Source organism: Mytilus galloprovincialis, chromosome 7 (genome assembly GCF_965363235.1).
Source record: "Mytilus galloprovincialis chromosome 7, xbMytGall1.hap1.1, whole genome shotgun sequence".
NCBI classification, from domain to species: Eukaryota; Metazoa; Mollusca; class Bivalvia; order Mytilida; family Mytilidae; genus Mytilus; species Mytilus galloprovincialis.
This window is the reverse complement of record NC_134844.1, coordinates 39,341,648-39,468,312: the sequence shown is the minus strand read 5'-3', so window position 1 is coordinate 39,468,312 and position 126,665 is coordinate 39,341,648. Positions and strand designations below refer to the sequence as shown.

General features: G+C 31.9%; 1 protein-coding gene and 2 long non-coding RNA genes across 8 annotated transcripts; 2 read left to right on the top strand and 1 right to left on the bottom strand.

The window, feature by feature from the left end:
• Positions 1-52,802: 52,802 nt before the first annotated feature.
• On the top strand, positions 52,803-57,678 carry LOC143081679 (uncharacterized). The gene is made up of 4 exons (XR_012980025.1): positions 52,803-53,033; positions 53,569-53,592; positions 54,828-55,052; positions 57,439-57,678. It is a non-coding gene; the product is annotated as an uncharacterized LOC143081679 (long non-coding RNA).
• An 833-nt stretch (positions 57,679-58,511) lies between these two features.
• LOC143081678 (uncharacterized) lies at positions 58,512-62,450 on the top strand. The gene is made up of 3 exons (XR_012980024.1): positions 58,512-58,711; positions 61,063-61,323; positions 62,198-62,450. It is a non-coding gene; the product is annotated as an uncharacterized LOC143081678 (long non-coding RNA).
• A 1,623-nt stretch (positions 62,451-64,073) lies between these two features.
• Positions 64,074-121,013, bottom strand: LOC143082956 (uncharacterized). Of its 6 annotated transcripts, none has more exons than XM_076259013.1 (10): positions 120,900-121,013; positions 79,927-80,076; positions 77,414-77,532; positions 74,774-74,898; positions 72,040-72,347; positions 70,046-70,099; positions 69,051-69,189; positions 68,180-68,295; positions 65,994-66,075; positions 64,074-64,839 (listed from the first exon to the last, which is right to left on the bottom strand). In XM_076259013.1, exons 1-10 carry the CDS (start codon positions 120,927-120,929, stop codon positions 64,523-64,525), a joined length of 1,440 nt encoding a protein of 479 aa, XP_076115128.1. In that variant the 5' UTR covers positions 120,930-121,013; the 3' UTR covers positions 64,074-64,522. The 6 variants fall into 6 exon arrangements, with proteins under 6 accessions (XP_076115128.1, XP_076115131.1, XP_076115126.1 ...); XM_076259016.1 differs by lacking the exon at positions 120,900-121,013 and adding an exon at positions 102,014-102,398; XM_076259011.1 differs by lacking the exon at positions 120,900-121,013 and adding an exon at positions 96,255-96,589.
• Positions 121,014-126,665: the final 5,652 nt, after the last annotated feature.

Sequence of the window (126,665 nt, the reverse complement as noted above, 5' to 3'; positions counted from 1 at the left end):
CCAATGAACAGAAAACTTCATGTTTGATCTGCAGCCTGGCTGTTATGGTTTGTAAAGTGTGAGGACTTTTTGGATCTGCTGGACATCAACTTTATGTTTGCTTATACTTTGAATTTGGAGTGGAAGAATGCATAGCACCACAACTCATGTATTCTTGTTCGTAATGTCTTAAAAAAAATGGCAGAATTTATGCTGAGAAATTTTATCTTCAGACATCACTATAAAAGGAGACAAAAGCTAAGCTGAGTACAATATAATACTACTAAATTCACAAGGACCACTTTTTAAGGCCACACCGGGTAAGCAAGATAAAAGCAACCACTCTTAACCTTCAGTTTAGCAAAAAACTAGAGTGGGATCATTAGGGACCAATAGCTGACAAAAGTCGTTAAAATAGTAAGACTTACATCAAGTCTGATTGAAAAATGGAGGAATGAAGCTAGATGAATGTGCATCAAAATTCATTCTATTGAGGTAAATTGTAGCTTAGTTTTTCAGAATCATTTAAAATACTTTGAATAATAATGTTAATTGCAGTATTGGCTATATTAATGTTCAATCCTCCCTATTTTCACAACCACATTATGATCCACTGTTTTGCATGCACTGACATCAGATTTATTTTATCAAAATTCAAGAGTAATAATTGGGATAAGGATGCATTTACAGTCTACCACTGAAGTGTGGCCAGTCTGGTATTAATTACGCTTCATAGACCGGTTGATTTTTAAGTACAATTTACTGTCAGGGATAGTAGACTTATAGCAAATTCTTTTCAAAAGAAGCATACTATTCCCTTAAATTTCACCATTAAAGACAACGTTTTTCACCTAAGATTAGTTCTCCGATAATGAATGACCTATTGTCATGTATGTGTGCTAGTATGCATGTTAGACATATAAGCTCTCCTGAAAAATGAAGATAAAAACGTGTTTACCTGCATATCATGATTTAGATATCTGGTACAGCTTTATTAATTACAGTCACCAATTCAGATATACTCATCATAGATACCAGGGTAGACATTTTGTATATGCGCCAGACGGCGGTATCGTTTACAAAAGACTCATCAGTGACGCTCGTATCCAAAAAAAAAAAAGAAAAAAAAAAGGATAAAATAAAGTACGAAGTTAAAGAGCATTGAGGACTAAAAATTGCTTAATGTTTTGCCAAATACAGCTGAGGTAATCGATTCCTGAGGTAAAAAATCCTCAATACTTAAATAAATCAAAGTTTTTTAAACAGTTAATTTATAAATATGACAATATCAATGGTATCTCATGTCAACACAGAAATGCTTCCTACTGGGCTGGTAATACCATCGGGGATGAAAAACTCCCCAGCAGGGCCATCGACCCAGTAATAGCTCATCATAGATACCAGGATAGAAATTTTGTATTAACACCAGACGCGCGTTTCGTCAGTAAAAAGTCAAAAGTTTAAGAGCAACAAGGATCAACAATTCCTTAAAGTTTTGCCAAATACAGCTAATACATACGTGAATAAACTAATATTAGATACCAGGATTGAAATATTGCATTTGCGCCAGACGCGCGCTTCGTCTACAAGAGACTCATCAGTGACAACCGGGTAAAAATGTTACAGAGGCCAAATAAAATACGAAGTTGAAGATGAACGAGGACCAAATATTCCTAAAGTTTTGCCAAATACAGCTAAGGTAAGTACAATAATCATAGATACCAGAATTGAAAATAGTACTTGCGCCAAACGCGCATTTCGTCTACAAAGGACTGATCAGTGACGTTCGAATAAAAAAAAGTTAAAAAGGCTAAATAAATGCGAAGTTGAAGAGAATTGAAGACCAAAAAGTCCTTAAAGTTTTTCCATATACAGCTAAGTTAATCTATTCATGAGGTAGTAAAACCTTAGTATTTGAAAATTTCAAAGTTTTGTAAGCAGTTCATTTATAATTATGAACATATCAATGATATTTAATGTCAGCACAGAAATACTGACTACTGTGCTTGTGATACACTCGGTCAAGAAAAACTCAACCAGCAGTGCTATCAAGTGGTTGTAAATTAACTCATCATAGATACCAGGATAGAAATGTTGTATTTGTGCCAGACGCGCGTCTGTGACGCTCGAATAAAAAAAAGTTTTAAAAAAAGACAAATAAAATACGAAGTTGAAGAGCAACGAGTACCAACAATCCAATAGATTTTGCCAAATACAGCTATGGTAAATAAACTCATCATAGATACAAGGGTTGAAAAATAGTACTTGCACCGGACGCGCGTTTCGTCTACAAAAGAATCATAAGTGAAGCTTGAATAAAAAAAAGTTAAAAAAGCGAAATAAAATACGCAGTTGAAGAGAATTGAAGACCAAAAATTCATAAACGTTTTACCAAATACAGCTATTAAAAGTAATCTATTCCTGAGGGAGAAAAGCCTCAGTATTTCAAAAATTCAAAGTTTTGTGAACAGTTTATTCATATTTATCACTGATTATGACCATATCAATGATAATTCATATCAACACAGAAGTACTGACTACTGGGCAGGTGACGCCCTCGGGGAAGACGCGAGTTTCGTCTACATAAAATACTGAACTCCAAGTAAAATTCAAAACGGAAAGTCCATGACCTATTTTTATTGAGACATTCGGGATGGGCATTGCTCATTGTCGAAGGCTGTACGGTGACCTATAGTTGTTAATTTCTGTGTCTAAAAAATTAACTCATATAGATACAAAATCATGCTGTAATTAAGGCTATTGAATCCGGAACTGACATTACAACTATAATCAAATCTGTTAAGCTGTTTAACGGCGTAAATTGTGAGTACAATGTTTTTGAAAGCATACTGTCAGACGACTGAAAGTACTTTTTTACTGTTCATGATGAATACACTATGCTTTGTATTGTATAAGATGTTATCCTTGAAGTGTCACTGACTCTTTTCAGTACATACGCTTATTTCCGAATAGTGTGACTTTTACGAATGAATGTAAATCTTATTCATTTTATTTCTATAATTCTAAGTCTATTGAATTTTCTCCAACTATTTTATTATTTTCCCGTGATTGACGTGTTGGTCGTTTGATCAAAATTTCTAAATGCTGAAAATTCAATTATGTTATTATTATGACGTCATATTTACTTGTTTCTGTTTTTTTTTTTGCTATTATGACGCTCCTTAAAGGCAACAATGTCTGATGACATCATTAAAACGGAACAAATATTATATATTTGGCAGATTGAACAAGATGGACAAAATTTTGCCTACATATTTTCTAAATATCTTCGAGATTCAAAACAGTTTCCATAATCAATATCGTGCACTACACGGGTTCTTCGCTCTCGAAGTTAAAGTTGAACTAAAAGAAACCCTCGACAAGCTTTGCGTTTGAATTATTACTGTCTCGAGTGGAGAAATATCACACTCGAGCTCGATGTCATGATAAAATCAGTAGGCACATACATTAGCTATCTGTAATCTCAATCTTACATGATGTTTAATGGGACCATGAAAATGTAGCTGCTAAGTTCTCTACAATTATTTGTCTCTAGTTTATCAGCTTTAGCGCAACTATAGAAATACATAAAATAATATCTAATAACATTCATGACAAGAGAAAATTTTATACAACTAATTTCTGAACTAAGATCTATGAAATTATTCATTCATTTCAATTAAAATATTCTTCTATTCCAATTGTTTGGGATACATAATCTGTACGTAAGATTTGTCGGTGCAATATTATTCAAGTCAAGAAATATCCGTTTTCATTTCCCTATAAAGCTAATATCACGTTTGAAGTCTCCGGTTCGAAAAGATGAAATTCTTTTGAATTGCTTACAAATCAATGTTGATTTTCATTATATTGTTTTAATCCTGAATAAATAAAGAGTTGTTTTTCATTCAATACCCCAATACTGTAACGCTGATCTATCTCACTATATGCCGCGCTATTTGAGATGGATCATGACGATATACGTAGTGTGGTGAGTAAACCCGAAATTATATTTATTTATATATAATATACTCAGTTTCTATCGGTTTCTTATACATAAACTCATTATACATACCAGGATTGAATTATTGTATTTGCACCAGACGCGCGTTTTGTCCACAAAAGATTCACCAGTAACGTTCAAATAAAAAATATTAAAAAAAGACCGAACCAATCAATCATTGTTATGGTTTGTTTTTTGCAATCAAATTTGTTTCTGTTGGTACAAACGGTCTTCGATACAAATATATAAAATGTCCATGTATCAAACAAAGATTATCAACAATGTACATCGGTTAATCATATTTTGATTTTACGAAGACATTATGTATTTGTAAAATTGCCAGTTGTAAAATTTGGAATATCGATTTATTAGAATCTCCAATATAAAACATTTTATCTGATCTATACAACTTTTGAATACTTACTCTATTAGTCGAAAACACTGAAGTGGATTTAAACCCCATATTTTTTTTCAGGCAAGTCTCATTCTTTATATAGGAATAAATCGTCTTGTTGCAGGTAAGCCTTTCTCTCATTGTTAATTGATTCATGTTTAAGGTTTAATTACAAATATCATATGTATATCAGGTTTTGAACATATTACTGTAATATAAATATGAACAACATGCCGACACACCGAGCCAGAATTTTCAAAACATCAATTGCACAATTAAGTATACAGTAACAGTCCACTGGGAGACATGTCATCCTATCCAGACACTTGTTTCGACTCCTGGCAAACCTGTCGTTACTCTTACTTCTAAATACCGTTAGTAACATATAACACTACACTTTACAGATACTGCTGAATTTTTTTTATTGAACTTTTTGTATTTTCATATCATTCTCAAGTTCATCTACGACGAAAAATGCATACAATATATAAAATAATCATAAGATATGTTTACAGTAGGTGTACAATTCATACAAATGTGTTTATCTTTAAAATGGGCATTAACTGTCACATTTGATTTATAACATACTTATAGATTATCGTTGATCCTCTCATCGAGAAAAGCAATCGAGCTGAGATGATCAATGATAATCTGTTTATCGCTATTTTACCTATGACGACGATGTCAATTTCATGTCAATTTCGTTAGTAAAGCCACGTGCCTGCTTAGTTTCTAGCAATAATTTTTCATCTCAAGCGAGTAGCATGATATGAAAATTATCACAAAAACAGATCAAAAGAAAAATGCACAAAATAGCGATAATCAAACGTAATATCCAAATTACAAGAAGTCTAAAATAAACATCTAACAATGCATGGACTCGAAAATATGTATCAGCATTTCGTGCGTTCATATGCTATAACCATTTAATTACAAATTGTATTAAGTTACTTTTAGTTTGTTGTCCTTTGAAAAGTTGTGTCTTTTCCACGAGAATCACGTGCAGTCATGAATGTTGCATTTTGCCTCGCGATTGCTGTAAACCAATGAGAAGTACGTTTTTCTTTTTCCTTGCTCTTATTTATACATATAGTAGTAGAATCTTTGAAATATTTATTGGTGGATGCTATTGAATCATTTGTTTGAATACCCAAGCGATTTAGTTCATTGTAATTTTGAAAGTTTAAAAGAAATGTTGTCAAAAGGTAGAATGTTGATTTATTTTCAAATCAGGGAACAACTGCAATTACGTGGACAATGGATTTGGTTCGTATGGTGCATGTGCTGATTATTTTTACGATGAGGGTTATGGAACACTAACACATTGTATTGAATCCTGCGAGATCAATTATTGGTGCCAGGGCGTTGCTTACTCGGCTGCGACTCGTATTTGCAGGCGATTTACATGTAGTGAAAGTAAAATAGTAAACGAAGATTTCATTTTCTACAGTATTCATTGTACAGGTACAAGTAAATTTTGTAATATATGTAATCAAATATTTTTCAGACAAATGGCAAATTTTTTCAATTTGTTTTCCTTCTTATTTTTTTACTTGCGATATACTCTATCTTACCAATATTTAACTGTAAAAATCAGATCACTAAAATATTTAAGTATATATTTTAATTAAGACACGCTATTCAAACCTTACTATCTCAGCTTTCCATATTAGAATTACGTTGGTGTCATTGAGAATGATTAAGGTCAAGTCATGTACAAAACGAGTTCAAACAAAGAAAGTAAGAAATTTGGCAATATTTTCGTATTATAGATTCTGGAACGGCGAAATCATCTTCTTTTTTGCGATCATAGTTTTCGCGGATACATTTGTTTTAAATGCAACATACTATAAGTTACTACATGGATATCATTTCTGTAAAATTTTATGATTTCAGAAACAAGAATTGAAAAAAATCGAGGTAAGTATACAAACGATTTTGAGTGTTGAAGTTTGTAAATTGTTTTTATTATGACTCATCTATGTGCTAAAATCCAAAGAGGTACTGCATGTTGATTTCTACTCAAGCTGGGAAAAGAAGTTATTGAGTTATTAAGGCGTGATCTTTGCAGTATTGAAAGTATCTTTTAAGACTTTTTCATGTCAAACATCAACAATATGCTGTTCTTATGTTGTTGCTTTATTATTTCGTGAAATGCACGTACGTTTCTTTGCGTGAGAACCAATTCACAATATCAACTTTTTTTTTTGTATATAAGACAGATGTAAATGCATTCTTTGGTGTCACCTCCTAATAAAATTATCACGGGAAACTATATCAAATAATTTAGACTGGGATGACACGATTTCTTCGACGCTGTGTTTTGTTGTGTTATGGACGGTTTTTACCCTTGTGCACACGGAAATCTATATTTGTTTGTATACTTCAATATCGTCTATAACCCCTTGATACATTTTCTTTCTTCGAATAGTGATTATATTTCAAAGTATTGCATGATACTTTTTTTTTAAAATTGAAAATTCAAATATCTGACGTTGAAAACTTTTTTAGTTAGCATGCATTTTTATTATGTATTGTTAATTTATTAGCTTATTATGTGTTTGAATAATAATTGTTTTTACAACAATACTATTATCATTTACTTATATACATTATTCTATTTGGCGACATTCTGTTTAAGGTTAACGGTTGTCTCTCTAAAATTGTTTCACACCTCAACCCTTATCTAATTAATTTTGTATTTGCATTGTGTCATGGATCAAATATAATCGTTTAGTGTATGTTCACTTGTGTTAATATGTGTTTGATTGAGTAAAACCATTTCAATTGATATTTTATAGTTTGCATTTCTGTGTTGCGATATTACACTATAACCATTATTTTTTAAGGTAAGGGTGAAGGTTGGTACCTATTAAAACGTTTAAACGCACTGCATTTGATCGCATCTGTCATAAGTCAGGAACCTGATTTTCAGTGATTGTCGTTTGTTGATGTGGATAAGCAGTGGTCTCGGTTTTCGTTTTTTATATAGATTAGACCGTTGGTTTTCCTTTTTGGATGGTTTTCTTCCAGTCATTTTTTGGGGCCCTTTATAGCTTGCTGTTCGATGCGAGCCAAGGTTCCGAGTTGAGGACCGTACTTTCATCTATAATGGTTTACGTTTACAAATTATGACTTGGACATATCATAGCAAATAAATAATCATTGTCATACAAGTGTATGTAAATATGTGCAGCAATATAAGAACAAAAATATGTCGTCTTCGGCAGGTTCAAACGCTGTCCAAGTTTACCCCAGAAGCTTGAAAAGTAAAAGAATTAAGATAAACATTTTAAAAATATATGTTATCAAATTTTCATTAAAATGTTTTTACATTTGAAGCATGGTTATCTGTATTTATTTTTAGGATTGATATGTATCTGGCTTCGAACTTACAAATTCGTAAGAAGATAAAAAAATAACTTACCTATTTAATATCATTTTGTCAAGTTGTCGTAAACCTGGATTATCTTTAATGTTTTTCTCTTACAGCCAGATTCCCTCATTTTCGAAATAGTTCTTTATATATGTGTGTTTGTCTTGGTCTGTCAAACACCACTCAGGCCAACCACTTGTCTCTTGTTTAATCTGCAAAAATGTATTTACGTATTCTGTGAAGATTCCACCTTCTTTGGTATCAGGGTTGTATTGTGATACTTCGTCAAAATGCCACACTTCATAACGTCTGTTATTAAAATATCCTTTTGATACAGCTTTTTTTATTTCATCAGTTACCCGAGTTCCGATTATTGCTCTGTCCTCATATGTGTCAGTAAAGTTTTTTTTTTTGTACATGTATGACACAACCCAAACAAAAGTTTTCCATTGCATTTTAATGGCAACACTGGTAGGAACAATCCTCTGGGTGGAACAATTCTACATTTGATTAGCCCTCATATCTGTTAATATCCTCAACATTTTCGGTGATTATTTAGGGGTGACCCAAAGGAATTTTCCCTGTTTTATTAATAAACGGGTATAATGATGTTACATCATAATAATCAATTTTATCTCATTTGTAGGTTGTAAATGCCTCAGTTCGACCTCCATAAAAGGCGTCCCGAGGTTCCAATGGATCTTTAAGGCACAGATTTTCAACAAAATTTCTCATCTGTATATTACTCCTTAATTCATTGTCAAACTGGCAATAATGTATTCCCCTATCGATATATTCTTGTAACCATCTTTTTCAAGAAAAGACCTCTTGTCCATTGTTCGCTGGAAAAGATCCGCCATGGTATTACCAGTTACCGGATTTATGGTAGATCTTCCAAAGCATTTTTCGCAACCATGCCAGAAACAACCATGAAATTCATATACTTCTCGTTCACCTGCTTCTGTTTCCCTATACCCATCTACTAGAATCGAACCAATTTGTTTCTCGCTTCCATTTCCAGCATGCATAATGTCGATACTGTCTTTTTCTGACAGATATTTTAACCATTTTAAAACTTTGATGGACTGCTTATGTTCATATCCGTATCTATTAGCTGGTATGATACCGACACTTTGATGCTCCAAGAAATTTCTTTTAAAAACCCGGTTACACGCTGATGATATCGTTATGCAGCTTTCGAAAGTGTCGATTCTACCTAAATCGCCTTTCGTTGTTATATCCATAAACATTTTTCTGAACTTTAAACAACCTTTTAGTAAAACATCGACATCAGATCTACAATATTTCGACAGCTCTTCCTGGAGGTTGAAATGGTCGTACTTGTGCTCTTCATACCACTGCATAAACGTGGATCTTTTGTCCCTTGTCATTCCATCTGGATTGTAGAACTTCAAATCAGGAAGATTTGGTAAATCTGTGTGCAGATTTTCTTGAGTATTGAACAAGTGTGGGAAGTAACCTTTAACCATGCCCTTTAGACCAATTGTTTTAGGAAATTTATCAAATGCTATTGGTAGAAAATTAATCGAATCAATAAATGTAATATTGCACTGGGGAACGTCGATTGACATAAATTTGGACCCTGTAACAATTACCTCTGGCAATATAGCATTTTTGTAAAGATATTGCAAGATAGGATAGCTATCATAACCTTTAAAGTGTGACACAATACTGTTGATCCGGCATTTTGCTCCGTAAACAATCAGCGGCAAAAGTCGTCTCTTGATGATTCTCCACTAAATATATGTTCACGTTTTCCACATGAATCGCAATAACTGGTCTTGTCAACCTTTGTGTCTTTGCACAATTCACATATCTTGTGAGCAATACATATATTTGGTATGTGTTGTCTAGTTCCACACCAAGACTGCTTGCAATGCTTACATTTACGCCCTTCGATATTTTTTTTGAGCCCCATGTCGCACTTTGTTTTGTGTACATTCAAAGTAAAAAAATATAAAAGTTTTTGTGTGTTTCTTCTTTAGTTGTATAGCAATTTTCCCCAGGTTTGACGTCATGCTTCAAAGTATCTATATTGTCAGAACATGCTGGTAACATGTAACATTTGTTTAAGCATTCCAAAGGGATAAAAAAGAATGAAAATGATAAATTCAAGAGTCAAATAATAACTGCAAACCCGCGATTTACAATATTTGGCCAATTTCCATAAAAGAATTACGTCATCTGATAAAAATTGTTTTATTTCAGTCAAATTTTTATCAGATTGAAACAATTTTTGCTCTGCATCCTTGACAGTGTGCTTGGTTCAAATTCAGCTGTATTTCGTAGCAGAAAATCTTTCCTTTATTCAAAATAAGCTATTTTGGAAGGCATGCGCGAAATCACAAGACATTGGAGGAACTCTCAGATCAGGGTTTCCTTAATTTTGGACACACATTACACACAATCTTGAGTGTGAAACCATACAAACAGATAATTTTAAGAAATAAAAGTATGTTTGAATGTGTTCACACAATATTATCCAATTCTTGGTTTTATCAGTTGAATAAAGTGAAGTCATAAGTCTTAGGTGCGCGGATACACAGGGCTGCACCGTATATCCAATCTTCATCACCAGACTTATGGGGTTTGTAACATTGGTGACAGATATTGTTACAGGAGTGATTTACTTTATGATCGTACCCCTTGTTACATTTTTACAAAAATAATTCCGACTGAGAAAAGCAGGCATTGCTGTTATAACGTCATAATGATGATCTTGGAGGTACAGGTAAATTTTCTTTTCTGCAGCTGGTCCTTCATATATTATGTCATTGAAATGCTCTTTAGAGACTACATGTATTTGGTAGCCATCTAATACTCTTTAGAAAGACTTGATCTCCTTTATTCCACATCTGCGAAATGGAACACCAGCTTTATTGTGCATCTTTATGGCTAGTTCCCCTTGTATATTTCTGCCCCGTCGGATTAAATTCCATTTTTCATGGCCGTCTAATCTGGCTTTGGCTGTCATTATTGCTCTTGCGCAACATAAATCATCTCTGTTTTGAATTTGGAGGAAACATCTTTTTTTCATTCAATGTCTTTTCCAGGTCTACATATTAAAAACGCTTTCCAATGCCACCAGATGGGAGACTTACATGAATCAGTTCAATTTCAAGTGTTTCATCAAGAACAAATTGTTCGTATGATTGAAGAACCCTTTCTATTTCTGATGTTTCTGCGTTCGGTATGCGGTTGTGATAATTTTATAAACGGCAAAGAGATTGGAAAGTCCAGTTCTGGACATTAAACTGACAGTCGAACGAGATAAGACTGATTCATAAACTCTGTTATGTTCCTTATAATGGAGTTGAAAAGCGCTTTTAAACTCTTTAAAATATTAGGAATCCCTCTGATATCTAAATCGTTAAAGATAACTTTGTACCGTGTTGATGTTGTATTAAATTTTGGCAATTTTTGACCAAATAATGGTATACATATCTTCAGGATTATCGAAGGTTGTTAATTTTCTTTTCACGGGTGGTCCATAATTTTCTTGTCCTTTCGCTTTTGACCTCTTCCAGTCTGACCATGGGTATGTACATGATGTAACTCTAAAGATTCCGGTTCAGAAAAGTATTGATAGCATATAATGTTGATTTTGTCGTGTTTCTTTCTATGAGTGTCCAAGTTATCTTTTCTGTAAAAAGTCTTACGACAAACATCACAGGAAAATAAGTCTCTTTGCCCAAGTATTCTTTTGTACTCCTCTTATGAACTCCGCTTGGAAAAGACTGCCCCACAATGCAAACATTCATACCTTTTTGACATCTTCCCTGATTGACGATCCATTCTTAAATGATGATTTTGTGTAGATTTAAGAAATAAATATATATATATTTAAATGAAATGAATACACAGATCTATAAAACAAATGTGTTATGATAAAAACTGTCATATGAATATTTGATTTCCAAGTGGAAAGATATACCAGTGTCCTTATTGTTTAATATCCTTTTCAAGAAAATATACAAAGACATATAAATAATAGGGAAGAATCAACCATACCTTGAACAGAAGGAACATTCAAATACAGAAATGCTCTCTCCATCAACATTGACACTTGAAAACAATGTCATTTTATGTCACCCATTTACCATGATATTGGCCAGACCTACAGGCTCTGGAAAAACGTTTTTGATGAAACAAAGCTTTTGGAAAGGGCAAGGAGTATGATCAAACCATCGCTAGAGAGGGTAATATGTTGTTATAATCGCGATAGCGGCCATTGTTTACTGAAATGCAACAGACGGTCAAGAACATTATTTTCGTTCAAGGGATACCAGATGACCTTAACAACATTTATAGACACTAAATACCCTAGTCTTGTCGTAATAGATGATCTCATAAAAGACGCAACCAATTGTAAAGATGTGTGCGAATTATTTGTCGAGGGATGTCATCACCGTAACTAAAGTGTAACGTGCATTGTACAGAATGCTTTTTCGAAAGGAAAGGAAAATAGAACGATGGGCATTAATACATGTAGTCAGTACATAGTTTTCTTCAAAAATCCATGTGATCAAGTAACACCTGCTGTATTTGCTAGACAGATGTATCCAAACAATTCAAAAAGATCATGAACAAATATATGGAAGGAGTTAAAAGACCATACGGCTACCTGTTTGTTGATCTCAAGCTGAACACATTATAGAACAGAGATTAGAAATTGATATATTTAATGGACAAAACCAAAAGGTAGAGAGTTCGGATGTCATGATTGGTAGCGGTATGGCGCAGTTTAAAAACGGTGAAGGTAAAAATGTTGACCAGTTTGAAGTTAGAAGAACGAGAGAGCAGTCGCCTTTATGAGACTATTCAGAACTGTTTAAAACTAAAGAAGAAACAATGCCTTCATGTGACGAATGTGGATTGATGTTCGAAAACGTATCTGATTTAATGAGGCATGTAAAGCGATGCTGTCCGGAAAATAACGATATGAAGCGTAAGTTGAACGCGGAACATGATGATATTCCCTCAAAGAAATTCAAAAAAGAAAAACAGATTGAATACCGCGAAGGCGATGTTTTTTTTTTAGAAATTAGCTAAATATGCAAGAGACGAGCCAGAAGACCTTTGGGAAGAAAAAGTTGACAAGGAAGATGAGGACGTTGTTGATACGGAGGCGGAAGAGGAGGATTAAAACTATGTTCGATTGAGGAGGAGGAGGAGGAGGAGGAGGAGGAGGGATTATAATATGAAAATTCAAAATATGTTATATGGCGTCGTAGGAAAAGTATTTGCAGAAGATTTATTATGAACCATCAAATGCCGCTAGTTTTGCTGGACCGGATAAACTATTCGCATTTGTAAAGTGAGACGGAAAATACAAACTCAGTAAATATAAAATAAGAAAATGGTTACAAAACCAAGAGCCTTATTCCATGCAGAGAGGTGTTCGACGACCTAAAAATCGAACTCATATAAATGTCGCTGGTATAGACGACCAATGGTCTGCAGATCTCATGGATATGGTGAAAATTAAATAAATACAACGACGATTTCTCATACGTTTTGGTCGTAATTAATGCTTTTTCCAAATACATTTACATATGGCTGAGAAAATTGAAGAACAAACAGGGCGAATCCGTTGCATCGACATTTAAAGACATTTTTCAAGAGGGTCGTAAACCAAACCGAATAAGAACCGATAAAGGCCAAGAGTTCAGATCAAGAAATGTACAATGCGTTTTTCAATCCGAGGGAATTAACAATTTCTAACGAGGTGAAAGTAGCTATTTCAGAAAGACCAATAAAACCATTAAGACCAGGATATATCGTTACTTTGCCTATACACAATTTTACAAATACATAGACAAATTACAAGATTTTGCTGAAGGTTATAATAAGACTGTACATAGAACCATAGATATGCCACCGAATAATGTGTCTAAATGTCTAATGAAGAAAGCGTACATCTAGCGACATACTTTGCACGGAAACCTTCAAAGAAAATGCAAAACATTTGAGATTCAGATTTAAAATAGGAACTAATGTTCGAATAACATATCTTAAAAATGTTTTTACACGTGAATATGAAGAAAAATGGACCAGAGAGATATTTATAATATCCAGTAGATTTTGGAGAAACAGTGCTGCAATATATCGCCTCCAGGATTACAACGGAAAAGAAATAGTTGGAACCTTTTACCAGAGTGAAGTCCAGAAGGTTACCTTGAAAGATGATGATTTATGGAAAATCGAAAAGATTGTAAAAACCAGAGGAAAGGGGCCTAACAAACAATATTTTGTGAAATGGCTTTATTGGCCAGAAAGATTTTCATCGTGGGTTAACACCCACGATTTACAAGACTTGTAAATACTGTTTTACTAGTTAGATAAAATATGTTTTTCTCGAAAGGTTTTTTTGTCTTTGTATTTGAAATATTTTATAGGTTAACCAATTTATATAATAAATCTTACCTTTAGCAATAAATTGTTCAGTTATCCCATATATCAATTCCCCGTGTATGTTGTCGTTAATTACACGTTTGAATGGGGCGCAAAACTAAGCAGGCATTCGCATTTAAATTGATTGTAAGGAATTTCAATAATTTAGCAGAAGAATTCAAATAATGTTGAAATAAGAATTAGAATAATGTTGCAATGAGAATTAAAATAATTTACCGATAGGAATTTAACGTTTTAACAATTAAGCAATACGAATTAAGTCAAGTATGCGTGAAATATTTTGTTTTCAAACTGGCATTTACAAAGGCAGCTGGTATATTTCAGGGCATACGATACAGTTTTGATCCTGTATTTATAGTTTGATGAAAATTTCCATATAGGCTAGTTTTTGCCTGCTTAAATCAAATATGTAATAAAAAATATACCTTTATGTGCTACTTTTAGAGTTAAATAAGGTCGAAATTTTGTATATTTGCTCAAAATTCGGATTTATGGCCGTATTTTCCCTTTCGAAAGAAAGCCATAACTTTTTGGTTTTAAAAGATAAACACAAATTATTTGTTGTTAGATAATTTGTAATTCTTGTATTTTATAAGTATCCTAAACAAATTATGCATTTTTTATTCAGAAATATCAAATGGTCATAAATTAAGAAAAAAATCGTATTTGTTTGCTGTATATTTATCAAAATTAAAAAAATTCCTCTATTTACAGTTTTATAAAATTTGGTCCACATAATGTCCCTGCAAAATGAAACAAAATGTCGTTTTAAAAAATAGGGGTCCATGCACTCGTTTTCAAATTAAATCAATTTGAATGATAAAAAATAGTCAAAAAATGCATCTTTTCCGATATGTCATAGTTTGACGTCGCGAAAATAACATTTTACGTTAGCAACGTCATTACCTCCCATGTAACTGTATCGTATGCCCTTAACTATGCATAGTTAAGTGTCTAAAAAGATAATCATCTGTTCATTGGCTTTTATTCATAGTAACTACTCAATTTTAAATCATGACCTTTGGTGTTTATCATGGCATGACCAGCTAGCTATATAGGTGATTAAGGACATATATCTTTAGAAGCTGCAGCTGTGGGAAACTATCTACCTTAATTTTGCTATAAGTATATACCACGGATTTTAAATGTTATCTATAAAGAGGTTTTGTTTTTAATAATTTTTAGGATAAATCAAAAAAGATAATCTAGATTAAATAACAGTAGGTTATTCGTTCAAATACAATTCCAATATAATATAAACTTAAAAAAGTATCTAATTATTTATTAAATTAAATACAAAAATTAAATCAAAAATGCTCATAGTCAAAGTAAATGAAGTGCGATCAATTTATCGGCTTTTATAAATATTCAACAAATATTCAAAGTTTGATTATATTTACTACGATTTGTCATGTCAGTAACAAAGCTTTATGCCAGATCACGACAATTAACAATAACACCATATTGAGTGCTGCAAGGACAGATGTTTTCATAATCAATTGTGAAACAAATCATTTGAATCTTTTTCGTCAAGCTACAACAAAAAACATTGAATTAAAAAATAACGTTTACCAACATTCATTTACTCTGCACTATGCGTAAATTACATATCAATCCTATAGCAAAATACATTATTACATAAAATTTATAATATGCATTATTACATAATAGTCAATTATCAATATGCATTATTACGTAATTAGTCAATTAGCAGCATTACGCAATTAACAATATGCATTATTACACAATAAGTAATTAGCCATATGCATTATTACACATTAACAGTAATATGCATTATTACGTCATCTTTAAAAAAAACGCGAGAAAAAGTGGTCTATATGTATGAGGTTCACTACTGATACTTTCGCACAAAATAAAATGAGTTTCATGATTAAAATACTATATTATTAGAGATGTTTTATTTTTTCTAGCAAAACACTGTGTATTTAAACTACCGCTACCTGAACACGAAGGAAAATGTTCTACAGATACGTCAACTGTTATAAGTCAATCGGAATGCAAAGAGTCATGTCACGTTGACAACACATGTCGTGGGTTTACATATGACACTAGCCGAAATATATGCCAGCAACATGACTGCCCTTCATCGGAAAAAGAAGGACGTTTATCTACTATATACGTCAGAAAACTTTGCGGATGTAAGTAATGCACCACTGATGAGTCATACCTATTTTCACGGATTTCGTTTGTTTACGCATACCACATTGTTTAGGTTTAACGAAATATAATCTTTTGTTTAAATGCTTGTATGCAAAATTAAACAAAATCACAAAATCATATATCCACAAAAATGCAGTAGTTCCTCAATGTACAAAATTTTGTATCAACGAAAATAACTGGATCCACAGAAACACAAATGCAAAAACGATAAAAAGATGTTAAACATCTCGTCATTTAGACAGTGACCGTACATGGTAACGAATCTACAAAATATAATGTAAATTTTAGTAAGAATAGTTCTAGTGAACAATTTTACAGATGATAACTTTATTTATCGCTGCCTTGTTTACTCTCTTCAGAGGGTTCCAACAATTTTATCTCAATTGTCTTTTAATTGCTGAGACATCACATTTTAAATGGACCTTAATTTAGAAGTTAAATGATCTTATAATACTTTGTTTGATATTCATATCAGCTTTGATATGTTCAGTTAAGAAGGATGGGTTCTGTTGTGTGAAGAATAGAGTTAAATTAAACCACAACTTTTATTATTCCTCGGGCATTTACATATGACCGAGTGCGAGGAATACATCGACGAAAGTTTTTTTTAATTATAAAAAAGTGTGAGGGCTAATTTATATGCACTCTTCTTTACAGTTAGACGAATGCTCCAGAAAACACGCTCCGCCAATGCGAGAAAAAGGTGTTTCTAAACTTCGAACATACTTGTACTGAAACAGTTACATTAGCTTTTAAAATTTCTCTGTTTATCAAATACTATTGCTTTCTATTTTTCTTTTTAAAATCAAAATCCTGATTCAAATAATCCAAGAAAATTGAAACCTCATTACCGAAACATTTCGTTCAATTGTGCATCAGTATCTGCATTACTTTTGATTTAGAAAAACGCTTTTAAAAAAATGTATCCATTCATATATCTGTACAACTGAAATAACAAGGTCCAACTTGTTAACCGACATGAAGTATAAACGACGAATCAAAGAATTTAACTTTATATTTAACGTATATTGTAAAATGGTGTTGATTAAAAATTACACCATATCATGCCCTTTTGTTTTTCAACAATTATAATAAATATACATGTACATATTATATTACAAAAAAAAATATAACAAGATCTGGTTCAAATAGCAATAGTGCCTGTAATCTTATTTGTACAAAAGAGATGATTTCAGTTTTCCATTGTGAACTTTCCATTTCTTCGAGCAACATTCCAGCAGCACCTGCATACGGGGTATATATCTCAATTGATACGATATTCCGGTGCTTGTATTTCCTATCATGATTTTCTTGATAGAGGGTTGCTGCTCACAAGGACCCTATTTAACCAAGATTTCCAAATGGTGAAGTTGAAATCATCCATTCGTAAACTTTACGGACGCCATCACAAGTTGGTTGACCGTAATGGAATAACCGTTTCACAGATGATATCGGATATGTTCTTTACGCCATAACTACAATCCCCTTCCCTTTCATTAATGTTTCCCTACCGAAATAGACTATTTACCGGATTTGTGTGCCACATATGGAGCAAGATATGCTTACCCTTCCGGAGAAACTCAGATCAACCTTAGTTTTTGCTGGGGTTTGTGTTGCTTATTCTTCAGTTTTCTATGTTGTGTCTGTGTACTATTGTTTGTTTGTATGTCTTTTTCATTTTTAGCCATGTGGTTGTCAGTTTATTTTCGATTTATGAGTTTGACTGTCCCTCTGGTATCTTTCGTCTCTCTTTTGTACGTTCTGACTGTTTAATAATTTGTCGTAATGTTAATTTTAGATTCTGCGTGTCAGTATGTAGAAATTGATGGTAGTGAAGGAGCCCACAAAACGCAAATAAACTACTTTAAACTATGTATATCACAATGTGAAAGCTCTGACGGCTGCCACGGCTTCGAGATAGGATCAGCATCGGCGGCTGCTTCCGGCCCAGTATGCACTACTTATAGTTCTGCCGTAACAACAGACATGTCAAGTTCTGGCAGCCGAATATTGTTTACAAAGAAATGTCCAGGTTTGTCTATATTCCTTGGCGTCAATTAATATGCCAAATAGATTTAAAAATCACTAATTATCATATTTGTTTTCGTGTAAATACATTAGTAATTAAACTGTATAACGGAAGCCTGTAGCTGCTATAGTAGGTCGTGTAAATAAATTGCTTTTGTTTTACACAATTAAATTATTCCAACAAATCTGTTACCCTTAAAAGTTTACTTCGATATATCACAATACTTTTCGCGATAAATATCACAATTATGCATAATTATCGCGATACATATTGCAATTCCACATATTAATAACAAGAAGGGTAGGCAGCTCTAGTCTTCCGTACTGCATTGATATAAGCTATACGTACATCAAGTTTAGAAATACTTCATCGTTATAAAGAGGTTTAGTTTCTCTTATGTTCGATTCCATATTATACTATTTCAACTCAATGATGTTATCATAAAATTGAGAATGGAAATGGGGAGTGTGTCAAAGAGACAACAACCCGACCATAGAACGGACAACAGCAGAAGGTCACCAATAGGTCTTCAACACAATTCCTGCACCCGCAGGCATCCTCAGCAGGCCCCTAAACATATATATTATATACTAGTTCAGTGATAATGGACGTCATACTAAACTCCAAATTGTACACAAGAAACTTAAATTAAAAATCATACATATCACTTTATTTCTAAGTATTTTACAATATTGCAAAAAAAAGTGATTGTGTATTCAGAAATATCAAATGTGCACTGAATATCGATTCTGATAAGGTTGGTTTGCTATGCATGAGAATCATCTTAAAAGATTTTGTTAACTCTTCTGTGAACATAACTTTCTGCTGTGCAAATTAAAATAACACTTTATTACATGCGTGCGTCGAAACCGATTTTTAGATTGACCTTATCAGCAACGCTCAAACTAAAACATTTGAAAGTCAGGAATGTATAAATAAAAAGAAAAATAGGAGCTATAAGTTCAAAAAGGGTATAGAAATAGTAGTCAAATTCATCTATAGTCCACTTTTCGGAGGATGTTTGAACCTTAGGTTTTTAATAATTTCCTAATTTATCAACGGAGATTTTTAAGCATATAAATGTTATAAATCATGTTAACTCCGAAGCACCGATAACTGTGATACTGACACCTCCGAGAACTAAGTCTACCGTCAGCGTTATCGACCCAGTGCTAGTATATGCAAATAACACTTTCTAGATGTCGTGCGTGACCGAAGCGTTTTTTGCATTTAAAGGATATCAAAAATAATTTCGTTGTGAATAATACTTAACCAGATAAAACTTTTCTCTTTGAATCTTTCATTTAACTGTTATTTTATATCAAACAGATATAGCTGTTTTAAGTCCTTGCAAATGGACATCACATGGGAATGGAACCATCGGCGACTGTCTCTTCTATGACGTCATTTATGGTACTTTGGAGTCTTGCCTTGCTGTATGTGATAGTGAAGTGTGGTGTTTTGGGATTTCTTACTCTGAAGAGTTACACATGTGTTACCTTTATCCATGTAAAAGTAGCGTCCGAGAGGCTGAAACCATGCAGTTTTATTCACATTTATGTCCAGGTAAATTTTAGTTATTTTATCGTAATGTTAGAGGAAGTTTTTCGGACGAGTCTAAGGCAGTGCAAGACGAAATTAAAATAACAAGGAAAATTCATAATTATGAGTTTTATTACTTTTTCTACATTTAAATCATGGTTACTAATTCTTAGTGTCGTTATAAATTTTCTTAAAGTTAATGTCAATTTTTATTTTATAAACCCTTGCTAATGAATGTTGCATTTTTATAAATTTGATAAGACCGAAACACTTTTTGAGGGACTCAAAAAGCGATCTTTCGTTACACAATATTTTTACCCAGATCTTTTAAACATAAACTCTTTTTTATTTCGGAGGCATTGCAAATTCAAAACTTTTTATCCTGGTCGATCAACTTTACACAACTACCGATGGGATTTATTAATTTTTATATAATTGTATACATTATACTTACTAGTACTTATATATATTAAATTCCTATTTATCCAATAAAGATTAAGCGATTCATGTATTTATATCAGGATCGGAACAGTTTTTCAATGATTTACATGTACAGGTTCTTCTTAGTTGTCTTTGCGCTATGATGTTGTTTTTATTTGTTGTTTTACTCTTGTTTGACGTGACTCGGTATTTGTACATCCAGCTTCCGTTTTTGTTTTGCCTTGGACGTTCTCGGTGCAGGCATGCAAGTCCAGAGGTGCGATTCGGACGGAAATGTTTTACAGTGTTGTTTTTTATTTTGTTTACTAACCTATTTATATTTTACTGTATTTGTACTTTATGGGGAAATGTTTACACTAGTACGGCTTTGTATTTTCATATACTTTATGTACTTTAAACTACAAAAATATCTTTTCTCAGATTAATGTGTTTAGTTGAAGTTAGAGGTTAAGCTAGCTCTGAACAAGGATTAACACGGCGATGTTTTCGGAAAATCCCTGTACCTGTTGTGTTCCATATGTTCCGTTGGTTGAGGTTGTAATATTTAAAGGTGTTTTAAATTTTTGGTGACGCAAGCAAAAAATAAACACTTAATAGCATAAATATAATATTTAAAAACATTTCGTATTCTCGGTAACACGGACATTCTGCTGTTAGTTTGATAACTCTTAACACATAAACTATTTTTAATTTTAGTCATTTATATGTTTTGGAGTTTAGTATGGCCTCCATTATCACTGGACTAGTATACATTTGTGTTTATGGTGCCAACTGAAGCACGCCTTCAAATACTGAGGACCCATTTGTAGCTTTCGGCTGTTTTTAACTCTTTGGTCGGGTTGTTGTCTCATTGACACATTCCCCATTTCCATTCCCAATTGAACAATCAGTATACTTTTGGCAAAAGATCGTCCAGTTTCGAAACAGACATGAAGCGCTCAGTGTGAAGAGTATTTTGTCACATAGTTAGACGGTATTCTTGAATCGATTTTTATGCATTCTCTATCCTATATTTAAAATTTTAAAAAAACATAAGAAAACGAATTTGGTTTCAATTGAATTTTAAGAAAAATAAAAGAAGCAAAGTAAATTGATATTTATAATATGTACAAGACGTAAGGTTGTACAAATTATGTAGAGGGTTTTTGTACTAGTTTTTTTTAACACATACCTTTTAGCACCATATCCGTTTAATGTCTTAAATTCAAACCTAACATTTAGTGCCATTTAAACTAGAAACAAGGACACCTAAATGGTTTAAATTCTTAGACTGTTTCTATTGTTCTTTCCTTATATCAAACTTGTATCCACAAAAAGCTTTTTTGCGTGATCTTATGTTTTTTGTATCAATACTGTATTAAACTGTCACATGTAGCCATTGAAATATGATATAAATATGAAAACTAAAAGACTGTGTGTTTGCATCATTCATTTGTACTAAGCGATTTATAAAACACAGATAACTTGAACAAAAAAAAATATACAAAACATATGTGTATACATAGATTTAGGAAGAAGTGTCATGAGTGCCAACGAGACAATTTTCCGTCCTAGTAACAATTTAAAAAAGTAAACCATTATAGTTCAAGGTACAACATTTAACACGGAGCTTTGGCTAACATCGAACAGCAAGCTATAAAGGACTCTAAAATTACTAGTGTAAAACAATTCAAACGGGAAAACCAACGGTCTAATCTATATAAAAACAAAAACGAGAAACACTTATGAACCTCATAAACAGACGACAACCACTGAACATCAGATTCCTGACTAAGGACAGGTGCAAACAATTGCAGCGGGAATAAACGTTTTAATGGTACCAAACCTTCTCCCTTTTCTGAAACAATAGTATACCATCACAACATAGAGAGACACACCATAAAATATCAATTGGAATGACTTATGTATATATAATCTACTTACAAAGTAAAGTCACTTCCTATATACAATTTATACATTTCAAGTTAAATCTAACATTGTACGCTTTTATTTGCATTGTTCCATTGAAATAAACATACCTATATTTATACATGTATAGGACCAATTACATCTGATGCCAGTCACATAGAGTCCACATCAAAGCATGACGATATATTGGTTGAGTCAGAAGTCATGACTTCACTGTCTACTACACATACAGTAAAAACAACCGGAAGTAAGATAACAGATTCATTTTCTAATCCTGTATCAACCACATCAGCCCGCGCAACATTTATAACATATAACAACACCGTATTGTGTTACTGCAAATGTGTAAAAAGTAGCAATGAAACATATCCACAGTTTTACAATCGAATAATAGAACCTTTGAAACTCGACAAGAAACAACTATCTTCGTACATAAGAAAACGGAACTCTGCTAACGATGACAGAAAATCGGCCGCCTATTTTGGTTGCGGAGGAATATTTGTTCTAGTAACTGCTATTGTGGTTATTGTGTTAGCGGATTTCTCACTATTGTATAAGAATATCAACAAACTACGGAAAAAGCGTCTATGTAATTCAAACTTATCAAAAAAATAGTTTAATCGAAGTGTGATATGATATGAATAATTGCTATAAGATTACTGGATAAATATATATGGATATCACATGAAAGAGATTAAAATACATGAAAATATTATTTTCATCAATTATGTAGTGAAAATATGGAGTTCCTGAGGACATTTTATTATTATGAGGTGGCACCAACCGACCCAATTAAAATTATCCATCGAATACAAATATTATATCCCTGTACTACACTTCATTACGAATTCGTCACGTTCAATGCAGGTGCAAGGGTTTGTTTTTCATCATCTGGTAATTTCTTTTTGAGTGAATTATTCAAAAATGATTTGCATTGACTGTTACATTTGAAGGTGCAAATCGGTGGATTCATTGGGAATCTTGTACTAACTATGAAGCCAATTATTATATTGAGTTATTTTCCATTCAATATTCCTGTTCTGTTGCAATAGTTATCAAAGGATTATAATTTTACGTATTTCTTTCAATGGATCGTACACTGTCCTGTTCAATGGTTGAAACTTATTGAAATAGTGGATAGAATATGCTAGCATTTTGATTCTATTGATTTTTGCAGAGGCACGTATTGTTACAGCTAAATGAGAATAGTGATTATCTAACACACGCAACACGGGTTATTCGGTTATTTGTTCCAGGAAAATGAAATTTATCAGCTGTCATCCAACATTATGGATATACTCCACTGCAAACACCTTCCGATCCGTCTCCGATATTAAAAGTCGATTTTGAAGTGCCTTTTATGAAAAATTATCATTGGTGGTACACTGTTGACATTGGCGGTTACGTATGCTCAAACTGTAGGAAGATAACCTCTCTCAGCAGAATTATTATCACTGACTTGTTCAGCGCCTCAAGTCATGACCGGTTTGGACATTTTTTGTACAGTGGTTTCACCTGTTGCGTCTACATTACAGATATAAAAAGCACTAAATTTGTATCGATCCATTATTTCTTTTAGCTTTGTGTTTTAAACAATTTTTACAGACGAATGTTTTCTTAGTTTCGGATTGACAGATCGATGTATTCGCATAAATAGACCAAGCCAATCACAGCTGCGCATTTAATTTTAATCAATGTCTGCGGCATTTGCATACCAATTTTTTTCTGCACATTCATCTGTTTGCCTGTTAACATTTTTAGTAGTCCGAGTTAAATGATCGAGGCATTAGTAAATCATTGAATCAAAGTAGACAATTGCCAACCTCTAACGATTTCTTTATAAATCTGTGCATGTGATGTATTTCAAATTAAGACACTGTCGATCTCACAGTCATTGTTCGTTAGGAAAACAGACCCTGCCCCTCAGATGAAAAAAGATTATCTATAACACTAACATCCTTGAATGTTTTTCTTCCATGCCCCAAGTCATCACCAACTGTAGTGTTTAGAATATACGAATTTAGTCTTTTACTAAAAAGTAATAAGATGACAAGTCCAAAATGATTCACAATTGCTGAACAGTGACTTAATACGTTAAGTGGTGTATAGTTAATTCAAAATATTACATGTAAATCTCGAATGTCACTATCCTGACCAATTGCCAGTAAATATATTAGTGATTCATTTGGCTAAATATAATCGTTCAGTATGCACGTTCTTCTGCTGAAATCTCTAATTAATCTAAAGTTGTATTTTTCTATGCTACGTAAGTGTTAAAGCTCAATCTGTATTTCATTAAAAGCTTTTACTGATACGTGTTTAGGGATTTCTTTGCTTTTATAAAGGTTACACAAACAACATAAAACAGCATTTAAAAACCATAAGGATATTTTAAAACTCGGAAACAATCTGAAAATGCAATGGTAAAAAAAAATGAAAAAGGGACCAACAGACATAATGGTTATCAAAGGTACCAGGATTATAATCTAATACGCCAGACGCGCGTTTCTTCTACATAAGACTCATCAGTGACGCTCAGATAAAAAAAGCAATGAGGCCAAACAAGTAAAAAGTTGAAGAGCATTAAATACCCAAAATTCCAAAACGTTGTGCCACATACGTCTAAGTTAATCTATTCCTGGGATAAGAAAATCCTTAGTTTTTTCAAAAAATTCAATGATTTGTAACAGGAAATTTATTAAAATGACCATGACGTAATTGATATTCATGTCAACACCGAAGTGCTGACTACTTGGCTGGTGATACCCTCGAGGACGAAACGTCCACCAGCATTGGCATCGATCAAGTGGTGTTAATAGTTGTCAAAGGTATCCGGATTATAATTTATTACGCCAGACGCGCGTTTCGTCTACATAAGACTCACCAGTGACGTTCAGATCACAAAAGTAATACTGCCAAACAAGTACAAATTTGAATAGCATTAATGACCCAAAATTCCAAAAAAGTTGTACCAAATGCGTCTGTGGTAATCTATCGCTGGGATGAGAAAATCTTTAGTTTTTTTTTTAAACTTCAAAGAGTTTTAACAGGAAATTTATAAAAATGACCATGTAATTGATATTCAAGTGTTGACTACTTGGCTGGTAATACCCTCGGAGACGAAACGTCCACCAGCAGTGGCATCGACCCAGTGGTGTTCATAGTTACGAAAGGTACCAGGATTATAATTCAATATGCCAGACGCGCGTTTCGTCTACATAAGACTCAACAGTGACGCTCAGATAAAAAAAGCAATGAGGCCAAACAAGTAAAAAGTTGAAGAGCATTAAATACGTCTAAGGTAATCTTTTCCTGGGATAAGAAAATCCTTAGTTTTTCAAAAAATTCAAAGATTTGTAACAGGAAATTTTAAAAAATGACCATGTAATTGATATTCATGTCAACACCGAAGTGCTGACTACTTGGCTGGTGATACCCTCGGGAACGAAACGTTCACCAGCAGTGGCATCGACCCAGTGGTGTTAATAGTTACCAAAGGTACCAGGATTATAATTCAATACGCCAGACGCGCGTTTCGTCTACATAAGACTCAACATTGACGCTCAGATAAAAAAGTAATAAATCCAAACAAGTACAAAGTTGAAGAGCATTAATGACCCAAAATTCAAAAAAGTTGTACCAAATACGTCTGAGGTAATCTTTTCCTGGGATAAGAAAATCCTTAGTTTTTCAAAAAAATCAAAGATTTGTAACAGGAAATTTATAAAAATTACCATGTAATTGATAAACGTTACATAAACAATAAAACACAACCTAGACAACTCAAGACTGAACAACAAAAAAAAAACCATCAATAACCGAGAGATATCAGTTGCTCAGGAATGGTAAGCATTATCCTGATCCACATGTGACACTCGTAGTGTTAAGCATGAAAGTCCAACATGTCGATACGACAGCATTATTTAACTGATAAAGAAATGTTATCAATATGAGTGATATTCAAATCTACAAAGCGTTTTTTTGTACTATTGCCCTACAAATGAGTGTTTTCGAACAAATGAGTGTTTTCTAAAACCCTATTTTAAGCTTTTTACGACACATGTCTCATGTGTATCAGAGTTAGTTTTCGCTTTCTTTTTTGTATGGTCGTAGCCGAAGACATACCAAAACAATTGTATTTCATTCATCTATAATTAAGGTGTAGTATCATATCTTTTAGTCGTTCAAATGTTTTTGTTTTGACTTCATTATTAAACTTTAATTCAATATTTATTATTCTCATCTTCCATTTTTTTCTATTTCTTTAGCAGTTGTGATGCACTCATTACTTACTAAGCTAACTACTTTTCAAATTTCTCCAACGCTCAGCTCGATATTTTAATTTTCTTCACAGACTCGTGTTCAAGTTTCATTTAGACGTCTCTAACCATTTTTGTAAGTTTTAAAATCACTGATTGCTATCCACTTGTCTCTTCAAGTTCTATTTCTATTGCTGGCTACACTTATTTACTTCTCGTATAACTTAATGGATCGCACGTACAACACTGTTATGCCAAATGCTTCACCGTTTCTTATTGATTTATTCCATATCTCCAGATGTTGTGGCATCTATTGTACCTTAAAGACAAGGCTACAGAATGGTTCCCTTGTTCACATTGAAACGTGTTGTAAGAGGTATTATATAAAATAAGAAGATCTGGTATTGTCGCAAGAGCGACAATAAAGTCTAAACCGATTAAAATAAAATTGTTTTCCATTGATTTACATTGAAGGTCACGTACCGTACTTTCTAATCGTTAAACTATTTGTTTCCGTTTTAACTTCATTTGTAATCGTGTATTCAATATTTGAAAATTTCAGTTAATTGATGTCGGAAGAAACTAAATTTAAAGTGCACAAAACTTCTAGAATGAATCATATGTAAGTGTGAAGATGAACAACATGTAACTGTACAAATCAGTTGGAAAAGGCTTGACTTAATTAAAGTGCCACCACAAAGCACAAACAAAACCCCAACTGAAACAAAACTAAAGATACAAAAGTTGCAGTTACTGAAATAAAGGCAACAGTAGCTATAGTATACTGTTGATATAAAAAATAAATCGATTTAGAGTAAATACATTCGGGTTAGAAATCAAAATCTAGTGAACCACATCAACTGAAAGCTAGGTCAAATCCAACCACAACTAATAGATAACTCATTTAATCTAAGACATACGTACCAATTAGTATACATCTAACGAATATTGATGTAAATATGTCATAAAATAAACTGTTTTATCAAAACAAGAACAGTGCAACGCCAAAATATAGCTACAATGAATCAACAGGATTTGATCATGTGGTCGAAAAAATATCTCTCATTAAACCAATTTTGTTCTTTCCTTGTTTGAAAAAAACTCAAACGGATACATTTGTTGAAAGACATTTTAATGATTATACTAATAAAAGTTATACTTAAATCATTACATCACATATACTAAGGAGATATACATAGGCGGCTGTTTGGAATGTATATATATATACGAGGACACGTCTATTCGGAATCGATTTTTAATTCAATGTCCCTGTTTTTTTAAAAACTAGTTCATTACTATGTAACATACATTCTTGGTACCAATTCACGGTTATTGTTGAGTTATAAATACCTAAAATATCTTCTAGGAAAAAAATATATTCTAGGGAAAAAACCTACTATATCAGGTTTTGCCCATTATGTAAATTTGTCTTAGTTATGACTAATATTTTAACTTCGTTCACACAACGTAAAATTTATTTATAAGGAAATATTTTTTTCGACCACTTAAGAACATATATTCTTTAATCAAGTCAAGTGTATTACTTTGAAATTAGAGATATTTTTTCCTTTTTCCTATATATATATATATAAGATCATCTGAGTTATAATCGATTAAATTGCTATTCTGTTTCCAAAGTACAGTTACAAAACGTATAACAGTGCATTTCACAATCACAATAAATATGAATTTTACAGACAAGGATGACTATGAGTTACCGTTTTCGTCATATACCAATTCTTATTCTGAGTCTAGAAATAATACGCTGCAAAGTGATCAGAAAATTGGAAGAAGCAAGCAACATAATGAAAGTAAAATGTATGGAAAAATCATGGACAAAGATGGTAATGAAACATCTATTTCAAACTTTTCTGAACTGAATTCCAAATCTTCAAAACGTACGAAGTTTAGTTCTTTTCCTCCAAGAACTGAAAGAAAAAAGCAAAATTCTAGACATAATACAGACGAAGAAGGCTATGAGATACCCATTTCAAAATATTCTGGTTTTACAAAGAATAATGGACTACGCATTACTTTAAATCCTGTTAACGTTGATGAAAGAAGTAGACCAAGTTCTGAACGTTCAGAACTACAAATTTGCAAGGACCATGATGACTATGCAATACCATTTTCTAATCATAACAGAATTGGTTCTGAAACTTTCAGGGAATATGACGCACTTAACGCAACAGGAAAGAGAAATAACTACAATATAACAAGGAAAATATTAACGATTTTTATTATTGTAACATTGATTATTAGTAGTGTTACTGCAGGATTGACCTATTTAACTGTTTCGTATGTTTATGAATCACGTGGAGTGTTCTTATGCGCGTTCACTGAATGTGATAATGATAAATGTTATATGAATTTCACTAGAGGATCCGTGTGTCTTTGTCCAGAACAGTCAAACGTTACGCCGTCCTACTTGGTAGATGTCACATGAACTATCATGTTAAGGGAACAATTATTTTACTTCAAGGGGGAATGTGTAGTGGTTATGACTTAAAAAAAAAATCATTTTGATCCCCAATTTGGTTGGGGGAAAAAATAATCTGGTCAAGCAGTTGACAATAAAACATATTCGGAGTTCAGATTGACCCCATACCATTATAGTTTTAAATATTAAAAAAAATGAATTGATAGCGTTGAAAAACTAAAAAAATAAGTTTTTTTATTTCATTTTTAAATCAGCGTTTATTGTATGCTGAATGGATAAGCACACGCTAAGTTTAATTCATGAGTGACATTCGTAAGAAATTCTCATGAATTCTCATGAATAGTAATGAATTAGTTTTTTAAAAAACGGGGACATTGAATTAAAAATCCATTCCGAATAGACGTGTTTTGGTAAACATTTTGGTACACCGATTTAAACTTAAGTATAAATTTAATCCAACACCAAGCTTTAAAAATTGAATATAATTATACTCGTTACCGATTTCACCAGTCGTCTTAATTATTTTTCGGTAAGACTAGAAAAATAGTGACAAAGGTTATTGCTCTACTAGCAATTCTGAATCCTGACAGTTCATATACTTGCTGATTTATATTTATTGGTTAATTGATGATGAATGGATGGTTTTTTAACGTCCAGTGTCATATTAACTGCATATTCAGAAAGAGAACAGAATAATGTGATATGAATACCAACCTTGCTTCATGATAATCTAGACTTGTGGTCCTACCAGGACACATTATTCTGACTCCGAACCGACAAGTCACTGATCGTACTTCTAAAGGTGTAATACCACCAAATCATGGTACGTCACATCCGGTTGTATACGAAATAGTCCGAGATTACTCTGACGTACAACGGCTGTTTTGCCAAACAAGCTGGGGCCGTGGGACGTCAGAGCTCGTCCCATATCAAAAAGTGGATATTTGCCCACCCAAAATAGATGCGCTGCTTCGTCGCTTCTGGTGCCGACTGACGGCATTGGAATTATATAAATTGGGCATTAATCTATTCATTTTTCATTTATCTCTTCATTTATGTAAGTTTCACCTACCTGCCAACCTTTATTTTCTCATCATCAGACAGTTTTCACAGTGACCCATCGATTTCGGCATTTTGCCTTTCATTTTCAAAGATTATCACGTGACCACGAGAAAACAGTGATGATTTATGCAAATGACCATAATGTAACACCTCGTTCATTTACGATACAAGTTATCTAAATGTCCGAGAGCTTCCGATTGTAACGTGGTCGGAACTAAATGCTTCATACCTATCTCCTGTAAAGGAGGTGAAAAATCATGGTTGGCTACTAAATGTTAATCGTCGATTTCCTGTAAAGGAGGTGAAAAAATATAAATATTTGCATATTTTGAGTCTCGAGACCACGAACTCTCTCGTAACTTGACGTCCATTTGAAAGTGAAAGTCAAAATACTGAAATCGATGGGTCACTGTGAAAACTGTCTAATAATGAGAAAATAAAGGTTGGCAGGTAAGTGAAACTTACATAAATGAAGAGGTAAATGAAAAATGAACAGATTGATGCCCGATTTATATAATTCCAATGCCGTCAGTCGGCACCAGAAGCGACGAAGCAGCGCATCTATTTTGGGTGGGCAAATATCCACTTTTCGATATGGGACGAGCTCTGACGTCCCACGGCCCCAGCTTGTCTGGCAAAACAGACTCTACCATGAATATTCCGTTGATAGTCTTTTTTTTTTTTGGGGGGGGGGGGGGGGGGGGCTTTTTCTCCTTATTTCTTATATTCTGCTATGATAGAACATTATCCTAGGAAATACTTAAATAAATATATAATTATAAGTACATGAAATTATTTTTAATGCTGTAACGACAAATTATTCACTAAAAGAGAAGCCTTTTATGTCGCTGTCTGGAACGCGGCGTAAATTTAATTTTTACGTAAGGACTCATTGAAACCTCCTTGGAACCAGTAGACTTTTATATGGATTGTTCATTCTGCTAAAATGCTTCAATTACTCATTTCTGATTACATTTTTACCCTAAATGAGTGAAAGTTACCCAATTATTTTTATTTATTGGCCTGAAAAGTTGAAATTTGAGGAAATAAGTGGTATAAATTGACCAAAAGAGACCTTATAAAGAGGACAAAGAGGTTCATTAATGGTTTTTATCTTCCTAAAAATCATCTTGTGTATCATATTTAACTGTTTGTAGGCAGATAAGATATATATTTGATCATTTATTGGTTCACACTTTATTCTATCTTGATGCGGCTTGGTTTGGATTTGTCGAAGAAATTTTGGTCGAATCGCTGTAAATGTCGTCTTTCATTATACTAGATTTTTCTCAAACTATTGAACTGATTATGTCAAAACTTGACAGATGTGCTTGAAATAACCAGTATAACAAAGGAAAAAAGTTACATTGAGTTTATTGAACAATAATGTCTTCTTCACGTGTAATACCACCAAATCATGGTACGTCACATCCGGTTGTATGCGAAAGTAGGTCTAAAAAATATTCCCTTGAATTTGACAGTTGTATGTAATTTATCCTACATTTTATTGCTGTAAAAACATTTCTGTGTCATAAACATATGTCTTGGGTATTTCAAAATACCATTATTTTTTATTTGGGATTTCTATAGAAAATTTTGTAATCTTGAGGTTACATGGTGACTAAACCTTGTACACAGATAAAATAAGGGGAGACATTTGATTGGTTAACTTCCAATGATGGTTATCTTCTTATATGCAATGATATGTTATGTGAATTTTTTTCTATAGTACTGAAAAGGATAAAACGTTACTCATGCCAAGTATTTCTTTATTTGAAACAAGGATAAATTCTGCACATTTTTTTTGAAAAGTGCAAATTTAACAAAGACTAATAGGGGAAAATCAATGGTGGTATTACATCTAATATGGGAAGCTGTACATGCACCTTTGACCTTGTGAGTAATCTCATGTGTTAAAATTTCTTGCTATTTAAGTGAAATATTACAAAAAATGAAATATTCTGAGTGGATCGAGTCTCCAAAACACTTTTTATGAGAAAATTGTCTTGAAATAGGACTCTACCATGAATATTCAGTTGATAGTCTTTTTTTTTGGGGGGGGGGGGGGCTTTTTCTCCTTATTTCTGATATTCTGCTATGATAGAACATTATCCTAGGAAATACTTAAATAAATATATAATTATAAGTACATGAAATTATTTTTAATGCTGTAACGACAAATTATTCACTAAAAGAGAAGCCTTTTATGTCGCTGTCTGGAACGCGGCGTAAATTTAATTTTTACGTAAGGACTCATTGAAACCTCCTTGGAGACAGTAGACTTTTATATGGATTGTTCATTCTGCTAAAATGCTTCAATTACTCATTTCTGATTATATTTCTACCCTAAATGAGTGAAAGTTACCCAATTATTTTTATTTATTGGCCTGAAAAGTTGAAATTTGAGGAAATAAGTGGTATAAATTGACCAAAAGAGACCTTATAAAGAGGACAAAGAGGTTCATTAATGGTTTTTATCTTCCTAAAAATCATCTTGTGTATCATATTTAACTGTTTGTAGGCAGATAAGATATATATTTGATCATTTATTGGTTCACACTTTATTCTATCTTGATGCGGCTTGGTTTGGATTTGTCGAAGAAATTTTGGTCGAATCGCTGTAAATGTCGTCTTTCATTATACTAGATTTTTCTCAAACTATTGAACTGATTATGTCAAAACTTGACAGATGTGCTTGAAATAACCAGTATAACAAAGGAAAAAAGTTACATTGAGTTTATTGAACAATAATGTCTTCTTCACTTGTAATACCACCAAATCATGGTACGTCACATCCGGTTGTATACGAAAGTAGGTCTAAAAAAATATTCCCTTGAATTTGACAGTTGTATGTAATTTATCCTACATTTTATTGCTGTAAAAACATTTCTGTGTCATAAACATATGTCTTGGGTATTTCAAAATACCATTATTTTTTATTTGGGATTACTATAGAAAATTTTGTAATCTTGAGGTTACATGGTGACTAAACCTTGTACACAGATAAAATAAGGGGAGACATTTGATTGGTTAACTTCCAATGATGGTTATTTTCTTATATGCAATGAAATGTAATGTGCAGTTTTTTCTATAGTACTGGACAGGATAAAACTTTACTCATGCCAAGTATTTCTTTATTTGAAACAAAGATAAATTCTGCACATTTTTTTGAAAAGTGCAAATTTAACAAAGACTAATAGGGGAACATCAATGGTGGTATTACACCTAAACACCGCGTCTCAGCGGAGAAGCAACACATAAACAATTGTAAGTGTTTGTGGTTGAGTTGATCCGATCGGGATTCGAAACTACTACCTAACACCCTCGAGGCGACTGTTAATTGAAACTACATGTTACTTGTTAATTTTCAATTTATGAATACATTTAAATTGTTACTCGTATTTTCTACGCTTCGATATTTCTTTATTTGCCAAAAATTGTCATTGCACTCAATCGTATATTTAATTATTCAATATATGCTTATGAAACTTTATTTTAGACTGTTATTATATTGTAAGAAGAAATTATTTGGTTTCGAAACAATGATACTGAAACACCTTTAAACCTGCATTCAGAAACTGCAAAACTCTTACACAGTACGTATATTTTTTTTTCAGATTGACGTCGGTCTTCATATTTTTCTTATGTTTTAAGTTTTTCCATATCTTTTGACTTTTAATGTTCTTTGGAAAAGTATTATATGCTTTTCAAGTGCCCGAGTCAGAAGGGATACAGCCAATTCCATCAAAAGTCAATTTCATTTCAGGTCAATTTTATTTAAGGAACGACTGTAGCAAGTTATTAAAAAGTATACACCATATTTAAGTTTGTTTTCGAATAGACAGAAAAAATATTACAGTAATGTCTTATTATCTAGGGATGCATAAGTTTTATAGAATTGTTAGAAGCTATAAAACAAAAATCATGATGCAGAGGGCAAGCTACCACTGACTAATCAGAGAACTGAAATGGTCACGTTTGAGTTTAAGGCTGGTAATCTGTCAAGTTTAATACATCCAGTTATGAAACAAACTTTCTTTTTTCGGTAGTATTACTGATGTTAAACAAGGCATGAATGTTGCAAGTACTCTTCGATCTCTACTTTTGGGAGGTAAAAGTACCTGTCTGTTGTATTTATACCCCACTGTCCCAAGTTATGGAGAGGATTGCGCGCTCACAAAAATGTTTAACCTCGCCACATTCTTTATGCGTTTGTCCCAAGTCAAGAGCCTGTGATTGAGTGGTTGTCGTTGGTTCATGTCTGACATATTTGTTTTCCGTAAATTGTTATGTTATAAATTAGGCCGTAAGTTTTCTCAATTGGTTTGTTTCATATTTTTCAGGTCGGGGCTTTTTTTTAGCCCACCATACGGTATTTTTCTCTAATTGTTAATGACCGTAAATTTGCCTATAATTGCTTACCTCCACTACATTTAAACTTTCCTGCATATTTGTCTCATTGGCAATCATACAACATCTCCTTATTTTATATTGTTTCAGAGTGATGATTTTGAATACCTGATTTCCTAGATAGTAGGTTGCTGCTCACAAGTAAGCTATTATATCTTGCTGTTCGGTGTAAGCCCAGGCTCCGTGTTGAAGGCCGTACCTTGACCTATAATGGTTTACTTTTATAAATTGTTTTTTTTTGGATGGAGAGTTGTCTCATTGGCACTCATACCACATCTTCCTATATCCAATAAACCAAGAGTTTCAGGTGTTGAAGTTGAAACCACTCTTTCGTACGCCATTACAGATGATAGCAATATGTTCTTAATGTCGTAACTACGATTCATTCACCTATTCTCGAATGTAACCTACCGAATTACGGGTTTTGTACAAATATGAGCTTTACGGTTGCCACTCATGAAGCAGGATCTGAGATCAGCCCAGTATTTGTTGGGGTTTGTGTTGCTCAGTCTTTAGTTTTCGATGTTGTTTTTTTTACATTATTTGTCTTTTTCTTTTTTAGCCATGGCATTGTCAGTTTATTTTGGACTTATGAATGTCCCACTAGTATCGCATTTCATTTACCGTATCATACTGATGCATGTATGTGATTTATACTCATACATGCTATTGTTTTGAGCTTTTTTATATAAAGAGAGCAACGTATGTGTCACTACTGAAACGGAAAAAGTAACATCTAGCCTTTAAAAATATGTTTTTCAATGGTGACCATATACCTATTCGGCCTTTTGATTTTTTCATAACCTTAACCCATTCAGAGTCAGTAATTGTCTAACAAAATCTTAGACTGTACAAATTCATCTATTTTTAAAATTTTTTTTTTAGATAATGTAATACGCCTCGGCGTATTTTATTCCGCCTGCTTACAAATTTTGTGGTGAAGTGGTGTTTTAATATTTTAATATCTATCAATGCGCTGTAGGGGCCAACTAAATGGGAATTATGTTATACACATTTGTCGCTCAAAAACTAATATTTCTTGTACAGCATACATATATGATCGTTCAGACAAACCGTGCATGTGTCTGATGTAATCAAATCCTCTTTGTTGGGGCATGAATGATCGGTCTTGGCAATTTTTGATACAAAAGCTAAATTAAAATTGTATTTGTAATGATTTTTTTTTACTGAAAAAAATTGAAATACTTTCTGCCTCATATCTTGACTTACATCTAGAAATTGAAAATGAAAACAAAACTTTTTGACAAAAGGGATGACGTGAAGTTGAAATCATTCCTTCGTAAATTTAACAGTTGGTTGACCGTTATGGAAAATACGTTTCACAGACAATATCAGATTTGCTCCTGATGTTGTTATAACAACCCGTTCCCCTTTCAAGAATGGGATCTACCGAATAAGAATATTTACCAGTTTTGTAATAACATGAACAATACGAAAGGTGCCGAATGTAAAGCAGGATCTGCTTACCACTACGGATCACCTGAAATCTCCCCAATTATTGTTGGGTTCGTCTTGCTTTGTCTTTAGTTTTCTTCTTTCTTTTTAGCCATGGCGTTGTCAGTTTATTTTCGATATAAGGGGTTTAATATCCTTCTGGTATCTTTAGCCCCTGTTTTCGTAATTATTCCTTTATAACTTTCATCTGAATTTAAGTGGGCTGTTTCTTATTTGAAAGGGAAATTGATAAACACATTATACCGATAAGACGGAGACAACCTATACTTAAGTATATATCAATAATTGCTTTTAATTAAATGTCCGTCTATACAGTGAGAATGTTCATGTTGAGCAACCTGGCAATCATTGTCTGAGCAACAACTGTGTCAATATTTCATAAAAATTTATTACAATTAAAAATTGCGGACACTTGCCTTTTCATTTTATTTTTTATCATTAACAAAGAACATAATGTTTTTTTAAAAGAAGTTAATATATTTTCAAAAGACCATATTGAATAATTTATAAAGTAACAAGTTTATCGGCTTATTATAAGAGAACTTAAATGGAGGAGTTTCTAATTAGTCCACTTTATTGATAAGATAACTTCGCTTTAATTAAACCTTGTAAACAATGAAACAGTTTTGCGTAGGAAAGTATGTTTTTTATTCATTAAATAGTTACGTAACTGGTAATTTAAAATCCCATAGTATTCCATACAAGCAAACGTTGATGTAAATTGTGCAAAAGATCTTTCCAATTGAAACATTCTAAGTGTATGTATACCAGAGAATTTCGTGGAATTATTAAAAACATTTGACACCAGAATGTATTCATATGTAAGTTTCAATTCTACATTATTATTGATATTATTAAAAACAAATCTAATACAATTTATAAATTTACTAGAAAATAAGATGTTCATTAACATAGTATTCCTTTTTCGTTCCTTCTTTATTTTCAATGTGTTTCTTTTCGTACATCGTATAAATTCAGTAAAGTATATATGTGTATGCACATTGTATTTCGGTATTTAAACGTTAATAAGAATAAAATGTATTTGATTATAAGCCAGGGAAACAAAACCGAAACCTTTGAATGCTGTTTAAAACGTATTAATAATACATTTCCAAATATTTGCATCCTCCAATGATCGTGTTGAAGGCCGTACTTTGACCTATGATTGTTTACTTTTCACACATTGTAACTTGGATGGAGTATTGTTTCATTGGCACTCATACTACATATTTTAATTGCTTTATATATTTAAATAGATGCAGATAGTCTGATATGAATTTAATCTGGTCTTGATTTTGGTTTATTTTGTAATGAAACAAAAACTGTTCTTATCTCTAACCTTATTAATTTAGTATTACCTGCCACTTGTGCTTCGTTGTAATAATTAAACGTTTAAAGAAGTCAACGTCAATGAAAGAGAAGATTGACATTCAACAGTTAAAAATTCGATGATTCACGTTATATATATATATAATACATTTATTGAAAAAAATAACAAGTGATGTGATTGGCCAGTATGATGATTATCATTCACCAGTCCAGTAGTCAGCACTTCTGTGTTGAATTGAGTAATCGATATGTTCATAATTATGAATTAACTGTTAACAAAAAACTTTGATTTTTTGAAATACTTAAACTTTCTTCCTCAAGAATAGATTACCTTAGCTGTATTTGGGAAAACTTTTAGGAAATTTTGGTTCTCAATGCTCTTCAACTTTGTACTTTATTTTTCCTTTTTATTATTTTTTGATTCAAGCGTCACTGATGAGTCTTTGTAGACGAAACGCGCTTATGGCGTAAATATAACACTTCAATCCTGGTATCTATGATGAGTTTATCTAATGTTTCCATTTACGTTTAATTAAGTAACTTTTGCAACAAAGGGATTTTATAAGCTTTGAGCAAATTTCACTGTTTCTTATACTTTACACAGTATATATCCTCATAAAGTTAAGTAGCAAATGTGTTTTGTTTGATGTAGTCTAATGTTGATTTGTCAGTTTTTATGAATTTCCAACCTTTTTGAACTTACCTTGGAATTAGCTATTTTGATTATTTGTTTTTCCCTTAAAACACATGTAACGATACGGAAACATCTTCTACATATATTGACACATCATTGCTATAACTACCGGTAAAATTTGACAACAGAGTTGTATGCATTTGTTTGTGCTGTTTATCTCAATATCCGGTAATCTATACTATTAAACGAGAAGACCTCATTTTTTGTGTCGCTTCTCTTCCTTCCACAATAAATTAATCATCATGCCTCTATGTTCTATAGGTAACATGCATAGTCATCCATTCTTATGATTATTAAGATTCAGTTATTTTGGGGAAAAAACGACAAAATAAGTGTCCGGATATTGTTTCCGTCATCAGATTGACTTTTACTCATATATAAGACTTCCGGTTTTGAACATGCGCAAGAACAACCAATCGTTAGATAGATTACAAAAATGAAAAATAAATAAGCCAATCAGAGCGTTCTCCATAGCATGGTTTTTAGATCGCAAGAACCACAACTATTAACCTCCTTAGAGTTAGAGACACTTATTTTTCGCGTTTATCCACATGTAAACTACAATTATACTACTATAATGTATAGACTCTCTGTATTTTGTCTTCTGTTTTCTTTGAAATATTTACTATCTTACGGGTTATACCAGTTGCATATATATATATATATATATATATTGAAATAAGTAAAACATGTACAAACAAGAATGTGTCCATAGTATACGGATGCTACATCGTCACTGTCATTTTCTATGTTCAATGGACCGTGAAATGGGGTAAAATCTCTAATTTGACATTACAATTATTAAGATCATATCATAGGGAACATATTTACTAAGTTTCGAGTTGGTTGAACTTCAACTTCATCAAAAACTACCTCGACAAAAATTTTAACCTGAAGCGGGGACAGACAGACGGACGAACGGACGCACAGACTAGAAAACATAATTCCCATAAATTGGGCATAAAATGTATTGTTGAAAGTCAAAATAGTGATTTGGCCAAAATTAAGATCAATTAAAGTAGGGTAGAGATAAGAGGGAGGCAGGACTTTTTAGGGACGTCGGGATCGGGTGTTTTGATATTTCGGGATTGATCCATACGGGATCTGGGAATATATTTGTTGAATTTCGGGATGCCGGGATATGAATTTCGTTAAAATACGTACCTCGGTATTTTATGTTTCTAAGCCCGGGATTTCAGGATCAGAGCCCCTCCGACCACCCCTCAAATTAGCCATAGTCATTATTAAAGATTCAAATCCTACCATTGGCATGTTAATATGGCTCTCAAAAGGAAAATCACTGATGGATTGTCCTAGAAGCATATTTTATTATAATAATAATGGTCTATAAGCAGTTTCATTTATTTCATGTTTAAAGCGGTGCAAATTTTTAATTTAATTTTACTTTTACCACAAAAAAAGGCATTGTAGCAAAGGGGAAGAATAATTGTGGTATAAGGCCAGAAACACGAAAATAATTGAATTTAACAGAAATGAAACAAATAACAGACTTTGGAAAAAAGGGAGAGGGCTTTTGATACCTTATATGAAATTCTCCAGGCATAATATCTTTTACAAAAATTCATCCTACAACAGTTTACAAGCTATATATGCCCGCGATTTCGCGGGTGTGTTCTAGTCTATACTATTAAACGAGAAGACCTCATTTTGTGTGTCGCTTCTCTTCCTCCCACAATAAATTAATCATCATGCCTCTGTGTCCTAAAGGTACTGTGCATAGTCGCATTTGTCATCCATTCTTATGACTATTCAGTTTGGGTTATTTTTGGAGAAAAACGAAAATAAAGGCGTCCGGATATTGATTCCGTATTCAAACCGACTTTTAAGTCAGAAGTGACTTCCGGTTTTAATATTTTCATAAGAGTACTCGGGGAGAGGACGGACAATAATTATCATACACCAGTCGCGTTGATATAGACTCTTTTTATAATATAGCAGTGATCGCTCAGGAGAAGAAACTTGAATTTGATAGTTGATTACAAATACACTTTAATTATAGTACAAATGTATATGTATGTTCATAGTATACAGAAACGCGAAAATAATGGAATTTAACAGAAAAAAAATAATTACGGACTTTGGAAGCAAGGGCTTAAACTGTGTCCAAGTACCTAGGAATTATGATACCTTTTCTGAAATTCTCCAGACATGAAATCTTTTACAAAAATTCTCCTTACAACAGTTTACATACTTTCAACCAAGCTCTAAATGCCTGCGATTTCGCGGGTGTGTTCTAGGCATTATTACCATTCAACTTTATTGTGGGTATCCTCGTCCCTTGGATAGTCTCATACCAAGTCAAGAATATGACAGTTATTTTCCAGTCTTTTAATGATGTGTTTGAGATTTAGATTTTGCCATTTGATAAGGGACTTATTCGATTTGAATTTACCTTTGAGTTCGGTATTTTTGATTTACTTTATAAAAGATTGTTTAAATCCGAAGTTCGATAAATATTTTTCCACAACCAGAAATTAAAGAAACCATAAACTCGGCTTCCTTTGTATCATTTTTTCACTAGTACATCGAATTTGACATAAGCATTCATCTTGGGATTAAAATCTATGACAAAGTAGACTATTTTAATTTTGAAATTATCATTCCCCCCACCCCCCATGGCCACCTTAGTAGCAATATATCCAAATCACCTTGCAGTTGTACCTCTTTTTTATATTCTTACCTATTATATCTATTTGTTTGTTCTGTTCATTCATCGTTGTCACTACAATTTGCTTAATGATTTTCCGTTTCGAATGTTTACTCAAAGTTCGGTATTTTTTTTACATGTATATTACTTTTTAGCTTACCCTGTATGATGTTTATTTAACTGACAATTTTGCAGAATATCACCTCCCCTTTCATAAAAACTCATCAAAGTTACAAGTGATATAATTTGTTACATGAAGGCAACAGTAGTATACCGTTGTTCGAAAGTCATAAATCGATTGAGAGAAACAAATACGGATTACAAAATAAAAGTGAGGTACACACATCAACTATAAGAGGTAAAACCCGAAACAACAGAAACACTGAGGTGTAACAAAAAAACAAAACGACAATTCAACACCCACAGAAACGAATTATACGCCAGACGAGCATTGCAGTTGCAACAGATAGAATTGGTCTTCTTTGAAAAAGATCAAACAGCGCTAGCTGTCTAAATTCTTCAAAAATCTGAAGTGTCAAACACAAAATATTTTGTGTCGAAACTATCATATTTATCGAAAAATAAGGAAATAGAGAATCAGCCTTAAAAACAATATAGACAAAATCATTGCCGCGGTTTGTTTTTGATGTTGTATTGATTATTTAAGGAATAGTTAGTGCAAGAAAGTATATTTTGTTTGTCAAACATGCCATTTTGAGGTTTAACAAGATTTTTAAAAATTATATCAAATATTGAATTAAGCTTTAAGAAATTCTTTGCGATAAATCAATGAAATGTTTTGAATTTTCGGTTTGTTTTAGTTCTATTGAATTGTTTTTATGCATATATGTATTATATTACAACCAAAAGCAACAAATGATAATCTCCGTTCTAACTGCTGTAGAAAGATTGTTAAATTGAGAGTACCAATTAACCTAGTATATTCTATTGAGATGACAATAAAAACATGGATTATACTTCCACCTACATTAATCCTGTTCTCTTCAATCATTTTCTTATCCTATTTCTTAATTTAATTCGATATAAGGGGTTTAATGTCCTTCTGGTATCTTTAGCCCCTCTTTTCTAAATTATTCCTTTATAACTTTCATCCGAATTTAAGTGGACTGTTTCTTATTTGAAAGGGAATTTGATAAACACATTATACCGATAAGACGAAGACAACCTATATTAAGTATATATCAATAATAGCTTTTAATTAAATGTCCGTCTATACAGTTAGAATGTTCATGTTGAACAACCTGGCAATCATTGTCTGAGCAACAACTGTGTCAATATTTCATAAAACTATATTATAATTAAAGATTGTTGACACTTGCTTTTTCATTTTAGTTTTTATTATTAACAAAGAACATTATGTTTTTTTTTAAAAGAAGTTAATATATTTTCAAAAGACCATATTGAATATTTTTATAAAGTAACCAGTGTATCGGCTTCTTATAAGAGAACTTAAATGAAGGAGTTTCTAATTAGTCCACTTTATTGATAAAATGACTTCGCTATAATTAAACCTTGTAAACAATAAAGCAGTTTTGCATAGGAAAGTATGTTTTTAATTCATTAAATAGTTACCTAACTGGAAATTTAAAGTCCCATAGTATTCCATACAAGCAAACGTTGATGTAAATTGTGGAAAGGTTCTTTCCAATTGAAACATTCTAAGCGTATGTATACCAGGGAATCTTGTCGAATTATTAAAGACAGTTGACACCAGAATGTATTCATATGTAAGTTTCAATTCTACATTATTATTGATATTATTAAAAAACAAATCTAATACAATTTATAACTTTACCAGAAAATAAGATGTTCATTAACATAGTATTCCTTTTTCGTTCCTTCTTTATTTTCAATGTGTTTCTTTTCGTACATCGTTTAAATTCAGTAAAGTATATATATGTATGCACATTGTATTTCGTTATTTAAATGTTAATAAAAAAAGGTGTATTTGATTATAAGCCGGGGGAACAAAACTGAAACCTTTGAATGCTGATTAAAACGTATTAATAATACATTTCCAAATATGTGCATTCTCCAATGATTGTGTTGAAGGCCGTACTTTGATCTATGATTGTTTACTTTTCACACATTGTAACTTGGATGGAGAGTTGTTTCATTGGCACTCATACTACATATTTTAATTCGCTTTATATATTTAGATAGATGTAGATAGTCTGATATGAATTTAATCTGGTCTTGATTTTGGTTTTTTTTTGTAATGAAACAAAAACTGTTCTTATATCTAACCTTATTAATTTAGTATTACCTGCCACTTGTGCTTCGTTGTAATAATTAAAAGTTTAAAAGAAGTCAACGTCAATGAAAAAAAGAGAAGATTGACATTCAACAGTTAAAAATTCGATGATTCACGTTATATAGATATAATACATTTATTGAAAAAAATAACAAGTGATGTGATTGGCCAGTATGATGATTATCATTCCCCATCTTAATAGTCAGCACTTCTGTGTTGAATTGAGGTATTGATATGTTCATAATTATAAATTAACTGTTAACAAAAAACTTTTTTGAAATACTTAGGCTGTTCTACCTCAAGAATAGATTACCTTAGCTGTATTTGGCAAAACGTTTGGGAATTTGTGGTCCTCAATGCTCTTCATCTTTGTACTTTATTTTTTGTTTTTTTTAACATTTTTTTATTCAAGCGTCACTGATGAATCTTTGTAGACTAAACGCACATATGGCGTAAATATAACATTTCATTCCTGGTATCTATGATGAGTTTATCTAATGTTTTATATGTACGTTTAATTAAGCAACTTTTGCAGCAAATGTATTTTATAAGCTTTGAAGTTCCACAGAGCAAATTTTACTGTTTATTAAACTTTACACAGTATATATCCCAATAAAGTTATGTAGCAAATGTGTTTTGTTTGATGTAGTCTTATGTTTGATGTAGTCTAATGTTTGGTGTGTTTTGTTTGATGTAGTCTACTGTTTGATTTATCAGTTTTTATGTACTTTTTTAACTTACCTTGGAATTTAATATTTTGATTATTACTTTTCCCCTTAGAACACATGTAACGATACGGGAAACAGCTTCTACATATAATGACACAGGACTGTCATATTCCCGGTAAAATTTATTGCAGAGTTTGATAACAGAGGTGTATGCATTTGTGTGTGCTGTTGACCTCAATATGTTTTTACTTTACACAAGATTTGTTATACCCAAAGTTCCTTATGTCGACAAAACGCGCGTCTGGCGTCCTAAGTTATAATCCTGGTACCTTTGATAACTTATTCCATTAATATATTCTCCAGAACCATGAAGATTACCTGTGTATAGGATTTATATTTCCCAACTCATTCGGTATTCAAGACCTTACAGCTGCCACTCATACTTTGTAAGACGTCACCATTGTACGAGCAGAAAGTTAATGAACCAGGGGTATGTCAAAGAACGTCTCGATCTTTTTCTAAAAAGGTTCATTGGAAGAGACTACCTCGTTAATAAAAATTCCGTATCAACTTCACAAGTAATTCACGATGGTCTTGAAGTATAGATTGTTAGGTTCTGACGTTGTTTGTCATCTATATAACTTGTTACGGTATTCCTTTTTATTTGTCTTTACGAATATAGCTTTTACGGTTAAGTCTATATCTAGTGATATCCATTTGACATGGCACGGTACTTAAATATTAAAGATCCTAACTTTGTGCCATGGTAAGTTTTTGTATTCTTGTCTTTTAATTGTGCTGATGTTCTTTGTTAATATGCCTTTTTGTTTTTTTTTTTCTTTATTGAAACTTTGTTTTGTTTTAATAGTGATTATTATTATTAAAAAAAGTTCGCAACTATACCTTTATTTTTCATATTTTTACCTATTATGTCTGTTTGTTCGGTTCATACACACAGCCATTTGCTTAGGGGTTTTCCGTTTTGAAATTTTACTCGGAGTTCGGTATCTTTTTATATTACTTTTTAGCTTATCCTTGTATACTGTTTATCTAACTAAATTTTGGAGAATATCACCTCACCTTTCATAAAAACTCCTCATAGTTATATATACAAGTGATATGATTGGTTACTTAAAGGTAATAGAAGTATACCGCTCAGGAATTCTTTGCGATAAATCAATGAAATGTTTTGAATTTTCGGTTTGTTTTAGTTCTATTGAATTGTTTTTATGCATATATGTATTATATTACAACCAAAAGCAACAAATGATAATCTCCGTTCTAACTGCTGTAGAAAGATTGTTAAATTGAGAGTACCAATTAACCTAGTATATTCTATTGAGATGACAATAAAAACATGGATTATACTTCCACCTACATTAATCCTGTTCTCTTCAATCATTTTCTTATCCTATTTCTTAATTTAATTCGATATAAGGGGTTTAATGTCCTTCTGGTATCTTTAGCCCCTCTTTTCTAAATTATTCCTTTATAACTTTCATCCGAATTTAAGTGGACTGTTTCTTATTTGAAAGGGAATTTGATAAACACATTATACCGATAAGACGAAGACAACCTATATTAAGTATATATCAATAATAGCTTTTAATTAAATGTCCGTCTATACAGTTAGAATGTTCATGTTGAACAACCTGGCAATCATTGTCTGAGCAACAACTGTGTCAATATTTCATAAAACTATATTATAATTAAAGATTGTTGACACTTGCTTTTTCATTTTAGTTTTTATTATTAACAAAGAACATTATGTTTTTTTTTAAAAGAAGTTAATATATTTTCAAAAGACCATATTGAATATTTTTATAAAGTAACCAGTGTATCGGCTTCTTATAAGAGAACTTAAATGAAGGAGTTTCTAATTAGTCCACTTTATTGATAAAATGACTTCGCTATAATTAAACCTTGTAAACAATAAAGCAGTTTTGCATAGGAAAGTATGTTTTTAATTCATTAAATAGTTACCTAACTGGAAATTTAAAGTCCCATAGTATTCCATACAAGCAAACGTTGATGTAAATTGTGGAAAGGTTCTTTCCAATTGAAACATTCTAAGCGTATGTATACCAGGGAATCTTGTCGAATTATTAAAGACAGTTGACACCAGAATGTATTCATATGTAAGTTTCAATTCTACATTATTATTGATATTATTAAAAAACAAATCTAATACAATTTATAACTTTACCAGAAAATAAGATGTTCATTAACATAGTATTCCTTTTTCGTTCCTTCTTTATTTTCAATGTGTTTCTTTTCGTACATCGTTTAAATTCAGTAAAGTATATATATGTATGCACATTGTATTTCGTTATTTAAATGTTAATAAAAAAAGGTGTATTTGATTATAAGCCGGGGGAACAAAACTGAAACCTTTGAATGCTGATTAAAACGTATTAATAATACATTTCCAAATATGTGCATTCTCCAATGATTGTGTTGAAGGCCGTACTTTGATCTATGATTGTTTACTTTTCACACATTGTAACTTGGATGGAGAGTTGTTTCATTGGCACTCATACTACATATTTTAATTCGCTTTATATATTTAGATAGATGTAGATAGTCTGATATGAATTTAATCTGGTCTTGATTTTGGTTTTTTTTTGTAATGAAACAAAAACTGTTCTTATATCTAACCTTATTAATTTAGTATTACCTGCCACTTGTGCTTCGTTGTAATAATTAAAAGTTTAAAAGAAGTCAACGTCAATGAAAAAAAGAGAAGATTGACATTCAACAGTTAAAAATTCGATGATTCACGTTATATAGATATAATACATTTATTGAAAAAAATAACAAGTGATGTGATTGGCCAGTATGATGATTATCATTCCCCATCTTAATAGTCAGCACTTCTGTGTTGAATTGAGGTATTGATATGTTCATAATTATAAATTAACTGTTAACAAAAAACTTTTTTGAAATACTTAGGCTGTTCTACCTCAAGAATAGATTACCTTAGCTGTATTTGGCAAAACGTTTGGGAATTTGTGGTCCTCAATGCTCTTCATCTTTGTACTTTATTTTTTGTTTTTTTTAACATTTTTTTATTCAAGCGTCACTGATGAATCTTTGTAGACTAAACGCACATATGGCGTAAATATAACATTTCATTCCTGGTATCTATGATGAGTTTATCTAATGTTTTATATGTACGTTTAATTAAGCAACTTTTGCAGCAAATGTATTTTATAAGCTTTGAAGTTCCACAGAGCAAATTTTACTGTTTATTAAACTTTACACAGTATATATCCCAATAAAGTTATGTAGCAAATGTGTTTTGTTTGATGTAGTCTTATGTTTGATGTAGTCTAATGTTTGGTGTGTTTTGTTTGATGTAGTCTACTGTTATCAGTTTTTATGTACTTTTTTAACTTACCTTGGAATTTAATATTTTGATTATTACTTTTCCCCTTAGAACACATGTAACGATACGGGAAACAGCTTCTACATATAATGACACAGGACTGTCATATTCCCGGTAAAATTTATTGCAGAGTTTGATAACAGAGGTGTATGCATTTGTGTGTGCTGTTGACCTCAATATGTTTTTACTTTACACAAGATTTGTTATACCCAAAGTTCCTTATGTCGACAAAACGCGCGTCTGGCGTCCTAAGTTATAATCCTGGTACCTTTGATAACTTATTCCATTAATATATTCTCCAGAACCATGAAGATTACCTGTGTATAGGATTTATATTTCCCAACTCATTCGGTATTCAAGACCTTACAGCTGCCACTCATACTTTGTAAGACGTCACCATTGTACGAGCAGAAAGTTAATGAACCAGGGGTATGTCAAAGAACGTCTCGATCTTTTTCTAAAAAGGTTCATTGGAAGAGACTACCTCGTTAATAAAAATTCCGTATCAACTTCACAAGTAATTCACGATGGTCTTGAAGTATAGATTGTTAGGTTCTGACGTTGTTTGTCATCTATATAACTTGTTACGGTATTCCTTTTTATTTGTCTTTACGAATATAGCTTTTACGGTTAAGTCTATATCTAGTGATATCCATTTGACATGGCACGGTACTTAAATATTAAAGATCCTAACTTTGTGCCATGGTAAGTTTTTGTATTCTTGTCTTTTAATTGTGCTGATGTTCTTTGTTAATATGCCTTTTTGTTTTTTTTTTCTTTATTGAAACTTTGTTTTGTTTTAATAGTGATTATTATTATTAAAAAAAGTTCGCAACTATACCTTTATTTTTCATATTTTTACCTATTATGTCTGTTTGTTCGGTTCATACACACAGCCATTTGCTTAGGGGTTTTCCGTTTTGAAATTTTACTCGGAGTTCGGTATCTTTTTATATTACTTTTTAGCTTATCCTTGTATACTGTTTATCTAACTAAATTTTGGAGAATATCACCTCACCTTTCATAAAAACTCCTCATAGTTATATATACAAGTGATATGATTGGTTACTTAAAGGTAATAGAAGTATACCGCTGTTCGAAAGTCATAAATCGATTGAGAGAAACAAATACGGGTTACAAACTAAAACTGAGGTAAACACATCAACTAAAAAAGGTAAAACCCGAAACAACAGAAACACTGAAGTGCAACAAAAAACCAAAACGACAATGCAACACACACAGAAACGAATTATAAACCAGACAAGCATTACATCCTTAACCAGTTGCAACTGATAGAATTGGTCTTCTTGTAAAAAAATCAAATAGCGCTATCTATTTAACATCTTCAAAAATCTGAAGTGCAAAACACAAAAAAAAATTGTGTCAGAACTATTATATTTATCGAAAAATAAGGAAATTGAGAATCAGTCATAAAAAAAAATTGTAGACGAAATCATTGCTGCGGTTTGTGTTTTATGTTGTATTGATTATTTAAGAAATAGTTAGTGCAAGAAGGTATATTTTGTTTGTCAAACATGCCATTTGAGGTATAACTAAATTATTTAAAAAACTATTTCATATCAAATATTGAATTAAGTTTTAAGATATCCTTTGCGATTAATCAATGAAAATGTTTGCTTTCTCAATTTGTATTAGTTCTATTGAATTGTTTTATGCATATATGTATTATATTACTACCAAAAGCAACAAATAATAGTCTCCATTTTAACCGAATTGAAAGATTGTTAAATTGAGAGTACCGATTAACCTATTATATTCTATTGAGATGACAATAAAAACAAGGATTATTCTTCCACCTACATTATCCTGTTTTGTTCAATCATTTTCTGATCTAATTTCTTACTTTAAACGAAAAGCATAGATTTAGATTGTTTTTTATATTTCCCTCTTTCTGTTTAAATGTGAATATCAAAGTAAAAATTGGCAAGTGCAAGTAGGCTGTGGATTGTGGTGTCAACAGCTTTATGTCCCAAAAACACACGAGTAACGTCTGACGTCTAAGCATATAAGCAAACGAGCACATTATATTTCAAAAAAAAATATTCTATTTTAAGTCTAATACAAAATTAACTAACGATTGACTGATTGATTGTTCAGTTTGTCCTCTATAGTCAAGAGTAAAATCACAAAAATACTGAACTCCGAGGAAAATTCAAAATGGAAAATCCATAATCAAATGGCAAAATCAAGTGTTAAAACAAACGAATGGACAACAACTGTCATATTCCTGACTTGGTACAAGCATTTTCAAATGTAAAACATGATGGATTGAACCTGGTTTTATAGCGCTAAACCTCTCACTTGTATCTGCCTACCCTTCCGGAGCAGTTGAGATCACCCTAAGTTTTTGGTGGGGTTTGTGTTGCTTAGTCTTAAATTTTCTATGTTGTGTTTTCTGTACTATTATTTGTATGTTTGTCTTTTTTTTAGCCATGGCGTTGTCAGTTTATTTTCTATCTATGAGTTTAACTATCCCTCTGGTATCTTTCGTCCCCTTTTTGTATGACATTCCTATCAAATTCCGTTATATTTACAATCAAGGCTATACTTTAAATGGTTAATCGAATGTCAATACTTGTGTTCTCTTTAACCGATCGGTTTGGTTTGCTAAACATTCAATAGCTGAATGAAATGTCGCTAGAATTGTATACCATAGATGAAATAAAACTGTTCACTTGCAAAGATATATCCCTTTGTTCCATTTGCATAATCCCTGCTAAGCTTGGCGTTCTTTTAGTGTTATGCCAAAAACTGACAATAACTTAAAACACGTAGTCCTATCAATTGGCGTTGATTATATAAACTCTGAAAATGTTAACTTTGCAATAAAGTCACTTGGAAATGTGTAGTATTGAGCATTGAGACCTCAAGAATATAGATTTCCTTAGCTGTATTTGGCAAAACTTTAAGGAATTTTGGTCCTCAATGCTCTTCAACTTCGTACTTTATTTGGCCTTTTTAACTTTTGTTTATTCAAGCGTCACTGATGAGTCTTTTGTAGACGAAACGCGCGTCTGGCGCAAATATAAAATTTAATCCTGGTTTCTATGATGAGTTTATTTGCTGTAGATTTGATAACTCGTATAATACCCATACCATGTATTGTGTTATTGCGATCTGTGGCTCTAACACTTTGTTCTACGTTCTAAATTACTAGTCAACAGGGATGTAAATTCCTTGTGCTTCAGATGTGTATGTTTTTTTTTTTCTTCTTTTTGAAATTTTTAAATCTTGAAATTATGAGTGATTTCCAATGAGGAGCGGTACATGTAAGTACACAGGGTTTCATGCTTGATCAATCGAGACTATTTATATCAAAGTTCTTTGCAGTAAAAACTGCGTGACGTTCAAAACATAAACAGTTACTATGGTTTGTATTCAAAATAAGAAGGAAATGTAGATATATCTGACGTCGATGAATAATTCTTGTTAAATAATTGGTTGTCACTTTAAATAAGTTATGAACGGCAAATTTTTCATCTTTTTTTTTTGTATGGTAAAAGTCTTTCAGAACACATGATGATTTATCTCTAAATGTAATAGCAATAATGTTTCAGATATATCTATATCTGTTCGGATAATATTTTGCTCAAAATGTATTCTGAATATGCTGACGTTCTAGTATATGATATTTACGAACGCATTTACAAGCTATCAATGGTTATCAGTTCATCCACGTGTGCCATAATAAAATTGCTTAAATACTACTGGTCATCATAGGTTGCTGGTCTTCCATAATTGTTGTCTTTGTTTTTGTATTTGATGAATATGTTTTGGGGACGTTTTTAATTGATTAGTTGGATATTATTAGTTTTGGTAATGGTTTGACGAAAAGCATTCGTCTGCAGCATGTTTTTTTGTATGTGTTGCAGTCTTTCACGTGCTTCCGCTGATTATAAAACTTTTCGATACAAAAGTAATGTATTCTCCTCTGCAAATCATCTGTTTCTATAGACATGTCTATTTCATGTTATTATACCTTACATATATTACAAACAATTCTATTGGGTTACACCTTGTCTGTGACATGGAATAATTCAGTTGATTTTCATTTAATCGAAGGGAGGACGAATAACCCTCAAAATCTACACCAGCGGTGAATAACCCTATTATTTACCGGCGAATAACCTTTTGAGTGTCTAGGTTTGCACTCGAGTTATCTCCCATGAAAATGACGTCACAGACGTAAATAAACAAAATGGCAGCGTTCACGTTACACTAGCAGACCATCGAGAGACGAGGAAATAAGGCTTGAACATGATTAGAGTGCCAGCAGCCGATGATATCTCTTAAAAACGGTCCTTTTCAGGGCCATCAATATTTTACAAAAAGATTCTACCTTTGTTGTACATTCGGGAAATTCTAAAACCCGAATGTATTTTGACTTGTTGGGTCAATTCGGTTGGTATTGATTTATTTTGAAAATCGGTAAACTATTGGTGCTTTTATTTTTAACTCTAAGAGAAAATAGTATGGTCATTGTGTTATCTAAATGTTTAACATGTATTGTTATAAACAAATAAAAGAAACATTATTTATATTGATACACTTAGTAAATTTAAAACTAACAGACATACAAGTCCATTTTCTGCATACTTCATATCAAAATGTGTCAACCTACTTCGTTTTGTAATCTTTTCCACCATTAACTTTTGTGTCTTTTCTATAAATATTGCTCTGTATTACACTTTGAAATACTTTAAAAGTCGAAACACGTAGCGCAAAAAAAACAACATCTGCGTTATGGATTTGACGCTAAATTAATATTTTACACAACGTTCAAATCAAGGTGAACTTATAAAGTATTTTTGTTTTCAAAATGAATATTGACAATGCTTACTTAAGGCTGTGTATGGACGTTGATAATTTCCATAAAGTTATAATAATGTCAGATAAGATTTATGTTCAATAAAAGAACACAGCACAATTTTTTAACGTTACGGTATGACTATCACAACCTTTCAAATTATAAATGTACTTACCTGAATAATAATGTAGATAATGCTAGTATATAATATATTCCAAAGTTGATTGAATATCGTTGATTATAAGTTATATAGTATCGCAATCTCGGATGAAATTCCGAAAAAATCCCTTTATTTTTATAACGGTATTTATATATTTATGTTATATAAATACTTTTATTAACAACTAACCATGTTCAGTTAACCGACCTGAATAATACCCGAGTTACTTCTGCTAGTAATAAAACTGTGGCCTACACTAAAAAATCATGATAATGCGAATTCACGAGAAAACTAACGGCTTTTTTTTTTTAAACAAGACTATTTACAGATAACTAATATGACAGACATAAACCTAAGACCACAGAACTCAGGTTCCTGACATTGGACAGGTACATAAGTAATGGGGCGGAATTAAACATGTTTGTGGACACACTACCCTCTTCTTACATGGGACTGTGGTGTTGCAGCACAACATAAAATCAAATTAGTAGTAAATGGCTTGACTCGATGCTGGTTGGTAAATGAACGAATAGAAGTGAAATGTTGTTCTTGTATTACAAGAAGTGTATGTCTAATTACCTTTTTTTTCAGATATGCATGCTTTTGATGATGGACGCTGTTAATTACATCAGTAAGTATAATTATGGTATTTGTATAAAGAAGGTGCAGACCATTCTAAACCACACATTAATATACAAATGTCTCAGAACAACAATAACAATAAATACAAACACAATATTGACAATATTAAAAAATATGGGTTTAAAAGTTTTGAACTTCTAATCAAATAATGCTACAATCATCTAAAGATACAATTCAAACATATCAATTATATTGGAGTATCTTTTCAGATTCAAGTTGTTCATTTACTTCCGTTGGGCCAAATACAATTGGTGATTGTGGAAATGATAACTTCGATCAACTCGTAGGAAGTTTCGAGCATTGTACAGAATCTTGTATAGTAAATCCTTTGTGTCATGGCGTAAGTTACACGACCAGTCGCTCAATTTGTAGGCGGTATACATGTGATATATCAACGACACCCAGAGCAGTTGGAAACGTGGAATTTTTCCCATTAACATGCACTGGTATGTTTTACATTTTACACATTGTAAACTTGTTGTGAACCGAAAATGGATTAAATATTTTTGCTCACAAACAAATTTACTGAATATTTCTGTAAACAATTATTTCTTTAATAATTTATAATGGTTAAGCTCATTTGAATCATATATTAGCAATATGCACTGCCTTAAAAGAAATAAAATTGTACATCACACAACATTCCCGTGTTTGAGAGAAAATACCCCGCCCTTTTTTCCTCCAAATAAGATAATCAAAACTTTTGAATATTTCATTAAATTTTTATATTGCAACAATGTGAACGGGGTCAACTACATTTATGATGCTTATAATATTTTGAAAATATTGCCAATCTTTTTGAATGTATTATTTTGCATCTTAATGTTCATACAATCCAGGCGATAGAGGTTTGAGTCTGTGATGTTTTATTTTCAAGATATCTAACAATTATGGAGGTTCTGTTCAGATACTCAGCTTACATAAATAGATATATTTATATCAATATGTCAATATATATCTACATTATTTTAATTTTTTCAGCGTCACGGCAATTTCCGTTAAGAGGTAGGTTTATTATAATCAAATATACAATTTATCTATAGTGTCTATTAAGTCAAAACCGGAGAAGCAGTAAGAAAAAATTCTAAAAGTTGATTTACTAGAAAATATTTGTAATGCATGTCCTTTCTGATTGGAGTAAAACGCACAAGCCAGGCGCGAGATTCTAAATCACAACCTCAGTTATCAAGGCCCATGAAGTCAAAAAGAGAATTTGAATCGTAATTGTTTATGTTCGACTTTACTGCTAGTCTTTTTTGCTCTATCAATCCTTCAAGTTTTGTCGCTTTTCAATACTTTTGGTCTCAATATATACACTAACTGTGGAAATGCACATCTGGAGCAGACAGATTTAGTACGTATTAACACAATACTCAACACATCAGTGTTAATATCAGCTTTGCTTGAGATGTAGCGCACAAAACGAAATATTCCAACAGAGACCAATGGTCGGGGATGAGCCTATTGTGTATCAGTGCCTTGTCAATAAATGTGACAGATTTTTGCTATATATAGATAAAGGCAACAAAAGTATACCGATGTTCGAATATAGGCAAAGGGGTTTCCTCTCAACTTATGCAGCTGGAATTTGTTTTTATATGGATTTTTAAGATTATCATTTTCGTAAATTCTTCTAAAAAATGTCCGTTCAAATCCTCATACGAATTCAGAGAGATGCCAAACCCGCGTAACAGTCAAACTCATAAATTAAAGATAAACTGACAACGCCATGGCTAACAAAGAAAAAGACTAACAGACAAATACAAGTACACAAGACACAACATAGTAATTTTATCACATTTTATAAAATTAAAAAAACAAAATATGCTCAACATCTCCATATGAAAATGGTAAAGGAACTAATCAAATAAAAGTAAAAAAAATTGCAGCCACTTTTACTCTGTCTATCAATTTTGCGTTGCGCGTATCATGTTACGATATTATAATGTTAATTTTACACGTGCAAAAACAACAAAATAAAATTAAATATGTGTAAATACCTCGTTTATCCAGCGAGGTTCAGTGGCAAAGAACGATTAGCTAGATAAGGTTTGAGAAACTATTACATTTTCGATAAAAAAAAATGTTTATTAATTGTTTATTGCAGTGAAATATGCAGATAGACAAGTAATAGTAAAATAGGTATCATAATAATGATGAAATTTATGAATGACTGCGAATATCATTAAATTTGATTTAAATAGCTGCACCATTAAATTGTATTGCTTTCTCTGATTCAGCCTACAGGTGTTTTGCTCAGGCGCATCGTAACAAAACCGGAGATTGTACATCATATCGGAGAGTTAATAAGAACCTGAAACGTTGTAAAGAAGAATGCATAGTAGATGATAGTTGTCATGCAGCATCATTTAATGCAGACACAAATGAATGTAATCTCCATAACTGTACCATTTCAATCGATACATCGCTGGAAACACAAATGCATTTACTTAAGACATGCGGATGTAAGTAACGCTTTTATTCATACTTATTATAATGTTACTATATGTATAACATTTAACGAGCAATTTACAATTACTACCATTAACTTTCTTCCATAAGTGTTCAAAGTCGAAAAGATGAATCAACTTCATCCAGTTCTCAACGCAAATATGGAGGTCTCACAATCTTTATTATTTAAACCATTCAAGTTCAAGCGCAGAAAATTGTCTTTTTAACAATTATAAAGTCCTTAAATAAAACAACTGTATATAAAAGTTGACAAACCCTTTACAATTAAAAAACAAATATTTAGAACATTTTTTGTCCCTTTATAATTTTTATCAATACAGAGATTGCTTGATAAAAGTATACGTATTGAAGATAATATATATCTTTACCAAACATAATCGCATATTCATGGTACTTAGTTGGCAACCCTAGAAATAAACCGATTAGGATTGGTTAGAAAATGAGCAAATACCACAACCAGAGCTTGGCATATAATAAATAAAGAATTATTAAGAATGTTTATGACACAAATTTTAATAAAATGAGCAAATACCACAACCAGAGCTTAGCATATAATTAATAAAGAATTATTAAAAATGTTTATGATACAAATTTTAATAAAATAATATCCATATTTCCATGCCAGTACCAAAATACTGGCTACTGGGCTTATAATTCGTCAGAGACTTAATGTAATCAGTAGGAGTATTGATCCAGTAGTATTGATGTCATTAAAGGTAATATTTTACTGCACCAGATAACGCATTTTGACAATGCATGTTTTCGTAGTAATGACTGGGGACAAACACATTTAAAATCCAAACTTTGATACAAGTACGGACCAAAATTAAAGCCTTATCCGAACATAGATTCAGAGCTATGCATGAGGAAGAACTGTTTTATAAGTTTATCCTAAGTAGTGCTGTAGCACAACTAAACTAAGTTAGTGCAGGATGAGTGCTCAAAAACGTATTTGACCCCGACATTTTCGATTTGTAACTGTAAATCTTGGACCTGTTATTCAGTGGTTGTCTGTGTCCGTTAAGCTGGGGTCACACATTCACGATTTTTACCGCTGTCATTGACATGACTATTCCCGATTAAAATTTGTCAAAAGTGTGATCAAGATTCTGTGAATCGTGGATGGAAATTCAAACTTTAATCACAATTTGTAAAACAAATAATTTTATCACGACAACAATCAGATATTGTTCAGGAAGCTTCGATGTTCAACCGTTTCAAAGCGAATTTATCCCGATAATCCCATTCTCAATCCGCTTCTAATCCAATTTGTATCTTTCGCCTCGTAAAATTCGACCGAGTCTGTCACGACTACGTCCCAATTCTACCGAATATAATCCAACAGGGATCAGACAGTGACAAGAAAGTGAACCGACGCTGACGGAAGTTATCCGTTCGAAAACTTTTGGCATACTCGGGATGGTCAGGTACTGTCAGAAAGTAACCCTATCACGGTCCGCGCTATCACATTGCAAACGGCTTTGTCTGGTCTCATTCATATTGTATTCTGTAATTGTTAGGACTGTGACGTGGGTATCATTGACGAATTTCGTATTAATAACGGGACTGTTCCCGAGCGGTTTCGGCAAAAAACGGTGGTCAATCGACAAGATCTGGATGCAATCTGGACTTAATCGGCAGGAAAACAGCAATGACAAATTTCTCCTAATCATTCCCGTCCAACAAGACACCGTCCAGAATACACAGAACATTGTTAGGATTTTGATCCGATACAGCAGAATCTGTCATGATATAGGCACGATTGTAATCCGACTAGACAAAATCGTTGAGTTTCCCCAAATTTTACGGGACGCACCTAACTGTCTGGGTGCTTCGCCGAACTATTCGGACCCTTCCCGACCCGTTGGAATCTGTTACGAACTTAAACGACTGTGTTCAGACAATGATAGGACATCCAAGATAATTGAAAATAGTAATCTGACTTTTTCACTTATCGTGTCTTATCGCTGTCTGGTCTCAAACCGGAGCTATAATTGGCAATGTGTGAACGCTGCATTAGCAATTATTTTCTTTAACTTAACAATAAATGCATCTGACATATGTGGAATCGACTGAAATGAGTACTTTACACTTTTTCAATACGGATTTCTTTTTTTTTTTAACTAAAAATCAAATGTATAATTACTGGCCGCCCTAAGCTAAATAGATCCCGTATATAATATTATTTTATAAAGGCTTATATGACACTGTTTGAAATGAATATATGCAAAGTTATTTAACGCGTAGCAACTATATTTGTATTTCTTAAACTATTGAGGACAGTAATATATAAATATACAATAATTGTAACGATACTCATAGGGAACGATTTATTCTGAAAATTATGTCGTTATCAAATAATACATAATATTTTACCAGATTCAATTTGTGAATATAACCACGCTGGCATTGGTATTGGACTTTGCAATCAACAATTACATAATGCAATGGACTTAAACACGTGTTTAAAATTCTGTGAAGAAAGTTACGACACTCAAGATTTTAACTGTTCCGCTATTTCCTATTTGGCTTTGATCAGCAATCTGAATTGTATCTTATATGACTGTAAATTTCATGATACTGGAACCGGAACTGCAGATTTATACATACGACATTGTCCTGAAGGTATGTTTGAAACAAATATCAAAGGAGTGATCCAGTACGACCCCTTTTTGGCCCCAAAATATAGCAAGTTTACAAAATTGTTAAATGTAAACTTCTAGTTATTTATTGGAAGGTAGAATGCTTCTGCTACATAAATATGGGCCGTTTCAAAATTTTAGCATTTTCGTTAAATTTTAGACGGTTTCCGTCTTAAATAAAAGTGACCGCATTTGTGTTCAATCTTAATATTGAAATGTAAGTTCTATTTGATGAAACTACATAACATACATAAAGGTTGAGAATTTACAAGGGTGCGGCCACTTTCATTTTTGACAAAAAAAAACCATCTGAACAGTAACATTTTTGGCATATTTGATAGATTTTTCATAATAAAGCTTGAATCGGAGCGTTTTTAATGACTAAATCAGTTAAAATCTTTCACATAAACTAATTGAATCAACTGAAATACACGCTTAAGTGTTTAAAAAGTGTCCAAAATCTTTCGTCAGATGAACCTGCAATTTGAGGCCAAAATCGGCCCTTATATGACCTACTCCTTTTGAAAATGAAGTTGAATTTGTATAATTTGATATAATTAGTTTACACGAATATGAACCATTTGTGGTATTTCTTAAAAAAGAATCATTACTTTTGTATTTTTCTTTAGTCGTTCTTATTTTGGAAATGTATACCAGCATACTTGCATTGATTATTGATGTATAAATCAGAGGTTATGGCACTCCTTTTCTGATTTTATTATATAACCTGTAAACTCTAACGTTGCTGTTAAAATCTACAGAAAGGGAGGAGACTTGCCCATGGACTGAAGATACCAATGGAATCAGAGGAGCATGCCTACTATATGATAAGGTTTATGGAACACTATCACAGTGTCTAGCATCATGTGACGAAGAAGTATGGTGTCTTGGAGTGTCTTTTATGAGTAGGTCGAACTATTTACAAATGGGTCCATGTTTTCGGTATCCATGTAACAATAGCACCGGTGGACGAAGAGGAAATATGGTCTTCTATTTAAGGAAATGTTCAGGTATATATGTTATGAAGAAGACTTCATTTTTAAGTATCGGTAAGGATTTCCAACTATCAAATTTAAAATGGTAAATTAGTTAAAATTTGTTATATTGATACTTATGAAATGGAGCGAATTTCAAAGATAAATGAGAGTTTTTGTATTGTTAACATTGTTAATATTTATATGTGTATATCATGACACAAGTCAAAATATGCGTACTTGGCCTTTTGATGACTTTATAAGATCTTTTCAGAGATTGATTGGTGTTATCGTTTGTTGGCTTCTTGTTTGCCTACATATACATTTGATTAAACAAATTATCTATGAGTTACAAAATGTAATTAGACAAAAAGACAAAAGGGTTTAATGATCATATAATTGTATTGTTTCTTCTACAGTTAATCTTGAATTTCTATCTGTTCAGGTAACTTTCATTGTGTAAGATATATGCATGCTGACATGACATATCATTGATATAAATTAACTTTTTACAAAACTTTGAATTGTTTAATTCAGGCTTTTCTATCTCACGAATAGATTAAATTATCTGTATTTGGCAAAACTTTTTGGAATTATGGTCCTCAATACTTTTCAAACTTTATTTCACCTTTTAAACTTTTTGGATTCGAGCATCAGTGATGAGTCTATTGAAGGCAAAACGCGCGTCTGGCGTAAATAAAAAAATTAAATCCTGGTACCTATAATGATAAATTGATATGGAACACAATATGTATTAAGTTATAATACTGCGTTAGAGTAGTATTTCACGTTGATAAATCCATGTTAGTATCTGTCCTTAAGTAGATGAAGTTTTGTGTATATTGCTGGGTTTTGGCGTACTTTTGGTGGATTAGCTCTTCTTGCTACATAATCATATGGGGATTTATGATTTTCAAAAAAGAAGGGGACTTTTAAGTCAACGTTTAAAGTGATACTTTTGAAAAGTATATAACGTATTTATCATTTATCAATTTCAATAAGTGGGGAAGGCCCCTTGTTCCTTAACACGTCTCTTTTACTGGTAAACCTTTACCAATGCTTAGGTTTTCTTGAATAATTCGATGATCTTGTATATTATGGAATGAGCATGAAGTCTCTTTTTCGTCTTATTGTGTCATCCTTCCAGGTGGTTGGTGGTGCCGGGTCTTCAGTCAAATAGTGTTTCCATAAAAAACGAAATTTCTCAACTCACAACTCTGTTTGTTAGTCAACAAATGTCAGCTTCATTGGTTTCTCAACAGTTGTAAGCCAAACATCTGCAAAATGAGTAAAAAATAACTTAATATTTGCTTTAAGAATTTAGCTTTCTTATTATTGAAGTTTTAAGTTTTTATTCCACTGGTATAATGAAATTTCAAAAAAAGTAAACATCAAGAAAAACGTTTTTTTTTTTATTTTACCTGCATTATTCTTCAGAACTACACCTATTTTTTAAATTAAAGTTTTATATTAATGTTGTTGAAATATTTGTCAAAAAAAATGTATTTTCCGTGCAAATTTATAAGATATTATCTGAAATTGAACATATTTCGTTATATTCATTTTGCACATTTCCCTTAAAATAGTAAACAGTATTAAAATGTGTATTATATTATAACGATAAAATTCAGATAATTAACTGTAATTGTTAAAACAAAAACAAAAATTATGTTTGTATAAACCTGCAATTAAGTGTAGGCAATTCAGGATGACACCGTTTCCTTTTGGTCTATTTGCAAATACTCTATGCATGTCCAGATTAAAGCAGATACACGTTGACCACAATTATATTGATATAAACAAATGAATACTAAACAACCCGATTGGTGCCACATGTAAGACAGGATCTGCTAATGTATTCGGATCTGTGAAGTCCCCCCGGTTTTAGTGGTGTTCGTGTTGCTCAGTCTTTAGTTTTCTATGGTTTTGTAAACTGTTGTTTGTCTTTTGGGTTTTTTTCCATTATGTTGTCAGTGTATTTTTTTACTTGTCGGTAGAAATGTCCCTATAGTATCTTTCTCATCTCTTATACTATAATAGAAATACATATATCATCACCTTTTTTGTTTTTTTTTCAAATTACTGATCAAAGTATGCTGATGAATTTAAGATGTTAATTATGATTGTGACAATTCTTGAAACGATTCTCTAGAATAATGACCTCTACATACATTGCACAAGCAAGGATTAAGTTCGAAGTGTGTGATAGAAAATAAAAAAAGATACCAAGCGGAATGAAACAAACCGAAGCAATACAAGTGGAAATTTTGTAATAATCTTTTAAACGAACTAGTCGTAATGTTAAAATTGATTTTCATGTTACTTTCTAACTAACTATAGCGTTTATACGAAATCAGTACATTTTTTTGCTTAATTTAAAAATTCAGATACTATAACCTCAACGTCTGTGATGCAAAGAGACGAAGATAAATCAACATCAAAGCTTACATTTACAACGATATCATACGATAAGGTAACAACGTTTGCGCAGGGACGGACATCTTTTCTATCCAGTAGTACTAGGAACACCATTGAGACTCAATCATCTGCAGGGATAGAATTATCAATAACAAATACTGAAAATGCTATATCTAATCCAACAGGGTCATCAGTATCAATTTCAACTGATGAAATTTCATCAACTTTAGGTAATTATATCAAAAGCAGTGTCAATATAAATCCATGAATTCAATATGTTCACAAAACATCTGAATATTAAATCATGTACACAGACTCAACTGGTGAATAGTAACACCAGATAATGTACAGGTTATTTTGTCAACATAACAGTAAGTGTAATACTTACCTATAAAATGGGTGTACTCGTTTAATTACTCTATTATAAAATTGTATTTTGAGCATATTCAATTTATGGATAGATACTGAAACACAAAATAGTAATGTCAAAAGTACATTTCTAAATTAAATCGCTGTAATTCGACCATTCGTTTTTCAATCTACAGAACTAACTTGCATACTACTTAATTTTTCACGGATTTACAGAAAAAAAAATTGTTCTCTTGATTACTTTGCGGTATTACAAAAAGAATTTGCTGTCAGTATATAGATATATTCAAAACAAATTCCTATAAACTTGCACGCAGAAAAAATATTTTGTGAATGAATGTCTTAAATAGTAATTATGTATATCCCCATTTAGGGGCCCCGACATATAGTAATTGCGTGACGGCTTTGTAGTCGACAGCCAGTGATCGACATGATATCATTTAAATATCAGGTATCCATGTCCACACTGCTATGAAATTCATTATATGAATCATTCTATGAACCTGATCAAAATGAACCCATGGTAGATAGTTTCACATTAGATCGTATGCTAGAATTAGATTGCTTGATAATCAACACAATATAACTAATTATTGTAGACTCTGCATCATCCATATTGAACATAAATAGAATAAGAATTTATCCATATAGTGAGTTATCAATTATATTAGAAATAAGTTCATTGGAAGTTGTATGGTTTGCATTCAAAATCACTGATAAGTTTTTTTTCCTCAGGTAGAACTACAGCACAGGTAGCAATGAGCACATTGTTAATTGAAGACACATCTTATAGTAATGGAGTGACCTATAATGTTGTCACTTATAATAACAGTAGAGCGACATCTAATGTGTGCTTGTGCTGGTGTAGTATTCATGGAAATGAAACGTTTGCTGAATTTTACGAGAGAATTATTGAGCCATTGAAAGTCAATAAAAAATCTTTATCATCAACCATCCGGAAGTTGACATGTGCTAACGACAATAGACCATCAGCAGCACGGGTCGGTTATGTTGGTGTGCTTACTTTACTGATCGTTATATTAACTTTAGTGGCATTGGATTTTTCTTCTTTAGCAAATAAATTAATAACACATTTCAGGCAACACTAAACATAATGAATTCGCCTTCTGTGTATATTGTGTAATAGATGTGTACAAAAAATACACCTTTTTTCCACAGACACTTACTTCAATGAAATAAAATTGTGATAAAATGAAGAAACGGTCTTTTACTGTATTAACATGAAAACGTGTAATACTATTCTGTGTGATTTACAAATTGTCATTATGAACCAACCAAGAGAGCAAATAAACAAAAGAACACAGTTTTTAAACCAAGCAAATGAACAGGTCATTATCAGTTGTATTCGCGAAAATATTAAGGTTCCTTCTACTTTTCACAAGTTGACAATAAGTGAATTCGAATACTATTTGTTAGTCCTCTTTGACTATTAAGCTTCTCATGTATTCAGATATTAAACAATATTGGTCCCCTTTTCTCATTTTGATTTGAGCGTTTTTTATGATTAAAGTTTCTAATGAAGGTGAATTCCGAAAAAAGGCTTCATAAAAAATTTAGTTCTATTTCGTAATTGTTAAAGTTTTGGTGATTTAGACAAAATCCTACATTAAACTGAACAATGATGTCTTTCAAATACCACATTTACATTTAGCATGATTGATAAGTGCACTTTAATATTGTAAACGTAAGCAAATGTCTCAAATGATAGTAAAAGTTTTACGAAATTGATTTGTGAAAAAGATTTGTTAACAGATGTATTTCTATTTGTATCCATCTGATGAGTTGAGCCTTTTTCCACTGATTTTTATAGTTCGCTCTTATGTTGTACTGTAACACCACTGTCCCTGTTTAAGGGACATGTTAAACCCGGCACATTCTGTATGTATATGCCTGTCCAAAGTAAGGAACCAGTAATTCAGGAGTTGTCGTTTGTTGATGTCTTACATATTTGTTTTTCGTTCATTTTTTGTACATAAATTTAGCCGTTAGTTTTCTTGTTAGAATTGTTTTACATTTGTCATTTCAGGGCCTCTCATATCTGTATGCAGTATGGACTTTGCTCATTGTTGAAGGCCGTACAGTTACCTATAGTTGTTAATTGTTGTGTCATTTGGTGTCTTGTGGAGAGTTGTCCTATTGGCAATCAGACCACATCTTCTTATTTTATAAACACTGTACACGTTTCGTCCTCGAGGGTATCACCAGCCCAGTAGTCAGCACCTCGGTGTTGACATGAATATCAATTTTATGGTAATTTTTATAAATTTCCTGTTACAAAACTTTGAATATTCGAGAAACTAAAGGTTTTCTTATTCCAGGTATAGATTAACTTATCCGTATTTGGCACAACGTTTTTAAATTTTGGTTCCTCAATGCTTTTCAATTTTGTACTTGTTTGGATTTATAACCATTTTGATCTGAGCGTCACTGATGAGTCTTATGTAGACGAAACGCGCGTCTGGCGTATTAAATTGTAATCCTGGTACCTTTGATACCTTTATTCATGGTCGTCCTCGTCATAATCTTTTTTTTATATCTGTAATTTGGTCTTTTCGTTTATTCATCTTTTCGTTCAATAAAACCAGTAAAATTATGAAAAATTATAAACATCTTTAATTGGCCTGGAATGATACGATAACAAACAATGGTTGCTCCTGAGATTATACTGTACAATATTCCTTTTAATGTAGGATACTTTGACACAGTAAACAGTAACATATCTTCTGTCATTGGACCCAGCTTCATACATAGGTTACTGTATGAAAAATTATTGTACAGAACATCAAACTTAATTCAAAATATTGCATAGATATTTCATGTCCTTAAATCTAAATTATTGTTTTATCACATTTCTTTAAGTTTCTATTTACAGAACGTCGACGTTTCAATGAAACGATAATAAAAAATACATTTACGTCACTAAGATACTCTAATTAATTGCATTGTTGTTCTTAAATAACATAGGATGCTTGCAAGATTTTGCTATAAAATTACTTTCGTCTTATGTGCGTATTTTTTTTTAACACTAAAATAAAAATCTTAAACTTGTCTGCTGTCATCGTTTTCATCATCACTAAACGAACTTCCGCTTCCGACAATTTCTTCATCATCCTCGTCAGATTCATAAATAGTATCGGATGGTTCAATTATATGAATGGAAGGCACGTTAAACATTTTCGACTTACAATCTTCTTCATCAGAGTCTGACTCCATCTTGTCATGTGACAATATTATGTTTGGATCTCCATACGGAAGTGAAACTCGTGGATCATTTAATCTTATACAATTAATTGATTTATCTAATGTCTTCTTTATGGACAATCCGAATTTCTTTGATCTTTTCTTTCTAGGAAAGGCTGCAATATATTGTTTAATACATTAGATATATACAACCAGAAAATGAAACAAATATAATTTGAAAACGAATATCATTTTGTTTACAAAATACTTTCCACCCCGACCCCCCTCCTTTCCCTTCCCCCGAAAAAAATAATACAAAAATATGAATTTCAGAAAGCATTATTAGTAAAAACATGTTAACGTTAACTTATTGAGTTTTCATATTGGCTATCATACCACATCTTCGTAATTTTGTATATACATGTACTAATTATTGTTTACAAATATTCAAATGTAGGTATTACAATTTTTACACTTATCATCCTTGTAACAATCACCCAAAGTATTTGGCAGAAATATAGCTTACATTCCCTTTACTTTTCTCAAATGTTAACCAACTTATTTTCGCGACTTTCGCGAGTAGAAAAATAACGCGAATATAAATCGTGGCAAATATGTAAAACGTGTATCATTCCATATCAAACTGCATCAAGTAAATCAGAAAATCGCGTTATTAGGTCAAGTATTGTTAAGACTGGACGATTATTTTTCAGACCTTTGTTCGAGTATGGTTCAGACTGGTCGAGTATTCTTCAGACATGGATCGAATATGGTTCAGACTGGAAACAAAATAGTTAAGAACTGGTCCAGTACAGGTCTAGAATGGGATAAGACTGTTTCAGACTGGTCGAGAAATAGTTGTGTGGTCGAGTGTTATCGAGTGAAATGAAGATCTATTCAAACTGGTCGAGTAAAAATCAGTACTGCCGAGTACAAATATATGCCATTTAAGACTTTTTACTGGTTTGTAATGTAGATAAAATGGATAAAAGATACCAGAGGGACATTAAAACTCATAGAGCATACATTAGCTGACAAAGCAATGGCTAAAACGGAACAACATACAAATAATAGCCGCGAAGTGGTCTAGAAAGGGTTCAACGTGAAATAAAGTATCCGCGAAAATGAGCTGATTTACAGTATATCATTCAGTGATATATGGGTTAAAAGATCAAAATGAACATACATGTATGATAATTACATTTTGTTGTTTATATAAGAATAACAACAAAATTAGAGGCAACGTCAGATAGGATTTAAATTATGACAAGTCGGACGTATCCGTAGTCAGATCTGAAATTTAGCGTTCTATGATGACGAAAAAACTCACGTATTTCGTTTATAGCTGTCGATAGTTTCCATGTTGGTATTCCTTCTTCTTCACACAACTTTTTCACTCTATTTAAAACATCCTAAAATTGATAAAATTCATGACACATTGTAACGACAAAGATTTTGCAAATATTAAAATAGTACTGATATCAATAAAAAATGTAGGTTCACGTAAGCGAAATAGTAACCAAATAGCACACGAGAACTAGATAATACATTCAGAAGTCAATATAACGCCTCCCACTAAACCAACTACAATTTACAACTAAGCTTTATATTGCCCCATAACAAAACTATAACAAAAGATGAAGAAATAATGTAAAGATCAATTTTAATGGACACTGGGAAACAACAGGTTGGCGTTTTGATATTCGTGTCTACATTGACAAGATCTTCATTAAATAAAAACTATTTGTTCAACAAGTATACCCGATTGAACATTTTAATATAGTTTAAACAAACCAAACGGTGTTGTATTTAAAACGGATATTATCTACTAAATGTCGATAGAAACACACCACTTTTTTTCATCACGCATTTTTTTCTTTTAAATTAAAAAAAATATGCAGAAGATGCTATATATCGGCATTCAAAATTATAAGTCCAAATCAAACTGAGAACGCCATTGCTAAAATTTAAACCAGAAATGGCGTATAGACGAACAACAATATACCAAAAGCAAAGCATTGAAAACTATAGATTGAGCAACATGAACTCTATCAAAAATCGGGCAGATCTCAGGTAATATGGAATATCACGATGAACCTGCTCCACATGTAGTTCCGGTCGTGTTGCTTTTGTAAGTACAAAGTATAATTTGCTAGACTACATTCATGAAAAAGATGATGGATTGTGCTTCCGACAACTGGAACTTATAAGTGGTTATATGTTTCCATAACCGTCAACCATCTTGTGAATGGTGTCCGTAAAATATTCGAAGAGATGATTTCAACTTTGTCATTTAGAACTCTTTGTATAATAGCTTCCTTGTGGACAGATCCTTTTTTATCAAAGAAATGATAAAATGGAAATGCAAGCGTTGGAATATGAACTGAGTGATATATACTCCTTATGACGGCGCCGCTGGAAATAAACTCATCATAGATACCAATTTACTACTTTGTACGCGCGTTGTCGTTTACAAAAGACTAATACGTGGTGCTCGAATAAAGAAAAATTAATAGGCAGAAAAGTTCTGGGATAAAGAGCATTGGTTATCTAGATTCTGAAAGATTTCCCTAAATACAGCTAATGTATTATCCAGTATGCCTTGGGTAGAAAACCTCATGTTTTCGAAAAATTCAAAGTTTTGAAAACAGGTTATTTATAATCATGATCATACCAATGATTGATTTTTCATGTCAACAAAGCTAGTACTGACTACGAGGCTGGTGATATGTTGCTATATAGAAATGAAAACTCCACAATTTAGAAGCTGAAATCAACTTTTTTATCGTAATGTTTTACACTCAACCGGCCATCACTGCCAGTTTTTTAGATGTTAGTCAAGATATGAGGCAGTATTAACCGAATCCTTAATTTCAAGTTCAATGTGATAGATACGTTCAACATAGTCACCGTTCTTTTAGTTAATTAGTAAAGGGCATCATCGTAAAAGCTGAACCTGATAGATACATTCAATATAGTCAACGAACTTTGAATTAATTAATAAAAAGGCACCATCTTAAAAGCGGAACGTGAAGTTAAAGAATAATGTTACCTTTCTTTTCACTTTTCCTAAGATGCTTCTGTATGAAGTCGGTGTATTTGTTTTTGTATTATTGTTAAGATACCCATGAACGTTTATCGGTACCTAATTCTCCAACTTTTTAGTTGAATGTTATAATCAACATTTTAAAATTTACATTTATAATTGATAATTAACCTGTACATTTGTTTTAGTTTTGTCATTTCTATTTGTTAATTTGTTCTCTTTGGTAGTAAACAAAGTCCCTCTGAGAGATGATTGAAAAAAAAACGCAAAACAAATACATGAATTATTCTTATAAAGTAAGTATCGGAAGTATAAAGATAGTACGTAATTAAAACATGATTATTTCCCTTTTACCAATAAAAAAAAGTTTAGTGACTCAAATGTATTTAGATACGTAAGTTACAAAAAGGTTTTGTCAAACATATGGAAGTATCTTATTCGTATTTATATATAACAACTAGTTTACCTACACTATGATATTGATTTTGCTGCTGACTGAATTGTAATCGTGATTCGGTGGATTTCTTTTGTGAGTATATAATTTTGAGTTGTAAATGTGCTTGATCAGTTACAGTAACAACCAAACCTGAAAATTAAGATGAAAAAAACATATTAAAGTTTTGATTTTTAAGTTAATTCAATCAGTCAGTTGCATGACTCGTATTCTTACTCGTAATAAAGATTTTTCCGGAAATAACTTTATCAGCAAACCTTAAACCATATACATGTGTAATCAAATGATTGTACATATTTGATAAAGACTATGCTAAGACAAAACAGGATACACATACACAATGGTTAGTCCAACCTTAACTGGCAGCATGAAATCATTGATCGTCAGATTTACATAAGAAGATCAATATACCTTCTCTTTGTTACAACTCCTTTTCATTTTGGTGGAGTATTATGATTATAAAAATGACATGACAAGTTGATTGTATTTGAAAACAACAGTTTAGTTATGGATTAACGACGAGTGTTTCTATTGGCCAAAAAAAATTGAAAAAACTGTTTTGCCAAGATTGAAAAAGCATTTTTTACAAAAGATCATCCTTTCGGCGTAGTTGGACAAATTACTAGCATGTTTTTGTTTTTGTGATTCTATTTTGTTTTATCAGTGATCTGTGCCTTGTTGACATCTTTGCTCTATAAATAAGATTAAATTAATCAAGCAATGGTGATTTTAAAGTAATTTTCTTTTTAATTAAGTATTTCTTCTTGACAATTCTTGTTAGTAGAATAAGATTAAATTCCATTTACTTTAACTCAGAACCAAATAATAACTACATTTAGAAATTCGTATGGAATTATCTGTATCACGTGACATATCATGGGACTTACTGTTGGCAACTCTTATTACTCTCCATGGTATAAGGAATGCTAGGATTTCTACTGCATCTTCTAGTGGATACTCCATCATACCTTTTATAAAGGCAAGATCTAATACGAAGGATATGATCACAATTACACCATCAAACAGCTGAAATGAGATTTAATTAATAAATCATTATATTGCATGACCCATAAACATGGTTTATCAATCTTGATGATTTCGTCCGTTAGTTCATGGCAATAATTAGAGCTATTATAAATAATATATATACGTTATACATGCACGTAAAGTATTCACAAAGCGCGTAAGCACCTATGTTATACTGAACATAAAAATGGTCATAACATTTAGGCAACAGTACTTTACCATTGTTTAAATCTTATAAAAGATTAAAAAGTTATATATCAATGAACCGAACAGCTACAGCCTCCAAAGAGCAAAGGTTGTTAACTTAGGTATACATGCACATTGCAATTCTCTCTATAGATTAAAACATGGCTACATTATTCATTTTGATGATATTTTTTGTTGTTTATAGTTTTTCCATGATGAAAATGACTTGCTTTTCATCTTTTTGAAGTTTCTCTATATTTTTATAGGTTTCAATGTTGAAGGCAAAATAAAAATAAATGTTTGATATAGAAGATTTCTATTAAAGTTCTTGATAGAAGTCAAAAACACAAAACACTGTTAAAAATAATAGTCAATCTGGACAATAACTCCGTGCATGTATTGCAAATTACTTACAAGTATAAACCTCAGACTCAAATATGATTGACAATCCCTTACATATTAGATCACAGATATTTCAAATTTGTGTCCATACTAGTTTTTCAACTGATTTGGCGAAATTAAAAGATTGTATATGACTATGGCTTATGTCAGAACAACACTTTACAATTTTTGAATGGACATTGCCTTGTTTTCATTACTTCGTTAAATATATACACATACACTGAGTAACTTGTTTTACAAGTTTTGTTTCCAAATTTACAAAGTTTACCTGGAGTTTTTTCTTGAATATTTCTTTTCCATAACAAAATACTTTTAAAAGAGTCTGTAAATTAAAGAAAAATAAATAGATTATTTTTTTCGACGAAACAAAATATGAAAATATCGACATCCGGGATAGTCGTGTTCATAAGCTTAAATTTTTGCAAAAGAAGATGGAGGGACATTGCACCTTTTAGCAAGTATGAGCAGTAAGGTCATAAATGCTAGAGAACTAAGATTCTTTCATTTCATTCTAGCAATAACCTTATGTGTCTATGTCCCTAATCCAATCTATTAATTACAGTAACTGCAATTGTGACTAGATACATTTGTTTCATCCTTAATTTATCAAAATGTCAATGCCTGCTTACATTAGACATAATTACATGTGGTGAACGTAACATTAAAGACAATTGGTTATGCAATATAAATAAATTTCAATGCTCTTCTTCCTTTATTTTTTTAAGACTTTATACTAAGTAGCATTGGATATTTTTCGTCCATTGTGAATGAAACTCGTTTATTAATACAATATTGACACTGTCATTTTGGTAATGGTTCCATTTCGTTATTACAGATTTTAAATATTGATTAGTGCTATCTTATTTCGCCAGTCGGTTTCTCGTTGCAATAAATAAGTCTCCATTTACAGTTAATGTTTATACACCAGTATACTACTTATTGAAACCAAAACGGTTGATGCAAAGGATCAAGTCTGTCAAAAGAAAAGACAAATCATAATATTGATATCATTTGTCTGTCACATTGCAGGCTTATATGAAATTAAGCTATAACAGAAAATGTTTGAATATGTATCATGGCGATGTTGGTAATTTGTCAAACTTAACTATTTGTATTCAAGGATTGAAGTATCTACAATGAATGGTGATGTTTTTCATGATGTGTTTCTGTGATTTTTGGCAATTTTGCAGTTTTTATTATACATGTAACTGAGAAAACTGTGTTTGGATAGGATTAGCAAAAATAAAAGAAAACTTGCATGTTTTATTTTTGATATAGTTGTTTGTATGCCGCATTTTCTGATATTGCAATAATTTATCTCACATGTTTTAGCGTTGTTAAGAAATAAGATATTCACGCCAAAAAAATAATTTTGAATACACAGAATAACGCATTTTGCATGTCTACACACATTTCCCTATACACACTTCTTCGATCTTTAATGTAGGGATTAAACGTATTTATGAACGCTGTTCATTAACAATCCCAAAATATGTTCTACTTTATAATGACTGCTATTGTTATCTCGTTTTCTTTCGGAGAACGACTATAAATCTTTGAAAGGAAAGATATGGATTGATCACTGCTTAAACTATTGAACTTGAAGAGTCCAACAATCACAGACAACTAAACCCTACCAAAACCGACGCAAACTGCTTTGGAAATGTTTGCCGGTCATGCTCTGTTGTGACACCAGTCATGTTGCTTATTGCTCACATATATAAATGTTTATGATGAATATTTGGACATTTGTGTAGAATACCCGAAGATCCGTACATTTTTAAATTGTACGTCTTGTTAACTGGCTTGATAATATTTTATTATTATCTAGATGTTCTAGTGAATGGATGTGGATAGAGAGTAAATCATGTGCTTTGGTTCTGATTGTGATTTTAGAACGTATCTCCCTCAAGCAAAGCTTTGATTCCTTATACCTTTTGTACCTTTTTGGATTGTAGCTCCTCGTCTTTTTAATAAGCTTTTGATTTTCAAATATATTAGCCTCGATCATCGCTGAAGAGATATTTATTGTTGAAAAGCGCATATGGTACAGAAATAGTATACCGTTTGTAGTATTTCACTAAGTTACAGTTAGTTAAATTTTACTTTGCTCTGTTGGTAAGATAAAACTCTTCAGAGATTCCAAGTTAATGATTTCAAACACAAATGCGTGTTTTGTATGTATTTTGAGACAGAACTGCGTTATCTTAGAAACGGTCTTATTTGTTAGGCTCCAAAATTCGCACATTGTTATATGCTTACCATTAAAACAAGGAATCCTAATATTGCTATACTAGCTTTATGAAATGCATGAGCTATATCTTCTTCTACTGATGTAACTGTTGGGTCTAAAAACGTTGGCATATCTTGGTATGTGAATTGTTGAAAATGGTCGCTAGATATGTTTGATAAGGTCCGATTAAATTTAGTAGGATGTGAAATTGTATTTATGACTGTGTTGAAATATGCTGGTACATCCAATGTATCTATTAATCCAAATATTGTAGAAAACTCGGTTCGTAAGATAAACATGAACTTTTTGATTAAAACTTTTGAGTCGTTTACCATATCTGAAATTATAAAATATGAAGTTATCAATATTAATTTAAAAAGTGAATTATAAGGCTATTGTATCCGAAATGCATTCATTCTTATATATGAAATATTATTCTAGTTAAACCTGTCAGAAAAAATAATATAGTAACATTTGTTTTGAAATGCTATTAATTAGAAGTTCTGAAATAATAGAATCGTATTAAATGTAAGTACATTTCATCATAGGAACAAAAGAAACTAAATAATGTCCTTTACAGTCGTATGCAATGTGTCAATGTTAAAAGAGTTGGACATGACTAGGTCGTTACATCTTATTAATCACTTGCGTTGACAATTGTTACAATGCTATACAACATACGACAAGGTCCAATGTTTCTTATATCTAACTGTCACATGCAGTACTTGCAAATACCTATTAATGGCTTATCTATAAAACTTCAAAATACATTGTCGGAAAAATTTTCTCACTTCTCTTTAGCATATATACGTGAACCATCATGTTCGGAAAAATATCCTTGTCTTTACCATTGAATAAATGTTACTCTATAAATAAAGACAACAGTAGTATACCGCGTTCAAAGGTCATAAATTGAATGCCAGAAACAATCCGGGTTTCAAAGTAAAACCGAGGAAATAAAACAGCAGGAACATTGCAGTGTATCAAAAACAAACGCCAGCATACAGAGAAACTAACTATTTGATAACAACTGCCATATTCCTGACTTGATACAGCACATGTTGAAAACAAAATGGTGGGTTAAACCTGGTTTTATGGCTAGTTAAACCTCCCGCTTATGGCAATGTTAAATATCGCTAAACTGACAGCTGACATTTTTGACTTGCTCCACTCAACACAAATAGACACAGATGCAACAAGATTGCTACATACCTTATACATTATGCCAAAAAAAAACAACAACAAATTTTTAAGTTTTCGTAACAGATATGAGATTATCTATTTACAAATAACTATTGTAGCACTTGTGCATATTAAGTCGTAACATACAGAATATGATGAGTAAACTAAGAAACGTAACTGAAAGATAATCTTCCTAAAGAGGGTATAATCAATCACTTTGATTAAAGAAGGTCAGGATAATCATCAATCTTTAGACAAACATCCGTCCATATTTACCAATAATATATATTAATAAAGCAATTTAGCCAATTTTCAGTGATACTTTCGATAATTTGTTCTTCACTTCGTGGTAACTGTGGTCAAGGTCTTGTACATATAACGACCTTTCTCTGATTAGATACACGGAGAGAAAAAGAGATAAGGAATGAATGGGGTTTCATAGTGAAGTAGTACTATTCGTAGGTGCCATGAAAAATTGCTTAAGTCATGATTGTGAATAAATCATTCATCTCTTTCGTGAAAAGATAAATGCCATGAAAATAGCTTTAGTCATATTTTTTTTCATAGATACTCTCTCATTATTACAATCTCCACCGATATACCCCTCCATACAAAACGTCTGTTAATTTCATGAAAAAAAAACAAATTAATCTTTACATAATTCTGACACTGTACTGCAAATGTAATCATCTAATGAAAAAATCATGATATATTAGTATGATTCTTTTACTGCGATGCATAACATCTGTGAAATTATCAACCTTTTAATTTATTTCATTAACCCCCTGGTGATATTTTATAACTATAATTTCAAAACCATGATCTTTACTTTGATGCGATACTTAATTTGCTTACAATTGGCTGCGAATATCCTGTACTATTGCTATATTACAGAACAAATGTTACCGTTCAGTCTACGTCGCAAAGACTGTATGTATATTTGATATGTAAGTGATACACGTAAATCATTCATGTACGTATACAAAACAAGTAGTAAGTCAGTAGTTAATGCAAAAATGCACACAGAAAAAAAGAGTAGAGTAACTGCTCTTAATTGTAACACTATCGGGTCAAAATCCAAAAGTGATGCCATATTGGATATTGGAGATTCTACAGACTAATTAATTTCGAACAATTATTATCCATTAAATCAAAATGTATATGATTATTCCTTTACTTTGATATTTACGACACTTTCAATACAGTATCAATAACTTAAATGAATTAATTCGTAATGAAAGACAAAACATAGCCTTGCTTCTAATTGAATTTTAGTTTAAGTTACATCAGTAATGCTGCATTTTATTGACATGAAGGACATAACATTTCTGTTTACTCCCAAAATCCTCGTAACCATCAGAACATTGTCTAATACATGAGTAACAAATTTCGATTTGTGATTTTAATCTTTATATGATACGATAAATACATGTATAATACATGACAGTTAATTTTGAAAATCTAATGGCAAGCCTTTTATAAATAACACTATTCAGACTTAAAAGTTTGAAAATAAGTAGGAGTGTTATGATGCATGTTATTATATGTTAAATTTAAAATGGTACGTTATGTGATACTTGCCTTTTATAAAGTGTATATCTAAAATTAGTTCACCAAGAACCAATCCACAATCGATGATGTTTAAAAGCACGATTAAAAACAGAACCTTTTTACTGTGTAGAAGTTTCTCACCAGACCTTCGTAAACTGTAACAAGAAAAAGCTTTTCAAAATGATTCATATTATTTGTGTTGACTTAAACTTCGTATTTAAGTGTCATTTGTTTCCTTATTCGTTGATTGATTGATTATGGTGTTTCAGTAATTACACATAATTATGGGTTTGTGCTTATATGAGCACCACGACGGGTGCCCCATGTTGAGCAGGATCTAATTATCATACCGGATCACCTGAGATTACCCCCAGTTTTTGTTGGGGTTCGTGTAGCTCAGTCTTATGTCTTCTTTATTGTTTTGTGTTCTATTGTTTGTATGTATGTCGTTTTCTTTTTTAGCCATGACGTTGTCAGTTTATTTTCGACTTTGAGTTTTAGTGGTTTCTTTCGCCTCTCTTCGGCTATTTCATAGCCAACATATTTTTATTTTTGGATACTGGAGTAGGGCTCGGAGAAAACCAACTACCCTCGGCCGGAAAACTGGCAATCATTGTCAATTGAGATTATGAGTATTTTGCTAATAAGGTATTGTACTATTTTTTCTTCGTCTTTTCGACTATTCATGTCTATACAAATTCTAATTATGACTAACGTCACATCTTTTACATCTATGTGGAAAATCAATTTGGAAAGTCCATAATCACATGGCAATTTTTAATAACAAAACGCATCAAAAACGAATGGACAAAAACTGTCATATTCCTGACTTGGTACGTATTCCTGATACAACTTTTGTCTTGTATATTCGAGACAAAGTAGCTGAACTGTTATCGTAATTTTTTTGCTATGTTCTTTGGTATAAGATATTCCTTTATTCCAGATTAAAAATTTGATTCAATAAAGACCTGTTTAATCTATTATTTTATTTTAATGTGAAAGTGTTAAGTGCTTTTCCTCGTTTATTTCGTTATAGAATGGAAATTGATTATTTTAAACTAAATAATGAATGTCTTTTACAGTTTTTTTCAAAATAAAGTAAACATTTGTACCATTAAAATTTCATCACAGACAGATATACATGTAAATGGAATATGCATATTCATTTGAATATAATAGATAGTTCTATTAGTCTGCAACCTCGAAATAGGAAACAGCTATAACATTTATATAGAAGCAAAATCGACATACTGGACTAATTTAAAGTGTTAGAAACACTTGTTTAGATTCATTGATATTTGGTAAAGAAAACAAAAGGACATTTTTCAATCCATTTAGCTTAGCAAATAGAAAAAAACATTACATTAGAGTCTGTGTGTACTTGTGTAATCAATTTGTACATGTATATCATGAGATATGCATCTTTACTTATGAAAAAGAGGCAAAAGCTACCAGAGGAACAGTCAAACTCAAAAATCGAAAATAAACTGACAACGCCATGGCTAAAAATGAAAAAGACAAACGTCCTTAATATTTCGGTAGAAGATTTATAGCATACAACAACAAAACTATACAGGGAATTAATTTAAAACGGAGACATTTTTAATTTTATCTTTTTTATAATTTCAAAGAGTAAAGTAAAATAAAAAAATACTGAACTCCGAGGAAAATTCAAAACAGGAAAGTCACTAATCAAATGGCAAAATCAAAAGATAACACACATCAAATGAATAGATAACAACTGTCATATTCCTGACTCGGTACAGGCATTTTTCTAATAAACATTGTGTTGTTTGAACTTAGAACCTAAGTGTTCTCGGTTGAATTGTATCTTATTTGTCATGTTAGGGCATTTTATATATATTGATGGTTATACGATATAGGGTTTTATAATTGAGGTACTAATACCCTTCTCCTTATTATTTTTAAAGAAATTAAATTCAGTATATACGACATGGACCAACTTATTAAAAAGTGAAATCACAAAATTACTTAATTCCAAGGATAATTCAAAAATGAAAGTCCCTAATAAAATAAAAAATAAAAAAGCTCAAACACATTAAACAAATGGACTACAAGGCATACATATAACTTAACTTACAAGCCCAAACTTCACTGTCAAAATACGAAAATTTTATTTGGAATGATGCTTTTGCAAAGTCCGGGATTTGTTATGTGAAACCTCACAAATGATTGGTTATAAAAATAATATAGGGGTTGCAAAATGCATCCAGATACTAAAGATTGTGTGACATTTCATTGAAACTAAGGCAAGGACGGACAAAAGAAAGAAAAGACGGACGGAAAACGGGCACAATGTACGTCGCTTCAGAAAGCATGAATATACAATAAAATAAATATGAATAAAGAAGTCCATGTCATATGACTAAATTTTCTGTTCTATCCTGAATGTGATATCTTTGTTTTGAATAGTTATGTTACACCATTGTCATGTAATTTAAATATTGTGTCATCTTAGTAAACAATCTATTCCAATGACTACAATAAGAGTTACATTTATAACTATTTTGATCTGAGCGTCACTGATGAGTCTTATGTAGACGAAACGCGTGTCTGGCGTATTAAATTATAATCCTGGTACCTTTGATAACTATTTCATTATTTGATAGATATAGTATGATAGTTTGTGATATAGATATATGATCTTACATGTCTCTAAGTTTTTCTGGTTCTTTTGATTCTCTAGCAAGTTCTTCCTCTAAGTTTTGCTCGATTCTTTCAATCGAGAAATCAGGTGTGGACATTCGTCTAGCGACATTTTCCACGGCCTATAAAAACAGAAATATCACATACAGATTAGACTTTCCTAAGTATCTATATGAACCAGAATTCAGTGGGGTTTACATAGGCAAATTATACAATATAATGTCACCTTCTGGTAGATAAATTGGCTGATTTAACATTTATATTGGACAAAATTTCAATTATAAGGTCTGGTGAGTATTCAATTCTAATTGGTTGTTTGTTTGTTTGCTCGGTATAAATGCTATGTAATTTGGATTAGTTTTTTGTTGAAGCGGAAAACATGGAGATAATCTTAACAACCGATATTCGGCTATAAAAATTGCTATTGTTAGTTCAGATCAGATTCGAACACATCTCTAATGAGCAAAGTTTTCAACAACATTTTTTTTTGTTTTGTTTTTTCTGTAATTCAAAATGGTGTTCAAATTTCAGGCGTTACAGGTGAAGTCGCTGTGCCAAACACTGATATTTTATAGCAATCTTAAAATGCCTAGGCCTCTTTCCAAAACAGCAAATATTTCCATAACAACAATTTTGTTTGTAATTTATTATCCAAATATTAATTCCGAATACTCGATCAATAGATTCAGGCATTACAGAAAAAACAAAACAAAACAAAAAACAAGCAAACGTATACCTTAATAAAAATTTAAAATATACTCACATGAAGCATATTTTCATAAAAATCATATTATCTCGAAAAGGTTTGTTTGAATACAGACCAAACATATATCGTCTATGTAAATGTATCGTAAGAAAAGTTAATTGTCACCACAAGTGAACAAGTATTTTTTTGTACATGGAAAATTGTTAGTAATATATTTACTTCTGTATCTTTAACTTATTATATAATATGATAATAAAACAAACGTGAAGAAAATCGTATCAGCAATATCAATTAATAGTTTCAAATGTTTTATGCAAGTACAAAAGACAAAACACACTACAAAATCATAACATATCAATCAAGTACACCTTTTTGTTATATAAAATCATAATTTAGAAGACAAGTTACATTAAGAGGAAGTTTTTAACCAGAAATAGTTGAAATTGAGAGTAACGTTTACAAGCGTTCATCTTTTAAAGAAGATGGAATACAATTACGTAATATTCCACTTTCATTTGCTTGATTTATTTCTGGTATTAAATAAAGTCAGTTTTAAGTGTTCTCAAAAGAAGCTAAAATAGAGTGCTATGATAGTTTGAAAAATGTTTTGAAATTAAATACGTTATTTTTCTCAGAAGAAAGAAAATTCAAATATCATAGTAGTTTTATGATATACTATTAAACAACATGAAATATTATTCAGTGTAACCGGAAATGAATTTCTCAAACACTTAAATATCTGAAGTTTCAGCAAAAAGAAAACAAAACTTTAAATAAAGCTTAATACAAATTACAATGCAAATTGGCATTATCACAAAGATTTACATAAGAGTAATAGTGTTAACTTCAACTAAATGTATGCTACGTAATGGCTTTAAAAAATTGAATACCTTGCTTCTGGTTCAAACGGACAAACGGACTACAAACAATTTCTTTCAATGAATGCCTAACAAGCTTGTTAATTGGCAAATAATAATTAGGAAGCAATTTTCACTAGGTATACTGTTGTCTTATTATCGATGTCAAGGTAAAGATATTGAAAACTTCAAAAAGTATATTTTAATGTGTTGTTTAAGGATGATTCACAAAGAATACTTTTTTTTAAAACATTACTGGCACCTTGTTCATCATACGTCAATGAGTGATGATGAAGTACTATCTGATAATTACGCAGCTCTATGACAATTATGATTATTGCTTGTTTAATTAACAAAAGAATATTAAACAACAACAGGTGCTCGGAAAGAATATACCAACTGCACAATGAGTTAATAGGTTTAATGTTAATTATGATTCTCGGTATACATCGTATGTATTACTGAATAGAAGATTCATAAACTCATAATTTTAAGCAACTGATCGGTCCTAATTTAAACATATTTTTTTCTCTTGATTCTTATTTTTAAAGAGAAATATGACATAGAAAAATTAGCGTCAAACCGATGGATTGCTAAACAAATAAAATAAAACAGTCAACGGTTTGTCTGAAAACCAGTATGATACGTGTTCCACGTGTACGACTGCAACAACCTGATAATCTTTAAATTTTACACATGATTAAAACGATATGCAAGAAACATTTGAGATTTGTTTTACATGATTTGCAAACATAATTCAGTATGTGTGATGTCATCAGGCATAGTCTCTCTAGTCATTACGTCACAATATCAAAATTAATCAACGGCAAACAAAAAATGACGTCATTATCAATTTTTACCTGAAGAAAGAGACAAAATGAACCACGTGATGTTTATCATTATCTATCATGTTAGAACCGTCTGTTAAATATCTATACTAACATTATACTTACTTTAACGGCCCTGTAAGCCACTGACGGTCTCCTAGAGCCATGAGCACTATACATCCCTGCATGTAACCCATGTTCGTGTTGAAAAGGGAACGATTTCTTTCGAGTGTAATGTGTTGTTGACGACAGACTCTCTTTCTCCATTATCGTTTCCTAAATGAAATAAAAAGTAAATTTTATATTCGAGTTGCAAAAAAAATTATTTAAGTCTAAAACTTTAAATTTCGATGCATGTTTAACCGGATTACGTACTGTTTTGGTATGGAACAGTCTTTTAACCATATTGGTTGGAATTGACAAAATCGAAGCATACTTCATTGTTAACTGATCTCAACTATTAAACACAATAAAACTTTTTTATAAGCTGCATCCGGCGTCTTGCTGAGATAAAAAGTTTATGTTAGAGTCCAAAACAAAACAGATTTAAGAACGGAAATGATGTTTGTTTTCATGTTCTTATTATATAGTCCGTTCCCGTCATGCATGTTTTACAATGTTTGTATCAATTTGTAAGATGTAAATTTTACTACTGACACTAAAAACATACGTTGACAAATGTTACATACAAAACAATGTTTGGAGAACAAGTTGAATCAGCTAATAACTGTGAAAATACAAATAATGAAGAATTTTAACAAGATATTTCGCATGGCAATTACACGCCTTGAGGATATTACCCTAGTTGTGTATCAATTATACAATAATCATCTAATAGTAACTTGTTATAAATCAATCAATAAATAGTTATTTATTTGCTATTATACATTCACTACCGACAAAAAATTGTGCATATGAATGAAATTATACTATATATTCAGCACTATGAATTTCTTTATAATTTTAAAGACTTCAAACACAAACAAATGTACTTTGTATTTCATGAGAATTTTACAGTGGTATTTGCTTTGCAAATATTTGGAGTTTAGCAAAGCATTAATTATAACGGTACATGAATGGCCTATACCCTATAGCTATAACGTCGAGACGATTGACCTTTTATAATGCCAATGGTTGTAGCCTATGACATGCAGTTTTTTAAAGTGCTACATTGACGTCATACTGCAATAGACAAAATTGTATTATCCGATCTCATGAATTATCGGAAATAATTATAACCATTCTAAAAAAAAGTGTCTAAACCCCACTGACAGATATGTACTTAATATCATAAAAAGTTATTAATAAAATCACAAAATGTTATATAGCTGATATAAAAAAGAAGATGTGGTATGATTGCCAATGAGACAACTGTCCACAAGAGCCATACCTGTTAAATGTAAATAAAAAGAAAATTCATTATCCAACGCGTTAGTTAAAAAAAAATGGCTGACAATATCCTTTTTATTTAATATAAATTTGTGTGCAAAAATTATGAAATTTTAGGCAACCGCTACTCTTGCTACCTTTAACACTTTAATAAAAAGTGACACCATTATGTTAAAATTTTACGCATGTGATTTCAAACCAAAGCAAAGCAGAACGTCAAAACTCTGAAATAACATCTTTATAAGCAACAATACTTCAAAATCTTGGAATATAGACTTTGAGAAAAATGTTTTACTGTTAATTTTAAAAATTACATAATAAGTATAATATAGGTTAAAATCCAATATACTATTAACAAGCAAACATATAATTATAATATTTAATACATATTTATTTGAATACCATTATAATATTTTCATAAAATATGTACTTGTTAACTGAACACTTTTGTATCAGAAACCCCATTTCTGACAAGAGTGTTCCAATGAGGGCCCTCATGGGGTTTTTGATTATGTGATTACTTGGCCGTTTTTTTAATGATTATTTGATTATTAAGCCAAATATTTCATGATTATTTGATTACCTAGGACTGTATTTTTAGTTTATGATTATTTGATTACTAAAGATAAGCAAATATTTAATGATTATGTGATTATATTGGCAAAAAAATGGTGATTATGTGATTACTAGGACCCCCCATGAGGGGCCTCTCCAATGAAATGTTCATTTTAAATTCCTGTTTCTCTAGTCCTCTAGTGAGACCAATGTTGAGATGGCTTCCTAACGACTATAAGTGATAAATACGAAGTCAATTTCGACAAGAGTGGGATCTATCACAAGATACCCAAAACTACAATCAATTTAAAACAACGTCACGTTCTATACAGATCAGAGAACTTTTTTTTATCACATCGTTGCGTCTATGTTAGAATTTAAGCACCAGAGATCGCTTCTAAGTTTGCTTAAGCAGTTGGTCTTTCTTTGGGTTTTAGTGGAGTTTTTGTTTGTTTTTTGGTGAAGTTCGTGTTGCTCAGACAATAGTTTTCTATGTTGCGGTGTGTGTACTGTTGTTTCGTGAGTTGTAATGTCGCTACGGTATGTTTTGCCTCTCTTTCTCATTTGACCTGTTGCATTCAATGAATATTTTTCATTATTCTCGCACGTCATTGCGGTCGACTATTGATGATAACAATACGCATATCACCATAACTCTCTTAACACCTCGGGATGTATTATAACCCAAACCAATGATGTTCATAGAAAATAGAACAATGTCGAGTTGCTTTTTTTTTCATAAATGAGTTACACCGGTTATCACCAGGTCAACCGCGGGACATGCCGCCATTGAACAATTACTGTGACGCAATAACATAAGTAAAGTGATATAATACAAAATTTCAATCCTGGTATCTCTGATGAGTTTATATAGATGATGCATGAATTCAATTTAGTCTAATTGTGGCATATCAGAACGACTGCCTCTAAATTCAAAAGTTAGCCAGTACAAACTTAATATAATATATGTACATCATCAAATACTTGTAAAGACCGGCTTAATTGATCTTTCAAATTGGTTTATGAAATTGTAACAAGAATCAATTCGTTTCATTTCCGTGTACCATAGTACCGTGTGTTATCCTATAACTGCAATGTAGTGACATCAAAAAAGTTCCATTATTAAATATTATAATATTTTTTGTAATGAAATGTCAATTATATGGTTATGGATGGGTCTCCATTGTTTCTCTCACCAAACCGCTCTGTGCTAATGATGGAGATGTTTGGGATGAATGAAGTGAGCTGTTCATCAGTGTTGATTTCAAAAAGCCGAGTTTAAACTTCTCCATTTTCTAAAATATAATAGAAAAAAAGTTTTATTCATAACCGAATAAATGGAAATATTTTATCTTAAAATATATACAACTTAAACTGCAGCTAGTAGTTGAAGTAATAACATTCAACGTACCAATATTCCTGCACCAGATGCGCATTTCGACAATACATGTATCTTCAGTGACGTTCGCGGCCAAAATATTTGAAATCCAAAGCTTATATAAAAGATAAAGAGCTATAATTCAAAAGGTCCAAAAAGTACAGCCAAATCCGTGAAAGGAATCAGAGCTTTGCATGAGGGAGATACATTCCTTATCTGACGGTTCATGTAATGATCATATCATTTTTTCGCGCAAATTTATCATGTATTTAGTTTTGATGTTATATTTGTTATTCTCATCGGATTTTGTCTAATGCTTAGTTCTTTTCTATGTGTGTTACAATTTAATGTTGCGTCGCCATTCTCCTCTTATATTTATGCGTTTTCCTCAGTTTTGGTTTATGGCCCGGATTTGGTTTTTTTCTATCGATTTATGAGTTTTGAACATCGGTATACTACTGTTGCCTTTTTTTATCACCACTTGAGAGTGTATCTGAGCTATTTGTTACATTTACGAAAAAATTGTTTTACCCATCCTTAAAATCGAACATATGAAGCTCGGTGTCAAATCATTTTCGATTGTCATTGAAAAATGTAAAACAATAACACTAAACTATGTCTATTAACACAAAATAATGTGTGTACTTGCTATAGTCTCATCCATAAATGGTTTATCGAATATTATACCGTGGACTTACAATCGAAAAAGACAATGTTTCAGATTTTGTTTAATTCCAAAAATAATAATTTAAAATATTAAGCGATAAAGAAACGACAATTAAGACTTTAAGTGAACATATTTACAAAAACCATTTAGAAAAGTCACTTAAACTATCATGTTCATCTCGCAAATTCAAAACTGAGGAACAATTAGGAAATAAATCACTTAATAGTAGCTTTTACCTATTGGTATATAATTGAAAATGTTATATACAGCCAATGCTCGTTAAATCTTATAAACAAATAGTTTGTCACATACCTTGAACTGATTGAATATTTGTAGACGCGCGTCTGACGTATATACAAAGTTTAGTCCTTGTATCTATGAGGAGTTTATTTACAACCACTGGGTCGATGCCACTGCTGGTGGAGATTTATTTCCCCGAGGGTATCACCAGCCCAGTAGTCAGAACTTTTTGTGCTGACATGAATTATCATTGATATGGTTATATTTATAAATTAACTGTTTACAAAATTAAGAATTTTTGAAATACTAAGGCTTTTCTACCTCAGGCATAGAGTACCTTAGCTGGATTTGGCAAAACTTTTAGGAATTTTGGTCCTCGATGCTCTTCAACTTCGTACTTTATTTGGCCTTTTAAACTTTTTTGGATTCGAGCGTCACTGATGAGTCTTTTGTAGACGAAACACGCGTCTGGCGTATATACAAAATTTAGTCCTGGTATCTATGATGAGTTTATTTGACGAAACCTTTCTAACAAAATTCCATATGCTTATAATTTTTCAACTTATTTAAGGAATACATATACACGATATGCACTTTGTATTATGGGCAAATCTTTCAGATAAATAGAAGATTACATTAAGAATATATAAAGCACTCAATATTTACCTTTTGTCAATATTCTGTGACTGGAGAATGTGACTGTCGTCTAGTATTTCCAATATACACTTGAAACACACAGATCAAAATAACGAGAACTCGAATAAACCGTGCTATTGTTTAGTTCTATGATAGTACGTCTGAACAACACAAAAAAGTCAAAGAAATGTAACATTTAGTGTGACTATCAAAATGATTATTAATTACAATGAAATCACACGCAAGTCTTCATTTATGTATATTTAAATATCTTATCTTATTTTTGCATTTTATTTGCATAAATGATTAGTTTTTAGTCTTGGGGGTGTTATAAAACGAAAATCGAGACAGTGATTTACTCGTGATATGAATTGAAGAATAAGTATAGTATACGTAGTTGTAGTAGAAAAGCCATGCAAAGGAAACTTGAACAACGTAGATCTTAGTAATTACAATACAATGTGTTTGTCTTTTGGTCATCTTCGTATTTTGCCTTGTCATTTTCAATTTAGACTTGATAGATTTTAATGTCCCTTCGGTATCTTCTGTCGCATTTAATTAAGAAATAATTCATGGAAGCCGTAGATTGTTAGAAATTTACACATGGCATGGGCCGTGATATTCGAATTTTATCCTGTGCGTTAGCGAGAAATAAAATTAACGAATATCACGGCCCAGACCATGTGTAAATTTCCAACAATCTATGGTTTCCATGAATTATTTCGATTCTAATAGGACAAATAAGCTTCCGTCAAATCCAAAGTTGACATTTCGTAACTAAGGAGCCACCATGTTGACTTGCTGAAATTAGTAAATATGCAAATAACGCAATAGAATAGAAAATAAAACAAAACCTACCTCAAAAAATCAGTTTTAATTCAATATCATACGAATTTCGATGGTTCACGTAACAGAAAACTTTCAACTTTAGCGGTTTCATTTGTATGACGTCATGTTTTAAAATGACTTAAATGCGTAAAAAAATTGACTTTCGTGGAATTTTATTTTATTTTTATTTTGTTGATTTCTTCGAGCTCTTGTGCATTATTTCTTTTTATTATGCATCCGAATAAGAATAACAGTTATTTTGTCTTTTTTTAATTGAACTTTTTAAAACAATAAAATCGGCAAAGGGTCTGCAAATAGGTTCCAATACATGTAGATTACGTGGGAAGTATATTGTAACAGCCATTATTATGTATATCTCTGAGTCTGCGCTAAGTATAGATATATCGAGAATTTTATCACAGTGTTGTTTACAAAGCGAAAGAAGCACGTCTTATTAGAATTATAATTTTATCCTGCTGAGGCATTTTTGAAGCCAAATCATCAGTCTGAATTCTAATTTGTCTGTGGAAATTTCGTAGACATTTCTTGACAATTTCTAAATTTCTCAATGGAAATTCTCAATAGGGTTTCTAAATTGTTAGTCAAACTTAATTCTTGAAGGAATCTGAAGTTCAGTAGTTGTCGCTTGTTGATGTGGTTCACAAGTGTTTCTCGTTTTTTATACGCCCGTCGTCTTTTAGACGGGACGTATTATGGTATACCGTTGTCCGTCCGTCTGTCCGTCCGTCCGTCCGTCCGTCCGTCCGTCTGTCCGTCCGTCCGTCCGTCCGTCGTCCACACTTCGGACAATAACTCAAAAACGCTTTCACCAATTTCCATGAAACTTAAGTGAATTGTTTATATCTATTTACGTAAGCTCCCTTTCGTTTTTTTTTAATTGCAGATTTTAAGTTTTGGATTTATGGGGCTTTATTCATAAAAAAGGGGGGATTTTCAACACTTCGGACAATAACTCAAAAAGGCTTTCACCAATGTCCATGAAACTTTGGCGAATTGTTTATATCTATTGATGTAAGCTCCCTTTCAATTTTTATAAATTTCAGATTTTAAGTTTTGGATTTATGGGGCTTTATTCATAAAAAATAGGGGGATTTTCAACACTTCGGACAATAACTCAAAAAGGCTTTCACCAATGTCCATGAAACTTTGGTGAATTGTTTATATCTATTGATGTAAGCTCCCTTTCAATTTTTATAAATTTCAGATTTTAAGTTTTGGATTTATGGGGCTTTTATTCATAAATAAGGGGGATTTTCAACACTTCGGACAATAACTCAAAAAGGCTTTCACCAATGTCCATGAAACTTTGGTGAATTGTTTATATCTATTGATGTAAGCTCCCTTTCAATTTTTATAAATTTCAGATTTTAAGTTTTGGATTTATGGGGCTTTATTCATAAAAAAAAGGGGGATTTTCAACACTTCGGACAATAACTCAAAAAGGCTTTCACCAATGTCCATGAAACTTTGGTGAATTGTTTATATCTATTGATGTAAGCTCCCTTTCAATTTTTATAAATTTCAGATTTTACATTTCCGTGTTATGAATTTTTATGCTTAAAAAAGGGGGGATTTTCCAATTTTGGGACAATAACTAACACTTTTACAAAATTTTATGCAACTTTAATAAATTGTTTATATCTATTGACATAAGCTCCCTTTCCATTTTTATAAATTTTAGATTTTACCTTTTCTTAAGTAATGAATTTTTATCTTTAAAAAGGGGGATTTTATGAAACTTTGGTGAATATATTAATGTAACATCCCTTTTGATTTGTATATATATTTCTAGTTGATCATATAAATTCATTTAAAGCATAAAAGACAAGTTAAAAGAGCAACGGGCGTATCATGCGCTAAAGCGCAGCCCTTTATTATATAGATTAGACCGTTGGTTTTCCTGATTGAATGGTTTTACAATAGTCATTTTAGGGTCCTCTATAGCTTGCTGTTTGGTGTGAGCCAAGGCTCTGGGTTAAGACAGTACTTTGATCATGATATACTTTAACCTATAATGATTTACTTTTCCAATTTGGGAATTGGATGGAGAGTTGCCTTATTGGCACTCACACCAAATCATCATTGATCTATTAAATGGCAGAACTCCAAATGATAGCATTGAGCTTGATATCAATCATACGCTTTACAGCAATATCTCTCCCACGCACCATAAGTGAAATGATTGTAAATAATTGCAATCATGTTATGACAGCAAAAGACTGATTAGAATTTGTAATTTTTTTTATTAAATAAATAAAAAAAATCTATATATATAATTATCTTTGTCTAGCTGCAACTGTTGTTTCAACATGAACTTGAATGATATTTGCATTTCATTCTGAATGTCTATGTTATTAATTCTATAACAAGTCATTTGAAATGGAAAGCAATTTTATTAGAGGACGCGGTAATGAGTTTAAATTTTGAAATTAATTCAGTAATATGATTTTAAAGATCTGATATATGATTAGAACCTACGATTTAGCATTGGAACATGAGGTTTGTAGTTGAGATATACAGTGTCGACAAAAAAAAGATTTTTTTCAATATCATTCATCTTTTTCATATTTCTACTTCTCTCATCCTAAATGTTTCATATTTTTCAAGGATGATTGTTATTGAGAAATAGTTTACTTGTTTAAAGATTTTGATAAGTCATTATTAAATTATGACCGAATTTTCTTGATGAAAATTTGGTTGCAGATTTTGATTTAGATAATATTGATGCTGTCAGCAAGTCAAAATTTTATTAAGAGATCATGTATCAATAATGAAATCGAATTGAAGAATATTTTTCGAGAGAGTCATTGGTTTGGTTGTTTTTTTTTTATCTAAATTTTTCGTCACAAACTAATAGCTGTTTGTGTATTACTAGAAGTAGCATAATATGAACTTTTGAGTTGCTTAGCAAGATAGCAATTTATGAAATTGGACAAAAAGAGATGTTTGCCTTCATGACATTTCTTCTGTGAAGGAATCATATATGTGGGTATAAAATATTTAATAAAATCTGGATGTTTGGTAGAACTAGGAGTTGTGGTGCGTTAAAGCTATCTGCAGGAATATTCAGTATCATATGCTTTAAAGATAAATTTCAACCTTAAGAATAATAACACAAACAAAATCCAATTATTCCTTACTAAACCACCATACATGGCAGAAAACGTTGTAAAAACTTCTGGCTTATAAAGTATTGAAAAATGCTTGGATCTTAGAGAAGTGTTAGCTGGTTGATTTAGAAATGTTTAAAGTACGTACCAGGATTCATACAAATAATAATTTATTTTATCTGAGTAACACAGAATAATAAACTACATGTTGAAAAACATAATACGCAGATGCAAGTTGTTACATTTGACATTTGTTTTATGCCCCACCTACGATAGTAGAGGGGCATTATGTTTTCTGGTCTGTGCGTCCGTCCGTCCGTCCGTTTGTTCGTCCATCTGTCCCGCTTCAGTTTAAACTTTTGGTCAAGGTAGTTTTTGATGAAGCTGAAGTCAAATCAACTTGAAACTTAGTACACATGTTACTTATGGTATGATCTTTTTGATAAAGCCAATTTAGACTTTTGACCCCAATTTCACTGTCAATTCAACATGGAAAATGATAGTACGAGTGTGGCATCTGTGTACTTTGGACACATTCATGTTAAAGATTAAGTTGAAGATTTGACTTCCAAATTATTTCAAAGAATGTCTTTGTTGATTGGCCGATTCTTATGAAATTCGTCAACTCTTTTATGCTAGATTAACTGTATATGAATGAAGTTAACTTTCTAAACTAAAATATTGTGTAACTTAATGAACAAAAACAAAATGTCATATTAAAAAAATTTGATGAGAATTTTCCCCTACTAGAATTGGTCGTGATTAATTTAGTGTTTAAAATTGAATATCTACTTAAACCTTTTATTGAATTATCACAAATGCACTCCTTAGGGAAAAATACATTCCGTCATTCATTAAACTATCTTTGGAATATGCCATGAAATAACAGTAACATGGTTCGAAATCTGATTTTCTTTTATGTTACGACAGCCTCTAATGGAAATATCTTTTAAATATTTTCGTTTAAAGAATGGAATTATTTCCATGAAATGTGGATACCGATCTTGTTCTTTGCAAATATCGGGGTTATTGTACGCTTTAAAATGGACGTATACGGTAGTTCTTTTAATTTGCGTTTTAATCAAGAGGGCACCAATCCAGTAATGTACGCTTGATCTACGATTTATAGGAAACGTCAAATACTTAAGTAATTTGAACAGAATATGTATAGTTAGGGATAAAACAGAATTAACTTAAAGTATTACGTGAATCTGATTGCTTTTGTTTTGTTTTTGATTGTCTGGGACGGAATTCAAACCAGGATTACGATGCAACAACTGTAACATAGTCACATTTCTTCTCCCTAAAATCCAAATAGATATAATAACTATGTATACACATTGTCATACATTTCTAATAGACTTTCACCATATGTGAATCGGCAGATTCTCTGACCTTCAAAAAAAATCCAAACAGATATAACTATGTATACACATTGTCATACATTTCTAATAGACTTTCACCATATGTGAACCAGCAGATTCTCTGACCTTCAAAAAAAGGAAGAACCACATAAAAGGGACAACGAAAACTACGAGTTAAGACAATCATACAATATCACCGTCAAAAGAAAAAAGGGATGACCATGCAGACAATAGCTTACAATATACTTTACTTTGTTTGAGTAACGCGATCTTCGTCACACATTGATGGTAAACTCGGCTGCACGCACCGTTTACAATGTCTTTATATAAAGGTTCATTGTATATGATCACAGAGATAACATATCGTCACAGTAAAAAGATCGAGTATACAACAAAAAATACTAAACAAAATGTCTTACCAAAAAATTTTAGGAAGATTCCTTTTTGTTAAGTTACTGAGCTTTCAAATCCATAAACGTTTTAAACATTTAATTCTGGTTTTCAGGAGATTCTATAGAATAATTTATGACATTCATTAATTCATCATCTTTTATTATTTAAGTTCAACTGTCGATTTATGTATTTGATAAATCATTTTGCATTATTTTATGATATACAAATACATTCCACGGAATTGTTTATCAATTCAAGTAAATAATTGATACGATATAACATAAAATGTGGGAGACATTTATTGAGTTAAATGCAATACATTTAGCGTAATAGAAACTTCAATTGACATGCATGCTTTTAGTTTCATTCTCATTCAAGACATTAACAGGCTGACCCTTACGACCTTCTTGTCATGTATAGCAATGTTATCGTCCAATATTGGAACATACATAGGCATTAGGAAATAAATCAAGGAATTAGGTAATATAAAAACATCATAGAAGCTCAGTATCGAAATCTATTATCTACGGATGAACAGAACTATTGAATTATAAATTTTAACCTCTCTTGATATATGGAAGTCAGATGATAAATATCACAAACAACCTGAATTTAAGCATGCGACCTGTAACAATGAGCCTTTTCCACACTGTATATTAAATTCAGATGTAAAACGCCTCAAATTGCAATATGTGAAACAATTTCTTTGAATGTTTGTTCATGTTTTATGTATATAAAAGAACTTCGTCCAAGGTTTAACTAATAAATATCATAGAACAACGGTTATACCAACTGCTTAATGTTTATTTATGTTATCATTTATATAGTAAGTATAACGTCAAGTAGTGTGATAATTTCTATAATAATATGTTGTTTGGTAACAGTTTTATTTTTCATTTATTCCGTTGAATGGTTTCTCTTTTAACAAGAAGTCAATGCCTCCATTCTTGTTTAACAAGTCTTTAATCTTTTCACAGGTCATTACATATCTATAGCACTTGTAAATACAAAATACAAGGCCAAAATGCCAGTAAATACAATAATGGGGGATTCGATTCATAAATCATTTAAGAAAGAATCACTATCTAAATTTCTAAAATACACAATAATTACAGTAACAGACAGGGTTCAAGGAAAATCATTCTGATAAATTTGATGCATCTCACACAATGCAATATGATGGTACAGAGTAGGTGGCTTTTAAACTTCCAGTGGCAAGTACTACATATGTTCTAGACAAAAAAACATTTTACAACCGGTCACAATTGAGAATATGTATGGTTAGCTTGCTTTCTAGCTGAACCTGTGAAGTCATGGTTAGGTTAGGTAAACTACCCTCCTTTAAGAGTAGACTAGTCTGACAGATAACCAATCTATCTGTCTGTCTGTAGGACTAGGCTTCTTCGAAAAGAGGGTAGTTTATCTTACCTATTAATGACTTTACGGTTCAGCTAGCAAGCAATCTAACCATATATAACCTTTACCTACACACTTAATGCAATCGGCTGTAATGTGAAATGAATTTATGAATACTGCTTTGAGCTACAATGAATCAGATTTTAGTGTGATACTTCACAAGACCATAGTCTGTAGGGTGCCATGTCACCCAACTTGGACACATTTTTGTCGCCTATCCGATCAGTCTTTTGCCTTACTCCTAAGCAGAGAAGCAGCAAATACTAATTAGCAAATACTCATTTCTTAGTCGTTGCTTTGAACCGACTGGGGATTAAACCCATGACCTCCTGCATCGAGGTAAGCATACTGCAGTGAAACTCCCGACACCATCAGGCGGTTTTTGCTAATTCCGAACATTATATATAAATCGGTAAGTGTAGTGCGTATGATTCGGCTTTTAAATGTCCTATTTATTTCAAATTAATGTAGCTTGTTTCTGTGATAATTGATTATCCAAACATTTTACATTTTTTCCCCTCTTCAATAGAGTAAAATGGGTTAGGACATTTCTGTAATTGAATGATTAAAGGTGTACTATCGCTGTTGGAATACAAAAAAATACAATGATTTACAGCTTATGTTAGAGAATATCATCGGTTATTTGCGTTATAAAAAATCTGAAATAAGTTTACTCCGGTCCTACGCTTCACGGTTGCTAAATACTAGACTGTCATGTTAGTTGTCAAAATACCAACCGCATGTTCTTATATATGATGTCATTTTATTGTTTGCGTGAAAATACTGAGATGTTGTATATGCCGAATAATTTGATCGTTTTTCGTTCGATTGCCGTGGCATTGTCAGTTTCTCGACTTGTGAGCTCACTGAATATATCCATATCTTTTGCATCTTTCTAATATGTTAAGTTTCTATGTATTGTTTTAAACATTATCGATACCCTTTATACGTTGGTAAGTATTAAATTAACTTTGTTCTAATTATGCATTGTCTTAGTTTCATATAAATGAACAAATAAACCAACTACCTTTAAATATTGATACACGATGATCTTTTTCTGCTTATTAGCCTTGCTTTCTTATATTTGTACTGGCTACAATCTTCATCTTTTCGTTTCAATGTCGATTTAAAATGATAACTATTAATATTTCCTCCAAAGAGTTGTATCAATATAATACACGCCAATTAACCATAATGACCATTACTCTGAGGACCCTCATCTCTCTTCTATACTAAATTTATAATTTATTTAAGGTCAATATATAGCAGACCTATGGGAAAACACTCGTTTCTTTTATTATGTTTATTTCAGTTTTGTTCTGTTATCATACCACTTCTGTCAAGCTGTATATTATGTATATCTGCCTCTTGTAACAGTGTAAACTGTCAGAGTGTACAATAAAATCTTGAAAATCTTGAAATCATTAATGTTTACATCCCTTTAAATGCATGTACACATGTAATCATTATTATGTAGAGTTGCGCACACTGTCCAAATAATAAATCTAGTATTGATTTCGATTCAAAAAGAAAAGAAAAGAAGGTGAAGTGAACAGTTTGGGATGATAATCGATATACAAGACATATATTAATTCATGTGTACTGATGCAGTGGTGATCAAACTAAATCAAACATATGCACCAACCTGTAGTTCACATTTTTATGTTAAGTTAGGGTTTAGTCCTTTTATTCCATTTCATGCCTACTTTCAGGTTGTACAAATTGGTATCATGTGATACTCAAATCTTCAAGGTTGAACCAAATGATAATTTATAGGGCAAAATATAGCCTGACATTTTCACATGTTTTCAGTTTTATCTCAGTAAGGACACTACGAAATTTAAGAATACTTTTAAAATAAAAACAACGCTTTATAAATGTCATGCATTAAAAGCGCTTTTCTTGATTTATTGTAGATATAGGAAGATGTGTTATGAGTGCTTATGAGACAACTCTCCATCCAAGTAACAATTTATAAAAGTAAACCATTATAGGTCAAGATACAGTTTAACACAGAGCCTTGGCTCACACCGAACAGCAAGATATAAAGGGCCCAATAAGTACTAGTGTTAAACCATTCAAACAGGAAAACCAACGGTCTAATCTATATAAAAGCGAGAAACGAGAAACAGTTAAAAACCACATAAACAGATTCCTGACTTAGAACAAGTGTAAAAAAAATGCAGCGGGATTAAACGTTTTATTGGTACAAAACCTTCTCCCTTCTCTGAAACAATAGTATAACATCACAACATAAAAAGGCACACTTTAAAATTTCCATTGGAAAGCTTAACTCAATCAAAAAACGTAGAAACACAAATTAACACACAATGAACGAATAAATTGGGTATGTGATACAAAGCAAACACATAGTTAATGAACGTTTAAAGCTGGGTATTGAAAAGAGCCAAGAATGTATAGAACCGAAATTGTCGAAGAACTTATAATGACCAAAAAGTACCTTATATAATAGCCAAATCAATCTTAGTGAGGTTAACTTATAAATATCATATGGCAAACAATATGCTCATACAGTATTTGTTTTCTTTAGCTTTCAATTACCTTGTAAAATACATCTTCAAAGATGATTGATGCTTGACAACATTGTATGCTTCATTCATATATAATGAAGATTAGGTTATTTAAACTCGTATCATGATAATTATGATTGACAGGCATGTACTAAATTGTGGTTTACATTTATTTGCACCAACTTACACTTTGCGGATGAATAGTAAGCATGTACAAATCAAATTTACCATGTATTTTACAAATTTTACAAATAATTATATCTGTACCCGACAATCAACTTAACTATCTGTATCAAGTTCTTTCGCCTTATAATTCATGTATGTCTTCCATGTAATAAAGAACAATTATACATCGCGCAGGTTGAAAATTTCAATCATGATTTTTATATCGTTCAGGATTTGCTTTGTGTATACATGTATTTCCTTGTTCGAAAATTTGGATTGATTCAAATTTTGTTGGCAAAAAAATAATTTAATATAATTTGACCATAATAATGTCATATTAGAATTAAGAAAATGTATTTGGTTGAGAATTAAAGTTGAATCTTAGAATTTCTTCAAAGATACAATTAAGGCATATTTTGTATATATAACTGTGTACATCAGAAGCGCTGACGCTCCAAATAGAATCAAAATCGGTTAAAAATCATTTCTCTTCAAAATTTGCCCTTATTCACAGTTTAACACGTCCATGTTTCTAACATTTTCCATACAACATTATAACGTTATTCTTAACATGTGTATAAATCATCAATGTTATAAAGGAGGGGGGGGTCTGAAAACTGATAAATTTGAAACGTTTTTTTTTAAACAACAAAGATGTCCTTAAAAGAACATTTTAAACAATGTATCCTTTAGCATATAAAATTATTTTAGACAAACGGTGTCTTTCACTGCAAAAAATACAAAACAAAAAAATACAATTTGCAATATGATGTCTATTACAATGTTTCTTGACTAACATGTTGATCGATACATTTTAAACCATTGATCAACTATTTATGTTATTTAATTGTTACCTCGTGGGCAGAGGCGGATTTAGAGGGGGGCCAGGGGGCCCGGGCCCCCCCTTTTTGGGAAAAAAATTGGTTACTTATATAGGGAATCACTGAAGCGTGACTGGAGCGGGCCCCCTTTTAGCGCAGTCAGTGGGCCCCCACTTATGAAAATTTCTAGATCCGCCAGTGGTGGGTTTCAACAACTTGTCGATTTTGACCCTGCAAGTGAAACAAATAAAATAGAGACATTGGCAGTACTTCAATTTCGACTTACCGCTCATGAATGCGAATTGCATGGATTTTTTTTTCTCATTTGCAAATTTCAGACACTACTTCAGTTTAGCATTATTTTACTCCATGTTTTCAATATGAGGGTTGGTTTGTTTGGATCATGAATCTGTGTACATGTAAGCAATTAACAGGGATACAAATGAGCAAATATTTGATTAAGAATATTTATCTGTTGTATCAATGTTCAACCTGCCAACGGTGTCAGTTGTAAACGTTATACGATAAGGGTAGCAAAATCAACATCCACTTAGCAATTAAGAAATCAAATACACAGGTTTTAAAAATTAAAGACCTGATTGTAAAATGAATTTTAATCGAATTGTCTAACTTTTCTCTACATGTTCAGTTTTCTGAATTGTAAAGATACAAAACAAAATTGTTTTATCAACGTATTAATCAACCTACATGTATCTATTAAATATGTCTATAGCGATTGGAGAGATAAATTAACTAGTAAACAGCAGCTAAACAGCCCTTAAAGGTAAATATTATTATACATGGCATGATGAGAAAAGCAAAATTAATGGACTAAGTACACTTCGAAGTGCCAATTGTGACACCCCGTAAAAATAAAAATTACAAAAAACAACAAAGCAAAGCAAAGCACATATTTGAAAAATAGATGATCCAGACTAACCTTTTTCTTATTTAATTTCTTTATGGTATCCTCAAACTTCAACAGGTTAAACTCAAACATGCTTGCAGATATCAAGTTCACATTGCTTTCGCACATGACAGAGTAGCTTATTAACTTCGAAGTTAATCAATTAAAATTTACCAAATACATTGTAATTCACATAAATGCATGTTGTACATTGAACAAAATCAAAACACACGTATTCACATTGCCTTGCAAGCTCTATAGTCCTTCAACTTTTAACTTTAATACAGTGCAGAGAGGTATATACAAATATATTAATTATCTTTCCAGTTTATGTAAGCGATTTTGATTTCTTTATCAATTTGTTGTGAAGAAATTGGAAGTCTGCAAACTTATAAAATAATATGTCAAACTTGAGCAAATAAACCGACAGGCAGTCCACGTCATTTGACACGACAACAATTTTGTGAAGTTCAATTGAATTATCATGTTGCATTTCTTTAGCAATTAACGTCTCTGTTGACATTTTTATAGGATACTGATTGTTTTATGTTGATAATAGAGATTGACAAAAATTGAACGGGTCCGTAATTATTTTTTTTTTTAAATTCTTTGATTTTTTTTTTTTTTTTTTTGCGTTGCATAATAGCGTAATGAACTGTAAAGTCTTCTTTATAAATATCGTGAAAATCAAACTTCAGCTGTTACTTACAAATTCACAATCGATCGAAAGACAATTTAAGGAAGGCAGGTTTTAATAACAAATGCATTTGCATACAAGATAACATACAATATGTTAACACAAACATTTTGTTTACATTTCGAAAAAGATATAGGAAGATGTGGTGTGAGTGCCAATGAGACAACTCTCCATCCAAGTAACAATTTAAAAAAAAGTAAACCATTAAACTACAAGTGCTATTTGCTACAACTAATCATCTGTGAAGTGTAGGTTTGGTTATGCGTGAACACACCTTCTTTTATCTTTTAGTCAGATAACCCCATCAAATATGATACAAGTACAAAGTATTTATGCATCTTCAGTTTTCATTTTTCTATTTTTGGTTTTGAGCGTTCCAGTTAAAGGAAAATCCAGAAAAGTGCTTCGAACGCACCGCATTTAGAAAGACGAGACTAGGTGTTACTTTCATTTTAAAAACCAGTTAAATTCTGATTGCATATTTAATACATGTTAGAATAAATAGATTAGTTCCTTCAAAGTTACGCAATCTGTTGACAATTTAAATAATGCCCTGACGTTCGTTTAGCTTTCAATACGATAAGTTGTTTCGTCTCTGTCGAATCAACGTCATTGTGAAAATAGCTGAAATGAATTAGTCACGTTTCCCCGTCATTTATACGTTAAACCAACATGTTTCTTGTTGTTTAATAAAATTATATTGACAATGTGTAGTGAGATGGGTGAAAACTGATTATCACTGCAGTGAAAACAACTGCTGCACTTCAAAAGTCATGCAAAGGTTTTCTGCGTTTCCTTAGTTCAGTAAAAATCTTGTCTGATATGATAATATGTAAGTCGTGTATGTTTTCTAATTGTATATCTCCCAGGTTCAAATTCAATTGAAACTTGAAAATGAGTTTAAGTGTTTGAATTTTAAATTCATGTAGTCAACTTAAACGGGCATTAGCTACGATTTAGACAAAACACCAAAAAATGTTATTTATTTTTGGTTTCAGACATTTATATATTTATTTTTGTCTTACCTTTGCTGGAGATGGGTTGCGCATGAACCAATCATGTGTTTGGAAAGGTGTAAAACTATGGAAGGCAATTACAGCAATACTGTTTTGTCACTTCTATAACTTCGAAAACAAACTTACATTGATTTAGTCATTCTGTGCTTACCATTGACGATATTTGTATGTATTATTGCAAATTGTCAAGGACATGGTATGATTAGGGCGAGTTTGTCCCCTTCAGTAAATAAATTTAAATTTCTATCAGTGATGGCCTTGACAAAATACTGCTTTTACTATATATTCAAAGGTCACCTAGCAACAGATTTTCTTTTTTTTTTCTTTTTTTTTTATCAAATATCATAACTATCACATATGCATTGCTTTATCTGTTTAAAATTAGCACGTCTCTTCATTTTATTTTAGTAAATATTAAAAAAAAATACATAAATATTCCATTGCAACGATTTAAGGTACTCAATATAATTACTTTTTTAGTCGAGCGGCTGATATTTCACAACATCTACAATATACTGAAAACATATTGATGTTGTTATTGTTTAATCATCTAATTGTGGTTCTTTTTAGTTTAGTTTAAACAATATTTTATTTAAAAAAGTGCACGAAGTATAATTATACAACATAAACACAGGGATTCGGAAACAAGAAAACTTAAGTTATATAAATCCGTCTCCTTTTAAAAAATGACACTATAAGGAACATAGTATAAGAAACTCGTATAATATCATTTTCAATTCTTATTTAACAGGTATATTTTGTGGTTTGCCCGTTACTTAGAAGTCAGTTTGATCGAAAAATGTGATCAACTCATTTTATTTTTTTTAATAATTGTGGTCCATGTAGCTGGGAAATATGTACATATTTCGAAAATAAGGTTACATTAAATAAAGTATCAACATATTAATCTACATCGACATAAAAATAATTGTTATGGACCGAATCTCCCTGTTTCTAGAATTAATCTTTGTACAACTTTAAAAATATTTTCGTTTTCCTCATCAATGATCAGTTCACTACCTGATAATAATGTTTGCCTATTATATATGAAGAGTGTAGAATTTGATTGCGTCCTGATGAGTCTATAATTATGACATTCTAGCAAATAGTGTTTGCTGCTCTCAACTTGCCCACATATACAGAGGATGGAATCCTTAAGCCACTGTAGTCTGACGTGAAGTATTTGGCTTTTTCTACAACTAGCATTATAATATGTAGGGACTTTCTTAGTATCTCGATTTACAGAATTTTTAAGTGTAAATTTTGAAGGATTACATCTTACATCTTGTGGAAGCCTGTTCCATTCACGAATAACAGATGGTAGGAAAAAAATTTGATAAAAGGTAGTTCTACAGTTCATATTTTGAACATTAAATGCACTTCTTGTATTATAGTTATAGACTTGATAAAGTCGTTGATGTACGAGACTACAAAGATAATTAGGAGCTTGATCATGAAACATTTCGTGAAATTTAATACATTTAATTTTATGTCTGGATCTTCTTTCACTTAGAGATACCCAACCAGTATCATTATAAAGATTAGATTTAGAGCAAAGCTTAGTGGCACCTGTGACTATACGAGCTGCTTCTATTTGAATGCTTTCTAGTTTGTCCTTTAAATAAATTGGTATGTTATCCGACACAGTATCCGCATATTCGAGGCCTGATGAAGCTGATATATATAATTTGTGGATTTTTACGAGATAGCTTTAACTTTAAACTCACCATAAGATTTAAACGAGGCGTAGCTTTATCAATAATATAGTTTAGATGACTTTCCCAACAACTGATTTCTTGAAAAATTAACCCTAAATGTTTATTTATGTTCTTAGTAAAGCAGTTGATATTTCACAACATCTACAATATACTAAAAACATGTTGTTGTTATTGTTTAATTGTGGTTCTTTTTAGTTTCTGAAGCCAATGTTGTAATGACTTTGGGTCAAACTTGATATTGTTTGGCTTAGTTTTAAAACATCACAATAAATGAATAGTAACAAAGAAGTAAATTAAAGGCATTTTCAAGCGATTTTGTAAAAACACACGAGTTGTGGTCGAATTTATGTGTATTCTAACTCGCAAACATAATGTTAAAGTGATTATCCATTAATTAGATACTTGACCACAGTGCTTGTCTACGTACATAAAAAAAACCTACTCTTTTCGGTTATTGCATTTTTCACTTACAAATTCTAGACAAAAATAAAATTTCATAAAGTTCATTAAAAAGTCAATCCAACGACATCATACAAATATTTTGAGATCAGCAGACGATCTTCTATTTAAAAATTACATTTATATGGATAAAATAAAATCTACACTTTCCATAATCTGATTACATGTCCATGTGAATAAGAGTTAGTACTGTAACCCAACTACAAAAAATCGGTGAAAGATATCTTAAGTTTGAAATCGACATTTGATATCTGAAGATAAAATATTATATTAATTTTCGAAAGGAAAGTTTCGATCTTTAATTTGATCACAAAGTTAACGTTCGAACTCGAAACTCAAACTAGACATGGAGTGGGGTATATTACTCTTTAACCTGGCTGATATCTAGATAGACTCTTAAACCTTTTTAAATATTACTTATTTCGTTTTCTTTGTCATACATAAAGACAAGATGAAATATATGAAATTGATGTTTTTTCTTCTGGACCATTAGACTATATTGGTACTCATAGTTATGACTAGTCTTAGAACTTTTTCTTAATAACAAGTTTTTTTTAAATGTACCCTAAACATGCTCAAAGTACACTTAAGAGTATTGTCAGTGTTTGAGGTACCCAGTCGATAAGACACTTAAGAGTATTGTCAGTGTTTGAGGTACCCAGTCGATAAGATAAAGTATCAAGATAGAGAACTACGGGAATGAAAAGAATACCATTTAGCAACTGGCGTGTGCAAATTGGATGTTAAGGGCTCATCGGATGAGATGATCTTAACATTATCTTAGACATTAAGATTATTTTGTGAAATAGGCCCCTGTAGATTTCCTTCTATCTGCAACATTTCTGGTATAAGAAAATCACTTAACCAATTTGAGACGATTGAAAACTACACTTAATACACACGAGTCCTTATTTGAAATTATGAAAGATTTCTTCTATTCTCAAGATATTCTTTACTTCGTATTACAAACGTCAACCTATTATAGTTGTTTATCAATGAAATATATGCAGTAGACGAATATGCGGTCATAAAAGAGCTGTTATGAATCTTTGATGTATCACTGATGTACTGTTAAACCCACTGATATCTATATTTCCTGAATAAAATATGCAGAAGTATTCCAGCAAATGAAAACAACTCGTCATTGCAAAACAAACATCAAATATATGAATACAGTTAATCTACGCCAACAACAATAATAGAAGTATAGTTTGGTGACTTTGTAAAATGGTCAAAACTCTCATTAACAAGATTGTTTTAATATGAAATAAATATTCAGTATAAATATATAATATTATAATATTAAAGTCATTGAGTTACTGAATACCCTCGTAATTGACTTAGCCATATTATAATTGCCGAATTGCCATTCAACTAAAATGTGTCATGATACAAAAAACAAATAAGGTCATATTTTAGAGACTGGAGTTCATTCAGTCAAATATTTGTAAAGTAATTGTGCCCCCTCTCCCCTGGTAATTTTTTACATGAACACACACAAAAAATAAAATAAGAATATGCTAAACATAAAACCTTTCTCCCATTCCTCATGACTATCAGTAACTTTATCCTAATAGCTTAAGACATATATCATATTTTCTTAACGTAATCTTGCAATGACCAATTGGGAATTCATGTATATACACCGAGCTTGTATTCCTACGTATTTATTATAAATCATGTACAATTTACATGTATATTTGTTTGATTTATTTGCTATTAGCATAATATTTGTAATTGTATAATAGCATATTAGTCAATAGTGTTCTATTCATGAGGGTGGTGTGTCAATACTAAAAATTGATGGAACAAGTTTGATTTGCCCCAAGTCTCCAGCTAATTAGTAAATTAAAGTCTACATTCAATCACATGAATCTATGTATAAAAGTTAATGATACTTACCTAATGTACTATTTTTTCAAGTATCCAATATAATTCAAAACTGTAGAAAGCTAAGTAAACCACGTAAACCATAAAACATGATATATTTTGAATCCATATTTAAATGTTTAAGTCCTCGTGTGTTCCCGCCCACAAAAATCTAAATATCCTCTAAAATTTCATTTTAGTAAATAAAACACATTTTAATAAAGTTGTAAAACCTATTAAATTTTCACTTCACAGGTAGGATGAAGCTTGGGGTGTTACGACCACAAGAGCTGAATTAATATTTATAACGAGAAGACCAGTTATCCGTCTATTACTTCTTCTCACCAAGCAGGTGCCCGATTAAGCCTGGAATTTGCATTATAATGCAAAAAGCATATAACCTGGTCACAGAAAACTTCTTGAGCGATTTGTAATGATTACATCACTCATTGGAACAAATTAAACTGATATAAACTTAAACACTACTCGCCAATATTTACTATTTGTATTAGAAAATAAAATAAAATATTGAATACAGATTCATCAATATATTAACGTCTAGTTAACACCTGGCGCTACAGGCATGGCAGTTTGTGTATCTAAAGCATGGATTAAAATCAATTTAGTAAATAATAATGATAACTGTTATCATATAACATCAGTCGTATATGATAATAGACAACTGATGTTTTATTGGTTTAGTAATCATAATAGATCGGTATATATATATATAGTTCAGAGTATGCAGAACTCGATATGCCATGCATGGGGTCTGCTTTTGTTTACTTTTGATGGACACCCAGAGATTTATTCAGTTTACTATAAACAACGTTTAGCCTATTTGTAAAAAAAACAACACGTCATTTTCCGGAACAAAAGTTATGTATTATATAATCTTTAATTATCAAAAAAATGTAAAAAAAAGTCGTCTTAACAAGTTGATATATAGGATGTCAAGAAAAGAACAAGTGAACGAACAAACGAACAAAAATACCCATGATTAGGAGAGTTTGCGAGTTTTCAATTATTTTTTATCTTGTACATGTACGGTATAATTCAATTATGCTAAGGTTTCAATTTGTAACGATCACTTCATGCCATAGTTGCTTCAACTTAGTTACATGTACGCATTTGAAAGATATAAGCTGTTGAATCTGCTTTTAGTAGGATTATTAACGGGGAAAATGTTTATATGAATTAATGTATTTTAATTTATTACTTTCAGTTTATTTTGTTTGTTTGATTAATCGATTGTTTATTACATGTTTGGCTGATAAACAAGCATCATGCATGTCAACCAGTGTAAAACATTAAATTGATTGATCTAAGATAAACTCCGAATATGCAACGAAAACGTCAACTGACATAACAAAAAGGTCTTGAAGTATAGATATTTGATACTGACGTTGTTTATCATCTAACGTGTTATGGTATTCTTTAATTTATCTTCATGAATTGTACTTTTACTGGTTAGTCTGTTTAGATGGCATCCGTTTGACGTGGCTCTGTACTTATACATCCCGTCATTGTGTTATTGTTCTATGATAGTTTTTGTATTCTTGTCTTTCATTTTTCATAACTGTTGATGTAAATGTCCTTTGGTTTTGTGAGTCTTTGTTTACTCCTTGATTTTGATTGTTACTATCTTGCTAATATTTTGTCTATACGCCTTTTTGAGTTTCTGTTTTTCATATGACGTGGCTCTGTACTTATACATCCCGTCATTGTGTTATTGTTCTATGATAGTTTTTGCATTCTTTTCTTTCATTTTTCCTAATATTTTGTCTATATGTCGTTTTGAGTTTCTTAGTTACATATAACATGGCTCTGTACTTATAAATCACGTTATTGTGCAATTGTAAATGTTTATTCACATATTTGTTTGTTTTATAGTGATTAAGATAATGACACCATGTTGACTGCTGGAGCCCTTTTATGACATTTTTACCTATTATGTCTATTTGTTTTGTTCACACATTGTTGTCAATATAACGGGATTGTATGTGACTGTCATACAAGTGAGAGGTTTATCTAGCTATACAATCAAGTTTAATTCATCATTTTCTACATAAGAACATGTCTGTTCCAAGTCAGGAATATGACTATTGTATCCATTCGTTTAATGTGTTTGAGCTTTCGCTTTTGTCATTTGATTAGGGACTTTTTGTTTTGAATTTTCCTCGGAGTTGAGTATTTTTGTGATTTTACTTTTTGCAACCGAGTCACAAAAAGCCACAATAATATGACAAAAGTTAAGTCAATTTCGAAACCAATTTCCTACTAACCACTGAAAAGAAAAGACATTCGAAATATCATTTCAAGGAATAAACACCATTTAAAACTAATTAAAAGCTAGTTTATCAACAAAATAACAAACCAAATTTTATTCACACGGGAAAGTCACATTACCATGTTGCCATGGTTCTGAACCAAAAAACCCATTTTCTTCTGATTTCTTTCTGATTTGAAAGTTAATTTGCTGTGAAATACTGGATATGAATTAAAAGGAGATGTAGTGTATTTATTTCCTTTGGAGGGAATGGGTTGCTTGAGAACTGAGAATTATTTTCCCATTTTTTTTTAGATTGGTGAAACATGTATTGACATATTGTTTTTCACAACACAACAGTAAAATAGATCGACACCGTACTGTATTGATCTGCTATCGTGTTTGGACTAAATTAACTATACAAGTACACACCCGTGATATCGCGGGTCCGTGACTGAATTAAAGTATATAACTATGCCTAAGCCTTATTTTGGTAATTGGTATTGTCATCTGATAAAGTCATGTCGATTATATTAAGATACACAGTTTTCTCTGCTTTCAAATCTTTCTGTTTGAACCGTCGACCTGGAACTTATCAATTATTGGAAATATTAATTATTTGGAAAACAAAAGGTCCAGGCTATCCAGGAATGGGGTATTTTTTAATCAACAGCATTGTCCTATATTAGTTATCTTAGAAAGTCTTGCTGATTGCTGAATAAAGCTACAATAGGGAACAATTTGACAATGATTGAATTTAGTAGTGTCAGCCCTTTGATTATGGCCCGTGTACATAGCAAAATCCTAAATACACCGTTTGGTGGTGCGCCTGTCAAATGCGGAACGTACAGATAAGGTAATAGCTAACAGGTGAATATACTATTGGTATCGGTATCGGATTAGACCCGGAACTTGTTAATTATTGGCAATATTAATTATGTGGAAAACAAAAGGGTCTGGAGTGGTGTAATTTTTAATCTACACCATTGTCCTATATTAGTTATATATAGAGTTGAATTCTTTGATTTGTCGTTTTTACCCGATGACGGCTGACAAATTGGACCTCGTAATTTTAGTATTATAGATATGCGAAAAGATTACGTACTGTTTAGATTGTAAAAACACACACCCATCATCATTTAACTTCAGTTCGTTTTTTTTTTTCGTTTTTTTTGGTTTTGGTTGGGGTTTTGTTTTTTTTGGGGGGGGGGGGGGGGGGGGGGGAAGAAGGCATTTAAATATTTCCTTGCGGTTTTTGTGTTCTATAATATGTGTCTGCCACTCAAATTATCCGTCCAATTTAGACAAACATTGAAATAGTATATAATGTAATTATTGTTTCATTGGGATCATCTATCATATTTTCTACTTTAATAACCCCAAAATACAACAAATACAGATAGGGTTGCTGGCTCAAATTGTAGTGGCAAATACTATATGAATATTCGAGATGAAAACAAATCAAATTTAATACCGTTCGTAGGTTATGCAAGGTAGGTCGAACGGCGGTAAAAAAGCAGCTCAGTAGTCATCACTTCTATGTTGACATAGATATAGGAAGATGTGGTGTGAGTGCCAATGAGACAACTCTCCATCCAAATAACAATTTTAAAAAAAAGTAAACCATTGTAGGTCAATGTACGGCCTTCAACACGGAGCCTTGGCTCACACCGAACAACAAGCTTTAAAGGGCCCAAAATTACTAGTGTAAAACCATTCAAACGAGAAAACCAACGGTCTAATCTATATAAAATTTAAAAAAAAAACGAGAAACGAGAAACACGTATAAATTAAATAAACAAACGACAACTACTGTACATCAGATTCCTGAATTAGGACAGGTGCAAACATTTGCAGCGGGATTAAACGTTTTAATGAATCCAAACCTTCTCCCTGACTTATCATTGATTTTTCTCCTGGGAGTAGATAACTTTGTTGTACTTGACAGAATCTTTGGGGATTTCGGGTCCTCAAAATGCTCTGCGTAGCTTATTTGACCTTGCAAAAAAAAAATTGATTTAAGCGACACTGATGAGTCGTCTGTAGAGGAAATGCACGGCTTGCGTACACATTTTAAATCCTGGTATCTATCATGGGTTTACTGCCACTGGAAAGTCACGAAGGCATGATGGAAAGACTGAATTTAGCCTTCACGAAAAGAGTTTTTTTAATTATGCAATTGCAAAATAAAAGTAACTATGATAAATTGATGCAGACATTTTGCATTGCAACATAATTCGTTTATACCTGATACAGTTATAATCAAAGCACTCGCCCTACATAATGCATCAAACTTAACGACTCCATTCTGCGTATTTAAACATAAAAAAGAATGGACGCAGACCCCATTCTTTAAACATAAAAAAACGGACGTAACTCCAGTAAGTGTTTAACTGTGAGGTGGCAGAGGTACAAAGATAACCATATTTCCGTAACAGAGTCTATTAAACCGATGAATAGAAATTAAAACATTTTCAAACCATGTAAAACGTTTACTGTTATTATCCATATCATAACTAATAAGTTTGCTTAAGAAAAGAAGCTTTTATAGTTTTATAAAGTGAAGGGAATGTGCGTAGCAATATTGACCGTTATAAGAGTGGAATGATATAGAGAAATAAGTTCTTCAAAATCACTGTTGATGAAATGTCACTTGGTAAATTTTCCTCCTAAGGTCAAAAAGTTTAGATTGAATTGATCCAAGTTAATAAGTCTAAAGGGGGGTGGTTTCATTTTCACAAAGTCAGTAATGTGAGAAAATTGAAGATTACAAGATGTTTACGAGCTTGAACTTTACACTTCGATAGAAAAATACCATTGTCATTTGAGTTGAATTTTAGTTTATTTATGGAAAGTGCACAAGTATATATCATGCGTCAAATGACCATATCTAATTTTGACATTCATTTGACGATCAAAGGTTGGACATACATGTAAACTCACGCATCCCTGTTCTATACAAACATACAACAATACACACTCGAAATTGAGATTGAAATCATCTTGTCAATGACTTTAACTGCGCCTTAACCAGGTGGGGAATGTGAAAATTGTAAACAACTTTCTAATATCGATTAGATTATTTAGGGTTTTTTTTCATTCTTTTTACTTATATTGTTTGGTGTGACGTCAAGTTTAAAATAGTGAATTATTTACTGGTGAATTTCATTCAGATCAAATATTTGCCTCTACCAATAACCCAAGCCTTTCAAAATTAATGTAAAATTATTTTTAAGTCGCTTGATAATCCCACAAGATTACAATTCCGCCAATGCATTAGGCAGCAACCATTTGATTTTCTGGGGGGGGGCTATGGTTTTTTTTGGGAAAAAAAGTTTGTTTCCATTTTTAGGAGAAAAAAATAATTTGTTTTTGATTCTGAAAAAAAAAATTGTTTGTTTCACCCTCAGCTGCCACTATATCATTATATATAATGATAAAATTGAAAGAAAAAAATTGTTTTCGACTTGTCACGAAAAAAATAGATTGTTTTTCGCCGCAGGCGAAAAAAAAAGTTTGTACAGATAAAAAAAACCATAGCCCCCCCCCAGAAAATCAAATGGTTGCTGCCTTAACCAATTACTTCACACAGCAATATGATATGGGAAGGTATTTTTACAACTCTTAAATGGAGGTACAATCAGACAATACAATTGGAAATTTAAGAACTCCTGAACTTAAGGTGCACCAACCGTCGTGCGATTCAAACGTCAAATTCAATGGCTAAATCACAACATATTTAACATGACAAAGTGTTAGATGAACGTTAGCATGCGAGGATTCATGTGTTAAAAGTAAACTGGGACACTGGAAAAATGTAGCGAACAACCAATTTGTGATGAAAAAATTTAATATAAAACTTTCGTGAATCACATGACTTTGCACATATAAGGCCTCAGAACAAAATTATTTTTCCATTGACTTCAGTCTATTTTTTATTATTATTAATGTCAAGTTGAATTAAAAAAAAATGCACCGCTGCAAACATGAAATCAATTTATCTGCTTATAGACCATTATTATTCTAATAAAATATGCTTGTCCCAGGATAATCCATTTGTGCCGTTTCTTTTGAGAGCCCTATTTACATGCCAATGGTATGAATGAATGAGGAAGGCTAATTTCTGCCCTTCTTTCATTTTGACCAAATCACTTCTTTCACTTTTAACAATATTTTTTTCCACATGATTTACTTATTTCAATATATATGCAACTGAAAGGACCACTTAAATAGTGAACATTTCAAAGATAACAGTTGACAGGTTACTTACGAAGAAATACCCCATATAATAATTAGGAAGAAAGGGAATTAATTGTGGTCTTATAGGCCATAACATGTAAGTTCTTGGAATAATTTTGATCGGTGAAACTCGACCAACAGCTTGAAATGCGAGACATTTAAAACGTTTGAGAGCATCAAGACTAAAAAGAGAAAAGAATTCAAATGTCAAATAATATTAGGTCGACGTTCTCTCAAAAGGAATGAGTTTTACAATAATTCATTAAGAAAAGAGATCAGGTGCGCGCTGTCTTGATTAACTTCTCACAACCTTGGTTGTGACATATATTTTGCTTCGTCAATTACGACACTGTTATTTGAACTATTTGTTAGCTATAAACCAAATTAAAAACCGGGAAAAAACACATTACAAAAACGAGGAAATTTCTCAAGTTGCTAATAAAAATCTTAAATAAACGAAGAATAGACAAAATAAAATAAAAGATATTCGTTATAAGCATATGCACTATGCATTTTTGCAATCAAGAAAACGTTGAAGGCTAAATTAATTATTTCCTAGTTGTAAAATACTCAAAAGAAATAATGAGACAACAAGCAAAAACACGAAAACGATAATAAATTATGTTCGCAAGCAATGCAATTCAGCACGCAAAATACTAAGATAAAAGATAAAAAACTGGTGTTTTGTTAAAATGTTTGCAATGCATTCATTTATGCACCAAGCATATTAATATGATGTGTAACATGTGTTAAGTTGTACTTTTGGTCAAGTTATAAAGCTTAGAAGATAATATAACAAAAATCAAAAGTTTCACTTATTTCAAATCTTCATTATAAGAAACATTATAAATACCGTTAGTTGTACATGCTAGTAAATTATGCTAATGATGTCAACCTTGACGCGATATGAAGATATTTGTGGAAACTTTATATAATGTCATGCTATTTTCTCTAACAAACTAGGTTGGTCATGCATGCAGTACTCAAGGGGATACTGTGGAGGATTATGTAATAATTTTTTTTCAGCTTATTTCATTTTATAAACATCCGTTACTTTCGAGACATAAATTTCTGTTCCGATTGCCTCAAATAATAATAATGAATTTTAAACGTTAATATTAAAAATATGGCTGCATTAATGTTTAATAATTTTATGTAAAACTCAAAAGAAATCTCGCTTTTTGTATGCAACACCTTACATTTTAAGGTGATGTAATTTTTTCAACAAAACAACATAATTGAAATGTTAAAATTAGGCAAATCGTGTTTGAAAATAATCGGGACAGTTGTTTACCATCAAAGTTGGTAAATATTCACGGTTCAGCTACAAGTGCATGTTTTAATCTGATATGTTTATTGTTGGTACTGACATAAAAATATGTAACCAGAAAAAAATAAACTTTCTATGGATTCTGGAACACACAGAAAGCAAATGCAAGAAATCTTTCAAGCAAAGCGAAAGAAACAAGCCCTGTTGGTTTCTAAAAATAATTTTATTAAAGAATAACACATTTACTGTTATCACAGAAAACATGAAAGGTTTCTGGAATGAATTTTCGTTAAGAAACGCCATTGAAAATCTTTTAATGAATCAAAAACAAAAAAGGCCTATACCGCAAACTTTGCACGAAGGACGCATAACCTTACTTTAAGAGCATTCACACAATTCATTAACCAAATCCGGGTAGGAAGAGAGAAATACATGGAGGTTGATATGTGAAATAATGAAATGTTTTTTTTAAATTAAAAACGACGTTAATATCTAATTTTACTTTGATTTAGCTCATATGACTTTAATACATGTAAATATGTAAGATTAGAGAAACCTTACCTTTAAACAAAATACGATCGTCGGAATATAAAGCATGAACTTAAATCCATATTATGATATAAACTCTCTACACTAATATATCTCCATCAAAGGGTAGTTCCGTATCTCTCACTCAAGTCTGTTTACGTTAAGTATTGAACACACAGACAAATTACTCAAGATTTGGCAGATTAATCTGACAAAATTCAAAAGAGGAAAATGTCAAATGCTGGTAATTCATTTTTGGAATATCAATAGATATCTACGGGAAAAGAATAACCTCCTGTGAAATTAATAGAGGACTGTTTACCCATATCTTGTAAAATAAAAATTAAATCGAATATAATATTTTCTGGATTGATTAACAATATCAAATCAATTCTATACTGCATGTACAAAATGTATGAGTACCTACAAAACAAAATTGTATTCAAATAATAACATAGAACAATATAAACCACTGCTTGTTAGCGACATTGTTTTTAAATGACCAGTCATCAGTTTCACAAAGAATGTAACGACCAAAGTTGATGGTTACTCAAGATTAAATCAACATACATACGATCAACGTAAGTCGTAAGAATTTTAGTGAAACTGATCGCAGGTCCCTTAATATTTTTTGTTACATGATATTTTTATCGCATACATGTATACGAATAGTGGTGGGTAATATGAGAAGGAAGATCGTCAGAATGCCAGAGTAAATCAAATATATTCATCTTTACTAGTCAAGGGTTACGATCCACTTAATTCCCTCCGAGAGTAGAGAAGTGGATCGTAATCGTTGACTAGCGAAGATGCATATATTTGACAGTAACAGAAAACTCTAAACACGTACAAGTAGTCGCAAGTCCACGTTACTTTCTACACAAATGAACGATTAGTTGATTGATTGTCGGTTCAGTGGCAAATACATCATCTATATTTAGGACGAGAAAAAATTACCAATAAATTCAATAGGAAGTTTTTGTTATAGAGACCGTGCGTCGGACAAAATTATAATGTCACTTGGAAATGAGGATATATATTGATATGGACAGAAATTTAGCTTTGCAACCGGTCACCTACAACCCCCAAATCACAAAAAGTTGTTTGAATTGTTCTAAGTATGAGAGAAAGTGACACTGGTCTCTCTCTACATGATGAATTGGATTAATGTCCCCGTTCTGACCGGACGTGGCTGCGTACTTGTAAATCCCGTACAACCAAACGAACGCCCTTCTTGGGCAAGGGTCAGCTGGTCTGAAAAATCTGTTGTGAACATAATATTTCTATTCACCCTTAGGACTTGCAAACGAGTAAACCATATCTCGAAACCCTTCGTAGTTTTGATTTGTACATGTACACATTTTACTAATAAATTCGGATGCATCAAATTTATAAAGTGTTCTTTTCATACTTTTATTTGAAGATCAACGAGTACGTTTGTACAGGAAACTATTTAAGGTTTTAGCTGTCGATATAAGTGAGACATTTAGATCTTTATATCAGACAAAGACATTTTCACGCAACGGTATAACGAACAATTTCTTTGCTGTACGTAATACCACGGAGCAATGTCTATTGATATCTATTTAGTTTACATATCACAAACGATACGGTTTAAATGTCAAATAGTGAAAAAAGTGAACAAATCTTCATGATATCTTTACAAATATCGAATATCAATGATAATCTATTTCTTAATATAACAAACGACGAGTCTATATTAATGGAATTATCGCAAACTTAAAACGAAATGTAGGCGTTAAGAAATTGGTTGATATGACAAAAAACTTTTCTGTAGAAAAAATAAGACAACATTGGAGGCAAAAAAGTAGAAGCATTTTTAAAATGTTTCACTTGTTATACAGTCTATCATTTGGTCATATATAGAAAGTTGTCTCATTTGCGATCCTACCAGATCTCCTTTTTATTTTATAGACTAAAATATCAAGTGTTGTAACAAGGTGGCACTGTTGAATTTGTAACATGCGATGTTAAAAAAATATCACACATTTCGTTGATGTAAAAAACGGCTATAAAAATTAACTATATTAGTTCAAAACAATATGATAACTCTTTGATAGTCTCAAGAGAGAAAAAAATGAGCAAAATAAATTATCATTAGATATACAAACATGTAAATGCTTTTAACAAAATTGTAAAGATATAGTCTCGATTATAGAAGATATAATTTGACATAACTTATGATAACCATATTTAGTGTCGTTACAGTCATGGATCAATTTATAGCAGACACAAAGCAGCACGAGATATAGCAGACGTCAAACAGCACGAGACAGCTGCACAATTTCAGATCGAGGTAATAATGATTTGAATGTTCATCAGAACTATAATAATGGCATTATTATATCCCATTTATATGATTATATATTGTTCTGAATTCGATATATATTTTTTTTATAAATATGGAAGAAGAACTTATTGTTTTATGTATGCATATATCATCGGCATTAATGCGATCGCTTTACAGAGTCGTTTGAATACTAGCATGGTAATTTGTATGGTTATACTAAATTATACGGACTTGTATCGAAAATGAATTGATTTGGAAACGCATTATGAATATTGCCGACTGGCAAAATTGGACAAGTAACTTTTATTGGTGAGTTTACAATGAGATTAACATTTCCCCATGCGTCACACTAAATATAGATAGATGTCAAACGAGAAAATGTCAAAGGATTGAATTGGACAAAAATACCTGAAATATGTGCAAAAATTATGAAGCTTTTCATGTAAGTTTTCGACCTAAGAATAATGGACTGGGCCCATATATTTGGGGACATGAGGATTTTGGAAATGAATATCCTGGCCTAGTAAGAAGAAAAAACAGTAAGCTTGCCAAAATCAACGACAAAAATTAATATTCTGCAAGACAAAACTCTGCAAATACATTTATTAACTCACGTCAGCATTAGATGTTACAATAAAGTCCCCCTGTCCGCCCTAAATAATCGTCCCCTAATTATAAAATCTCTAAGCAAAGTGATGTAAAATATACAATAATAAACATTGAAATGAGGCATATCCAAGTAAATTCTCGGACAGATTAAGACATCCATTCATGTTTGTGTTTTGTAATCGATTACAACATCATGAACCTTTTGAAAACTCGTATATCAATAACAGTTGAGAAAACACTTCAGATCTTTTTAAAATCGAAATATAAATTGGAACCGACTAGTTTACTATTCTTGAGAGGTTAAATAAGAGCTATGTCAATGTTTATATCACTAGGGTCCCACATATCCTGTAAAAACACAACCATATTAGGTTTTGACGAATGTAGTAGACATTTGTAAACGAGCAAAAAATAGTTTGTTATGAAGCTGCCTTGGTCTAATTGATAAATTAATTTATTATCTGGTAGATTGACTAGAAATTTAATTTTAACGATTAATATTGTCGACTCTAGATGACCTTTGCTATTTATTTTATTTCCCTTTTTGGTAATATAAATAGCTCCTAACGTTTCTATGTTTCGGTTAAAGATGTGAATGCAAATCCAATAAAGCACTTCGAAGGCATCGCATTTATAACGACTAGTGGTGCAAACATTTTAAAGGGGCATTTTGCTACGGGATATACAATTTTTTAAAAATTGTGCAATCATTAATGGAATTGAAATAGCGAAAGAATAATTAGCCTTTAGCAGCCAATTTGGTTCGATTTTCTCAAAATAAAATAAGAAATATCGCTGAAGAATTATTTACTTGCAAAAGAGCAATTCGACCTCATTGAATCCGTATTAATGTGACCTTCAATTCAATTCCTAAGCTGAAGATTGGTTATTCGTGTATTTAGCTAAAAGGAAAATAATGTCAACAATGAAAGTGATGCAAGGATTTACCATTTGGTTGACTGATTCGTCCCAAACAAACCATTCTTATACAGGTAAAGACGATGATAATCATACTTTTTAACCTACAATATGAAATCAAACAGACCTGGAAAAATCTAATAGCATGGTCGCTATCTGTTTATATTTATATTTATGTTTATATTGGGTTATATGAGTGTCAGCAATCTTCGGAGGTCATCTCGATGGTTAATGATGACAAAAATACACACGCATTCTTGATACATATATAAGAGCCCCTGCTTTGTTAATTATTTGTATCAGACTTATTTTAATTTGGATATACGTTTTAGAATGTTATAAATCAAATATAAACATTTGAGTCAAATCGGTGAACAGGAATTCGACAGCCAATTCCCTATAAATTCTTTAGAATTGCTGAATTAAGAAAGTTTGGTTCATGGCACCTCGACACATTTTGTATCTTTTACTACATGCATTAATCATACCTCATACGATCTATGAATTATACATGTAGATGCATTATGCCTTTATGGGGTGTACGTTATACAATCCTGGAGCTATAAATGCAATCTAAATTGCACGTCAAACAATCCAGGAGCTATCAATGCAATCTATATTGCACGTCAAACAATCCTGGAGCAATAAATGCAATCTACATTGCACGTCAAACAATCCAGGAGCTATAAATGCAATCTACATTGCACGTCAAACTATCCAGGAGCTATAAATGCAATCTGCATTGCACGTCGAAAAATCCAGGAGCTATAAATGCAATCTAAATTGCACGTCAAACAATCCAGGAGCTATAAATGCAATCTACATTGCAGGTTAAACAATCCAGGAGCTATAAATGCAATCTACATTGCACATCAAACAATCCAGGAGCTATAAATGCAATCTACATTGCACGTCATACAATCAAGGAGCTATAAATGCAATCTACATTGCACGTCAAACAATCCAGGAGCTATAAATGCAATCTACATTGCATAGCATACATGTACAACCAAGAATTTATACATTCAATCTACATTGCACGTCCAACATTCGAGGAGCTATGGATGCTATTTACATTGCACGTCAAACAATATACAATCCCGGAGCTATACGTGCAATCTACATTGCAGGTCATACAATCCAGGAGCTACAAATGCAATCTACATTACACGTCATACAATGGGCCATTCCAGTTAATTTCTGACAGGTGGGGATGGATGGGGAGAATTTTGTTTATACGCATCAGAAAAAAACATCATAAAAAACTACCTATCAGATCTAAAAATTAAGACCTATCAGAAGTAGAGTTTCTGTTCATATTGGGTGGATGGGCTTTTATGGGAAAAAATTACCTATCAGAATTTTTTACTGCAAGGATTGTACCTATCAGAATTTTAAATACAATACCAGATAATGCATGACACGTTACTGTCTACATTCAAAAGCACCCCCAAGATCTGACATAGGCATTTTTGTAACCCCTAAGATGTAATTATTTTAAATTATTTACTGCTGCAAGACCCTCAGAAGTTTTTTGTGTATAAGTGTACGTGTCGGAAGAAAAAAACAAAATTTTTACCCCTAAGATGTATAAATTTTACACCCCTCAGAAAGGACCATCCAACCCCCTTTAGCAGATATTAACTGGAATGGCCCAATTCAGGAGCTATACGTGCAATCTATACAAACCGCACATATAGCCATATATTCAATATAGATTAACCAACTAATCTCTCGGTTAGCCGAGTGACGGCCGTGGTGTTTAAACAAGAAATTATACTGCATCAGATATTTGTCATTAATAGTACACAAACACGAAGCACATTTTCACATATTTATAACTGAAAATATTTTAAGGCAGATATTTGATTTATCAAATAAACATATGTTTTATCATTACAACGCCAACTTCAACTTTCCGTTTATAAATGATTAAAATATAATGTGTTAATTGTAATTTCTATAAGTATGTCAAATGGTATGTATATTACTGACAAAAACAAACAGCTGTATAGAAATTATATTTTACTAATGTTAACGAGGACAATAAGGTACCTTTTCTTTTCTTAATAGTTTCATACTAACAAATGAATGTGATTAATCAAAACATGTATTTTAATTGTACCATGATACTTAATTGTATAAATATAAGTAAATGACTTACAATCTCTCATAAAACATGTTTGTGCTCATCAATAAAACTAAACACTTCAATTATGTCATCGTCCTTTTTTTTCATGAGACTAAATTTTAGGAAAACACAGAATTTGACTGTGGATAACCTCTTTTTAACAAGACAAATTCTATTACTATCTATCAATCAAGTATTGTCCATACAAAGACAGCATGTATATGGAAATTTTCCACTCTGTGGACTTTTTTTCATAGACTGTCACAAAACATAATGACATAATTACATTAGATGTATGTTTCATTATAATACTTTATTCTGATTGGCTAACTGCACATCACGTGTTATTCCGTAAGCAGTTGCAATCAGTGGTTGCAATGCTCAATACAACTTTTCATTCATGATAACACGTGTTCCAACAATAAAGTGCACAGGTGAATTAAATAAAAAAATATATAAAATTCGTGTTTTCATGATCATAGCTAAAAAATGTAATTATAAGTATTGAATGCTTCTTTTTGTAACTTTATAGGGTTGTAAAAGCGTTGACCGTGCGCACATTTTTAGAATGAAGCGCTTCCGCGCTTCATACAAAATGTACTTCGGTCAACACTTTTACACCCCAGTAAATTTACAAAAAGAAACATTCAATTCTTAAACAAAATTATGAAATATTGTCTATGGGTATATTATATATTTCATATAACCACTTTTTATGGATTCAAACAGCACAAGATACGAGCTTATATATTAAATGTAAACAGTAATTTATAAATGAAAAGACGTGTTGGTATACTTAGAAGAGACAGCAACCCAAACAACGGAAGTAGCAATCCAAAAATTAACAGGTGTCTATTCTTAAAATATGCCACGCTCTAAGTTGTCCAGATTCACATTTTATCGTTTTTACAAAACAAAAATGATAAAAAGTAATCTGCTATCAACCTGAACTCTAAATAAGGAAAAAAACCAAACAATGAGATGATTAAGATAACCTCTAACTAGATTTTGTCCTCTGAATACAAAAGAAAGTTGGAATTCTGTCCAGTGTTAGTTACATTGACAAAAAGATGGACGTATCACAAATGTAAACTTTGACTAGTAATGGTTTGCAATGGATTTGTGCATGTAGGGTGTGACTGGTGTTAATATCTTTCATTTGTACTGAATATTTGTGACAGCCAACAACATCTAATAGAACAAATGCACAATATGTATTTGCAGGTTTTCCATATAGGAATAAGAAGACGTGGTATGATTACAAATGAGACAACCACCAAACACAGTTCATATGAAGTGGATGTAAGCAACTATAATAAACTGTACGACCTTCAACCATGAGAAAACCTATAAAAAGCCACGATACAAAACATATTAAACGTATTTCAATTGAGAAAACAATCAATCTACCTATTATAAAACAATTTACGAAAAACAACAATAACAGGCATGCACCAACGACAATGACTGAACGTTCTAGGCGTACCATCTGTACTTACTCAAGACTTCCAATTCCATTTATGTTTATATAAAGGGAGGAAACTCACAATACTTTTCCATCTAAGAAGTTTATAACTTTAAAACTATTTTGTAAAATAAAATTTTGTGTTAAATAACAACACTGATCTATATCTATACAAAACTCAGCAGTTGTTTCTCCTTTGTGTTGTGATTATTCAACACTATCATTCAAACAATTGTTATTTTTTTTAACTAAGGGTGCATTTCTTTCTAACACAAACGATAAACACGGCTAAGCGCGCACATGTTTTGATCATTTCTTTCAAACATACGTTTGCAAAGTTTACATAAACTTTGACAAACTATGCAAACGCTAAAAATGCGCCTGCAGTTTGTCGTTTGTCGTTTGTTAGTACAAACGCTGGATTTGTTTCTACGTATGTAAAAAAGTCTGTTTACCAACAACATGTGCATGATTTATTGAAAGTTCAAACAGGGTCGTTAAAGACTTATTAAACGATGTATTTGTTTCAACTTATGTAGCGTTTAGAAAACAGCAACAAACGCGACACAACGTTTACAAAAATTTGGTTAGAAAGAAATGCGGCCATAATAACACACTTCTGCAATGAAAAAAGAGTAAGATTTTACCGACAGAGAAATCTATCAACATTTTTAAACTTTTAAATCATTTAGTAAAATAGATAACAACAGTGACCTTTTTCACCCCAAAAGTCATCTGTAAACAGTCGCTACTCCATTTTTTCTGATTATTTAGCACTTTCATTACAACAATTGGTATTATTTGAATTAAATATAAACACACTTGTTAATGAAAATAAGGAGTACGTGTTAATCAGTTTTTCATATAAAAATATATCAGTGTTGTTATTCTTTAAACTTCAACAACAAAGAATTCTTGCACGATACCGGTATCTTTTTCATTCAAGATTCAATAAACATAGCATTGTTATTTTAAGGTGGTACCCAACACTTTCACTAAAATTAATTTGGCTCGTTTAATTTTCATAAAATTTTGTCAAAGTATTTACTTTAACCCTTTAACAAAAATATAAAAATTTCAAAAATTTTGATCCAACCGTTTTGTCAGAAAATTTACACTGGTTATGTAGCAGTTTGACAAACACCAATTTTGATCATTGAGAAGCCTAATATTCCCTTTACAACACAACGTAATTAAAACGTTAAGCTGACTTTACAGAGTTATCTCCCTGTAGTGTTAGGTACCACCTTAAGTCATCACAATTTATATTATAAGTTTCATAATTATTAATAAATAAATTTAATATTTAACACATTTTATTCTAAAATGGTTATATGTTCGTAAATATATTGTCAACCAAGTCTTGTGAGTATAGGCAGAACACATGTTAAAAGACAGAACACGACTGTTGTGTGAATGATTGCAATCAACAATAAGGCAAAAAAAAAAAAAAAAACCAGCAGAATGGCTGTATCGAAGCAACTAAGTAACGGACCATAAATATGACTGAACAGTCTTGAAAGTCAGGGGCGGATTCAGCCATTCGAAAAAGGGGCCGGGAAGGGGGGGATCCCAACCCAAGATTAATCGGGGATTCCAACTACATGTATATGTCCCCATTCAAATGCATTGATCGGCCAAAAAAGGGGGTTCCAACCCCGGACACCCCCTCCCCCCTGGATCCGCCTCTGAAAGTATATCTAATATTGATATCAATATAAGTGTCCCTTACCTTTTCAGGCACCAGTAGTTGAGGATGTGTACTAATAAACTCGATTAAAGTTTCCACAATTTTAACGACTGAAGTCGTGTCTAATTATAAGTTGAACTATCTTATCAGTTACCTTATCCTTGGTAAGAGGGGTTACATGTATTTAAGACTATGACATGTCCTTGATGGAGTCAACAATGCTGTATTTTCCCCTCTCATTTTACACTCCGATTTGACATTATACAATTTCCAATAAATATATTGTATTAGAAATTAAGACTGACCTTTGCTTATCCTTATCAAAATTTAAAACAGAACACGGACTATAATACGACAGGTGTGACATATTTTATTGCATATTTGCCACTTATTGTACACATTTCTAATTTGAGGATGAAGATCAAAGCCTTATTTGATAATATTAAGTACTTAAAAAAGGGGAAGGTGCTATAAAGATGGTATGGAAACATACTAGACGTCGGGCTACAGAGAAAATATGATGACCAAAAGATAAAAGGTCGAACAAAGGTCGTACGGACAAAATAAAAGTCACTGAGGGCTATTCAGAGCACTACAGATGTTTAGCCCAAACCTGCATATGGTAATATGTTTATAACTTGGCGATGAAAATATAAGAAATTGCTATGTAGCTATTTTATATCGGCAATGTAAAGTTTGATAACACTTTTAAAAACGAAAAATATTTACATAACATTATATTGATACAATAAACATGTAAAATGATAATGTACCCTAAAAATCAAAAATTAAATAAAGGAATTCACTAAAAGTAAGTTAATTTTATATTTGTTAAGATGCTAGTAATTTCGAGTACAAAGATTTCTCTTCTGGGGTTGAAGTCATAAAACTTTGCTCAGTGCTCGGAGCACAAAAATCATGCTCGAAACACAAAATCCGGTATTTAGATTGGTTGATTCTTGAGTCTGAGTACAAAAAAAGTTTTATGATCTTCAGAGTGAGTTGACAAGAGGTCCTTAATTTCCACTGCCTCCCCTTGCTTCTAGCCGAAAAAACATTTCCTGGAGCTTGTCCCCTCTTCCACCGGTTACCGCACCCTGTTTCCGTTTTACAACCCCAAACAAAAATAATATAAACACACACCCCATTTCCCTCTGACTCTCGGTACCCGTCCCCTCATACCCATGTTCCTTTAGCAGTGCCAACCCCTCTCTTCACGTCGGTCGTATAAATCTTTGATGGTAATTGGTAGAACTAAATTTGATTGTTGCAGACACAAACATGTTTAAATTCAAATATTCAAATCTGTTAACGATGTGTACTGATTAACATGTACATGTATGACTGATAACTTTACATTGACTTCTTACTAGCTATATATAGTATCAAACCTCATTACCATTTCTTATGGAGCTAACTGTATCAAATGCGGAATTCATAAATTTTGTGGGAAGGATATAAAATATACCGATAATTAAATTATTCTTACCTTAAAAGTCACTCTGTTCACAGATGCCATATCTAAGCTGATTTAACTTTTCAAAGTAGTTTAATAAGACCTTGATTAATCGTTGTAATTTTACACACTGAATTTAATCGTTACAAATTTCCATTGATTAAATACAATGAATTAAACGACTGTTGTCTTTTGAACTTCGTAACATTAAGCTAATGACTCGTGTAACATATACACACGGTAAAGGAAAAAAGTTACAACCTGCAAAGACCTTTGATGCATCTTATTTACCTTTTGTTTTTATTGATGACAAAACCATCAGATATCCACGATTACTTTGCAACAGATTTCTTGTTTATCAAGTGTTTGAATATGAACTTTTATTATAAAGTAAGTGAAATGTACAAATGTGTAACTTTTTAAAACAATATAATATATGACAGTTCAGTGTTTGTTATCAATTCAAGAATCTTTCAACGCAATAATAACTGCATTACCGCAAGCTGTAATAATCTTTTTTGGCTATCTAAAAGTTTCCCTCTATTGTACCACAGTCTCAATGCTCTTCAGGAAGTACACCACTAATTAATGGCCCCATTGCTTTCTATGTTAAATTCCTCAATTTCGAATGGTCACAGCTGTTTTATCTTAAGTTCAAATAAAGTGACAATCATTGCATGTCAAAGCAACACCTTCTGGTGTCCTGTACTGAAAAAATCAACATACCTTACATGGCATATAAGAAAGAACTGGTTCCCGGAACTTCGGATGTACCAAAACAGGTACTAGTACTTCCGATCTGACAAAAAGGCAAAATGTTCCCTCCTTTTTAAATCTCATGCCATTTTTTTATTATTCAAATTTATCAGTCAAAAATTGTTCTGCAATGATCACCAGTCATGCAGCTTTCATTTGATACCAAAATTGATAAAATATTCTAAATATTTTGAAAGTTATGTCCATGCGTAGGAACTATTTTGTGTTAAATATGTACTACTTTCTGGTATGTGCTTTCTGGCCGGGCCTGAATTAGTGGTGTTAGTAACACCTTCAATTTTACCGTATGTATTGGATTTTACCGTATGTATTGGAGCCAAAAAAAAAATAGATAAAAGAAATACTTCTGGTTTATAAGTTATTTTGTAAACGTGTTTTTAGGGGGTTTGACGTTTTATAAATGCATGCTTTTTTTATTTGTATACAAGAATCGATCTAAAAGATTAACTTACTTAGTAAACAATCTTATTATTATATCTTTTATTTTGTATTTGGACATCATAAGCGATTCTAATATATTAGTATTTGTACATTACATACCAGGCCTGGAAGTCATATAACTTTCGAGTTTTTTTTTTTTTTGTACTCATACTCCAAAATGAACCAATCAAAATGTCGGATTTCATGTTTCGAGCACTGAGCAAAGAAAACATCATGCTCACACACTGTCGTATATAGTACCTCGTACTGCTAGGCCCTTTCCAAGGGTTCGTCTGATGACAATATCGATCGAGGCCATGGGCCTATGTTCGGTTTTGTCATGAGGTGATGTTTCGTGGCCCGACTCGTTGCCTGTAATAACTGGGATTTCATGAGTTTGTCCGTGGAGATGGTGACCGTTGTCCTTAGGGGCTATATGATCTCTGGCTTGGTGGGGGTGTTGCTGGTCGATAGGCATTAAACTTGGATGCATTTCTATCTGGCGATCTACCGCAATTATATTGCTCAGGGGATCTTCCACGTGTATATTGATCAGGTGATCTTCAATTGATCTGGTGATCTCCAAGCGATTATAATGATTAGTTGATAGCAAACATTGGCTAGTTTTGAGGTTTTAAATTGTTTTAACGCCTTGTTGGTCGTTTCTGGGTCCTCTCTATTACAGAATATTTGTCTTCACATCCAATGAGGAATGCTACGGTTCCAATCTGGTACGATCGTCTTTCTTGCTGAAGCGCTGCTTCAATGCTTTTCTTGAGGTTTTTGAATCATCATCTGTGTTTACCTTACAAGCGTACTCCAAGACAACATCGGACAGGCAATCTAGGAGCATACACACCTTTTTCCCGTTTTCCCCATTGTCGTCTATCGGCAGTCCGTTCAAATTGGTAAATGAACACCTCCAAAGTCATAGATCCTCTTCCATTGAAAATTTGCATTTTGGGAGCCGTGGGCCTCGGCTCCGGTCCCTGGCACCAGAATTTTCTTGCCATCGAGTACATTCTTTCTCCATAGAGGAGTCTGAAGAAGAGCGGTTTCCTCTGCCCTTTCCTGAATCGGTCAGTGGAGTCAGCTTGCTGTTGTGGCAAGCCTGTTAGAGCCCAGAAGCTGACGAGGTTGTCATAATTGGAGTCATAAATGTGGGAGGAGAAGGATTTGACACTGAATCGACAGGGATGGTACTGTTAGTAGGCACGGCAGTCAGCATTGGAGAAACTTGATAGTACGGTCATTTTCAGCTGTTCTTTGAGCATTAGATTTCCTATCTGCTAAAAACTCTTGGTACAATTGTTGAATAGTCATTTATGAGTTTTCCCTCTGTTGAAGTGTCTTCGGCTGTTGATTTCTCCATATCCCCAATTCCAAGTGATTCAGTTTCTGCAATTTCAATGTTCTTGTCCTTGTTGTCCTCAATTCCTGCCATGTCACTGATATGTGTTTATACAATTTTCAAATCACAGTACACTATCTGAACTTAAGATAGGCACTAAATAATATCTTAGGGCAGATAAATCTCACAGCTTTTATGTGTGACCTAAGAGAACAAATATTGCAGCTTTTAATGAAAGCTACTACTGCAGGATTTTCCTTTCTTAAATACTGTAGACTGTAAATACTTTCAATCCAAAATATTAAGTGACTTTAATTCTATTATCTAATTTCAAAACTTTGTAATTGTACATATTTTGCATATGCATTTTGTCAATCTCCTATAGGAGGAAATAAAGTATGATGATGATGATGATGACGATGATGATGATGAAAGCTACTGCTCTGTATATAAAATGACAAGCTAGGCAAAATCAAAAGGACAGAACTGGTACAGAGACTAAATGACACTATATTTTATTAAAATGCTTAAATTCAGGTCAATTAAGAGATAACTGTATTGTATTTGAAGCTTTAAGCACGTCCATCGATAGTTTTACTGTCGCAAATTTAGTTTAAACGGGTATTTGAGACAGTAAAACTACCGATGGACGTCCGCAAAGCGTCAAATACAATACAGTTATCTCTATTCTAATGCAAAACAAGTTCATAATTATATTTCAATCTTTATTTCTTCATTAAAAAAATTCCGTGAAAAGATGTTATCTTCTTTAGTCCCTTCTTTGGTCCCTAATAGGTGACGTCATAGGTATGCTTCCTGCGTCAAACATAAACACCGGACGTTTTCTTGCTTCTCTGCCGCTTCAGAATGTAATAAAAGTTGATAAAAAAGAAGTTTTTTTAGGTGCAACATGTGAGTTTTGTGGTTTATTATTGTAGAAATTACATGTCAATACATTCAACAATTCAAAATGTCGGCTTCTTTAGTTACAGACAAGGAGATAGAGAATTTTACGCTAACTGTAATCCAGTCAGAATTATTGATACAAAATAATTGCAAAGATTAATATTTGCTTATTTTTCAAGGCGGTAATTTTGAAAAAGTAGCCGCCATTTTGAATTTTAAAGATAGATCAAAACAAAATTCTGCCAAGTACACCAATTCATTTAAATGTGTGGGAGTTTGTGCTCCCATCATCAAATCCACTGTGGTTTGTGCAATACTGGAAAATTATTTAGAACGTATGGCGGCCATCTTGAAATAAACCGTCATATTAAATTTTGAAGGTGGGTCCATAGCTAATATTGCTAAGTACACAAAAATTTACCATCATGCAAAATTTGGTGCTTTCTTCATTATTTGAGCAATTTGTTCACCGATCAGCCGGATTATAAGGTTTTGCAAGCATGTCAATAAAAAGTTATTTTCGTTTCAATGTATTTCAAACTCACCGCAAGGATATTGGTATCCTTGTTTAATTGAATAACTATTTTCACTCTGAATAAAAAATGTTGTTCTTTTTCGGTGAAAATAAATTACCAATTAAAGTTTATTGCACCGGCTTGTTTCATTTTACGAATTAACATAAAGTACAAAATTGTATTTATTTTTCACTAAAAGCAACCATGTGTGCTTGCAGCTATTTAAGATTTTAATCATTAAACACATCAACACTTCATAAACAACATTATAACGAATAAAAATAAGATTATCAATCACTAATATGTTACATTTCAGGATATATACATCAACTATAACAAATCTAAACTATAATTTAAATTAAAAAAAAACGAATAAACTATACATGTACTTACTTGGGTAAAGAAAACTTTTGAGTATTAATTGCTACATCAGGGAAGATAATATTTTACTAGAGTTTAACTTTCACAGCCTAGAATCCTTATCTTAGAATTGTGAATTATTTATTGGTTGTCATTGGCTTTGAACTAGCTGTCAGTAAATTCGAGTACTCTCATTTCTGTTCTTAGTGTTTTCTGTTCTGTTTTAAGGATGAGGGATGGATATATACCTTGTCACTTCCTGTCTGTGATTTTGTTTGATGTTGTTCTTTGCATCGTTCTGATAAGTTAAGCCTATTTCAACTGATTTTTATAGTTTCTTCTTATGTTTTGCTGTTACTCAATGTCCCAGAATAAGGGAGGGTCCAACACCGCCAAACTCTGAAGATGTACAAAATGTATGTATCTGTCCCAAGTCACATGTCTGTACTTCAGTGGTTGTCGTTTTATGCTGTATATCCCATTTCTGTTTCGTATGTTGATTATTGTATAAACCAGACATAGAAGGCCGTACGGTGACCTATAGTTTTTAAACGTTATTTGGTCTCTGAAGGAGAGTTGTCTCATTTGAAATCTAAATATATCTCTTTTTTTCTATATTGGGACCTACAGTATTAGTTTAAAACTCGAAGCTAGAGATCAATCTCTTCATCGGAAGTCATCTTTATCTATCCGTCTTCTTCTGTGTAAGAAAATATGGTATGCGTGTCAATAAGGCAACTCTCCATCCAAGTCACAATTTATAAAGGTAAACCATTATAGGTCAAGATGCGGTCTCAAAACAGAGCCTTGGCTCACACCGAATAGCAAGCTATACAGAACCCCAAAAAATATATTAAGTGTAAAACCATACAAACGGAAAAACCAACGGTCTAGCTAATCTACATAAAAAACGGGGAACGAGAAACACTTATGAACCACATCAACAAACGACAATTACTGAACATATAGACCATTTTTAAAAGACCACCCGTTTACAGGTTATATTTTCTTACGCATTAAAAGGTTGACATAGCGTAAGCAGTTGAACACATGTATGTACACAACGTTTAACTCAATATGCCCATGTTATAATTTCTTGAGTTTGCTCTTGAAGGGAGAGGTCTTCTTTTTAAAGAGTGCAACCCCTTTCCATAGCTAAGTACACAGTTCTTATTGCCCTTTGGCAAATTCAAATTTATTAAAGCACTGTACATTACAATCTTAATCTTTTAGATGTGCAATTCCTCAAGGCATCTATTGTCAGTCACAAAATGAAGGCAATGCACTGTCACCTCAGGAGCTATAGGTGTATTTCATAAATATTTGTTAAACTTTTTCAAATACCCCCGTCTCTCAAACTGTCATCTTCTCATCCTCTTTAGTAATACATAAACACAGACCACCATGATTTTTTTAAGTGTCAACAACCTAGTTATTGCTAATTAATATTTAAATCATAAAGCAATGCAT

Bases quoted from the DNA above. Each gene is read 5' to 3' on its own strand.
- LOC143082956 (XM_076259011.1), bottom strand. From the start codon at position 96,350: ATGTGCGAAAGCAATGTGAACTTGATATCTGCAAGCATGTTTGAGTTT. The intron at 80,077-96,254 runs GTTAGTCTGGAT...TATTTCATTTAG, and splicing joins AGAAATTAAATAAGAAAAAG to GAAACGATAATGGAGAAAGA. The intron at 70,100-72,039 runs GTAAGCATATAA...TTTAATTTACAG, and splicing joins TAGGATTCCTTGTTTTAATG to ACTCTTTTAAAAGTATTTTG.